Source organism: Lepidochelys kempii, chromosome 1 (assembly GCF_965140265.1).
Source record: "Lepidochelys kempii isolate rLepKem1 chromosome 1, rLepKem1.hap2, whole genome shotgun sequence".
Taxonomy (NCBI): domain Eukaryota; kingdom Metazoa; phylum Chordata; order Testudines; family Cheloniidae; genus Lepidochelys; species Lepidochelys kempii.
Window position 1 is genome coordinate 352,185,361 of NC_133256.1, and position 141,289 is coordinate 352,326,649.

Sequence of the window (141,289 nt, forward strand, 5' to 3'; positions counted from 1 at the left end):
AGGCCAGTCAGCCTCACCTCAGTCCCTGGAAAAATCATGGAGCAGGTCCTCAAGGAATCAATTCTGAAGCACTTAGAGGAAAGTGATCAGGAACAGTCAGCATGGATTCACCAAGGGCAAGTCGTGCCTGACTAATCTAATTGCCTTCTATGATGAGATAACTGGCTCTGTGGATGAGGGGAAAGCGGTGGACGCGTTGTTCCTTGACTTTAGCAAAGCTTTTGACACGGTCTCCCACAGTATTTTTGCCAGCAAGTTAAAGAAGTATGGGCTGGATGAATGGACTATAAGGTGGATAAAGAGCTGGCTAGATTGTCTGGCTCAAAGGGTAGTGATCAATGGCTCCATGTCTAGTTGGCAGCCAGCATCAAGCGGAGTGCCCCAAGTGTCGGTTCTGGGGCCGGTTTTGTTCAATATCTTCATAAATGATGTGGAGGATGGTGTGGATTGCACTCTCAGCAAGTTTGCAGATGACACTAAACTGGGAGGAGAGGTAGATACGCCGAAAGGTAGGGATAGGATACAGAGGGACCTAGACAAATTGGAGGATTGGGCCAAAAGAAATCTGATGAGGTTCAACAAGGACAAGTACAGAGTCCTGCACTTAGGACGGAATAATCCCATGCACCACTACAGGCTAGGGACCAAATGGCTAGGCAGCAGTTCTGCAGAAAAGGACTTAGGGGTTACAGTGGACAAGAAGCTGGATATGAGTCAGTGTGCCCTTGTTGCCAAGAAGGCCAATGGCATTTTGGGATGTATACATAGGGGCATTGCCAGCAGATCGAGGGATGTGATCGTTCCCCTCTATTCCAGATTGGTGAGGCCTCATCTGGAGTACTGTGTCCAGTTTTAGGCTCCACACTACAAGAAGGATGTGGAAAAATTGGAAAGAGTCCAGCGGAGGGCAACAAAAATGATTAGGGGACTGGAACACATGACTTATGAGGAGAGGCTGAGGGAACTGGGGATGTTTACTCTACGGAAGAGAAGAATGAGGCGGGATTTGATAGCTGCTTTCAACTACCTGAAAGGGGGTTCCAAAGAATCATAGAATCATAGAATCACAGAATATCAGGGTTGGAAGGGACCCCAGAAGGTCATCTAGTCCAACCCCCTGCTCAAAGTAGGACCAATTCCCAGTTAAATCATCCCAGCCAGGGCTTTGTCAAGCCTGACCTTAAAAACCTCTAAGGAAGGAGATTCTACCACCTCCCTAGGTAACGCATTCCAGTGTTTCACCACCCTCTTAGTGAAAAAGTTTTTCCTAATATCCAATGTAAACCTCCCCCACTGCAACTTGAGACCATTACTCCTCATTCTGTCATCTGCTACCATTGAGAACAGTCTAGAGCCATCCTCTTTGGAACCCCCTTTCAGGTAGTTGAAAGCAGCTATCAAATCCCCCCTCATTCTTCTCTTCTGCAGGCTAAACAATCCCAGCTCCCTCAGCCTCTCCTCATAACTCATGTGTTCCAGTCCCCTAATCATTTTTGTTGCCCTTCGCTGGACTCTCTCCAATTTATCCACATCCTTCTTGAAGTGTGGGGCCCAAAACTGGACACAGTACTCCAGATGAGGCCTCACCAATGTCGAATAGAGGGGAACGATCACGTCCCTCGATCTGCTCGCTATGCCCCTACTTATACATCCCAAAATGCCATTGGCCTTCTTGGCAACAAGGGCACACTGCTGACTCATATCCAGCTTCTCGTCCACTGTCACCCCTAGGTCCTTTTCCGCAGAACTGCTGCCTAGCCATTTGGTCCCTAGTCTGTAGCTGTGCATTGGGTTCTTCCGTCCTAAGTGCAGGACCCTGCACTTATCCTTATTGAACCTCATCAGATTCCTTTTGGCCCAATCTTCCAATTGGTCTAGGTCCTTCTGTATCCTATCCCTCCCCTCCAGCGTATCTACCACTCCTCCCAGTTTAGTATCATCCGCAAATTTGCTGAGAGTGCAATCCACACCATCCTCCAGATCATTTATGAAGATATTGAATAAAACCGGCCCCAGGACCGACCCCTGGGGCACTCCACTTGATACCGGCTGCCAACTAGACATGGAGCCATTGATCACTACCCGTTGAGCCCGACAATCTAGCCAGCTTTCTACCCACCTTATAGTGCATTCATCCAGCCCATACTTCCTTAACTTGCTGACAAGAATACTATGGGAGACCGTGTCAAAAGCTTTGCTAAAGTCAAGAAACAATACATCCACTGCTTTCCCTTCATCCACAGAACCAGTAATCTCATCATAAAAGGCGATTAGATTAGTCAGGCATGACCTTCCCTTGGTGAATCCATGCTGGCTGTTCCTGATCACTTTCCTCTCATGCAAGTGCTTCAGGATTGATTCTTTGAGGACCTGCTCCATGATTTTTCCAGGGACTGAGGTGAGGCTGACTGGCCTGTAGTTCCCAGGATCTTCCTTCTTCCCTTTTTTAAAGATGGGCACTACATTAGCCTTTTTCCAGTCATCCGGGACTTCCCCGGTTTGCCACGAGTTTTCAAAGATAATGGCCAGTGGCTCTGCAATCACAGCCGCCAATTCCTTCAGCACTCTCGGATGCAACTCGTCCGGCCCCATGGACTTGTGCACGTCCAGCTTTTCTAAATAGTCCCTAACCGCCTCTATCTCCACAGAGGGCTGGTCATCTCTTCCGCATTTTGTGATGCCCAGCGCAGCAGTCTGGGAACTGACCTTGTTAGTGAAAACAGAGGCAAAAAAAGCATTGAGTACATCAGCTTTTTCCACATCCTCTGTCACTAGGTTGCCTCCCTCATTCAGTAAGGGGCCCATTCAGTAAGAGGATGGCTCTAGACTGTTCTCAGTGGTAGCAGATGACAGAACAAGGAGTAATGGTCTCAAGTTGCAGTGGGGGAGATTTAGGTTGGATATTAGGAAAAACTTTTTCACTAGGAGGGTGGTGAAGCACTGGAATGTGTTACCTAGGGAGGTGGTGGAATCTCCTTCCTTAGAGGTTTTTAAGGTCAGGCTTGACAAAGCCCTGGCTGGGATGATTTAACTGGGAATTGGTCCTGCTTCGAGCAGGGGGTTGGACTAGATGACCTTCAGGCGTCCCTTCCAACCCTGATATTCTATGATTCTTTCCATCTTCATCACTTATCATGGAGTGTGATTTGCATGACCTTGCTCTGTTGCTGGCAGCAGCCACTACCATTGAGTTGGGCACAGAGTGGGCATGAAAGTATGAGAGCCCTTCAGAGGGTAGCTGGTAGAGCATGTCAGCCTTCTTGGAGATGGGTTCACAAGTGGCATTGGACCACACAGATTGGCGAGTTGCAACAACCCATCCAGGACAGGAAGTGATATTTTACTCTTGGCAGTGGCACCAATTATGTCAAATTCTGGGTGGGAATTCTCTTCCGCTGGTACCATCAGGAGAGTCAAGGTGGCTACCATGTAATCCACCAGGTCTTGAAACTGCATATGCCCATGGGGCTGCATAATTCTGCCTAAACTCAGATAGCAAGAAACAGTAAAGGCAGCAGGCCAGTGCTAAACCTCACCAGAACTGTTCTCAAAATTATAACTCCTGTCCCCCACAGCCACTGTAGGATCTGTGCATCTGAGAGAGGTGAGGAGGAGGCTACTGCAATCTCCATGGGACACTCATCAATATGAGGAAACAGAAAGGGAATTCCCATTGAACCAGGGATAAAGCATAATGAGAGCGGCCAGTCTTGTGTTGCTCCCACAGTAGATCATGCTCACGGCCTGCAGCTCTGGAACCTCAGAGGTCAGTTCCTATAGCGACACACACCAAAACACCACTCGGCTTCACTCTGAAAAATAATCTTTATTGTACACAGGAGCATGTGCCCCAGGAAGCTATACGAGAGAGGTTCAGTCACTGGATTTCAAAGAATCAAGGGGGGAATCCTGCAGGGCACGCTCTCTATAAATACTCATGGGGGAGCACAGATATATGGCTTCAGTGTTCTGGACCTAGCCAGAGGCCCAGTTGCTTTAGGGACAGCAAAGGAACCAGTCCCTGTCTCTTCACAGGCTCAGTTCAGCGACCCTGGAGACCCGGACTAAGAACAACGTCAGGAGAATTAACTTTCCTCCATTAAACGGTGTGGGGAGGGCATTCTAAAACGAGGAAGGGAGAGGCACACCTTACAAAGTAGATGGCAGCTCTAAGTGAAGGCTTATCTGATAGGTTCCACCCTCCTTTCTCAACTGGAGCAGTCACCACTGTGTTCAGAATCCTCATCTCCAGGTACATTAGTATCTCATTCTCTGTATGGAGCATGTTCAGAGGCTCCGTAGAGAGCTCTGAACTCTGCCATCTACACAATCAGTGGGAACAGGCCCAACTGCCTTTAGAGTGTATGGCATAGGGTACATGCAGCCACCCCAGCAACACCAGTCACAGGCTTCTCCAGAAAGAAGTCTCATGAAGTGGGGGTGGGGCAGAGGCCTTAGGAATCTTCCCCTTACAACAGGGAGGGGTTTGTCTGTGGGGTTCTTGTAATCCATGGAGAGGCCAGACCGCTTGGAGCTATACCCTGTAGCACAAATTATCCAGGTTTAGTCTTTTCAAAGGAAACAGGGTGCAGGAGCAGGACTTCTCTTCTCCTCTCCCCTATCCGCAGCAAGAACTGCACAAGCTTTATAATTAGTGCAATGATTAAATTAGAGATAAAAGGTCAAGTCCCCTATTCGCTTTCAATAATTAAATTTCTGCCCTTCTCCTGCAGGGGCATAACAGCAAATACTTACAAAAGCCCTTAGATGTAAGGCTCAGCATGTCTGCATGCTGCAGTGATTGCCCTTCTCCTGCAGGGAACTCTACTGAGCTGAAACCCAAAAATTAGCCCCACTGAAAAAAGTTATAAAACAGACCCTGATTGGTTTTATATAGTATCCCGTAAAAACTCCACAACTTCCCTTTCTTGTTTTTAATCATCACTAGAAGGGCCCAAGTGGCTGGGTTTAAGATCTGGGGGATCAGCGGGGCGGGAGCTTCCCTCCCTTGCTCATGGACTGGTGCAATCTCCGCAATACGATAGTACTATCTGTGAAAGGGAAGGAACACTGCAGATGGGCAGGGTGAGCCATCACCTGCAAAGCCAATGACCTGTGGACTGAGGGGCAGGTGGCCAATGCCACTTTCTAGGCTGGTACAACCATTGATACCGGCTTGAGTGTAAGCATGACAAGATGCAGTGGTGCCAGTGAACCTTCTGAAGGCACTGGGAGCTGCAGTACATGACAGCATTTTCTCTGCAACCCCCATCACAAATGATTAACAGCTGGAGTGGAGCCATCTGCAGGTGGAAGCTGCAGATTACACCGTCTTCACTCATTCCCAGCCTGAGGAGCCTGGCTCAGAAAAGATGACTTGGTAACACTTCGTGAGGGTGTGTGTGAAAGGTTGTCTTCTGGAAACAGACAGACTCCGACCTTCAGCCGCAGCAGCCACCCAGTTGGGCCAGAGCAAGCAGCTCAGGGGTGAGTGCTGGAGACTGCTGGGCTCAGTTGCCCCACAGAGCTAGCTAGGTGGGTGGCCAGCTGGTGTGGGGCACTGGTGACTGCTGGCCCAAAAACCTGTCTGGCACAGGCATGGGGTAAAGGTCTGATGCTCAGGGAGAGACTGTTGGCCCTGCTCACAGGCGGCCTGTAAAGCACAGGAAGAGTAGGATGTGAAGCATGAGCAAATACACGGTCACCAGCAGTGGTAGGCGGGTCCTGGAACAGAAGAGAAAGCGCAGCTGCCGCCACAAACCAGAGTTGCTCCGAGTCTGAGGGGAAGAGTAAAGGAGAAACCAGTTAGTGCCAGTAAGTGCTGAGCCCAGCCACCTGCACTCAAAGCCCCACAGGACATGGGAGACCAGTCCAACAAGGCACAGACATAGAGATCATCGAGGAGGATGCACTAGTCTAACCAATGTTCACAGGTTTCCAACCATGTGATTCCAACTTCAGAGCCTGATTGACTATGGAGCTGTAGGGTCAATTTGCCATTTAAATGCAGGGTCACCCCCCGCACCACCGACACAGAACTCTGAAGGGCTCCTATCCCACCTAATCCACCTCCTCTCCCATCTCATAAGCCCTGCTCTAGCTCCACCATCCCACCAGGGTAGGAATCACACTGCAAGGGAGACCTTAAAGGCGAAACTGCAAAGCAAGAGTGAAACAGTGTCCCACATATTCCTGTTCTGCTCACCAGCCCTTCCTCTTCATGCTGGTGTGGGGCTTAGCAAACACCTCCCCCCACACACACTCCCCACAAACCCACAGCCTGCTCAAAGAAGGGCTGAGTGGCAGAGTGTACAACACACTCCCTAACATCTGTGCCTATGGGCAAGTCTACACTACAAAATTAAGATGACCTGAATTATGTCAATGTATAGCAGGGGTGGGCAAACTACGTCCCAAGGGCTGCATCTGGCCCTCCAGACGTTTTAATTCGGCCCTCGAGCTCCTGCCAGGAAGCAGGGTCGGGGGCTTGCCCCGCTCCGTGCGGCTCCTGGAAGCATCAGCATGTCCCCCCTCCAACTCCTACGTGGCCAGGAACCGGGGCCAATGGGAGCTGCAGGGGCGGCACCTGTCAATAGGGCAGCAGGCAGAGCTGCCTGGCCACGCCTCCGCATAGAAGCTCGAGGGGGATATCCCGCTGCTTCTGGGAGCTGCTTGAGGTAAGCGCTGCCTGGAGCATGCACCCCTGACTCCTTCCCATACCCCAGCCCCCTGCCCTGATCCCCCTCCCGCCCTCTGAATCCCTCGGTCCCAGCCCTGAACACCTTCCTGTACCCCCAACCCCTCATCCCCAGCCCTACCCCAGAGCTCGCACCCCGAGCCAGAGCTCTCACCCCCTCCCGCACCCCAACCCCCAATTTTGTGAGAATTCATGGCCCGCCATACAATTTCCATACCCATATGTGGCCCTTGGGCCACAAAGTTTGCCCACCCCGATGTACAGCCACCGCAGTAATTGAATTGGTTTCATATGTCCACATTACATTCCTTGTGTCAGCAGTGCGCGTCCTCACCAGGACCACTTGCACTGATTTAACTGCCAGTGTGGCGCATTGTGCGACAGTTTCTGAAAGGCAGCAACAGTCTATGTAAGCAACGCAGTGTCTACAATGATATGGCATACACTTAACTACATCGATTTAAGTGCTACTTGTCTCACAGAGGTAGAGTTAAGTTGGTGTAGTGGGAGAGTTACATCGGTGGGAGCTACATTTCAGTGTAGGCGCTTACAGAGTTAAGTCAATGTAAGCTGCCTTACATTGACCTAACTCGGTACTGTAGACCAGGTCTAAGTTTCAACCCCTTCAGGTGCAGTGTAAGGAAACACAGAATCACAGAAGATTAGGGTTGGAAGAGACCTCAGGAGGTTATCTAGTCCAACCCTCTGCTCAAAGCAGAACCATCCCCAACTAAATCATCCCAGCCAGGGCTTTGTCAAGTTGGGCCTTAAAAACCTCAAAGGATGGAGATTCCACCACCTCCATAGGTAACCCCTTCCAGTGCTTCACCACCCTCCTAGTGAAATAGTTTTTCCTAATATCCAACCTAGACCTCCCCTACTGCAACTTGAGACCATTACTCCTTGTTCTGTCATTTGCCACCACTGAGAACATAGAATCATAGAATATCAGGGTTGGAAGGGACCCCAGAAGGTCATCTAGTCCAACCCCCTGCTCGAAGCAGGACCAATTCCCAGTTAAATCATCCCAGCCAGGGCTTTGTCAAGCCTGACCTTAAAAACCTCTAAGGAAGGAGATTCTACCACCTCCCTAGGTAACGCATTCCAGTGTTTCACCACCCTCTTAGTGAAAAAGTTTTTCCTAATATCCAATCTAAACCTCCCCCACTGCAACTTGAGACCATTACTCCTCGTTCTGTCATCTGCTACCATTGAGAACAGTCTAGAACCATCCTCTTTGGAACCCCCTTTCAGGTAGTTGAAAGCAGCTATCAAATCCCCCCTCATTCTTCTCTTCTGCAGGCTAAACAATCCCAGCTCCCTCAGCCTCTCCTCATAAGTCATGTGTTCTAGACCCCTAATCATTTTTGTTGCCCTTCGCTGGACTCTCTCCAATTTTTCCACATCCTTCTTGTAGTGTGGGGCCCAAAATTGGACACAGTACTCCAGATGAGGCCTCACCAATGTCGAATAGAGGGGAACGATCACATCCCTCGATCTGCTCGCTATGCCCCTACTTATACATCCCAAAATGCCATTGGCCTTCTTGGCAACAAGGGCACACTGCTGACTCATATCCAGCTTCTTGTCCACTGTCACCCCTAGGTCCTTTTCCGCAGAACTGCTGCCTAGCCATTTGGTCCCTAGTCTGTAGCGGTGCTTTGGATTCTTCCATCCTAAGTGCAGGACCCTGCACTTATTCTTATTGAACCTCATCAGATTTCTTTTGGCCCAATCCTCCAATTTGTCTAGGTCCTTCTGTATCCTATCCCTCCCCTCCAGCGTATCTACCACTCCTCCCAGTTTAGTATCATCCGCAAATTTGCTGAGAGTGCAATCCACACCATCCTCCAGATCATTTATGAAGATCTTGGACAAAACCGGCCCCAAGACCGACCCTTGGGGCACTCCCCTCGATACCGGCTGCCAACTAGACATGGAGCCATTGATCACTACCCGTTGAGCCCGACAATCTAACCAGCTTTCTACCCATCTTATACTGCATTCATCCAGCCCATACTTCCTTAACTTGCTGACAAGAATACTGTGGGAGACCGTGTCAAAAGCTTTGCTAAAGTCAAGAAACAATACATCCACTGCTTTCCCTTCATCCACAGAACCAGTAATCTCATCATAAAAGGCGATTAGATTAGTCAGGCATGACCTTCCCTTGGTGAATCCATGCTGGCTGTTCCTGACCACTTTCCTCTCATGCAAGTGCTTCAGGATTGATTCTTTGAGGACCTGCTCCATGATTTTTCCAGGGACTGAGGTGAGGCTGACTGGCCTGTAGTTCCCAGGATCCTCCTTCTTCCCTTTTTTAAAGATTGGCACTACATTAGCCTTTTTCCAGGCATCCGGGACTTTCCTGGTTCGCCACGAGTTTTCAAAGATAATGGCCAATGGCTCTGCAATCACAGCCGCCAATTCCTTCAGCACTCTCGGATGCAACTCGTCCGGCCCCATGGACTTGTGCACGTCCAGCTTTTCTAAATAGTCCCTAACCACCTCTATCTCCATAGAGGGCTGGCCATCTCTTCCGCATTTTGTGATGCCCAGCGCAGCAGTCTGGGAGCTGACCTTGTTAGTGAAAACAGAGGCAAAAAAAGCATTGAGTACATTAGCTTTTTCCACATCCTCTGTCACTAGGTTGCCTCCCTCATTCAGTAAGGGGCCCACACTTTCCTTGGCTCTCTTCCTGTTGCCAACATACCTGAAGAAACCCTTCTTGTTACTCTTGACATCTCTTGCTAGCTGCAGCTCCAGGTGCGATTTGGCCCTCCTGATATCATTCCTACATGCCCGAGCAATATTTTTATACTCTTCCCTGGTCATATGTCCAACCTTCCACTTCTTGTAAGCTTCTTTTTTATGTTTAAGATCCGCTAGGATTTCACCATTAAGCCAAGCTGGTCGCCTGCCATATTTACTATTCTTTCGACTCATTGGGATGGTTTGTCCCTGTAACCTCAACAGGGATTCCTTGAAATACAGCCAGCTCTCCTGGACTCCTTTCCCCTTCAAGTTAGTCCCCCAGGGGATCCTGGCCATCTGTTCCCTGAGGGAGTCGAAGTCTGCTTTCCTGAAGTCCAGGGTCCGTATCCTGCTGCTTACCTTTCTTCCCTGCGTCAGGATCCTGAACTCAACCAACTCATGGTCACTGCCTCCCAGATTCCCGTCCACTTTTGCTTCCCCCACTAATTCTACCCGGTTTGTGAGCAGCAGGTCAAGAAAAGCGCCCCCCCTAGTTGGCTCCTCTAGCACTTGCACCAGGAAATTGTCCCCTGAACAGCTGAGCTCCATCCTCTTTGGAACCTCTCTTCACATAGTTGAAGGCTGCTGTCAAATCCCCCCTCACTCTTCTCTTCTACAGACTAAATAAGCCCAGTTCCCTCAGCCTCTCCTCATAAGTCATGCGCCCCAGCCCCCAAATAGTTTTCGTTGCCCGCTGGACTATCTCCAATTTCTCCTTACCTTTTCTGCAGTGAGGGGCCCAAAACTGGACGCAATACTCCAGATGTGGCCTCACCAGTGCCAAACAGAGCGGAATAATCACTTCCCTCGATCTGCTGACAATGCTCTCACTAATGCAGCCCAATATGCCATTAGCTCTCTTGGCAACAAGGGCACACTGTTGACTCATACCCAGCTTCTCGTCCACTGTAAGCCCCAGGTCCTTTTCTGCAGAACTGCCGCTTAACCAGTGGGTCCCCAGCCTGTAGCAGTGCACGGGATTCTTCTGTCCTAAGTGCAGAACTCTGCACTTGTCCTTGTTGTACCTCAGATTTCTTTCTTTCTTAGTGTCATTTGTAAACTTTCTGAGGGTGCAATCCATCCCATCATCCAGATCATTAATGAAGATGTCGAACAAAACCGGCCCCAGGACAGACCCCTTGGGTACTCTGCTTGATACCGGCTGCCAACTAGACATCAAGCTGTTGATCACTACCCGTTGAGCCCAACAATCTAGCTAGCTTTCTATCCATTTTATAGTCCATTCATCCAATCCATACTTTTTTAAACTTGCCGGCAAGAATACTGTGGGAGACCAAATCAAAAGCTTTGCTGAAGTCAATAGATCACGGATATATCTTGATCAACAGATGATAATAAGTGATGATGACAGCACTGCTGAATACTTGAGGTGCTGGGGACTCCATCCTACCCCTTTGGCCAGGCAGCAGGGAACTGGCCTAAGATCATTAACCTGTCCATAGCTTGTGGGCAGGATGCCAGCTTCTGCTGAACGGGTTGTTACGAGCATTGGCACTCAGACACCAGTGCTCTTACAGCATTGGCTTCACTGGGCACCTCAGGTTCCCTGATTCACATTGGCGAGGCTTGAGAATGAGCATGGAATAGTGAAGGGGTGGCCAACCTGTGGCTCCAGAGCCACACGCAGCTCTTCAGAAGTTAATATGCGGCTCCTTGAATAGGTGCCGACTCCAGAGCTGGATCTATAGGTGCCAACTTTCCACTGCTCAACCCCAGGCCCGCCCCTACTCCACCCCTTACCCCAAGGCCCCTGCCCCTTTCTGCCCCCTCCCCGAGCCTGCTGCACCCTTGCTCCTCCCCCCTCCATTCCAGAGTCTCCTGTACACTGTGAAACAGCTGATCGCAGTGGGCAGGAGGCACGGGGAGGGAAGGGGAGGTGCTGATCGTCAGGGCTGCCGGCGGGCAGGAGGTACTGGGGGTAGCGGGGGGTGGCCGATGGGGGCTGCTGATGTATTACTGTGGTTCTCTGGCAATGTACAATGGTAAATTCTGGCTCCTGCTCAGGCTCAGGCTAGCCATGCCTGGAATAGAGTCTGGATGATAACACTCTCCTAGCTATGAGCACAAGGCAGCATCCAGTCACCACAGCACTGCCAGCAGCTCTGATGACTCAGCTGCTAACTCTGGCTGGGCTGTGTTGCTCCAGTGGGTTTGACCTTTCCTCCTGGATTCTCCAGAGGGAACCACTGGGCTCCTCTGCCCAAGAACTCTCTCAATGGGCATTCAACACATATTGAGACAGCCTGGGCTTCAGCAAGGCCAGCACTCAACATGCAGCTGGTATACAGCTCTGCATCTCCAGTTGCATCTTAGCCAGGCGCTGGGAAGCAAATACAGGTGCTTGGATAGGAATGAGCTTGCTGAGACTCCATCCAGAGAAGACAGGGGACTGGTAAAATGGCGGGATGGTCTCTAGAGATTTCCATTTGGGGATGCTTTTGTGTTCTTATATGGCATTGTGGCCCTACGTGCTCGGCAGGGTAACTAGGACCATCTCGGGTGCCCCAATGACCTGTTTTAGTGATCTCTAGAACAAACACTGCAGGAAGCTGCTCACATGGGTCAACTAGACGCCAGAGCCAGTGCAGAACATGGCTGTTGGCCTGCTGGGCAGTGCTAGCCATAAGAAGTGCATTATTCCAGCTCATGAACTGGCTTCCTAGCCACTTCTGGATGTGGTTCAGTGTATAAGGCCTATATGGTTGCTGTCCTGGCAACTTGCAGCTACCACTGCAGCCATGATCAGGCAACATATAATACTGAGTCCTGCCATGAGTGCAGGAGACTGGACTAGATGACCTCTCAAGGTCACTTCCAGTCCTACCATTCTATGATATTGCGCTTGCTCACACTGAACCGCTGGGTCATTCTCACTGAGTGACCCTTGACTCTGATAATCTGAGATTTTTGACCTTCTGGGCACAGAGTAAGGTCCATCCCTTTGGAGGGGGAGGGGTCTAACTATTGCACTTTGTACATAAGACTATGGACATAGGGATAGGTACATTTTACTGAGACCATAAGCCCTCTCTGCACAATCAGCTGCTGCTTTCTTTTATTTAGAACTTTGGGCAAATATTACAAGATCCTGCAAGAGGGGAGAAGCCCCTGAGGAACCTCCAGGAGCCCAACCAGTTCCCAAGGTCACAGTTGCAAGAGCCATATATGTAGCTGCAGACCCTGAGTGATGCAGGGTGTGGAGATATTTTGAGCCATGCAGTGGGAGTGGCAGGTTCTAGAGGCTATGAACTATATCCAGTGCTTAGAATCAACATGGTTCCATTCCCCATGTTCTGGCCACATTCCTCTGCAGCAGCAGTTATTCACATGTCCTGCATTATGAAACTAGTTCCCTTGACACAGCCACTGCAGTAGTATTCTTACCTTGCTAAAGGAACTGTCCATGGGGTCAATCAGCAAGGAGTGTTCATGGGGTGGAGACACATCAATGCTGGAACCCAGAGCAGATGCCCATTCACTTGACTCCAACCTGCAGAAGACAGAGAAACATTCATTAACTGCTAGAACACACACTGCAGCAAGCTCCTCACATGGGTCACCTAGAAGCCAGAACCAGTGCAGAACACGGCTGTTGGCCTGCTGGGCAGTGATAGCCACAAACAGTGCATTACTCCCGCGCATGCATTGGCTTCCTAGCCACTTCTGGGTGTGATTCAAGAGCCTGGTGTTTAAGGCCTATATGATTAGGCCTCAACTAGAGTATTGTGTCCAGTTCTGGGCACCACATTTCAGGAAAGATGTGGACAAAATGGAGAAAGTCAAAAGAACAACAACAAAAATGATTAAAGATCTAGAAAACACGACCTATGGGGAAAGATTGAAAAAACTGGATTTGTTTAGTCTGGAGAAGAGAAGACAGAGGGGACATGATAACAGTTTTCAAGTACATAAAAGGTTGTTTCAAGGAGGAGGGAGAAAAATTGTTCTCCTTAACCTCTGGGGATAGGACAAGAAGCAATGGGCTTAAATTGCAGCAAGGGAAAACTTTGAGTCAGGGTGGTTAAGCACTGGAATAAATTGCCTAGAGATGTTACGAAATCTCTGACATTGGAGATTTTTAAAAGCAGGTTAGACAAACACCTGTCAGGGATGATCTAGAGAATACTTAATCATGCCTTGAGTGCAGGGAACTGGACTAGATGACCCACTGAGGTCCTGTCTAGTATTCTATGATTAATAGGTTTCAGTGCCCTGACCAGTGCTCTGGACACACAATGAGATAATAGGAAACCACAAACAATAGGCCATGATGCCTACAAGGAATCGTTCAGTCAGTAAAGGCACGATTATGGCATCACTTGAGGAGAACTCATTTGTAAAAACCTGGTACCCCCGGGAATCCAAATTACTTACCAGCTCCCTGTGGAAGGACATGACCTTAGTTCCAGCCCTACCCCAACTTCCCATTGTTTGAGTCTTATTTCAAATTAACTTGTGAGCTCATTGGGGCAGGAGCCATGTCTGGTGGAGTGTCTGTGAAGCACCCAGCACAATGGGCCTGATCCTGAGCGAGGAATCTGGGCACTGCCATAATACAGATAAGGCTCAAAAAGCTCTGGTGGCCAGGGCAGACTAATGGAGATTCCCTACCCACAGGTGGAAAAACTGTCCTAGATTTCAGACAGAAACCTTCCTTGCTCAGAAATGACTGGGAATTACCATAAGGCTTCCTTTAAAACTGGGATTTTAAGGAAAAATCATGACCAACTTTCAGCCTTTCCAATGTGGAGCCCGGATTTCGCAGTGATGGACATTCTATAAAAAGCAGAGATGGACAGACAGCTAGAAACTTGGTGATGCACTAAGGTAACACAGCTTGCATGATTAGAAACACTCCACCTCCTGATCTGATCCTGTGCTGCTGAGAAAGCCTCCTCTGCAGCAAGACGCTGGTCTCGTTCCTCATGCAGCTGCTCTTCCAAACGCCTCAGGTCCTGCTTTGTGCTGCTGTGCAGATGTTTGGCCTCTGATAACCTGGTAGAAAACAGAACACTGAAATGCCCAAAATGTCTCTCTGGAGACCTCTGCTTATATTGTATTCACTGCTCTAGTACATGGAGAGTCTCTCCCTTGTCTCCACAAACAGGTGGGTTTTATTTACTTACTGTGGGAATGCTGAGATGAGGAGGTGAATCTTGCATTAAGCCATGAAGGTCAATGGAGAAAAGGAGTTCCATAGCCCTGGGCTCCATCACCCACTCCCACCTTTAGTTCCATTATTCCCAAGGAGCACAGTTATCATAGTAGGTATCAGTCCCAGAGGCAGCCCTGGTCCAGCTCATTGAGAGCCTTAAGATTGAGACCAGGACCATAAATGTAACTCAATATCTACTGATGAGCCAACATAGTGAATGGGGAGCTAAGCTGACCCGCACTGGGCAGCAGCAATTGCTACATGTTGCAGTCAGTGTCTGTGGTTTCATCTAAAGGAATAGTGAGTCACAACAACTGAGTGCACCTCAGAGATTCCAGAAGGTTCTAGGGTGCTACAGCAGGACTCAGACTTTTCCCTGCCCCACTGGGCATCAGCCAAGGTCCTGTGTCAGGATTTACACCCTTCCCTCTGTCCTTACCTTAGCTGTAATTCCTGCAATTCTGGAGTGTAACACTCTCTTTGAAGTTCGTTCTTTTCCTGAGGGGCTCCTGGAGCAGCATCTGTCACAAGTGACCTCTGAAACAGAGTATATGTGCGGCAAGGCATCAAGTGCTGGGCAGGGCAATCAGTAAAGCAATGGGAGAGCCGGATTAAAGTCTCAAACAGAACAGAGTCCAGACCAGCTGCCATGTCATACAGCAAAGAAAGTCTGCAGTGAGAATTGCCCTTCAATTCACCTAGGCTGTCACAAGGAATACACCACCTTCCCTCCATTACTCCACCCCTTACCATATCCTTGTTTGGGGATTGCAGCTCCTGCAGCTGCCTCTCCAGGGCCATGCAGCGGTTCAGGACCTCACGGCAGTGCTGGTGGCTCTCACGGAGATTCTGGCTGCTGCCCCGCAGCTGGATAGAGAGTGCATTTTTCTCCTCAAAGATCTGAGAGAGCTGGGAAGAAGACCGAGCAAAGATGCTAAAACAGAATTTCTGAGAGAAGCTGCTCCCCTTGGCATCCACAGAAAAAGAGCTTTATTAGGAAGGTAGGGATTGTCAGACTCAATCAGATCCAAGACTCATGCGGTCCTGGATCCATCCCTGATAGTGGCCAGTACCTGATGCTTCAGAGGAAGGTACAAGAACCTCACAATAGCAGATGAGGAATAATCTGCCCCCAGATTAGGTCTCATCCTGATCTTCAGTAGTTAGAGGTTGGTTTTAGCACTGAAGCAGGAGGCTTAATATCCCTTCTAAAATTTGTGTTAGCAATAACTCTTATAACGTTAGATATTCTTATCAACATAAATGTCCAAATCCCTCTTTGAATCCTGTTAACTTCTTCGGCTCAGTGACTTCCATATTAGTTTATATGGGAATGAGATGGCTTCTGTTAGATGGGGTGGGATCTGAGTTACTACAAAAAATTCTCTCCTGGGTATCTGGCTGGTGAATCTTGCCCATATGCTCAGGGTTTAGCTGATCGCCATATTTGGGTTCGGGAAAAAATTTTCCTCCAGGGCAGATTGGAAGAGGCCCTGGAGGTTTTTCGCCTTCCTCTGTAGCATGGGGCACAGGTCACTTGCTGGAGGATTCTCTGCTCCTTGAAGTCTTTAAATCACGATTTGAGGACTTCAATAGCTCAGACATAGGTGAGAGGTTTTTCGCAGGAGTGGGTGGGTGAGATTCTGTGGCCTGCATTGTGCAGGAGGTTGGACTAGATGATCATAATGGTCCCTTCTGATCTTAGTATCTATGAACCCGTAAGGCTGCAGAAGGCAGACAGGGGGCACTAAAGATCAATGACCTAAGTTGATAGAAACTGACGGACTTGTGGCCCATTTTCCTTATATAATCTACCTCCCTGCTCTTAGAATCATAGAATCATAGAATATCAGGGTTGGAAGGGACCCCAGAAGGTCATCTAGTCCAACCCCCTGCTCGAAGCAGGACCAATTCCCAGTTAAATCATCCCAGCCAGGGCTTTGTCAAGCCTGACCTTAAAAACCTCTAAGGAAGGAGATTCTACCACCTCCCTAGGTAACGCATTCCAGTGTTTCACCACCCTCTTAGTGAAAAAGTTTTTCCTAATATCCAATCTAAACCTCCCCCACTGCAACTTGAGACCATTACTCCTCGTTCTGTCATCTGCTACCATTGAGAACAGTCTAGAGCCATCCTCTTTGGAACCCCCTTTCAGGTAGTTGAAAGCAGCTATCAAATCCCCCCTCATTCTTCTCTTCTGCAGGCTAAACAATCCCAGCTCCCTCAGCCTCTCCTCATAACTCATGTGTTCCAGTCCCCTAATCATTTTTGTTGCCCTTCGCTGGACTCTCTCCAATTTATCCACATCCTTCTTGAAGTGTGGGGCCCAAAACTGGACACAGTACTCCAGATGAGGCCTCACCAATGTCGAATAGAGGGGAACGATCACGTCCCTCGATCTGCTCGCTATGCCCCTACTTATACATCCCAAAATGCCATTGGCTTTCTTGGCAACAAGGGCACACTGCTGACTCATATCCAGCTTCTCGTCCACTGTCACCCCTAGGTCCTTTTCCGGCTCTTGGCTCTCAACGAAGCATTTGAGAGTAAGGACCAGCAGCAGAAGGGAACTGGCGTGGGGAAGGTCTTTCTGCTGGAGAGAGGATGGGTCACACTGGGTAGTGAGAGAGGGAAGACTGCAGAGATTTAAAAAAACAAAACAAACTCAGCAATGAGGCAAGTGATAAGGGGCCACAGTCAAGATAAAAGCCATGCAATTTATTTCACTGAAACTAGACTTCATGTAATCAGGATGGCTATTTTATAAAGATGCCCCCCAGAGAGCAGGCTTAGCCCTTAAAGAATGATGATGACTGCTGCTTTATTGGGACTACACTGGTGCAGATCGTACTGAATGCTGAGGGGTTTAGGTGGTGCAAAGTAGGCAGAATACAAAATGCCCAGCTCCAGGCTTAATACTGAGTTTGCCAAGTAAAGTTTCTGGAAAAATTCAGTGAGCAGAATTTTATATGTGTCTGAGATTTGAATGTGTCCACGATCCCTGGATCATTCAGTGCCCAGGGTGGATGGTGAATAAGGCACTGTTGTGTAGTAAATGAGGCTGTTGTCTGTTGGATAATTTGCTGCAGAAGCTGAAACGTATGTTGTGACTAACATAGGGGACTGCACCAAAATGCACAGGAACAAGGGACCACAATTAAAGCATGCACAGGCCACCATAATTCTACCATTTTCTAACTTTTGAGTGCTTGACTTTGCAGTTCTGATAATTTTCTTTTGTACATCGTTGCTTGTTTCTTTACGCAAAGAGAGATGACCCAAAACGTATGGAATGCAAGCAGAGGAGAAGCTGTCCGGGATCTGTTTCTTACCAGTTGGCAGGAACTGTGTCACAATGTGAATGTGAAAAGGACGCTTGGTGCCAGGGCCACAGACTGTCATCGGGACTGAATTAAAGCAATTTGGAGCCTTACGCACACCAAGATATAGGGCCCTCCAGAGGTCTAGTCCCACAATATAGCCCTGTACCCCACCTGGAGTGGCAGGAGGCCCTCATCCCATCCCAGAGAGCTCAGGGGCAGCCACATCAGGAAATTTTTCCCATCCAGGAATGGCAGCTGGGATCCTTCACCCTCTGGGAGCAGCAAGGGCCCCCTTCTCTCTCCCAGGAAGGCAGGAATAGCAGCAAGTGCCCATCCCCACTGTCCTTCAATACCTATCCCACTGCCAGACTGTCTCTGCTTGGGTGAGGGTTGTGGTGGTCGAGGACTCCCTCCTCAGGGGGACTGAGTCATCTATCTACAGCCCCGACCGGGAAAACCAAGAAGTCTGCTGCTTGCCAGGAGCTAGGATCACAATGTGATGGAGAGACTGCCGAGACTCATCAAGCCCTCGGATCGCTACCCCTTCCTGCTCCTCTACGTGGGCACCAATGATACTGCCAAGAATGACCTTGAGTGGATCACTGCAGACTACGTGGCATTGGGAAGAAGAATAAAGGAGTCTGAGGCGCAAGCGGTGTTCTCGTCCATCCTCTTCATGGAAGGAAAAGGCCTGGGTAGAGACCGTCGAATAGTGGAAGTCAACGAATGCTGGCGATCAGCGGGTTATCTCAAGTGCCTATACACAAATGCAAGAAGCCAGGGAAACAAGCAGGGAGAACTGGAAGTCCTGGCACAGTAAAGAAATTATGATGTGATTGGAATAACAGAGACTTGGTGGGATAACTCACATGACTGGAGTACTGTCATGGATGGATATAAACTGTTCAGGAAGGACAGGCAGGGCAGAAAAGGTGGGGGAGTTGCACTGTATGTAAGGAAGCAGTATGACTGCTCAGAGCTCCGGTATGAAACTGCAGAAAAACCTGAGTGTCTCTGGATTAAGTTTAGAAGCGTGAGCAACAAGGGTGATGTCGTGGTGGGAGTCTGCTATAGACCACCAGACCAGGGGAAGGAGGTGGACGAGGCTTTCTTCCGGCAACTAACGGAAGATACTAGATCGCAGGCCCTGGTTTTTATGGGAGACTTCAATCATCCTGATATCTGCTGGGAGAGCAATACAGCGGTGCACAGACAAACTAAGAAGTTTTTGAAAAGTGTAGGGGACAATTTCCTGGTGCAAGTGCTGGAGGAACCAAGTAGGGGCAGAGCTCTTCTTGACCTGCTGCTCACAAACCAGGAAGAATTAGTAGGGGAAGCAAAAGTGGAGGGGAACCTGGGAGGCAGTGACCATGAGGTGGTCGAGTTCAGGATCCTGACCGAAGGAAGAAAGGAGAGCAGCAGAATACAGACTCTGGACTTCAGAAAAGCAGACACTGACTCCCCCAGGGAACTGATGGGCAGGATCCCCTGGGAGAATAACATGAGGGGGAATGGAGTCCAGGAGAGCTGGCTGTATTTTAAAGAATCCTTATTGAGGTTACAGGAACAAACAATCCTGATGTGTAGAAAGAATAGTAAATATGGCAGGCGACCAGCTTGGCTTAACAGTGAAATCCTTGCTGATCTTAAACACAAAAAAGAAGCTTACAAGAAGTGGAAGACTGGACAAATGACCAGGGAGGAGTATAAAAATATTGCTCAGGCATGCAGGAGTGAAATCAGGAAGGCCAAATCACACCTGGAGTTGCAGCTGCCAGGAGATGTTAAGAGTAACAAGAAGGGTTTCTTCAGGTATGTTAGCAACAAGAAGAAAGTCAAGGAAAGTGTGGGCCCCTTACTGAATGAGGGAGGCAACCTAGTGACAGAGGATGTGGAAAAAGCTAATGTACCCAATGCTTTTTTTGCCTCTGTCTTCACGATCAAGGTCAGCTCCCAGTGTGCTGCACTGGTCAGCACAGCATGGGGAAGAGGTGACCAGCCCTCTGTGGAGAAAGAAGTGGTTCGGGACAATTTAGAAAAGCTGGACGAGTACAAGTCCATGGGGCCGGATGCGCTGCATCCGAGAGCACTAAAGGAGTTGGCGGATGTGATTGCAGAGCCATTGGCCATTATCTTTGAAAACTCATGGCGATCGGGGGAGGTCCAGGACGCCGGAAAAAGGCTAATGTAGTGCCCATCTTTAAAAAAGGGGAGGAGGAGGATCCGGGGAACTACAGGCCAGTCAGCCTCACCTCGATCCCTGGAAAAATCATGGAGCAGGTCCTCAAGGAATCAATTCTGAAGCACTTAGAGGAGGGGAAACTGATCAGGAACAGTCAGCATGGATTCACCAAGAGCAAGTCATGCCTGACTAATCTATTTGCCTTCTATGATGAGATAACTGGCTCTGTGGATGAGGGGAAAGCAGTGGACATGTTATTCCTTGACTTTAGCAAAGCTTTTGACACTGTCTGCCACAGTATTCTTGCCAGCAAGTTAAAGAAGTATGGGCTGGATGAATGGACTATAAGGTGGATAGAAAGCTGGCTAGATAGTCGGGCTCAACGGGTAGTGATCAGTGGCTCCATGTCTAGTTGGCAGCCAGCATCAAGCGGAGTGCCCCAAGTGTTGGTCCTGGGGCCGGTTTTGTTCAGTATCTTCCTTAATGATCTGGAGGAAGGCTTGGACTGCACCCTCAGCAAGTTTGCAGATGACACTAAACTGGGAGGAGTGGTAGATACGCTGGAAGGTAGGGATAGGATACAGAGGGTCCTAGACAAATTAGAGGATTGGGCCAAAAGAAATCTGGTGAGGTTCAACTAGAACAAGTGCAGAGTCCTGCACTTAGGACGGAAGAATCCCATGCACCGCTACAGACTAGGGACCAAAGGGCTAGGCAGCAGTTCTGCAGAAAAGGACCTAGGGGTGACGGTGAACGAGAAGATGGATATGAGTCAACAGGAGGGTTGATATGAGTCACTAGGAGGGTGGTGAAGCATTGGAATGCATTACCTAGGGAGGTGATGGAATCTCCTTCCTTTGAGGTTTTTAAGGTCAGGCTTGACAAGCCGTGGCTGGGATGATTTAGTTGGGGATTGGTCCTGCTTTGAGCAGGGGGTTGGACTAGATGACCTCCTGAGGTCCCTTCCAACCCTGATATTCTATGATCCCATGTGGGCTGGGTCTGCTATACTCTTCTCCTTCTGCCATATAAAACCCTTGTCTGGGATGGGTTGTCTGTGCCTTTAAAGCAGTGGGTCAGAGTTAACACTCCATTGAAATGCATGGGACAGTTCCTCCCTTTTGGAGCTATTATCTCAGGTTGTCTGCAAACTCAGTCAGTGTATTGGTTACACTCAGGCCACAGTTTCTAGCTTTTCTTCACAACCATAAGGGCAAGGAACTTCTCTTTTTAAAAAAAAAAAGTAACTCCTACACTGATGTAATCATACGACTCCAGGAGTTGGGGCCCTAGACACAGGCCCATAGTGCTTATGCCTTAATACAGTCCTGGCTAACGGAGAAGTAAGAGATTGATTTGGCTCCATCCAGTCCATCTCCCAGAAGCTAGTGCAGGACTGTTCCCTAGCTATAGTTATTAGTATTTTGCCCAGTTTAAAGTGTCCCCAGTGTTGGGGCTCCCCGCCACAGAAGACAGTTCATGAACTGGATTCATCTCCCTAATGGGGAGTGACAGGGCCTGACCCTTCCTCTGGGACCATTCCCAGGCAGATCCACCCCTGTGCCAGGGAGAAACGGGGCCCCAGCTCTTCCCCTGGGGATGATTCTCTGGCTGGACCCATGGCCCTGTCAAGGTGTGATGGGGCCCCCAGTTCTTCTCTAGGGAAGCTGTTCTGCAGCCCAACAGCTTTTCCTGATATCCACCCCGAATCTCATTACTTCTCCGGTGGGGGTCTGTAGGCTCTGGGACAGAAGTTTGTTCTCCCCAAACCCTACATTCCCAGCACAAGCGCCTTAAGCAGGGAGAGGTCTGCTCCTTCCTCCAAGTCCTAGAGGAGGTCTGTTCTCTTCCTTGTCCCAAGTTCCATGAGCAGGCAGAGGCAACTTGCTGTACCTTACTGTTTAACTGTTGAATTCTCAGCTCCTTTTGGTGCAGTTCTTTCAGGCTGTCACCCAGTTGGACCCGGAGGTGATCTGTTTCGGATTCTAGGCTGGACGGGTCCCCTCCCAAAGTTTCACTGGAGCTGGGGGTCTCTGGAGAAGTCTGCCAAGAAAAGAGTGATGAAAGTACCTATTGCTGAGATCTCTTTGTTGAATCCCATTCCCTTTTTAACCACACATCTGTCTGGTGTACAAGTCACAAAACCTTCCATTGATCCTATATCTGGAACATTGCTTGCCAGTGCCAAAGGGGTGAGAGTAAATGGCCACAGCACAAAGGGCAGCTGAAGAGCAGAACAATTAGTGAAAGTTCAGTTGGCTTACACATGGGACTCTTGAACTTCCCTGTTTGCCCAACAGCCTCCTTAGAGATCTGCAGCAGCAATGGCTCAAAAGACACCAGTATATGGATGGGAATGTGCAAGAGCATCAGCAAAGCCATCCTTGCCCCTATGGCTCTTCAGTTTAGAGAACAAAGAAACTGGCACTCTGCCTCCCTTTCCTTCACATGATCCATGCAAGAACTCCACACCTGTACACTGTATTGTTCCCACTTGGATCTATAGATCGTAAGGTCTCGGAGACAGTGGCTTTGTCGACCGCACTAAATACTCAACTTCAGCTTAAAGTATGAAATCAGCAGCAGAGAACATCCTTATTCGGCAGCTTGCTATCCTAAGAGAGCTTCTTAAAGCACTATCCCCAAACACAGCTCTTCCCATTTTTTTTGTTGATACCTTGAGTGGTTGCTTGAGATCAGCATTGCTAAGTATTTACAGTGCTACTGAACAGGGACCCATGAATCAGGAATTCCTGAGATCTCATCCCAGTCTGGCATGGACATCATCTGTAGCCTTAGTCAAGCCACACCTTCTGCTCCAGTGTCTCCATCTGCTAAATGCGGATAATTCTCACTAGTCCACGTCACAGGGATATTGAGAGGACTGATAATTGTACAGCACTTTGCACGTGAACAACAACAAATAAGTGGTAGGGATTATTATATAAGTAACAAACAACCCTCAGAGCCTCTGGATCTGGAACCTTTTATATGGCTGCTGCTGGGACACTGAGGGTCCCAAACCTCTTAACACACCAGCATGCTTGTGCCAAAGAGAATTCTCTATAGTCAGAGTCATAGAAATTATCTATCTGAGGTACACCTAGAGCACCCATCATTGGTCCAGTGCGAGATTCAAGTAAGGAACTGATGTGGTGATGGGCCTAACCCATAACAGGGATCTAAGGGATGATCTGTCAAGTTTCTGAGAACCTGTAAGAGGGAACCAGAACCCAGTTTCTGGGGATGTTAGCACAGCAATACCTGTTCTGACAGGTTCATGTCTGCATTCTCTCCGCATTATAGGAGGAGAGATTTCTGGTGCTGGAACAGACCTGTGCTTTTTCCCTTTGGCCTTGAGGGCAAAGGAAAGTGTGCCCTTGTGGTCTGGTGCACACATTCCTGTCTAAAAGCTGGATCCACACTGGATCTGTGTCACAATCCACATTTTGTTTGGAAACCATGGAATCACTTGTGGGGCTGTGATGCTTCCCAGGGCTGTGAGGCACCTCAATACCACTTGTCCTTAGCAGGAGAAAGCCTTGTCTGTGCTTGGCAGGGGTCAGCTCCCTAGAGAGAAAGAAGGCTGTATAGTTTGAATGGCTTCCACTTCAGCAGAAGTGGGATGAATCTCCTTGGGGACAGGCTGGTTAGAATAGTCAGAAAAGGGTTGAACTAACAGCAAACAGAGAGGGTTAAAAGAGGGACGATATGAGCACTCAGCATGAAAATGAGATGTTGAGAACAAAATTAACCAAGGAACCAAAGGATATGAAGAGAAGAGAAATTCTTGAATTGACAATACACCAATGCTAGGAGCATGGGTAATAAAAAGGAGGAAATGGAATTACCCATTTATGAGCATAAATTCAATCTAGCTGGCATTACTGAAACCTGGTGGAATGATTTGCATGACTGCAATGTTAAAATCAATGTTTCTAATCTATTTAGGAAGGATCAAGTGAGCAAATGGGTGGGGGAGTAGCACTCTGTGTCAAAAATAGCATTACCTGTTTCTGAGTCTTGGATAGCTCATACAAAAATGATCCTGAATGCTTATGGATCAATGTCCTAACAGATAAAGCTCAAGATAGGGGACTAGTTGGTGTCTGCTACAGATCACAAAACACACTAGGGAACAGGATGACCACCTCTTTACGCACCTTTCTATAATGTGTAGGAAAAAAAGCTGTGGTGGAAACTTCACTTTGAGTGACGCATGCTGGAGGTCTTATGCTGCGAGTACTAAAACATCCTTGAGATTTCTAACAATTATAGATTACAATTTCCTAACTCAAAAAGTGTTCCATCCAACATGGGGAAATTCTATATTAGACCGTGTTCTAACAGATAAAGAGGAACTGATCACAGACCTAAAAGTTGATGGTATATCTGGTACAAGTGACAATGATTGATCACACTTGTAATGTGCAAACAGAATAAAATTCAGACAAATTTTTTATATATATACACATATACACACACATACATACATACACACACACACAGACACACGGTGCTTTAAAAGGGCCAGTTTCACAAAGCTGAAAACAATTATTAGCCATATCAACTGGGAGGAAGAGGTCAATCATAAAAATGTGACTAATAATTGGGAATAATTCAAGAACACCTTACTAGACACACAAAAAACCACAATCCCATAATTGAGGAAGGAGGCCATATTGTTAAAAATCTCCACCTGGTTTAAAAGGGAAGTGATGGCAGCTGTAAAAATATAAAACAACAACAACAACAAATGGAAGAACAGGGAAGTTGACCTTAATGATCTTAATCTCATTTATCTTCATAAATGATCTGGAGGATGGTGTGGATTGCACTCTCAGCAAATTTGCGGATGATACTAAACTGGGAGGAGTGGTAGATACGCTGGAGGGCAGGGATAGGATACAGAGGGACCTAGACAAATTGGAGGATTGGGTCAAAAGAAATCTGATGAGGTTCAGTAAGGATAAGTGCTGGGTCCTGCACTTAGGACGGAAGAACCCAATGCACAGCTACAGACTAGGGACCGAATGGCTAGGCAGCAGTTCTGTGGAAAAGGACCTAGGGGTGACAGTGGACGAGAAGCTGGATATGAGTCAGCAGTGTGCCCTTGTTGCCAAGAAGGCCAATGGCATTTTGGGATGTATAAGTAGGGGCATAGCGAGCAGATCGAGGGACGTGATCGTCCCCCTCTATTCAACATTGGTGAGGCCTCATCTGGAGTACTGTGTCCAGTTTTGGGCCCCACACTACAAGAAGGATGTGGATAAATTGGAAAGAGTCCAGCGAAGGGCAACAAAAATGATTAGGGGTCTGGAACACATGACTTATGAGGAGAGGCTGAGGGAACTGGGATTGTTTAGTCTGCAGAAGAGAAGAATGAGGGGGGATTTGATAGCTGCTTTCAGCTACCTGAGAGGTGGTTCCAGAGAGGATGGTTCTAGACTATTCTCAGTGGTGGAAGAGGACAGGACAAGGAGTAATGGTCTCAAGTTGCAGTGGGGGAGGTTTAGGTTGGATATTAGGAAAAACTTTTTCACTAGGAGGGTGGTGAAACACTGGAATGCGTTGCCTAGGCAGGTGGTGGAATCTCCTTCCTTAGAAGTTTTTAAGGTCAGGCTTGACAAAGCCCTGGCTGGGATGATTTAATTGGGGATTGGTCCTGCTTTTGAGCAGGGGGTTGGACTAAATGACCTCCTGAGGTCCCTTCCAACCCTGATATTCTATGATTCTATGAATATACAGCAGAAATTAAGGATTGTAGAAAACTGATTAGGGAAGCCCAAGGATACAAGGAGAACTCTATGGTCAGCTAAGTTAAGAATAGTAAGAAGAAGTTTTTAACATTTATTACGACCAAAAAGAATCCTGACAATGCTATTGGTCCATTACTAGATGGAAACTGCAGAATTATCAATAATAATCCAAAAATGACAGAAGTGTTCAACAAATATTTCTGTTCTGTATTTGGGGAAAAATCAGATATATAGTCTTATCATATAGTGATAATACTCTTTCCATTCTACTAGTATACCTGGAGGATGTTAAACAAAAGCTGCTAAAGTTAGACACTTAAATCAGCAGGTCCAAATAACTTGCATCCAATAGTTTTAAAAGAGCTGTCTGAAAAGCTTGCTGTAAAAGACAGTTACCTTTTCTGTAACTGGTGATCTTCGAGATGTGTTGCTCATGTCTATTCCACAATAGGTGTGCGTGCTTGCCACGTGCACCGGTGCTGGAAGTTTTCCCCCTAACAGTACCCGTAGGGGGGAATGTCCCCCCCCGGAGCAGTAAAAGGGGGGCTGTGCTCCCATCACCCTCAGTTCTTTCTTGCCAGACAACTCCGACAGAGGGGAAGGAGGGTGGGATGTGGAATGGACACGAGCAACACATCTCGAAGAACACCAGTTATGGAAAAGGTAACTGTCTTTTCCTCTTCGAGCGATTGCTCATGTGCATTCCACAATAGGTGATTCCACACTATATCTGTTGGAGATGGGTAGGAGTTCACAGACTCTCAGGATGGAGCACGGCCCTGCCGAACTCGGCGTCCTCCCTGGTTTGGGAGACTATCGCATAATGCGAGGTGAACATGTGAACCGAAGACCGGATAGCAGCGCTGTAAATGTCCTGAATGGGAACATGGGCTAGAAAGGCAGCCGAAGAGGCTTGCGCCCTAGTCGAGTGTGCCCTCACAATCAGCGGCGAGGGGACTCCTGCTAGATCGTAACAGTGACGAATATACAAGGTGATCCAGTTGGAGAGCCGCTGAGTAGAGATAGGCAGACCTCTCATGTGTTTGGCCGAGGTGATGAACAGCTGTGAGGACTTCCTGAATGGCTTAGTCCGCTCCAGGTAAAAGGCCAGAGCCTGTCTCACATCCAGCATGTGGAGACGGCATTCCTCACTGGACTCATGGGGCTTGGGACAGAGCAACGGCAGGAAGATATCCTGACTCATGTGGTAGGTGGAGACCACCTTGGGGAGGAACGAAGGATGTGGTCGGAGCTGGACCTTATCCTTATGGAACACTGTGTACGGGGGCTCGGGGGTCAGGGCCCTGAGCTCCGAGACCCATCTGGCTGATGTGATCACCATCAGGAAGGCTACCTTCCACGAGAGGTGCGACCAGGAGCATGTAGCTAGCAGCTCAAACAGGGGACCCGTTGGCCAGGCCAGCACCAAGTTCAGGTCCCACTGCGGGACTAACATACGGGAACAGACGATCCAATCCCTTAAAGAATCGGCCAGTCATGGCATAGAAGAAAACCATGTGCCCCTGCACTGTCAGATGGAAGGCAGATATGGCCGCCAAGTGCACCTTGACGGACGAGGGCGCTTGGCCCTGGGCTCTAAGGTGAAGAAGGTAGTCTAAAATGAGCTGAATTGGGGAAGCCATGGGCAACATGCCCCAATCAGCCGCCCACCATGAAAAGCGAGACCACTTTGCCAGGCAGGCCCGAAGCGTGGAGGACTGTCTGCTTTCCAGGAGGATGAACCCCTTCCGAGCAAGTCCTTTCCTCCCGGCGTAACCACTGAGCAGCCACGCCGAGAGGGGGAGTGCCAATAGGCTGGGGTGGAGGAGGCGGCCCTGATCATGGGAGAGCATGTCCGGGCGGGGTGGCAACAGCCACGGCGGGGCGACTGCCAGGTTTGTGAGAGTCCCGTAACAATGTTGCCTGGGCTATGCCGGGGCGATCAGGAGGACCCAGGCCCTCTCCATTTATATCTTCTCCAAGACCTTGCCGATCAGTGGGATCGGGGGAAGGCACAGAGAAGCCGGCCTGACCAGGATAGGAGAACAGCATCGGAGATGGTGCCCACACCCAACCCCCACCCCGGAACCGAAGCGGGGACACTGGTGGTTCTGCCGTGTTGCGAACAGGTCCACCTGAGGAGTGCCCCATGTTTGGAAAATCCTGTGCACCACCTCTGGGTGTAGTGACCACTCGTGCTGAGAGGAGAAGTCTTGGCTCAGGCGATCTGCCCAGGAATTCCGGGTGCCTGGTAAATGGTGGGCCTCCAGGCAAATATCGTGGGCTATGCAGAAGTCCCACAGCCTCAGGGCTTCCTGGCAGAAGGCTGAGGAGTGGGCCCCGCCTTGTTTTTTGATGTAAAACATCGAGGCTGTGTTGTCTGTGAGAACCCTGACCACTCTGCCCTCCAGGTGCGAGCGGTAGGCTACGCATGCCAGATGGACCGCCCTGAGTGCCTTGATGTTTATATGCAGGGCAAGGTCCGGCATGGACCACAGACCTTGGATCTGAACGTTCCCCACATGGGCTCCCCACCCCAGCTCCAACGTGTCGGGCACCAGTTCCACCGATGGGGGCCTGCCCCTGAATGGGACCCCGTGGAGCATGTTCCCCAGGAAGGACCTCCATTGCAGGAAGGCAATCACCGGTTCGGGGACAGTGAGGACCATGTCCATCCTGTCTCTGGACTAGGAGAACACTGAGGCCAATCAGAGCTGGAGGGGCCTCATCCTGAGCCTGGCACGGAGAACCACATATGTGCACGCTGACATGTGACCCAGGAGCTAGAGGCATGCTCTGGCTGTGGTCACAGGGAACCTTGTGACTGTGTCGATGAGCCCTCTTAGGGTCTCGAACCTGTCCGGTGGAAGGGAGGCCCTGGCCGATGTCACGTCCAGGACTGCCCCAATAAACTCTATGCGCTGCACCGGAACTAACGTGGACTTGGTGTCATTTACCAACAGGCCCAGGGTGACACACGTGGACAGGAGGAGCGCCACGTGATCCAGCACCCACGACCTGGAGCTGCCCTTGACCAGACAGTCATCGAAATAGGGGAAGATCTGAATCCTCAGACGTCTGAGGTAGGCTGCTATCACAGACATGCACTTTGTGAACACCCTGGGAGCAGTGGACAGGCCAAACGGGAAGACCGTAAATTGGTAGTGCTCCTGTCCAACCGTGAAACGGAGGAAACATCTGTGCCCCTCGAATATATGAATGTGGAAGTATGCATCCTGCAGATCGAGGGCGGCGTACCAGTCCCGAGGACCCAGGGAGGGGATGATGGAGGCCAGAGAGACCATGCAAAACTTGAGCTTTACCATGTACTGGTTCAGGCCTCACAGGTCCAGGATGGGCCTGAGCCCACCTTTGGCTGTTGGGATAAGGAAATAGCGGGAGTAGTACCCCTTGCGACTGAACTCTGCTGGCACCACTTCCACCGCTCCTAGGCCAAGGAGCCGCCCCACCTCCTGCTTGAGCAGGGCCTCGTGAGAGGGGTTCCCCAGGAGGGACTGGGACTGAGGGTGGTTAGGTGGGGTAGAGCCCCACTGGAGGGTATAGCCCCAGGAGACAATGTTGAGGACTCAACGGTCTGAAGTCAGCCGCGACCACTCCAGAAGAAAAGCACACAACCGTTTGGAGAAGGGAAGCTTTATTGCGGGTGGATTGCTGGTATGAACTGGGAAGTCGCCCCCAGGCATCCCGTCAAAACTGATGTTTTCCCGCCTGCTTGCCCTTGGAAGGCCCAGGCTGGGGGGCAGACTGGGACTGCGTCTGCGGGTGCTTTTTATAGTCCCGAGACTTTTTATGAGGGGGCTTATATTTAGAGTGGGTGGCCTGGGTGGGAGCCTGCTGAGGCCTAAACTTGGTCCTGGCCGGAGCCGGGACATAGAGGCCAAGTGTCTTAAGCATTGTGCAAGAACCTTTCAGGCTGTGCAAACAGGGCCTTGCCATCGAACGGAAAGTCCTGCAAGGAGTTCTGCGCCTTCCTGGACAGCAGGAGCCACAACGCCCTCCTCACGGACACCACGGAGGCCATAGACCTTGCAGCTGTATCCGCGGCATCTGACGCTGCCTGCAGGGTTGCCCTGGCAGCCGCTGTACCCTCCTCCAGCAGAGCTTTGAACTCTTTCTTGTCACGCTCCTGGAGGGAGTCCTTGAATTTGCGTAGAGAGCCCCACAAATTGAACTCATACCGTCCCAGGAGAGCCTGATGGTTCGCCACCCTTAACAGGAAACTTGAGGATGAATAAACCTTTCTCCCAAATAAGTCCAGCCTCCTTGAGTCTTTATTTTTCGAAGTAGGGGCTGGTTGGCCCTGTCTCTCTCTGTGGTTGACCAACTCGACCACCAGGGAGTTGGAAAAAGGGTGGGTGTACAGGTATTCATGACCCTTGGCGGGCACAAAGTACTTCCGTTCTGCCTTCTTAGAGATGGGTGGCAAGGAAGCCGGGGTTTGCCATAACGTGTTTGAAATTTTTTCCACCCCTTCATGGAGTGGGAGGGCCACCATGCCTGGTGCCAAGGCCAAGCGGACATTGAAGAGGAAGTCTGAGGGTTCCTCCACCTCCTTGGCCTGAAGGTTGAGGCTTGATGCCACCCCTTTCAATAGTTCCTGGTAGGCTTTAGAGTCCTCCTGCGGAACAGAGGGAGGAGGCGCCGTAATCACCTCATCAGGGAGGATGAGGATGCGGGTGTGGTACTCTGTGTACCCACTGGTACCAGAGATCCCACCACTTGGTCGTCCTCTGGGCACAGAACCGAAGATGCACACCACACCGACTCCTTTCTGGGAGGCTGGGAAAGAGAGGCTGATGGTCTTTCCAAGGCTCTGGCCACTGAGCGAGCCCCCACTGGGGGCTGTGTCAGGGGCCACGGGGCCCATTGGTACACGGTGCCGGCCAAGGAGCCAGGTGCCACTGCACCTGCTGTGGCACCGGCAGAGCGGGCTGTTCAGCCTGACTAGGCTGTTCCATCGACCGACGACTACGAAGGGAGGCCCGGCTGGCGTACAACCTGCCGCTGTCCCTGGACCGGGAGAAGTGGTGGTGTCAGGAACGGTGCTGACCATGAGACCATGATCCCCACGTGGAACAGTGGTATCGCCGGTAGCAGCTGCTCCACGATCGGCTCCAGCAGTCGGATCTGCGATGGCAAGGCGCCAGCGATCGATGCCCGGGACTGCGGGAGCAGAGCCGCAGTGGGGTCCTGGAGCGAGACGAAGAACGGGAACTGTGTTGATGCCTGTATCACGACGGGCTACGGTAGCCTCTTGGAGACGAGGACCTCCAGTGCCGTCTGTCTCGATCTCGATGGGGAGCAGCGCCTGGAACCTCTGTCAGTCGGAATCCAGCCAGACAACCTGGTGGGGGTCGATGGGGATGGGCGCGAACTGCACACGGGGTGGTTGCTGAGCTGCGAACGGCGTTGGGAACGTTGCCTCGACCACAAACGGTACCGATCAGGTTGTGACTGCGGAGACCCAAGCAGCGGCTTGCCTCTGGATTGGGGAGCCAACGGTGGCGGTGCCCCAGGTACTGGCACAGACATAATGTCCCGGGCCGCTTGCAGCGCCTCCAGCGTGGAGGGCACCCGGACATCCGGGGAGGCCTGCGCTGAGTGGGCCAAGCTACTCTGCTCAACCTGAGTCAGAGGCCTAGTGGCCGACGGGGACGGAAAACTGCCCAACATGGGTCTAGACTCTCCTCTGGGCTTGCTCTGGTGTCTCGGCGGCGAAGACCTCTTCTTAGCCTTCTTGGTGTGCCCCGTGTATGGGGAGCGGTGCCGGCCAGTGGAAGGCACTGAAGGGTTGCCGCGCACCGACACTGCAGTACCGACTCAGAGCAGCACACCGGAGTTGGGGTCAGCGCCGACTCCATCAGAATGGCTCAGAGCCGAATGTCCCTTTCCTTCTTGGACTGAGGCTTGAAAGATCTGCAAATCTTGCAGAGATTGCTGAGATGGGTTTCCCCCAGACAGCGTAAACACTCATTGGCATGCGGGTCACTCACTGGCATCGGGCGCCTGTAAGTGTCGCACGACTTAAAGCCTGGGGCACGGGACATGCCCTGACCCGGACGCACTAAACTATACTAACACTAATCTGAACTACTTCAACTACAGGTACTACTAACTAAGAATGAACAGAGTTCAAGAGGAAAGCTGCAGAAAAGCTGGAGCAGAGCAGTTCCAATGCACCTTCACTGGTAGCAAGAAGGAACTCGGGGTGGGAGGGCGACCCCCTACAGGTACTACTAGGGGAAAAACTTCTGGCACCAGTGCATGTGGCGAGCATGCCCACCTATTGTGGAGTGCATATGAGCAATCACTCGAAGAAGAATATGAATCTGAAAGGCACCTTGGGTGAAAGTGATCATGAAATGGTAGAGTTCATGATTCTAAGGAATGGTAGGAGGGAGAACAGCAAAATAAAGACAATGGATTTCAAGAAGGCAAACTTTAGCAAACTCATGGAGTTAGTAGGTAAGATCCCATGGGAAGCAAGTCTAAGGGGAAAAACAATTGAAGACAGTTGGCAGTTTTTCAAAGAGACATTATTAAAGGCACAAGAGCAAACTACCCCACTGCATAGGAAAAGTAGGAGATATGGCAAGACAACACCCTGGCTTAACCAGGAGATTGCCAATGTCTAAAAATCAAAAAAGATACTTACAAAAAGTGGAAACTAGGTCAAATTACAAAGGATGAATATAAACAAATAACACAAGTATGTCGGGACAAAATTAGAAAAGCCAAGGCACAAATCAAGAGCTAGGGATATAAAAGGAAACAAGAAAACATTCCACAAATACCTTAGAAGCAAGAGGAAGACCAAGGACAGGATAGGACTGTTACTCAATGAGGAGGGAAAAACAATAACAGAAGATGTAGAAATGGCAGAGGTGCTTAATGACTTCTTGGTTTCAGTTTTCACCAAGAAGGTTGGTGGTGATTGGACGTCTAACATAGTGAATGCCAGTGAAAATGAGGTAGGATCAGAGACTAAAATAGGGAAAGAACAAGTTAAAAATTATGTAGACAAGTTAGATGTCTTCAAATCACCAGGGCCTGATGAAATGCATCCTAGAATACTTATGGAGCTGACTGAGGAGACATATGAGCTATTAGCGATTATCTTTGAAAAGTCATGGAAGAGAGGAGAGACTCCAGAAGACTGGAAAAGGGCAAATATAGTGCCAATCTATAAAAAGGGAAATAAGGACAACCCAGGGAATTACAGACCAGTCAGCTTAACTTCAGTACCTTGAAAGATAATGGAGCACATAATTAAGCAATCCATTTGGAAACACCTAGAAGATAATAAGGTGATAAAGTAACAGTCAGCATGTATTTGTAAAGAACAAGTCATGTCAAACCAACCTGATAGATTCTTTGACAGGGTAACAAGGCTTGTGGATAGGGGGAAGTGGTAAACGTGGTATATCTTGACTTTAGTAAAACTTTCGATACTGTCTCGCATGACCTTCTCATAAACAAACTAGGGAAATGTAACCTAGATTGAGCTACTATAACGTGGGTGCATAACTGGTTGGAAAACCATTCCCAGAGAGTAATTATCAGTGGTTCACAGTAATGCTGAAAGGATATAATGAGTGGAGTCCCACAGGGATCAGTTCTGGGTCCAGGCCTGTTCAATATCTTCAGTGATTTAGATAATGGCATAGAGAGTACACTTATAAATTTTGTAGACTATACCAAGCTGGGAGGGGTTGCAAGTGCTTTGGAGGGTAGGATTAAATTTCAAAATGATCTGGACAAACTGGAGAAATGGTTTAAAGTACAGGGAGTCTCATCTGACATACATTTAACATGCGCGAATTCAGCTTTGCACGCTTGGCAAAAACAAAAACAAAAAAAAGAGAAAAATAATTTACATACTGTGGAAGTATAACATTGTATAAGGGGACATGCTGGATACATTGTATATGAGAGGGCATGCCAAAACATGTTACAAAGTATCTGAGGGAGCACACGTAGGGACAGTTAGCTTTTGAATGGAGAAGCAATTAAGATAGAGCCAGCACGTCTAAGAAGCAGGCATCAGAATGGAAGGTGTGAAGGGCAATTAGTTAAGTTAACTGGAAGCTATTAAAGGAGATTGTTAAGGGTGGCAGGTAATTGAAAATACATGACTGGTCTCAGGATCTCGAAGGGTGGTGACTAAAATCTTTTTCTTCTTTTGTCTGTAACTTCTCTGTAACTTGTTCTCCAAAAACCTGTATAAATTAAAAGACACAAGCCCCACTCGGGGGGCTCACTTCTAAATGTATTAGCAGAGCAGCTTTGCTAATAAAACAGAGTGGTCTGATAAATTGTGAGTCTGAGTCAAACTTTGACAATACTATACCTGTAATACGGGCGATTCTGCCAGCCATTACACTCAATGTAATTTTGACTATACGCGATTTTAGTTTTACGTGCTGACTGCAGAACGTAACCCCAATGTAAGATGAGACTCACCTGTAAACAGGATGAAATTCAATAAGGACAAATGCAAAGTACTCCACAAAGGAAGGAGCAATAAGTTGCACACATACAAATGGGAAATGACTGCCTGAGAAGGAGTACTGCAGAAGAGGATCTAGGGGTCATAATAGATCACAAGCTAAATATGAGTCAACAGTGCAGCACTGTTTCAAAAGAAGTGAACATCATTCTGGAATGTATTAGCAGGAGTGTTGTAAGCAAGACATGAGAAGTAATTCTTCCGCTCTACTCTGCGCTGATTAGGCCTCAGATGGAGTATTGTGTCCAGTTCCGGGCACCACATTTCAGGAAAGATGTGGACAAACTGGAGAAAGTCCAGAGAAGAGCAACAAAAATTATTAAAGGTCTAGAAAACATGACCTATGAGGAAAGATTGAAAACACTGGGTTTGTTTAGTATGGAAAAGAGAAGACTGAGAGGGGACATGATAACAGTTTTCAAGTACATAAAAGGTTGTTACAAGGAGGAGGGAGAAAATTTGTTCTTCTTAACCTCTGAGCATAGGACTAGAAGCAATGGTTATAAATTGAAGAAAGGAGGTTTAGTTTGGACATTAGGAAAAACGTCCTAACTGTCAGGGTGGTTAAGCACTGGAATAAATTCCCTAGGGAGGCTGTAGAAGGACCATCATTGTCTAACCTGCTCTTAAAAAATCTCCAAACACGTGTCAGGGATGGTCTAGATAATACTTAGTCCTGCCTTGAGTGCAGGGGACTGGACTAGATGACCCCTTGAGCTCCTTTCCACTACCTGAAAGGGGGTTCCAAAGAGGATGGATCTAGACTGTTCTCAGTGGTAGCTGATGACAGAACAAGGAGTAATGGTCTCAAGTTGCAGTGGGAGAGGTTTAGGTTGGATATTAGGAAAAACTTTTTCACTAGGAATCATAGAATAATAGAATATCAGGGTTGGAAGGGACCTCAGGAGGTCATCTAGTCCAACCCCCTGCTCAAAGCAGGACCAATCCCCAGCTAAATCATCCCAGCCACGGCTTTGTCAAGCCTGACCTTAAAAATATCTAAGGAAGGAGATTCCACCACCTCCCTAGGTAACGCATTCCAGTGTTTCACCACCCTCCTAGTGAAAAAGTTTTTCCTAATATCCAACCTAAACCTCCTCCTCCACTGCAACTTGAGACCATTACTCCTTGTTCTGTCATCAGCTACCACTGAGAACAGTCTAGAGCCATCCTCTTTGGAACCCCCTTTCAGGTAGTTGAAAGCAGCTATCAAATCCCCTCTCATTCTTCTCTTCCGCAGACTAAACAATCCCAGTTCCCTCAGCCTCTCCTCATAAGTCATGTGTTCCAGTCCCCTAATCATTTTTGTTGCCCTCCGCTGGACGTTTTCCAATTTTTCCACATCCTTCTTGTAGTGTGGGGCCCAAAACTGGACACAGTACTCCAGATGAGGCCTCACCAATGTCGAATAGAGGGAAACGATCACATCCCTCGATCTGCTGGCAATGCCCCTACTTATACATCCCAAAATGCCACTGGCCTTCTTGGCAACAAGGGCACACTGTTGACCCATATCCAGCTTCTCGTCCACTGTCACCCCTAGGTCCTTTTCCGCAGAACTGCTGCCTAGCCATTCGGTCCCTAGTCTGTAGCTGTGCATTGGATTCTTCCATCCTAAGTGCAGGACCCTGCACTTATCCTTATTGAACCTCATCAGATTTCTTTTGGCCCAATCCTCCAATTTGTCTAGGTCCTTCTGTATCCTATCCCTCCCCTCCAGCGTATCTACCACTCCTCCCAGTTTAGTATCATCCGCAAATTTGCTGAGAGTGCAATCCACACCATCCTCCAGATCATTTATGAAGATATTGAACAAAACCGGCCCCACGACCGACCCTTGGGGCACTCCCCTTGATACCGGCTGCCAACTAGACATGGAGCCATTGATCACTACCCGTTGAGCCCGACAATCTAGCCAGCTTTCTACCCACCTTATAGTGCATTCATCCAGCCTATACTTCCTTAACTTGCTGACAAGAATACTGTGGGAGACCGTGTCAAAAGCTTTGCTAAAGTCAAGAAACAATACATCCACTGCTTTCCCTTCATCCACAGAACCAGTAATCTCATCATAAAAGGCGATTAGATTAGTCAGGCATGACCTTCCCTTGGTGAATCCATGCTGGCTGTTCCTGATCACTTTCCTCTCATGCAAGTGCTTCAGGATTGATTCTTTGAGGACCTGCTCCATGATTTTTCCAGGGACTGAGGTGAGGCTGACTGGCCTGTAGTTCCCAGGATCCTCCTTCTTCCCTTTTTTAAAGATTGGCACTACATTAGCCTTTTTCCAGTCATCTGGGACTTCCCCGGTTCGCCATGAGTTTTCAAAGATAATGGCCAATGGCTCTGCAATCACATCCGCCAATTCCTTCAGCACTCTCGGATGCAGTGCATCCGGCCCCATGGAGTTGTGCTTGTCCAGCTTTTCTAAATAGTCCCAAACCACTTCTTTCTCCACAGAGGGCTGGTCACCTCCTCCCCATGCTGTGCTGCCCAGTGCAGTAGTCTGGGAGCTGACCTTGAGGGTGGTGAAGCACTGGAATGCGTTACCTAGGGAGGTGGTGGAATCTCCTTCCTTAGATATTTTTAAGGTCAGGCTTGACAAAGCCTTGGCTGGGATGATTTAGTTGGGGATTGGTCCTGCTTTGAGCAGGGGGTTGGACTAGATGACCTCCTGAGGTCCATTCCAACCCTGATAATCTACGATATTCTATGATCATAGAATCATAGAATCTATGATTCTATGATCCCCACTGCACAGTTGGTGCATCCCATGGATGGAAACATACAGAGGACGCTCAGATAAAAACTTCCCTCCAATACATTTGACCCACCTGCTTTCAGATGTTGTGACCCCACTCCTCATAGAATCATACAATATCAGGGTTGGAAGGGACCTCAGGAGGTCATCTAGTCCAACCCCCTGCTCAAAGCAGGGCCAATTCTCAACTAAAGCATCCCAGCCAGGACTTTGTCTAGCCTGCCCTTAAAAATATCTCAGGAAGGAGATTCCACCACCTCCCTAGGTAACGCATTCCAGTGCTTCACCACCCTCCTAGTGAAAAAGTTTTTCCTAATATCCAACCTAAGCCTCCCCCACTGCAACTTGAGACCATTACTCCTCGTTCTGTCATCTGCTATCACTGAGAACAGTCTAGATCCATCCTCCATCACTCTGGCTCCTTTCTAACTGAATTCCAAGCTTCCAATTCCACTATTATATGAAGGGAACTCCATCCTTGCTCACCTGCCTTTGGTATTGCTCCTCTATGACCTGCGTCTTGGACAGGGGTGACTTCACACAATCTTGCACAATCCTTTGCAAGTGACTTAGCTGCTGGTCTTTGTCCGCCAAGGCCATCAAGTACTGCTCTTTTTCCCTCTTGTTCTGCATCTCCCATGTGGTCTTCTCCTGTCTGCAAAGCAACACATAGTCAACATTATAGATGGCACGTCCTACAGTATGTCCTGTGTAGTCACCTGCAGTACTCAGGAAGCCCAGCATAGGCCTAGCAGGGGAACAGTCTCATTACTCCCCACAGTTAACCTATGCCAGGAGAGTTTCTTTGCAACAAGACACTGCTGCATAGAGACAGAGATACCCAATTCACACAGGTTTCAGAGTAACAGCCGTGTTAGTCTGTATTCGCAAAAAGAAAAGGAGTACTTGTGGCACCTTAGAGACTAACCAATTTATTTGAGCATGAGCTTTCGTGAGCTACAGCTCACTTCATCAGATGCATGCCGTGGAAACTGCAGCAGACTTTATATATACACAGAGCATGAGCTTTCGTGAGCTACAGCTCACTTCATCAGATGCATGCCGTGGAAACTGCAGCAGACTTTATATATACACAGAGCATGAGCTTTCGTGAGCTACAGCTCACTTCATCAGATGCATGCCGTGGAAACTGCAGCAGACTTTATATATACACAGAGAATATTCTCTGTGTATATATAAAGTCTGCTGCAGTTTCCACGGCATGCATCTGATGAAGTGAGCTGTAGCTCACGAAAGCTCATGCTCAAATAAATTGGTTAGTCTCTAAGGTGCCACAAGTACTCCTTTTCTTTTTGCCAATTCACACAGTTGAGGACTTAGACAGAGCAGGATTCAGAAAGTCATTTTGCAGTCGGCTTGGGGACTGCAGCATGTTCACTGCTACACACTTACAGTACCCCTGGACAATATGTTTTCCTTTGTCTTCAGACAGCTTGGACTAGACTGTGATAAACAACTTTTGTCAGTGTGCAAGGCAGGGATAAGAGGTAAATCACTTAGCCTTCTCACTGGCTGGTTAATTTTAGCTCTGTGGGGAAGGACAGACTGCTGTAGGAATATTTATGGACTGCATTTGTGAAGGGTGACAGCAGCGTGGGTTGGGCATCAAACTAATAAAATAAAGAATTAGTCACTCATAAGTAAGAATGGCTTCTGCAGTAACACAAATTAGGTTAACAATGTAAGGGGCCTCAGAAAAGAAGCTGGTCACCAGGTGGGGGAGGGAGAAGTTTGCGCCTATGTTCTAGTACTACATAAATTAGGTATAATATTGGATGGGGACAGTTATACATTCCTCTGCAATATGCGATACTAGCTACCGTTGGAGGCAAGAAACAAAATTAGAAGAGCTATTGGTTTATTCCAGAATGAGTTTCATATAACAACCTGACCTCATCCTCCAGCCATCCGCTCGATTCCCAATGGGACCCCCCAAATCTTGCATCAAGGAGATTATTGCCCCCATGGACCAGTATGCAGAAGGGCTGTTCTCACCTGAGCTGGTGGAGCTCCTGTCGGCAGGAAATGCTGTCCTGCCTCAATTGTTCTTGGAGACAATGCTGTTTATCAGCCTCTTGCTGATACTCCTGCAGTCGAGCCTTTAAGTGAGAGATCTCAGCTGTTTCCATGCCAATCTGCAGGTACTGCTGCTGCAGATTCTTCAGCTCTGTCAACTTTAATCAAAGGAAAACAGCAGAATGACAAATTGTGTGACCTCTGCTGAATAGACAGGCAACGTTTTTTTCCCCACTATTTACAGAAATTCCTGAGGTGCTCTTCACTATGGCATCTGGAGAAGGTGGTCACATCCAACAGGCAGGCAGGGCTTATGGAGTTAGTCATCACTTATCATACAAGTCCTGCTAAAAGCAGCTCAGAACAGCGTCAGCACTGGTGAACTGGCCATCCAGCACAAGATCAAAGCAGTGAGTCCCAAACTTTGGCTCCTGGCCCACCTGTGACCAACACTTCCTGGCAACCCAAAGATTGCTGGTTGGCTACAAACATTCACAGATTCTAAGGCCAGAAGAGACCATTGTGATCATCTAGTCTGACCTCCTGTATAACATGCCAGAGAACTTCCCTAAATTAATTCCTGTTTAAATGGAGCCCATCTTTTAGAAAAACAGCCAATCTTGATTTAAAAATTGCCAGAAACAAAGAACCCAGCACAGTCCTTAGTAAGTTGTTCTAATAGCTAATTACCCTCGCTGTTAAAATTTACACCTTATTTCCAGTCTGAATTTGTCTAGCTTCAACTTCCAACCAATGGATCTTGGTGCATCTTTGCTAAATTAAAGAATCCATTATCAAATATTTGTTCCCCATGCAGGCAGTGTTAGGGGGCTTATTCCTTCACCCACTTACTTCCCTGGTCCTTCTCGCATGAACAGAGAGCAACAATACCCGAAGTCCAAAGGTGCAAACAATTCGATGTTTATTGGGGTGAACTTCCAGCAAGCATGATTCGTTTCCTTCCTTAGTATCCTCCTTCCCAGCTCTGACACCACAGAGCCTTACACCTGTGTCCCTGTTCCCATTCCTGCCCTTAGCAAAACATTATTCCAATTTCCTTACCCCCATTCCCTGTTTCCATTTCCCCTCTTTAGCAAAACATGATTCCAATTTCCCCACCCACATTCCCTGTTCCCATCTCCCCCACCCACAAACCTACCCCCTCACTTCCTGATTGACTGCAGACTATATAGTAAAACTTGAGTTCGGCTTAGCTATATCTTAAGCAATCATTTTCCTGAAATTTAACTAACCAATCCTAACATATTGTAACATGATTATGTAACCAATTATATCCCACCACCTTAATTAGTTTACACCCGGCAAAATTAATTATACAGCAGACAGGAACAATCACAGAACCAGACAGAGATTATACAGACAAACAATAGCAAAGTGGGAACTATAATGACAAAACAATACAGAAGTGAGGATTTCACATCCCAGCTATTGATAAGTGAATTCTTGCCAGACAGGATTCTATCAAACTAAGTTTCCTTTTATATTTTCTAGGCACTTCCCTTTCTCTGGAGGCAATAGGCATTATCAGGACAGGATTGTATTCCTAACAGCGCAATAGCACCTTATTTCAATGCGACTAGCTTGGAATGTGAGGACGTGACCATTCGCTTCCCAGCTTATGGCTGCCTCTGCTGCTTAGCCAAAGGCCTTAGCCTAAGCACAGGGCCTCAAACTGTCACAGTAAGAGAAGGCCCTTACACCAGCAGACAGTGATTTTGATTCTTTCTTTTGTACCCCTGTAACTAGCCAAGTGATAAGAATACACCTAAATTCTAAGAGTATAGGCCTTTACAGACAGACCTGAATATCTATATCCTAACAGGCAGTAAACAACTGTGATCAAGTCACCTCTTAACCTTCTCTTCACTAAGCTAAAGAACTTGATACCCTTGAGTTTATCACTATAAAGCATGTTGTGACAGTGTGAGGCCAGAGGGCTACAGGAAGTCACAGTACAGGAGCAGGTGGTGATGGCGCTGCACCACCAGGGAGCTGAGCTCCAGGGTAGCTATGATGTAGTCACTGGGCGTCTCCTGGCAGTCGCTGTTGTAGCTGAAGACGCATTTCTGCAAACTGTTCAGGGTCATGAGGCTGACCTATTCAAACAGGTCCAGGGATGCAGAGCCTGACACCACCAGCTGGAGCCACTTGGCATGCATGATGTCAGTGCTCTGGGTCCCTTTTCCCTTGGTAACCGAACAGAGGTTACTCTCGGTTAATTAGGACACCTGGGGCCAATCAAGGGCCTGCCAGAACCTGTTAAAAGCCTCCCCTCCAGGCAGATAGGCATGCATGATAGGAGTGGTGGGAGGAAAGTGTGCTACTGGAGAGCTGGGTGGTGCAGATGCTTACGAGCACCAGGAGGGAAAACCCCACAGGTACAGGGGTGAAGGGCAGGGGAAACCCTACCCAACCGGGTGAACAGCCCTTCTGCACCCCAGAGGTCTGAGGGAAGAGACCTCACTGGAGGGGAGAGACCGAACTGCGGGCCTGGTTTGTTGCCACCAGGCCCGGAGGGGCTACCAGAGACTAAGAGGCTTCCCTCCCCCTTCCCAGTCAGGGAGGCCAGAAGGAACCGTACTCAGGCACAGTATGGACAGCAAGCCCAGGGACATGGGGAAATTCTGAGGTAGAGAGGAATACACCAGCCCACCACTAAGTGGAAGCATGGAACCCACCAACGCAGAGGAGCGCTGTCACAACGTTTTCTAAGGCCATGTCTACACTAGCACTTATGAAAAAAACCCACCCCTGAGCAACATAAGTTTTGCCAGCATAAGCTCTCATGTGCACAGTGCTATCTTGGTGGGAGAAGCAAGTCTAAGGGGAAAAACAATTGTAGACAGTTGGCAGTTTTTCAAAGAGACATTATTAAGGGCACAAGAACAAACTATTCTACTGCGTTGGAAAGATAGGAAATATGGCAAGAGATCACCTTGGCTTAACCAGGAGATCTTCAATGATCTAAAACTCTTTTTTGAGTCCTACAAAAAGTGGAAATTCGGTCAAATTACAAAGGATGAATATAAACAAATAACACAAGTATGTAGGGACAAAATTAGAAAAGCCAAGGCACAAATCAAGATCAAACTAGCTAGGGATATAAAAGGAAACAAGAAAACATTCTACAAATACCTTAGAAGCAAGAGGAAGACCAAGGACAGAGTAGGCCCGTTACTCAATGAGGAGGGAAAGACAATAACAGAAAATGTGGAAATGGCAGAGGTGCTTAATGACTTCCTAGTTTCAGTTTTCACCAAGAAGGTTGGTGGCGATTGGACGTCTCACATAATGAATGCCAGTGAAAATAAGGTAGGATCAGAGTCTAAAATAGGGAAAGAACAAGTCAAAAATTACTTAGACAAGTTAGATGTCTTCAAATCACTAGGGCCTGATGAAATGCATCCTAGAATACTTAAGAAGCTGACTAAAGAGATATCTGAGCCATTAGCAATTATCTCTGAAAAGTCATGGAAGAAGGGAGAGATTCCAGAAGACTAGAAAAGGACAACCTGGGGAATTACAGACCAGTCAGCTTAACTTCTGTACCTTGAAAGATAATGGGGCAAATAATTACACAATCAATTTGCAAACACCTAGAAGATAATAAGGTGATAAATAACAGTCAGCGTGGATTTGTCAAGAATAAATCACGTCAAACCAACCTGATAGCTTTCTTTCACAGGGTAACAAGCCTTGTGGATAGGGGGAAAGTAGCAGAAATGGTATATCTTGACTTTAGTAATGCTTTCGACATGGTCTCGCATGACCTTCTCATAAACAAACTAGTGAAATACAACCTAGATGGAGCTACTATAAGGTGGGTTCATAACTGGTTGGAAAATCGTTTCCAGAGAGTAGTTTTCAGTGGTTCACAGTCATGCTGGAAGGACATAACCAGTAGGGTCCCGCAGGGATCGGTTCTGGGTCCGGTTCTGTTTCATATCTTCATCAATGATTTAGATAATGGCATAGAAATACCCTTATAAATTTTGCGGACTATACCAAGCTGGGAGAGGTTGCAAGTGCTTTGGAGGATAGGATTAAAATTCAAAATGATCTGGACAAACTGGAGAAATGGTCTGAAGTAAATAGGATGAAATTCAATACGGACAAATGGAAAGTACTCCACTTAGGAAGGAACAATCAGTTGCACACTACAAAATGGGAAATGACTGCCTGAGAAGGAGTACTGCAGAAAGAGATCTGAGGATCATATTAGATCGCATGCTAAATATGAGTCAATAGTGTAACACTGTTGGGGGAGGAAAAAAAACCAAAAAACCAAACATCATTCTGGGAGTATTGTAAGCAAGACACGAGAAGTAATTCTTCCATTCTACTCGGCACTGATTAGGCCTCAACTGGAGTATTGTGTCCAGTTCTGGGCACCACATTTCAGGAAAGATGTGGACAAATTGGAGAAAATCCAGAGAACAACAACAAAAATTATTACAGATCTAGAAAACATGGCCTATGAGGGAAGACTGAAAAAATTGGGTTTGTTAAGTCTGGAAAAGAGAAGACTGAGAGGGGACATGATAACAGTTTTCAAGTATATAAAAGGTTGTTACAAGGAGGAGGGAGAAAAATTGTTCTCCTTAACTTCTGAGGATAGGACAAGAAGCAATGGGCTTAAACTGCAGCAAGGGTGATTTAGGTTGGACATTAGGAAAAACTTCCTAACGGTCAGAGTGGTTAAGAACTGGAATAAGTTGCCTAGGGAGGTTGTGGAATCTCCATCATTGGGGATTTTTAAGAGCAGGTTGGACAAACACCTGTCAGGAATAGTCTAGATAATACTTAGTCCTGCCTTGAGTACAGGGGACTGTACTAGATGATCTCTTGAGGTCCCTTCCAGTTCTATGATTCTATACTCATAAGAAAACTATGAAAATGTGGTCTTTATGAAATTAGCATAAAGTGAGTGGACAACTGATTGAAAAAAACATACTCAAAGAGTACTTGCCAACGGTCCCCTGTCAAATGAGGAGTACCTATCAAGTGAGTGGGGTTCCACATTGTTCTGTCCTGGGTCTTGTACTATTCAATATTTTCATTAACAACTTGGATGATGAAGTAGAGAGTACATTTACAAAATTTGCCAATGACATCAAGCTGACAGGGGTTGCAAACATTTTGGAGGACAGCATTAGAACTCAATCTAATCCAATCTTAATTGGAGAATTGGTCTGAAATCAATAATAATAAGATGAAATTCAATAAAGATAATTAGAAACTACTAGGCGCAGGAAGGAAAAAAAAATCAAAGGCATGATTGCAAAATGAGGGAAGAGAAGGTTACTCTCCTTGTGCAGTAACTGAGGTTCTTTGAGACAGTTGTCCCGGTGGGAGCTCCACTTTAGGTGTCTGTGCGCCCTGCACCAGCCTTGTTGGGTGTGCACGCGCCGTTACTGTCTTGCACCACCTGAGGCAGTTACATAGCACTGCGCAACCAACCGTTCCTTGGTTCCTTTTCTACCGCAGAGAAAAAGTGTGAAAACTGAAGTAGAGGGGGATGAGGGAGGGTAGTGGAGCACCCACAGGGACAACCATCTTGAAGAACCCCAGTTACTGCACAAGGTGAGTAACCCTCTCTTCTTCTTTGAGGAGTGTCCCTGTGGGTGCTCCACTTTAGGTGCCAAGGCGTTGGGCAGTCTCTCTCAGTGGAAGGGAGGGGCTTCAGAGTTGCCTTATGGATGGTGGATAACAAAGCGAGCCCAAAGCGAGCATCTGATGCTGATTGTTGCTCTATAGCATAGTGTTTCATGAATGTGTGGGCTGATGCCCAGGTTGCTGCTCTGCAAATGTCAGTAATAGGTACGTTGTTGAGAAAAGTCACAGATGCTGCCTGTGCTCTGGTAGAGTGTACTCCCGCTGGGGCTTGTAGGTGACTCTTTTGGTAACAAAGGTGGATGCATCCTGATATCCATTTGGATAGTCTGTTTTGAGATTGTTTGTCTTATTGAGCATTCTGTTATGGAGACAAATAGTCTCGTGATTTCCTAAATGTTTTTATTCTTTCAATGTAGAAAGTCAAAGCTCTGCGAACGTCCAATATGTGAAGTGATGCCTCCCTTTCGTCTGCATATGTTATTTTGAAAAACACAGGTAAGGAAATGGGTTGGTTCAAATGAAAGGGAGAGGTGACTTTGGGTAGGGACTTGGGGTGTGGTCTTAAAGTAACTTTATCTTTGTGTAAGGGGGATATGCCATTAGGGCACCTAGTTCTCCCACCTGGCTGGCGGATGTGATGGCGATGAGGAAGGCCACCTTCACAGATAGGTGGAGTAATACGCAGGAAGCGAGGAACTCAAATGGCTTTCCCATAAGTCAGCGTAAGACGAGGTTGACGTCTCACATGAACGGCAGGATTCCTTGTTGTGGTGTAAGCGTTCTTAATGCCTCTAAGAAAGTGTTTAGTCGTTGGGTGAACAAATATGGTGACCCCATCCACCTTCTTGTGAAAGGCTGTGATAGCCACCAAGTATACCTTGACAGAGCTTGTGGACAGCCCCAAATTTTTAATTTCTAATATGTAATCCAGGACCCTTGGTAACGGGCAAGATATAGGCAAAAATCTGTCTATCTTGGCACGAAGTGTTGAACCATTTCCACTTATGGATATATGTGTTTCTTCTACTCATTTTACGGTTGTTCAGTAATATGTATTTTACTTCCTCTAAACAGGCAGTCTCGACCCTCTTAGTCACGGAGCAGCCAAGCCTTTAGGTGGAGAACTGCGAGGTTGGGATGGTGAACATGTCCCGCATCTTGTGAGAGGTGGTAAGATATTAGGGGAAGGGTTTGAGGTGGGCATATTGCCATCCTCAGAAGGTATGGGAATCATGTTTGCCTGGGCCATGTCGGCGCTATTATAACATAAGAATGTTCATACTGGGTCAGACCAAAGGTCCATCCAGCCCAGTATCCTGTCTACCGACAGTGGCCAATGCCAGGTGCCCCAGGAGGAGTGAACCTAACAGGTAATGATCAAGTGATCTCTCTCCTGCCATCCATCTCCACCCTCTGACAAACAGAGGCTAGGGACACCATTCCTTACCCATCCTGGCTAATAGCCATTAATGGACTTAACTCCCATAAATTTATCCAGTTCTCTTTATAGTCCTAGCCTTCACAACCTCCTCAGGCAAGGAGTTCCACAGGTTGACTGTGTGCTGAGTGAAAAAGAACTTCCTTTTATTTGTTTTAAACCTGCTGCCCATTAATTTCATTTGGTGGCCCCTACTTCTTATATTATGGGAACAAGTAAATAACTTTTCCTTATTCACTTTCTCCACACCACTCATGATTTTATATACCTCTATCATATCCCCCCTTAGTCTCCCCTTTTCCAAGCTGAAAAGTCATAGCCTCTTTAATCCCTCCTCATATGGGACCCGTTCCAAACCCCTAATCATTTATTTGCCCTTTTCTGAACTTTTTCTAATGCCAGTATATCTTTCTTGAGATGAGGGGACCACATTTGTAAGCAGTATTCAAGATGTGGGCGTACCATGGATTTATATAAGGGGAATAAGATATTCTCCGTCTTATTCTCTATCCCCTTTTTAAAGATTCCTAACATCCCGTTTGCTTTTTTGACTGCCGCAGCACACTGCGTGGACGTCTTAAGAGAACTATCCATGATGACTCCAAGATCTTTTTCCTGATTAGTTGTAGCTAAATTAGCCCCCATCATATTGTATGTATAGTTGGGGTTATTTTTTTCTAACGTGCATTACTTTACATTTATCCACATTAAATTTCATTTGCCATTTTGTTGCCCAATCACTTAGTTTTGTGAGATCTTTTTGAAGTTCTTCACAATCTGCTTTGGTCTTAACTATCTTGAGCAGTTTAGTATCATCTGCAAACTTTGCCACCTCATTGTTTACTCCTTTCTCCAGATCATTTATGAATACGTTGAATAGGATTGGCCCCAGGACTGACCCTTGGGGAACACCACTAGTTACCCCTCTCCATTCTGAAAATTTACCATTTATTCCTACCCTTTGTTCCCGGTCTTTTAACCAGTTCTCAATCCATGAAAGGATCTCCCCTCTTATCCCATGACAACTTAATTTACGTAACAGCCTTTGGTGAGGGACCTTGTCAAAGGCTTCCTGGAAATCTAAGTACACTATATCCACTGGATCCCCCTTATACATGTGTTTATTGACCCCCTTAAAAAACTCTAATAGATTAGTAAAACATGATCTCCCTTTACAGAAACCATGTTGACTTTTGCACAACTATTTATGTTCTTTAATGTGTCTGATAATTTGATTCTTTAATATTGTTTCAACTAATTTGCCCGGTACTGACGTTAGACTTACAGATCTGTAATTGCCAGGATCACCCCTAGAGCCCTTCTTAAATATTGGCGTTACATTAGCTATCTTCCAGTCATTGGGTACAGTAGCTTTTTTAATGATTACTTTGGATTTGTCTTTCTTGATCTTGTGTATGACACGGGTTAAGAGTGGGGTCAGATGAAATGCATACATTAATGGTGCATGCTTTTAGCAGGGGGTTGGACTAGATGACCTCCTGAGGTCTCTTCCAACCCTAATTTTCTATGATTCTATGATCCCATTTGATGAGGAGAGTGTCGCCTAGGGAGAGGGCTTGCAATCCTGCTCTGGAGCAATATCATGGTCACTCGGCATTCTGTGCTGGTGCAAAGAGGTCTATGGTAGGGAATCCCCATCTTTTGTATACTGTATGTAGAGCACTGGGATCTATCTCCCATTCGTAGCTCTGTGCAAAATTTCAGCTTAAGGCTGTTGAGTTTTGGCATCCCAGGAGGTAAGATGCCAACATGTGGATGTTGTTGCTGATACACCAATTCCAGAGCCATATCACTTCTGTGCATATGGATTGTGATCTTGCACCCCTCTGGAAGTTTATGTAAAACATGCACACTACATTGTCCTTGAGGATCCTGATGGCTTTGTTTTTTAATTAGAGGTAGAAAGTGACTGCATGTGTTGTGGATTACCATTAGCTCCAGCAAGTTTATGTGCATGTTGGATTCTGAAGGGGACCAGCAGCCTTGAACTGTGTTGTTGAGTAAATGTGCTCCCCAGCCTATTAGAGAGGCATCTGTGGTGATTGTCATTGTTGGGGTCCTTTGTAGAAATGGGGCCCCTGTGCAGACGTTTCTTGATTGTGTCCACTATTTGAGTGAGTCCTTTACCTTCCTTAGCATCATGAGCTGTCTACTTAGGCTGAATCTGTGTGGACCATACACTGTTCGAAGCCAGGCCTGCAGGCATCTCATGTGAAGTCTGGCATGTTCGACAACAAATGTTGCTGCTGCCATATATCCTAGTAGTTGGAGACATGTCCTGGCCAATATTTGTGGACTGTCTGTCACTGTTGAAATTGACAAGTCTGATAAAGAGTGGTTGAGGTAGTGGCCCTGTTGCACAGATGAGGCAAGCTCCGATAAATCCTAGTATCTGGATCGGGGTCAGTGTGGACTTCTGCCTACTTATTTGTAGCCCTAAGTTTGTGAAGAGTGTTATCATGCTCTTTGTGGCGCTTACTGAAGAGGGATAGGGAAGGAGTGTGGGTAGGTGGGATAGAGGTAAAGTGGATGGAATAACCGTTTTGAATAATTTCCAAAACCTGTCTGTTGTGATGGTGTTCCAGACTTGGTAATATGGTGGCAGATGATCTCTGAATGGACAGGAGACAGTTTCTGTTTCCTGAGTTAGAGAGTATGGTGGTCTTATGCCCTCGACCACACCTTCAAAATTGTTGTCTCAAGGTGGACTGCTGGGATGTCGAAGGTTGATTTTGGTTTTGCCGACATCTGGTTTGTCTTTGTTTATGCCGTTGGTCATACTGCCTGTGGGGTTGTGTGTACGGTTGAATGAAATATCTGGATATAATACCAGCCCTGTTTCTTTTTATTTGCAGGTGTGTAGATGCCCAGAGATCTTAAGGTTGCCCTTGAGTCCTTAAGGGTGTGGAGGGACTCATGTGGTTTAGCCACAAATAACTTTCGGCCTTCAAAGGGCAGATCCTCGAAAGTCGAGTGGACTTCCCTAGGAAATCCCAAGAGATGTAACCAACATGCATGGCGCATGACAACAGATGTTGCGATGGATTGTGCAGCCGTGTCTGCAGAGTCAAGTGAGGCCTGTAGTGCTGTCCTGGTGATGAGATGGCCTTCAGCGATATTAGCCTTGAACTGTCCTTTTTTATCCTCGGGTAAATGGTCAATAAATTCTGACATTTTTGAGAAATCTTTGAGAGTACATTTGGCCAGTAAAGCCTCGTAATTCGCTATGTGAAATTGTAATGGGGCAGAAGAATATGTCTTGAGACCGAAGAGGTCTAGCCTCTTCCAGTCTTTGTCACATGGGGTTGCTCTGGTGTGGTACTGTTTCCCCCTCTCATTTACTGCCTCCACTACCAAGGAGTTTGGTGTGGGGTGTGTAAACAAAAATTCTGCTCCCTTAGGACAGAGCTCAGAGCTCCGGTACGAAACTGTAGTAAAACCCGAGTGTCTCTGGATTAAGTTTAGAAGTGTGTGCAACAAGAGTGATGTAGTGGTGGGAGTCTGCTATAGACCACCGGACCAGGGGGATGAGGTAGATGAGGCTTTCTTCCGGCAGCTCATGGAAGCTACTAGATCGCATGCCCTGATTCTCATGGGTGACTTTAATTTTCCTGATATCTGCTGGGAGAGCAATACAGCGGTGCATAGACAATCCAGGAAGTTTTTGGAAAGCGTAGGGGACAATTTCCTGGCGCAAGTGCTAGAGGAGCCAACTAGGGGGGGCGCTTTTCTTGACCTGCTGCTCACAAACCGGGTAGAATTAGTGGGGGAAGCAAAAGTGGATGGGAATCTGGAAGGCAGTGACCATGAGTTGGTTGAGTTCAGGATCCTGACGCAGGGAAGAAAGGTAAGCAGCAGGATACGGACCCTGGACTTCAGGAAAGCAGACTTCGACTCCCTCAGGGAACGGATGGCCAGGATCCCCTGGGGGACTAACTTGAAGGGGAAAGGAGTCCAGGAGAGCTGGCTGTATTTCAAGGAATCCCTGTTGAGGTTACAGGGACAAACCATCCCAATGAGTCGAAAGAATAGTAAATATGGCAGGCGACCAGCTTGGCTTAATGGTGAAATCCTAGCGGATCTTAAACATAAAAAAGAAGCTTACAAGAAGTGGAAGGTTGGACATATGACCAGGGAAGAGTATAAAAATATTGCTCGGGCATGTAGGAATGATATCAGGAGGGCCAAATCGCACCTGGAGCTGCAGCTAGCCAGAGATGTCAAGAGTAACAAGAAGGGTTTTTTCAGGTATGTTGGTAACAAAAAGAAAGCCAAGGAATGTGTGGGCCCCTTACTGAATGAGGGAGGCAACCTAGTGACAGAGGATGTGGAAAAAGCTAATGTACTCAATGCTTTTTTTGCCTCTGTTTTCACTAACAAGGTCAGCTCCCAGACTGCTGCGCTGGGCATCACAAAATGGGGAAGAGATGGCCAGCCCTCTGTGGAGATAGAGGTGATTAGGGACTATTTAGAAAAGCTGGACGTGCACAAGTCCATGGGGCCGGATGAGTTGCATCCGAGAGTGCTGAAGGAATTGGCGGCTGTGATTGCAGAGCCATTGGCCATTCTCTTTGAAAACTCGTGGCGAATCGGGGAAGTCCCGGATGACTGGAAAAAGGCTAATGTAGTGCCAATCTTTAAAAAAGGGAAGAAGGAGGATCCTGGGAACTACAGGCCAGTCAGCCTCACCTCAGTCCCTGGAAAAATCATGGAGCAGGTCCTCAAAGAATCAATCCTGAAGCACTTGCATGAGAGGAAAGTGATCAGGAACAGCCAGCATGGATTCACCAAGGGAAGGTCATGCCTGACTAATCTAATCGCCTTTTATGATGAGATTACTGGTTCTGTGGATGAAGGGAAAGCAGTGGATGTATTGTTTCTTGACTTTAGCAAAGCTTTTGACACGGTCTCCCACAGTATTCTTGTCAGCAAGTTAAGGAAGTATGGGCTGGATGAATGCACTATAAGGTGGGTAGAAAGCTGGTTAGATTGTCGGGCTCAACGGGTAGTGATCAATGGCTCCATGTCTAGTTGGCAGCCGGTATCAAGGGGAGTGTCCCAAGGGTCGGTCGTGGGGCCGGTTTTGTTCAATATCTTCATAAATGATCTGGAGGATGGTGTGGATTGCACTCTCAGCAAATTTGCGGATGATACTAAACTGGGAGGAGTGGTAGATATGCTGGAGGGGAGGGATAGGATACAGAAGGACCTAGACAAATTGGAGGATTGGGCCAAAAGAAATCTGATGAGGTTCAATAAGGATAAGTGCAGGGTCCTGCACTTAGGATGGAAGAATCCAATGCACCGCTACAGACTAGGGACCGAATGGCTAGGCAGCAGTTCTGCGGAAAAGGACCTAGGGGTGACAGTGGACGAGAAGCTGGATATGAGTCAGCAGTGTGCCCTTGTTGCCAAGAAGGCCAATGGCATTTTGGGATGTATAAGTAGGAGCATAGTGAGCAGATCGAGGGACGTGATTGTTCCCCTCTATTCGACATTGGTGAGGCCTCATCTGGAGTACTGTGTCCAGTTTTGGGCCCCACACTACAAGAAGGATGTGGATAAATTGGAGAGGGTCCAGCGAAGGGCAACAAAAATGATTAGGGGTCTAGAACACAAGACTTATGAGGAGAGGCTGAGGGAACTGGGATTGTTTAGCCTGCAGAAGAGAAGAATGAGGGGGGATTTGATAGCTGCTTTCAACTACCTGAAAGGGGGTTCCAAAGAGGATGGCTCTAGACTGTTCTCAATGGTAGCAGATGACAGAACGAGGAGTAATGGTCTCAAGTTGCAGTGGGGGAGGTTTAGGTTGGATATTAGGAAAAACTTTTTCACTAGGAGGGTGGTGAAACACTGGAATGCGTTACGTAGGGAGGTGGTAGAATCTCCTTCCTTAGAGGTTTTTAAGGTCAGGCTTGACAAAGCCCTGGCTGGGATGATTTAACTGGGAATTGGTCCTGCTTCGAGCAGGGGGTTGGACTAGATGACCTTCAGGGGTCCCTTCCAACCCTGATATTCTATGATTCTATGATTCTATTCTATGACAGAAAGTACTACATAGCATCTATCTTTTGCATGATGGTGTTGCAGTTGTGGGTGTCTGCTAGATGGTTTTGGCAGGCTTCATAATAGCATAACTGATCAGTAGCGCAATCTTTGTTTAGGTCGATGTTTGGAGTATGTCTAACAGTTTATGTTGGGACTCCAGCACCTCTTCGAGGGATATGTCCAATGACTCTACCACCCTTTTAAAAAGAGTTCCTGGAACTGCTTGAAGTCATCCCCTGTGGTGGGAGCATTATCGTTTTGTCTGGTGACAAAGATGACAAGTTAGGCGGTGGTGAGGCTTCCTGATCTGAGATTTCCCCCAGTTTCCTCAGTCATTTCTTCCTGTGTCTCTGAGGGTGGTAGGAGAGGTGGTGAAGCACTGGAATGCGTTACCTAGGGAGGTGGTGGAATCTCCTTCCTTTGAAGTTTTTAAGATCAGGCTTGACAAAGCCCTGGCTGGGATGATTTAGTTGGGGATTGGTCCTGCTTCGAGCAGGGGGTTGAACTAGATGACCTCCTGAGGTCCCTTCCAACCCTGATATTGTATGATTCTATGGCGACTGTGGAGCTCTTGATCTTGATGGACTAGGGGCCCTCCAATGTTGAGCCCTGTATAATGCTCACAGATCCCAGTATGGCTAGTTAGGTTGGAATGGCATGGCTGCCAGAGCCCACAGGTGCCCAAACCAGGTACATGCTTCCGCAGTAGAGGGGTATTCTGGCCAGTGTGATGGTCCAGGTTTGGGTGAGGAGCTATGAGGTGTATAAATCACTCCTTCATCCTCATCTTCAGCATCGCTGGAAAGAGTGGGAGCTGACTGCGGTAGAGTAGTCAGTCGGTTCATTACCAATCAAGTTGGAGTGCCATCAGTACCAAGGAGTGGAGATTCCGGCGCTGAGGAGACCATCAGGTCTGTACGTTGCAAGAACTGATGTGGCACTGGGTGTGTTGGTGCCAGAGTTGGCATTGCTGGTGTATGATCTACAGAAGTTGATGCTGCACGTCTTGTTCCGTGTTGTGTAGGTACTGCAGGTAGCATCATTTTGCTGCTCAGTGCTGAGCACCTCTTCAGCTCCACGTGTACCGGTGCCAAGGGCATTAGTTTGCCCTGTGAGACACAGTTCGAGCTTGCCCGCTTCGGGTCTTTTGCTCTCTGTGTTCTCATAGTGCCAGAGGGACCTGGTGCCTCAGAGTCCGATGTACTCAGTGCCAACGGTACCAAGGAGGACTTGGTAGGAGGCAATTGCTTTTTCTTAGTGGATTCCCAGCGAGGTGAAGCCTGAGTCTGTTTTTTTGTGTGGCTTTTTTAGGTACAGGCTCTTTTGTGGAGGCTGTTGAGGCAGGACCTCTGTCAAAGGCTGTTAATGGTGACCATTGGCCAGGAGGGGTCCTTGATTCGGGGTCTGAGGCCAGTCTCAACTATTTTTCCATCATCAGAAGTTTTAAATGGAGGTCTCTCACCTTCCTTGTTCTAGCCATAAGGGTTCGGCAGTGTGGACACTTTTGGGGAATGTGAGTCTCACTAAGGCAGCGGACGCAAAGCGTGTGTCCATCCGAGATCGGAATTGACAGTCTGCAAGTCAGACAGCGTTTAAAGCCGGGTGATCCAAGCATGCTGGAGAGACGCTGTTTTCAGTAAAAGGGAGTAGTAACTTGGAAGGATTCTAACTTATCTTCCTACTCTAAGGGGATAGAGGAGAATAATTTCTTTTTGGATAAAGAATAAAGAAGTAACGGTAGTAACCCTGATAACTAACTACTACAAGCTACACATATTGAATCTATTTCCTTAAGTTAAGTATCCTCACACCTTCTTGTCAACTGTCTAAATGGGCCATCTTGATTATCACTATAAAAGTTTTTTTTCTCCTGCTGATAATAGCTCATCTTAACTAATAAGCCTTTCACAGTTTGTAATAACTTCCAACTTATCTGTATAGATAGATCTATCTATCTTACTGTATGTTCCATTCTATGCATCCGACGAAGTGAGCTGTAGCTCATGAAAGCTTATGCGCTAATAAATTTGTTAGTCGCTAAGGTGCCACAAGTACTCCTGTTCTTTTCGCGGATCCAGACTAACACGGCTGCTATTCTGAATACTATAAGCTATGTTTTCTAAGGGTAAATGAGGTGCTGCTAAGTTGTTCCAACTCAAGCCAAAGGCAGTACAGAAGGAACTGAGGGACAGTTGGTCGCACAGTGCTTTGTAACTGCCTCGAGTGGCACAAGACCATGATGGTGTCGCCGATTTCAGGCACAGGGTGCACAGACACCTAAAGTGGAGCACCCATAGGGACATTCCTTGAAAAAGAACAACTGGCTAGGCAGCAGTACTGCAGAAAAGAAGCAGGGGGTTATAGTGAATATGAGTCAGCAGTGAAGATGCTGTTGAGAATAAGGCAAATGTAATTCTGGGACGTATTAACAGGAATGTTGTATTAAGACATAGGAGGTAATTGTTCCACTCTATTTGGCATTGGTGAGGCCTCACGTGGAGTACTGTGTCCAGTTTTGGGCATCACACTAAGAAAGATGTGGAGAAACTGGAGAGTGTGTCCATTTTTTTTTTTTTAGAAGAGGCTTAGAAAACGTGACCTATGAGGAAAGGTTGAAAGAACTAGGCATATTTAGTCTAGAGAAGAGAAATTATAATAATCTTCAAATATGTAAAAATTTGTTATAAAGGGGATGGTAATCAACTGCTCTCCAGGTCCACAGAGGGTAGGACAAGAAGTAAATGGCTTAATTTGCAGCAAGGGAGATTTAGGTTAAATATTAGGAAAGACTTTCTAACTACAAGAATAGTTAAGCACTGGAACAGGTTATCTAGGATGTTGTGGAATCCGCATCACTGGAGGTTTTTAAGAACAGGTTAGACAAATCTATCAGGGATGGCCTAGGTATACTGAATCCTGCCTGAGCACAGGGGAATGGACTATATGGACTGTTCAACATCTTTATGAATGATCTGGATGATGGGATAGTTTGCACTCTCAGCAAATTTGCGGATGACTCTAAACTGGGGGGAGAGGTAGATACGCTGGAGGGTAAGGATAGGATACAGAGGGACCTAGACAAATTGGATGATTGGGCCAAAAGAAATCTGAAGAGGTTCAACAAGAACAAGTGCAGAGTCCTGCACTTAGTACGGAAGAATCCCATACACCGCTACAGACTAAGGACTGAATGGCTTGGCAGCAGTTCTGCAGAAAAGGACCTAGGGGTTACAGTGAACGAGAAGATGGATATGAGTCAACAGTGTGCCCTTGTTGACAAGAAACTAATGGCATTTTGGGATGTATAAGTAGGGGCATTGCCAGCAGATCGAGGGACGTGATCGTTCCCCTCTATTGGACATTGGTGAGGCCTCATCTGGAGTACTGTGTCCAGTTTGGGGCCCCACACTACAAGAAGGATGTGGAAAAATTGGAAAACGTCCAGCAGAGGACAACAAAAATGATTAGGGGACTGGAACACATGACTTATGAGGAGAGGCTGAGGGATCTGGACTTGTTTAGTCTGCAGAAGAGAAAAGAGTGAGGGGGGATTTGATAGCAGCCTTCAACTAACTGAAGGGGAGTTCCAAAGAGGATGGAGCTAGGCTGTTCTCAGTGGTGACAGATGACAGAACAAGAAGCAATGGTCTCAAGTTGCAATGGGGGAGGTCTAGGTTGGATATTAGGAAACACTGTTTCTCTAGAGCTTCGCGAACCAGCTGAGCAGCGGCGAACCAGCTGAGCAGCGGGGGACAGCAGAGCAGCACACAGCAGGAGTTTGCCTGGGAGTTCGCCTGGAGTGAGCCCAGTGACGCTTACATCTTGCCAACTTCTCTGAGGAAGCTCATAGTAAGAAGGTGATATGGAAGGGGGGGGTTCAGCTGTTGTGACCTGCACTGGATGTGCCATGTTTGTCTTTCTTCCACAGGACAGAAGCGACTTTGTGTGTACAAAGTGCAAGCTGGTCTCCATACTGGAAGAGAAGATTGAAGGTCTGGAGCAACAGATAACGACCCTGCGTTGCATACGAGAAACGGAGGATTTTCTGGACAAAAGTCAGGATATGCTTCTACGGGCACAAAGCTCTAAAGATTTAGAGCAGGTTGCACAGCGGAGCCAAGAGGCCAGTGAAGAAGCTTGGCAACATGTGACCTCCAGAAGAAGGGGGAATGTCCGGGTTACACAGGTAACTAACCGCTTTCATGTTCTCTCCACAGGTACCATTGCGGAGAGTGGACCAGATGATATGTCTGGGAGGAGAAAGCAGAAGGAGACTCCGCTGGTTGGAAGGCATGAGATGCGCTGTCCTGAGATGCGGGGTTCCACGACCACCACTCCCAAGAGAAGGTGGCGGTTGGTAGTGGTCGGGGACTCTCTACTCCGGGGGACTGAGTCATCTATCTGCCGCCCTGATCGGGAAAACCGAGAAGTCTGCTGCTTGCCGGGGGCTAAGATTCGCGATGTGACGGAGAAACTGCCGAGACTCATCAAGCCCTCGGATCGCTACCCCTTCCTGCTTCTCCATGTGGGCACAAATGATACTGCCAAGAATGACCTTGAGCGGATCACTGCGGACTACGTGGCTCTGGGAAGAAGGATAAAGGAGTTTGAGGCGCAAGTGGTGTTCTCGTCCATCCTCCCCGTGGAAGGAAAAGGCCTGGGTAGGGACCGTCGAATCGTGGAAGTCAACGAATGGCTACGCAGGTGGTGTCGGAGAGAAGGCTTTGGATTCTTTGACCATGGGATGGTGTTCCATGAAGGAGGAGTGCTGGGCAGAGACGGGCTCCACCTTACGAAAGGAGGGAAGAGCATCTTTGCGAGCAGGCTGGCTAACCTAGTGAGGAGGGCTTTAAACTAGGTTCACCGGGGGAAGGAGACCAAAGCCCTGAGGTAAGTGGGAAAGCGGGATACCGGGAGGAAGCACAGGCAGGAATGTCTGTGAGGGGAGGGCTCCTGCCTCATACTGAGAATGAGGGGCGATCAGCAGGTTATCTCAAGTGCTTATATACGAATGCACAAAGCCTTGGAAACAAGCAGGGAGAACTGGAAGTCCTGCTGATGTCAAGGAATTATAACGTGATTGGAATAACAGAGACTTGGTGGGATAACTCACATGACTGGAGTACTGTCATGGATGGTTATAAACTGTTCAGGAAGGACAGGCAGGGCAGAAAAGGTGGGGGAGTAGCACTGTATGTAAGGGAGCAGTATGACTGCTCAGAGCTCCGGTACGAAACTGCAGAAAAACCTGAGTGTCTCTGGATTAAGTTTAGAAGTGTGAGCAACAGGAGTGATGTAGTGGTGGGAGTCTGCTATAGACCACCGGACCAGGGGGATGAGGTGGATGAGGCTTTCTTCCGGCAGCTCACGGAAGCTACTAGATCGCATGCTCTGGTTCTCATGGGTGACTTTAATTTTCCTGATATCTGCTGGGAGAGCAATACAGCGGTGCATAGACAATCCAGGAAGTTTTTGGAAAGTATAGGGGACAATTTCCTGGTGCAAGTGCTAGAGGAGCCAACTGTGGGGGGAGCTTTTCTTGACCTGCTGCTCACAAACCGGGAAGAATTAGTAGGGGAAGCAAAAGTGGATAGGAATCTGGGAGGCAGTGACCATGAGTTGGTTGAGTTCAGGATCCTGACACAGGGAAGAAAGGTAAGCAGCAGGATACGGACCCTGGACTTCAGGAAAGCAGACTTCGACTCCCTCAGGGAATGGATGGGTAGGATCCCCTGGGGGACTAACATGAAGGGGAAAGGAGTCCAGGAGAGCTGGCTGTATTTCAAGGAATCCCTGTTGAGGTTACAGGGACAAACCATCCCGATGTGTCGAAAGAATGCACTGGAATTCATTACCTAGGGAGGTGGTGGAATCTCCATCCTTAGAGGCTTTTAAGGCCCGGCTTGACAAAGCCCTGGTTGGGATGATTTAGTTGGTGTTTGTCCTGCTTTGAGCAGGGGGGTTGGACTAGATGCCCTCTGTAGCCTATCCCTACCCTCCAGAGTATCTACCTCTCCTCCCAGTTTAGTGTCATCTGCAAACTTGCTGAGGGTGCAGTCCAAGTCATCCTCCGGATCATTAAGGAAGATACTGAACAAAACCGGCCCCAGGACCAACACTTGGGGCACTCTGCTTGATGCTGGCTGCCAACTAGACATGGAGCCACTGATCACTGAATTTTAGCTCTATCCTCCAAAGTATTGGCAACACCCCCCCCCCCAGCTTTGTGTTATCTGTAAATTTGATCAGTTTGCTCTTTATTAATGACCTGGACGTAGGTATAAAGATATTAAACACTGGACCCAGAACGGATCCCTGTGGAACCCCACTTGAGACCTTCCTCCAATCCAACATCACTCCATTAATAGCGACTCTTTGTTTGCAGTTGTTTAACCAATTATGTATCTACTTAATGGTAGTTCCGCCAAGCCCGCATTTCTCCAGCTTTTATTGGACTGTGTCTAAATCTTGCTGATGTCCAGGTATATTATTTTCACGGCATTCCCCCATCCACTAAATTAGTTACCCTGTCAAAGAAGGAAATCAAGCTGGTTTGGCATGATTTGTTCTTGGTAAATCCATGCTGGCTGCTAGTGATTACCCCTTCATCCTCCAGGTATTCGCAAATTGAATGTTTTATACATTGCTTCCTAGGTATCAAAGTCAGGTTGACTGATCTATAGTTCCCTACCTCCTCCTTTCCCCCCTTTTTAAAGATGGGCACCATGTTAGACCTTCTCCAGTCTTCTGGGACCTCCCCTGTCATCCATGAATTTGTAAATATTGTTGCCACTGACTCAGATTTCTTCAGCGAAATCCTTCAGTACCCTCAGGTGAATAGCATCTGGCCCCGCTGATTTGAATTAATTCAAATTGGTCAGAAGATCTCTGACATGTTCTTTACTTATTCCAGTCTGCATCCCTTACCCTTTAGCGTCTGTTAACTTCGCTAGTTGTCCGGTCACGTTATTTTTTGTAAGAAGACTGAAGCAAAACAGGCATTGAGCAACTCTGCCTTCCTATCATCTTCCATTAGCGATTCACCTTCTCCATTGAGCAGCAGACCCTCACCATATTAGTGGAACAGAAAGGATTACATCTGTTTTTTCCCCCCAAATACAGAATAGAACTATTTATTGGACACTTCTCTTTTTTCTGCATTATTATTGATAATTCTATCATTTCCATCCAGAAATGGACCAATACCAGTGCTGGGATTCTTTTTGTTTATAATATACTTAAACTCCTTCTTATGATCCTTAAATCTACTAGCCATAGATCTCTCATGTTCTTTTGCTTCCTGTGAAGGCATAAGCAATACCATTCCTCTGGGGTCAGACGCCTACAGCTGGCTGACTAGTTAGCCCAACCCATGCACCTCGGGAAAGACCTGCAATTTTAACTAGCTGAACCTCATAAAAGGAGAAGCAGGAAATGAAAGGGGACTGCAACACTTAGCCAGAGGCTGGAGCAATTGCTGGGAGGAGTGGTGCCAAGAAACCAATGGACAGAAGAGAGACTGGGGAAAGTCCTGTTAACAAAACGTCTCTGAGGTAAGAACCACGAATTGTTGGGTTGATGAACTTGTGGGATGAGGGACAGACTTGGAGAAAGGGACTCTCTCTTCAAAAAGTCTGTACAGGTTGAATCTCTGAAGCTTTGATCCTATTTCCACTAAGAAGTCTTAAAAAAAAAAAAAAAAAAAACAACCCACAGTAATTAATCTGCCTGAAAACTACCTTCCCTGGATTCTGTGAGAAGGCCCAGGCAGCATTTTCCCAGGGAGGGAATGGGCTCAGCTAGCATAAGCATGAGTCCAGCCAGAAGAGAGGGCTGTAAGGTAGGGCCCAAACCAGTATACTTCCTTTATCAATATATATATTTTTTTTTACAGTGGCCTTCACCTCCCTTCTAAGCCAGGCTGGTCTTTTAACCAGCATGGACTTCTTTCTACGTTGTAGATTTCTGTATATATAATAAAGTATTTTTAAACAATTCTTAACTCTCTAAGATTTTTGTTTAATTTATTTTTCCCAGTAGTTGTTTTCAGCTTTGTGATACTTTTTTTTTAAAAAAAGCATCAAGTTTTTATATTGTAAATATAAAAAACTGGCTACAATTTTACAAGTGTGTATATATGATACTGGCTCTTCCTTTAATGACAGGTTTCAGAGTAACAGCCGTGTTAGTCTGTATTCGCAAAAAGAAAAGGAGTACTTGTGGCACCTTAGAGACTAACCAATTTATTTGAGCATGAGCTTTCTTGAGCTACAGCTCACTTCATCGGATGCATACCGTGGAAACTGCAGCAGACTTTATATACACACAGAGATCATGAAACAATACCTCCTCCCACCCCACTGTCCTGCTGGTAATAGCTTATCTAAAGTGATCATCAAGTTGGGCCATTTCCAGCACAAATCCAGGTTTTCTCACCCTCCACCCCCCCACACACAAACTCACTCTCCTGCTGGTAATAGCCCATCCAAAGTGACAACTCTCTACACAATGTGCATGATAATCAAGGTGGGCCATTTCCTGCACAAATCCAGGTTCTCTCACCCTCCGCCCCCCCCACACACAAACTCACTCTCCTGCTGGTAATAGCCCATCCAAAGTGACAACTCTCTACACAATGTGCATGATAATCAAGGTGGGCCATTTCCTGCACAAATCCAGGTTCTCTCACCCCCTCACCCCCCTCCAAAAAACACACACACACAAACTCACTCTCCTGCATGATAATCAAGGTGGGCCATGTCCAGCACAAATCCAGGCTCTCACACCCTCCCCCCCTTTTTTTTTCCCCGGGGACACACACACACAAACTCACTCTCCTGCTGGCAATAGCTCATCCAAACTGACCACTCTCCAAGTTTAAATCCAAGTTTAACCAGAACGTCGGGGGGGGGGGGGGGGGGTAGGAAAAAACAAGGGGAAATAGGCTACCTTGCATAATGACTTAGCCTATTGCCCCTTGTTTTTTCCTACCCTCCCTCCCCCCAGACGTTCTGGTTAAACTTGGATTTAAACTTGGAGAGTGGTCAGTTTGGATGAGCTATTGCCAGCAGGAGAGTGAGTTTGTGTGTGTGTGTGTGTCCCCGGGGAAAAAAAAGGGGGGGAGGGTGTGAGAGCCTGGATTTGTGCTGGACATGGCCCACCTTGATTATCATGCACATTGTAGGGAGAGTGGTCACTTTGGATGAGCTATTACCAGCAGGATAGTGAGTCTGTGTGTGTGTGTGTTTTTTGGAGGGGGGTGAGAGAATCTGGATTTGTGCAGGAAATGGCCCACCTTGATTATCATGCACATTGTGTAGAGAGTTGTCACTTTGGATGGGCTATTACCAGCAGGAGAGTGAGTTTGTGTGTGGGGGGGCGGAGGGTGAGAAAACCTGGATTTGTGCTGGAAATGGCCCAACTTGATGATCACTTTAGATAAGCTATTACCAGCAGGACAGTGGGGTGGGAGGAGGTATTGTTTCATGATCTCTGTGTGTATATAAAGTCTGCTGCAGTTTCCACGGTATGCATCCGATGAAGTGAGCTGTAGCTCAAGAAAGCTCATGCTCAAATAAATTGGTTAGTCTCTAAGGTGCCACAAGTACTCCTTTTCTTTTTGGCTCTTCCTTGTTTTCTGCTAAAATCAATTTAAGCATTTTCCTACTGTCACTTGAAGTTACTGTTATAGGGATGTTATGTAAATGTGAATGGAAGGGAGTTCATATGAGACACACGTTGAAGATGTGGCTCACATTATGAGAAAAGTTGAAAACGCTGAACTAGAGTATCTGTTTATACAGTAGAACCTCAGAGTTATGAACACCAGTGTTACAAACTGACCAGTCAACCGCACACCATATTTAGAACCGGAAGAACACAATCAGGCAGCAGCAAAGACAAAAAAAAACCCAAAGTAAGGAAACTGTTTCTGTGCTTGTTTCATTTAAATTAAGATAGTTAAAAACAGCATTTTTCTTCTCCATAATAAAGTTTCAAAGCTGTATTAAGTCAATGATCAGTTGAAACTTTTGAAACAACAGCACCAAAACTTTTTGTTCAGAGTTACAAACTGTGACGAAGCAGGACTGTTCTTAATGTTTCCTCTGAATATTGTGGGGGTGCTTCAGTTTCCCCTAGGCAGTTCTTAAGTACCTAGATGGTGGGATAAGGGTGTATGATCATTGCAGAGCCCTAGAGGGCAGGTGTGTGCAGGGATCTGGACACAGAGAATGGCCAACACCCTTTTCCTGGCAACTGATGGCCTGGCCCTTCCCCCCTGCAAGGTGAGAGCTAAAGGGTTGGAGAACAAAGGAATCAGGTGACCTCCTGGCCCGGGAAAGGGCCAAAGCCCAGAGGAGGAGGGGCTGGAGAGAGTTTCAGTTTGGGGCTGGCTAGGGACATGGAGTGAAGGGCAGATGTGGTTGTCTGGCTCACTGTCCCCCCCAAATGGACCCAGCTGAGGGGTCCTGTTCTCCGCACCTACAAGCTCTGTTTTAGACCATGTTCCTGTCGTCTAATAAACCTTCTGTTTTACTGGCTGGCTGAGAGTCACATCTGACTGTGGAGTTGGGGGGCAGGACCCTCTGGCTTCCCAGGACCCCGCCAGGGCAGACTCGCTGTGGGAAGTGCACGGAGGGGCAGAGGATGCTGAATGCTCCGAGGTCAGACCCAGGAAGGTGGAAGCTGTGTGTCCTACAGACAGTCTGCTCACAGAAAGGAGACTTCCCCAGAGTCCTGACTGGCTATGTAGGGAGCAGTTCCAGAGCATCGCCCAGGGACTTCGTGACACAAAAGTTTCAGAGTTATGAACAACCTCCATTCCCGAGGTGTTTGCAACTCTGAGGTTCTATTGTATAATCTCATCCAGGGCATACCATAAGTGCGAGGGAAGGCATCTGGATCAGTGTCCAACAGGCAGAGACACCAGGTCTTTTAGAGAAATTTTTGTATCCTCATACTATAAAGATCTGGAAGCAAAATTGAGGCACAGAAATTTCAAAGAATCTTGTGACAACTTCTGTCTAATTCTGTTCTACTCTAGTCAGGTATTCATGCCACATACATCATCGTACATCTAAGAATATCCAACAAGGAGATACACAAGCAGATGAAAAATTTCAAGGATGTGTACACAAAAACAAGCAACACAATTCACAAAACATGGATTGGATTTTGGAATCCCCTGTACTAGTCTCCAAAACACTTTGGAAGACTGCCAAGAAAGGCACTGTGGTAAGTGAAAAGTAGTGCTGAGACACCTGCTCTGCATGAGGCAGTATTATGGATAAAGTTTAAGAATAGACTGAGTCCTCTATTTTACACTCTACTAATAAAATGTAGCCTCTGAATTTCATAGACCAATTCTTTATAGGACAAGTAAATATTCCCAAATACTTTGTTGGAAAAATGTTGAGTAACTTTTGCAGAGGAAATACTTCACAGAAGAAAAATTAGTCTTTTTTTAAAAATTTGACTGACAACCAACCTCCTAAGGTAACACATTATAGACCCAGAATCTGCATACTGTGGACACACAGACTGCTTACTGAGGGGTAACAGATTCTCCAGCTAATGTTTTCAATTCTGGGTATCACTGTGTACCAGAAAGACGACAAACTAAATCCGGAGGAAAGATTAAAAGAGCAAGGTAAGTAGAAGCTCGGCAAAGTAGCAATTGAGGGGAGACAGAATAGTCTACAAACATGTAAACACTAATGAAGGGGAGGAGTTATCTAGCATGGTACATGGGTTATAACTTGGACTAACTGAATGAATTAAAAAGTGAAAATTAAGGATGAATATGAGGAAAAAGTCTTCCTGACAGTAAGGTTGTCATTATCATTTAAACATTTGTATGGCAATAGTGCCTACAGATATCAACCAGCTTGGGCCCCATGGTGTGCCTCTAGGCCTCAATGTTAAATGATGATGACGACCTTACTGTCAGGAAGACTTTTTCCTGATATTCAGCCTTAATTTTCCCTTCTTATTTCATATACATATGCAAAGTGACAGTCTTTGGGGCAAGACGAACAGGTAGATAAGACAAACAAGGGGTTCAGACTGAGGTCTGGGGAGACGGGGTATGAAGTTGTGCAATGGTTTCCCAAAGAAAGAGGCATTGCTTGGAACTTCTAAAATTAGATTGGATCAAAGACTATGATGTGCTGAACTGGCCCTCAGGATACGGGCTGGGCAAGTTGACAAGGTTTCCCCACCACTAATTTTTATGAGTCTATGTTTGAAAATCAAGCTTATTATGGAAGTTATCTTAAAGTTAACAATGGAGTCACAACAATGATATATAAGAAGCGGCTGTATGTTTTTACATTTCAAATATCAGACCTAGATCTCATGGGTTTTAAGGAAAATTCTAAAGACAGGCCCTAATGAAACATTAGGAATTTTACCGCCAACATTCCTAAAGGTGAGAGGGGGAAAGAGAACTTACCAGTCTGTCTCTGTCATCCTGCAAGGAGGACAATGCCTTCTTCAGGCTCTGCACTTCTGCAGGGTTGGTGGAAGAGTTCACTGCTGTCTGCTGCTTCACTTCCTCCACCTTATGTGCTTTGTCCAATTCACTCAACAGACGGTCTCTCTCATCCTGCAGGCTTGCCATGGCCCTAGAGAAGGACTTTACCTGGCTGGAGGACTCCTCCAGTTCCAAAGACAAGCGGAGAAGCTCTTCCTCTTTGACTCTGAGCTGTCGGTTAAGTTCCTCAAGCTGAAATAACAGATCTTTATCATCATCAGCATTCTTCAGGGCTGTCAGTTCAGACATCAGAGTCTCTCTCTCTCTGGCAGTGGAGTGCAGCTCTTCCTGTAATTGAGCCATCTCCTTCTGGAGGCTCTGTACTAGACACTGCTGCTTCTCTAAGTCTGCAGAGTACTTCTTTCCCAGCACCTGAAGCTCTTCATTAGTTTGGTCCCAGCTATTCTGGAGAGAGCTCATGGACTTCCCAAAAGACTGAATTTGGGCTCTCAGATCTTTGTTGTCCTCTGTGACTGTAAGAAATTTCTGTTCCATTTCCATCAGGTCCCCTGCCAGCTCTGCTACCCTCTCTTCTGCTGTTTCAGTTTCATTCCGCATTACCCCTGCATCATGATGTAGATGCTTCAGTTCATTCTCAAGTTTGTCCTCAGCCTCTCCCACCTTCTTGGCTGCACTCCTTTGGACATGGACCAGTTCCTCCTCTAATTCTGCTACCCTCTTCTGTGAGAGGGCAAGCTTACCGCTCAGATCTTGCACCTCCTTCTCCCGATCTTTTAATTGGGTCTCCAGCTCCACAATGAGTCTCCCTTCATGTAAAGCTGTCATCTCGCTCTGAATCTGAGACAGAGAGAATGTCATGTTCTCAATCTCTTTGGACATGCTTTGTTTGTCCTCTTTCAGGGCTTCCACACACTGCCTGAGATCTTCCACAGCATGTTCAGACTCCTTCAGATGCCCTTCTATGTTGACCTTTTCACTTTCCAGCACTTGGATTCGCTGAAGCTGTGTTTTGAGGAGTTGCTTTTGCTGGGAATCCTTTATTGAAATCACCTGGTTCAGGTCCTCCCTATACCGCACAAGTTCTGCATCCAGTTTGGCATTTTCAGAGTTGAGGTCATCCATCCGGCTATGGAAGCTTCGAATCTCCTCTTTGAGCTTGTTGTTCTCAGCAGCAGCCTCTTGAATCAACTGGTCTTTCTCCAGGATTATAACAAGATGACGCTCTTCCAGCTGTTTATAGTCTCTCAGCACACGGTCTCTGTCATCCTGCAGAGAAGACATGCATTTGGTGAAGGAAGCCAGCTGTGCCTTCTGCTGCTTATTTTCCTCTCTGGTTATCTTCATTGTTTCCATAAGATGATTAAGCTTGTCCAGTGCTTTCTCTCCCTCGTTTTCCAGGGTCACTTTCTCTTCTTCCTTCTTGCCCAGCCTCTCCTCCAGCTTTTTAACCTCTTCACCGTGTTGCTGCTGTAACTCAGATACAACAGTCATGACTGCCTCCTCCTTGGCAGACAGTAGACTGATAATCTTCTGATCTTTGGCACCAATTTCTTTGTGCAGCTTGTTTGTCAGGTCCTTGGAGGCCTGTAGGTCAGCCTCAAGCTGCTCACAGTTGAATTTACAGTTCTGGATACTGGCCTCTTGTTGCTTGACCATGCTTTCCATTTCTTCTCTTGCTATCTCAGACTTAGTGAAGGAGTTATGCAAATCAGCAAGCTGGTCTCTGAGGCACTTGATTTCTGCATCTAGCTTCTGCAGTTCATTTTGAGAGTCTGTATATAATCTCTGATACTCTTCTAACTGAGACACGAGCCCTTTGTTTTCCTCCTGCAACATGTCAGACATCTTTTGATGCTGCTGAATCACTCTCTGAGACTCAGACTCCCAATCCTGTTTGTTGTGTTCCAGCCTGAAAAAACAGACAGTAAACTGTTACATTGTAGATTTGTTTGTATCCCAATATCCAAATTTGTATCTCTTATAGTGGACTGCAAGATCTACCAGAGTTAAGGTTTAGAGTTTGACTAACTGCTCTAATATCCACAGTTACTTGGACTTCCTTGAAATCTGGTGCGCCTCAGGGGAGCACATGAGAGCACCTCTCTTCCCTACCACCCCCAAATGGGGCAGGTAATAGGGGAGGGGATAGGAATTGGGGAGAGACACTGGGGAGGGGACATGGGGATGAGTGGCAAGGAGGCAGAGGAAGAATAGAGACGGGGTGCCTGTCAGGCCCACTTTCTCCTCTGTTGTGTGTGCTTGCAGCAAGATCAGTGGTGCTGAAACAGTTTGTATAGTAGGGGTTCTGAGAGCCATTGAACCAAATTGTAAACTCTGGATATGATGGAAACCACTTCAAGCCAGGGGGTGTGGCAGCACCCCTAGTTCCAGCACCTATGACCAGGATCTTGGGGGAAGGGGGGGTTAGAGCAAATACTACAGGGAAAGTTTTGTTTCTAAACAATTTTCTATTGGAATTTTTAGCATCATGGTACATTTCTATTGTCCTTTGACTCTGCAATCCCGGCACCAAAAAAACAAAAAATCTAAAATTTGGATCAAATTGGAATTGTTGAATTCTTGAAGGCATCATTTACTTGCTATCTCAGTAACTTAAAAATATAATCACTCTATGTAGCAGAACTTATTTTAAGTTTCATGTTAGTAGAGAGAGACTACAGATGCTTCCCTGCTGACTACTGTCTGTTAAGGTGAATATAAATTACAATCTGGCTTACAAAAAGAATATCTGCTGATATCAGAGATGGGAGGAAAGACCATAAACACCAAAGTAACCACCACTCACTTTCATCTTCTCTTTACCTGGATACATGAATCTGTAGCTCCTCTATATGCATGGACATCTGCCTCATCTGATCCTTTAGAACAGTGCAGGTCTCCTCTCTAGCATGGATCTCCTCTTCCTTCTTTTGAATAGCCTCAGTGAACTTCTTCTCCCATTTTTTGGACTCATCTATCACTCGATCCCTATCATCCTGGAGGGAAGTCATGCTCCTGGTGAAGGCTGCAAGCTGGGCCAGGGTTTTGTTAAGGCTGCCTTGGAGCTGCTTGGCTTCTTGGTCCTTTCTGTACAAGGAATCTTGAATGTCTCTGACAGTCCCTTCCATATAATCTCTCTCTCTCTGCAAAGATGCCAGCTTTTCCTCCATGTTATTTATCTCCTTTGAGTGCTTGTCTTTTTCTTGTTCCAGTCTTCTCTCAAAATCTTCATCCTTTCTCTTCATTTGAATTTTAACATGCTCTTTGTTTGCCTGCAGCTCCTCTTTCACTTTGAGACTCTCTGCTAGAACCCTTGCTGTCTCGCTCTGAGTATCATCCAGTAATATTCTGCAGGAAGCCAGCTCTGCTTGTGCTTTCTTGGTGTCTTCACATGCTTTGGCTAAGTTCTCTTTGGTTGTTGTAAGTTCCTTTTGAGACTCACTTTGAACAAACTGCAGAGCTTTAACAGTTCTCTCTAGACTACTGATCTTCTCCTGGCTTTTAATACAGTCCTTCTGCAACTGCTTCACCTCCTGCTGTTTCTGTTTCAGCAGCTCCTGAAGCTCTTTTGCATGAGTTCTGCTGCCATCTCCCTTCCGAGCACATTTTAGTTTTTCTGCATATTCCTTCTGTATGTCTGCCTCTGCCTCAGTTTTCTCTCTCACTAGCTGCCACTTCTCCTTCTCCAGCTCACTTACCATTCTTTGCAAGCTCTGGAGCTCAGATTTCAGTTGCTCATTTTTGGTTTGGAGGTCAGCCATGTCTTGTTGATAGTTTCCAATACTTCCATTAAGTTCTGCTAGCTGATTCATGAGCCTTTCCTCCAAGTCATCCTTCTCTGCCTCCAGCGTTTCCTTCAACTTTGTCATTCTGACAAGTTGCTCTTCAATTTGTCTGTTAGTTAGTTCCCTCTTGGCTACTGTTTTCTGAAGGGTGTTCAGTTCATGGACTTTTGCTGCCACTTGGCTCTCTAAGGCCTTTTTCTCCTCTCCTAAGGTTTCAGCACTCCTGCAGATGCTGCCTACTTGTTCTTCTGCAGCCATTCTATTCTCCTCCAGTTCTGTGATTCGCTCTGTGAGCTGAGCTATTTGCTGTAAGTAAGTATTAATTTCATCATGTGAGCTGCTATCTTCATTTAATTTCTCTTCTGCATCAGTTACAATGCCTGCTCTAAGAGGCTCTGGAGACTTTGCGCAGGGCCCTAAATCCACTTGATTGTCAGCCACTTCTAGAGGTAATGCTGCTGTGAGAATGGCTTGATTTGCTCCTTCCACTATAGTTTTTTGGACACCATGCTTCACTGATGCCTCTAGGTTTTCCTTCAGCTTGGATTCTGTGCACTGTAATTGGTGCTTTAAGACTTGAACTTCTTGACTAAGAGAACCCTTTTCAGCCATTAATGCTTCAAGTTGAATGGAAAGAGATTGGCAGTCCCTCCTAGAGCTCTCTAGTGCCTCTCTAAGACTAGTGCTTGTCAAGAGAGCCATATCTCCATCCCTGTTTAGGTCACTCTCTGTAGGGTGCAACTCTGCTCTCAGGCGTTCGTTCTCTTCCTCCAGTTCCAGGATCTTTTGTTGCTTGGATTTTGCAAACTTCCTCATTTTTTCTTTCATTCCCTCCATCTCCTGCTCAGCCTCCTGCAGCTGCTTATCTACTTCTCTTTTCTTAGCCTCAGCACCTTTCAACTTGCTGAAAATGTCTTGCTTTTCCTGCCTGATAGTTTCCAGAACACGATGAATTCGCTCAGCCTCATTACTTACATTCTCATAGGACTGCAAGAGGGTTTCATATTCTTTCTGCAGCTCCTTATATTTCTCTTGCCACTCAGAACTCTCAGCAGCCTGCGAACATTTCAAGGATTCAATCTCCTTCTCTAGCTTCTCCTTCTCTTGAGTGATCCCCTCTAGAGCCAGCTTCAGGCTTTCACAAGAGCTATCAAGGTTCTGATTTTCCATTAAAGCTTTGTCAACTTCTGCAATGAGTTTCTCTCTCTCTTCAGTGACACCTACTAATTTTTCTAATAAGGCATCTTTTTGCCTATCCCAATCACAAACCTGGCTCTCCATATCTGCCAACCTCAGAGAGAGATTTTCTATAGTCATTTTGGCAGTAGCCAGCTCCTCTTTTAGAGTCTTACTCTCTTTAAGCGCCTCTTTTCTAGAGATGAGTGCAGCCTGCAGCTTTCTCTGCATTTGGCTCTTATATTTGGCTTCTTCAGCCCCCTCATCTGGTCTCTGCTGGACTTCAAGAAGCTCAGCTTTCAGTCGCTTGCTTTGTTCCTCATGCATACTAGTTTGTTTTTCCAGTTGACTGTGCAGAGTCTTGATCAAGTCTTCTTTTTCCAGGAAATCTTTCTGTACACAAGTAAGAGCTTTGCTTTTCTCTCTTAGCTGCAAGTTTAAGAGTTCAATTTCTTCATCCTTTTTGCTCATGAGATTTTTTAGCTCCTCTACTTCTTGTTTAAGTGCCTTCAGATTGTCCTGTCTGGAAATCTCTGCTTTACTTTTTTCCAGTTCTGCCTGAAGACTTGCTGCATGGGCTTCCACCTGGTGACAGGTGCTCTTCAGATCCTCCATCTCTGAGAGCAATTGTGCTATGTGCTCTTGTAGCTGAATGACTGCTTCTGATTTGCAAGCAAGATCACTTTCCAACTGACTGACTTTGAATTCTAGTTCATCTTTCTTGGTCTGCAGATTCTTGAGCTCTGCCTTAAACTCTTCTACAGAAACATCTGTCTCCTGTAAGAGGTTATTTGTCTTAGTATTTTCTACTTCCAAGCATGAAGACTCAATCCAGCCTTGGCTCCAGCCAGAATGCTGTACGTTTCCTACAAGCTGTTGTGTTACATCAAGTACAGACTCAGCTGACCTTTGGAAATGGATGCCTGGCAGAGAACGGCTCTCTGTACACTCACTCTGTGCTTGGAGTTGCTTGAGCTGATCTTGGATGCTTTCCTTCTCCTTGCTTTGCTTACCAAACTCTTCTTGTAGGAGATTGTAATCATCCTTCTGCTGTTTCAGCTGTTCTCTGTGGTGTCGATCTTTTTCTTGGGCCTTCTTTATAGTGTCCTTACGGGAAGTCAGTGCTTCCTGAAGCTTCTTTTGAAGTTGCTCTTTTTCTTGTTCAAGCGCTGAGATTCTCTCTTTCAGGACAGACTTATGGTGTTCTTCAAACCCTGCAGCAGCTGGACTGTCCACCTCATCCTCTTTAGAAGCAGCTGGGTCAGAACCTTCCAAGTGCTTATTGGCTGTGATAAGTTTCTGGATGGCTGACTGGCTTTCCATAATTTCAGCCTTCTTTGAATCAATTAGGTTGGTCTTATCCTGCAAACTTTTCTTCATCTCCTCAATCAGAGCCTGCAACTGTGCTTCAGCTGCTTCTTTCTCCAAGAAGTCCTTCTGGATGCTCTGCAGCTCAGCTTCCCTTTCAGAAAGCAACTGCATGAGAGACATCTCTCTGGCTTGGCTTTCAGGAGTCACGTCTCCCTCTGCATTTAGGCCACTTGCTGTAGTTTCTTCCACTTCAGCTTTCTGAGCTTCTGCCCCAAATGTCCCTCTCACTTGCACCAGCTCATTCTCTAGCTTGTTGACCTTCTTCAGAAGTTCCTTCCTGTTGATGAGAGCTGCCTGCAGCTTCCGCTTCACTTGCTCATTTTCTTTTTTGAGACGCTCCAGTTCACTTCCTAGCACCTCTCTCTCCTTACACACTGCTGCCATCATCTCACTCTGCTGCTCAGACCCCTTGCATTTCAGACACAAGCCTTCTACTTCTCCTGTTTGTCCCATGTGCTGGTCTCTTATCTCCTCAGTTTTCAGCAATAGGCTTATCTGCTCTTTAAGGCTCTTTAGCTCACTCCCCAGAGCAAATTTCTCTTCATTCAGCTGGACTATTTTCTCAGACATTGTGATGCTGATTTCCGTCACCTGCTGATCCCTCTCCAGTAAAGTTTGCTGGAGGTTCTCATTATCCCCAGTCTGTTCAGCAAGAACCTGTTCTAGCCTTGCTGTGTCAAGCTCCTTTGAGACAATGCCTTGGGTAAGCTCCTCTATCTTGACTGCGTTCTTCCTCAGATGTTCTTGCAGATCAAGCACTTCACACTCCGTCTTCTGGAGCTGGTTACTCAGACTTTTTGCTAGAGCATCCTGTTTCGAAAGCTGAAGCTGTGCCTCATCCAGGTCCTTTTGCAAAGCTTCAATTTTTATCTCTTTGGATTTATATTCATTTTTCAGGCTCTGGATTTGTTCTTTCAGTAGACTGTGCTGTACAGTTCTGCTTTCATAGTCAGATAGCCTCTGCTTTTCTGAATCCATTAGATTTCCCTCAAGCTTCTTCACTTGCTCCTTTAGCTCTATTATGGTACAAAGCTCCTTCATCTGAGACAGGAGCTGATCTCTCTCTTCAGTCAGAACATGCAATGCACTGTTAGAGTTCTCTGCATTTTTCCTACATTCCTCAGCCAGCTGGGTTAGCCTATTTATTTCTGCCACTTTCTCGTCTGAGTCTCTCTTATACAATTCCTCGGATTTCTGCAGACTTGTTTGCAGCTCCATAATTTTTATCTGCAACTGTGTCAGCTCCTGAGGCTGAGAAAGATCAAGCTCTGTAGTAGCTGCAGAGAGCGCTCCTCTAAGCCCTTGCACTGCCTCCATTTCCCCTCCACTGTGGGTGATGTGCTCCAGGGGTACTCCTGGGAAGCTGTTTGTCTCTTCCTGAAGCACAGAGGTTTTCTGCACTTCCTCCACTGTCAGCGAGCAGCTGCTCAATTCACTCTGGATAGATGAGGTCTTTTGTCCTTCTCCCTCAAGGAATCTTGGCTGGAGTCTTCCTCCCATTAGGTTTATTTCTTCCTCTGCCAAGTTCATTGCAGGTGTTTGGTTTCCTGGGTCCAGGAGCTGTCCCTTCAGAAATATTATCTCCTCTTGAGCTTCCCTCAATTCCAGCAACAAGACTGACAGCTCTTTATGTTTCTCTGCAGAAAGATACTCCAGAATGCCAGCTGGGCCACTTTCTTCAGCAGACTGCCCACAGCTGCTTCTTGGGGTTTCATCTGTACTGGGCTAGAACAAGAAAAGAAGAGCTAGTCTCAAATAAACCACAATTCTCTTGAACCCCATGAGAGGGTTGACTTACTCTGACCCTGCATCTGGATGCCTCTGCCTCATTTTCCCACTTTATGGTACCAGCAAAGTGTACACACTTTACATGTTGCAGCAAAGGTTCCCGTTTCTTGGACTGTTTACTGGAACATAAAAGTATGCAAGGACCTTTATGGCAGTCCTCTTCAGGTCCTTTTATATCCTTCCCAATTACCCATGTCGGAGCTTCAGGGATTGGCTCTCAGCTCCCTGCCAGTTTTCAGGTGCCCATAGTTTCTCTAGATCCCTGCAGAGAGAGACTCTGAAGTGTCCTTCTCTTCCTGTGCCTCTCCCAGGTCTCCCAGTAGGCCTCTTCAACCAGTACCTTCCTGGGCTCCTGTCCCAGATCCCTCTGGGTAGGGAGCTCTCCTGGTATCACTTCAAACAGAGTTTTGGGGGAGATCTACACCAGGTCTTTCCTGGCCTCTGGTTTAACCCTACGACATGAGAGGAACCTACTTTTTATTTCCTGCCTTGATTATTTGACCAGTTACACGACCCTTCCTAATGGTCTTTTACAGTGATTACAAGCAGCTGCTGCCATCCCAAGGGCAAAAGGGTTCATTCTTTCCCTGCCAGTGCAGAGAGAAGGTCAGCACACCCAGGCTCACCTCTTCAGTGCAGGCATCAAGGAATTGCCACACTGGGATTGGGTGTGGAAAGAAGGGTAAGCTCAGCACGACAGAAATTTCAGACCAGAAATGTAACCAGACTCCTGTGGGAGGTCTTGTTCACACACAGCGTCAAATCCTTAACCATTTTAGGACCCTCTGTCACTTGTTGCTGGGCTGTAAGCCAGACAGGCTCAATGGGGACCAAACCCCTGTTTTATAGGGCTCTAAACAAGATGCTTGTTCCCTATTTTGTGTCTGATGCCAGGATCAGAGGGCTAGATAGGACATCTGGACCAAGGTATTTGCTCTTATTCAAGTAGCATTCCTTGTGGTCTCGCTCTCTTCTGGAGATGGGGGGCAATGAATCCTCCTCAGAGCAAAGGGTGGAAGTCCCCGTCCCTGTCCCGTCCCCTCACATTTATGCTTTAACTCCCCATAACATTAATGTTCTGGTGTTGCAAGGGCTTTGCCGCTGTCAAGCTGGAGGAAGGGACTGATTAACAAGGAATGATTAAAGAGAGCTAAATACAGTAACTCCTCACTTAACGTTGTAGTTATGTTCCTGAAAAATGCGACTAAGTAAAACTAAGTTAAGCGAATCCAATTTCCCCATAAGAATTAATGTAAAATGGGGGGGTTAAGTTCCAGGGGAAAAAAATTTTGCCAGACAAAAGGCATTATACACATTTAAACAAGCAATTTAATACAGGTATAAGTTTTAAACGGAGGAGGTGCCCCTGGCTTACCCTACATAGGCACAGCCCACTGGCACTGGAGATGAGGCAGGCAAGGAGGCTGAAGGTGCTGTAGGCTAGGAGAAGCACGTTGCGCAGCAGTAGCAGCTTCCCCTACTCTGCAAGCACCAGGGGCGGGGGCAGTTCAACCCTCAGCCTGCCCACTCCCCGCCTTCCCCCAAGCCCCCATCCTTGACCTGCCTCTTCTCCCCCGCATCTCCTCCCCCCTTACTTCGCATGCTGTGTCCTCGCTCCTCCCCCTTCACTCCCCTCCCTTCTAAACACCACAAGCCAGCTGATTGCTGTGGGCAGGAGGCAGGGGAGGAAGGGGGAAGGTGCTGATCCGCGGGGTCTGCTGGCAGATGGGAGGCGTTGTGAGGGGTGGGGTGCGTAGGGAGGCTGCCAGCTGTGGAGAAAGCAGGCAGCCAAACAACGTAAGAGTGGAGCATTGCACAACTTTAAAACGAACATGTTCCCTAATTGATCAGCAACGTAACAACGAAACAACGTTAACCGGGAAGACTAAGTGAGGCGTTACTGTACATAGAGCCTTGCTCAGCACCATAATAGCACCATCAGGTTCTGCGATTATGGAAGCTCTAGAATTTGAGCCTTTTCAAACTAGATTGGACATTATCTAGACTATAGACTTGTCTAACTTTGTGACAGAACCTATATTGCCAAGGTCATACCTGGGTTAGAACCATGGTATCTTCAGATGGCTGAGGAGATTGTGGTTCATTATTCACTAGTGTTGCTGAATGACCTAGTGACAAAATACATGCATGTCACCAGCAGAAAATCCAGATCCACAGTAAGCCAGTGAGCAGATGGAAAGAGATCCAGACACATGGGGCTGGAGCTTCCTCAAGTCCTCAGGAAGTGAGGGGAGAAGACACAGACCGTGGTGCCCTAGGGCAGGCTCCCCTCACCCTCCAGACCTAGCAGCCTATCCCTTTGACTGGGGCACCACATTGTGCAGGACCTTCCTTAACTCATGAGGATGGAGTGAATTGGAGAAAGGGGGAAGAGAAGGGGAACCAGGGCAGGCTCCCCCACCAGGAGCCAGCAAGTCCATTCCCCTCTCTGCAACAACAGCCTTCTCTTGCTGCCAGCTAACATAGTTAGTCCTGAAGTTCAAGCAGTAACACATAGCAGAATTAGTTTTTACCTCTTGCTTTAAAAAAAAACAAACAAAAAAAAAAACACCCTAGGAAATTAAAAACAAAAAATTATGTTAAAAGAACACTTGCGGTGGCAAGTCAAGCTCTCAAATGTTAGGAAATGCCAGATTTATGGTTTCCCATGCAATTTCATTCTGCCCCCCTTTGCATATGCATTATGATACAGTCTTTACTTACATGATCACATGCTATTTTTTCCAAACGATGCCTGCCTCATTCAGTGCAGGACACGCAAGTGGACAGATTTAAGAAAAACTAAATCTATTATTTCCTAAATTTCAAGAGCTTGACTTTGCAACCTAAACAACATTTTTAACATTGTTTTATTTGTATGTAAGAATCTTACTAGACAAGATGGACAAAAGAGGGAAAACAGAGGCACAAAGAGGGGAAGTGACTTGCCCACAGTCACGCAGCAGGCTAGTGACAGAGCAAGAAACAGAATGAAGATCTCCTGACTCCCAGCCCAGTGTCCTATCACTGGACAACACTGCCTCGCACCTTTCCTGTATACTACCTCAGACTCTGACCCTACCAACCCTTCTCTCTCCTTCTTATCTCAGATGCCACCTCACAACCCAATATAAAAATCTTCCTCCCCACTGTGCCACCTCAGATTTACTCCCTGTCTCCCCATGTATAGTATCAGATCCTTCCTCTTTCTGCACAGCTTCAGAACCTGACCTCAGAGTCCCTCTCCCTGAATCACTTCAGACCCTTCCATGAAGCCTCATAGACTCTCCCCAGCTGTGCAGTCTCCCTAACTTCTCCAATTCTGTGAGGTTACCATCAGGTGAGCAGTATCCAGAGCAGGATGGTCCTTCTTGAGTCAGCAAGTCCAATAACTTGGAATCAGTTCCAGTGCTGTCAGTCTATTGGAAAACAAAGATTGGTTGGTTCAGAGCTGTAATCATCACCGTTGAACTCAGCTGTTTTAGCTGCCTGGCACACTGTCTGACCACTCTGAATCCTGCTACTTTAAGACCTATATCTGCTGCCTAATGGAGATGCAAAAAAATTTTTAAGGTACTACATAAAAGCCTGAATGCAGATCTCAGTGATCTATCAAGTTAACCTTTAGGGCACCAAGAAATATCAACATCCTAAGCACCTCCCCCACCACACCCTATATGTGACCCGCACATTCCTTCTTCTCCTCTCCAAAAAGGAGCAACTCCACTTTCCTATCCTTCCATCATCTTCCTTCAACACACCAGATGAGGGCCTTTCCCAGGAGGCAGAGCATCCTGTCACGTTAACAGGCCAACTCGGATCAAAGGCATAGATTAATTCACTTGCGGGTGAATATCAAAGAAATGTTAAGTGTCCTGGTATACATCGAGCAATTCACTTGTGTGTGCATATCAAAGAACATAAGAACAGTCATACTGGGGCACACCAAAGGTCCATCTAGTTCAGTATCCTGTTTTCCAGCAGTGGCCAATGCCAGGTGCCCCAGAGCAAATGAACAGAACAGGTAATATCAAGTGATCCATCCCCTGTTGCCCATTCCCAGCTTCTGGCAAACAGAAGAAATGTTACTGTTATTGTCTTCACTTACCTATAACCTGTTGTTTACTATCGTATTACATTATGTATACCCAGTAATTAAATAACCCTAGATTGAAGTGTGTGTTAGTGTTAAGTTTACACATCCAGTACATTTACATCTTATTGAAAAATAAGAAAAGATTGTTTCGGGCTATCACATTGTGTTTACATTACGTTTACCCATCGCACAAGACTGGAGTCTTGGAAATGTAAAAGTTTGCTAACTGCAGAGCATGGGTTGTTGTGTTTGACAATGGAAGTTCACAGACTCTGTTTGCATTTAATCAACAAAAGAAGAGTCCATGTTGTGATAAAAACACTTGCCAGATCACTTTCCATAGAAAGCGGCTATAAGAATGGATCCAAGGATTGATCCTGTATCTCTGAACTGTTTTGGATTCTAACAGGGTGGCCTACTGAACAAGTAGACAGAGATCCCCAAAATTATCTTGGGCAACCCCGAGGAACTTTTGGAAAACTAGCAGATCACTACACCTCCATCATCAATTTGGACTTACCAACTGACTCACCTGTTAATGTATTTTACCTGCTTTAACCTCTCACTAACTCTAATTTCTTTTCTTACTAATAAAACTTTAGTTCGTTTACTAGAGAAATCAGCTTCCAGCATTGTTTTTGGTGTGAAATCAAGACTATTCATTGACCTGGGGTAAGTGACTGACTCTTTGGGGTTGGGAATAACCTAATGTGATGTGAAATTTGGTATAAAAGACCATTACCACGAAGTCCAATTTGTCTGGGTGGCAAGGCAGGCTGGAGAGCCTAAGGGGACTGTTTGTGGCCCCATGGTAAGACTAATACAGCGATCCAGCAGTGCACATTTGTTACTGGCTTGGTGAAATCTAATTATAGGATATACCACCAGTTTGGGGTGTCTGCCCTGCTTTCTGACAATCTGACTGAATTGGCACTCTCAGTTGTGAAGCACTTCAGACAGCATGACAACTGGTGTAGTCAAACAGGATTCACATGCCACAGGCCAACTGGCTTAACAATTAGAACCCAACGCTATTTAAAGTCTAAATTTGATATTGAGAGTTTTAAGAGTTAAAGATTAGCCACAATGGGTGAACCACAATCACATGAGCATCTTGACCTGAAAGACCTTAAACAATTATGTAAAGAAAGGGGTTTATCCTTTGGAAAGAAAACCTCAAATAAGGAACTAGGAGCTTTGCTCATGGACTTTGACCAGAAGGCTGGGACTCAGCCTCCCCATGCCTCAGATGCTGCTACAGCAGAAATGGTCTGAATGCAATGACAAAGCATGGGAGCACGAAATAAAGACTGAGAGCCACTTCAGACAGCATGACAAACCCACACTCTCCAGAAACTCTGTCACTGGCAATTCTTGCTGCTTTATGCCACTTATCTTCTGCTGCTTTTTAGTCTGAGGTGATAGAACTTGAGAAGTGCAGAAGGTGGAGCATATTGTGGAAAGAAAGAGTAGAATGTGCTGCCCACAGAGGGGAAAGAGACTCTTCTTCCTCCACAGAGCCTCCTACTAAAACCCAGGAAATTAGCTGATCTCTTGGTGACATCCAGACAGGGATCTAGTTTTGTAAGACTCAGTGCACTAGTCCTTTGATCTCTTAAAAGAAAAAAAAAAAAAGAAAGAAAGTTCACATGTGGATTGATACAGACTTAAAAAGAATTCTGTGATCTTAAGTCTCAGATCTTAATTCTGAGTACACACTGGCCAACATCACAAACCACCACAGACATTTGGCCATACTGGTAATTTGTGCAGAAGCAAACCAAGACCAGAATAGCAAGGATCTGTGGCTCAGAACTGAGGCACATCAGCAAACCTAGGGTAGGAAAAGTGCCCCCTCAACAAAAATAATAAAAATCAGGGGGCATAAGGAAACAGCACACTTCGTATTCAAACAAACCTAGCAAAGCAGAAATGAGGCTGAAGTTAAATTTAAGCCCAGCAATACCAGTCAATTAAGTATTACTGCTTCTTATCAGAGCAGGGAGGGAGAGAAATATGAGCTGTGTATTATTTTATAGCAGCAGTAGCCCTAAGCAAATCTCTCAACAATCACTCTCAAAAGCAACGCAGACGCACCAAAAAGCTTTGGGAACAAAACTGATGTCTGTTACCATCATGTATAGACCATACAGTAGCAGTACAGGCCACAGGGGAGTCATTCAGCATCACAGACTGCTCCATTAGGCACGATCTCCAACCCAAAGTGCAAGACTGCTTTTGCCCTTTATGAGTGGCAACGTCACCAATATTTATGCAAACCGGAAAGATGGCTGTCCAATTCAGATTAGATCTGGGCATGAGTCCAGTCCTCCCCACGTTGGATTCATATTCATACAAATCTCAGTCTAAAATAAAGACTTGATAAAAGATGCTAAAATGGCAATGGCCCTCCCCACTCCCAGCACTGGGCCCCATCTAATCTGTAGCTTCTTGTGCAGGGTGACTATTAGTAGTAAAAAGAACCAAATAAAGCGGCTTTGGTACATCCTGAAATGGGACAAACTCCCCCTTGCTTTTAAATCAATGACTAATAAAGAGTTAGGCAAAATGTGAACAGTCATCTAAAACACACAACCAGAGGAATAACCTGATAGCCTAGAGGCTGTGAACCCCAGGCCACAAGCCACTCACTCTTCCAAGCCAACAGGAGACATGTGTGCTGGGTGGGCGGTGATATTACACCATCACAACTTCACCCCTGCTAACTGGTTGGAATGGAGGATGGCGCTTTGGAAAGAGCCCCAACCTTGCTTTCAGCTAAATTCTTAATACAGGTATTTGGGGGCAGAGACCCCCCTATCAGCTAGTCTATCCAGCATGGAGTGAGGCAACAGGTGGTCCCCTACTATTCTTGCCCTCATCTACAGGTTGTTTGTAAGATCATTGTACCATGAGCTGTTCACCATCGAATGGACTGTGCAAAGGTTCCATCTCTCTGCTCTAAGGGACAGGGACAAAAATATTCTACTAATCCCCTACTCCTACTTGACAAAGGATCACTGTTTTCTCTTCTATGAGAGATCCCTTATAAAGCAATGGGAGTGCATGGGGCTGAAATGTTAACCTGTAACACAAAGTTAAACCTTTAGAGTGGTGCTCCCTAGGACCTATATCAACTGGATACAGAACACTACAGAACGGAAATGTGGCTGAACAGGGAGCAGTTGTGTGGACTGGGAAGGTTTGACAATGGATGAAGGGGGCTCAGAAATCCCACATAACTAGTAAACAGGGATGGGGTTTGCTTTCCAGCCAACTACAAGCTGTATTTAGAGGCCATTTCCACATTAATCCACCTAATAATAACCTAGCAAAGAGGATTGTTAGAAGAAGACTCAACAGCTTATGGGAAGCAGTTTAAGGTCATGTCCTCAACCTATTTTAGGTTTAGTTCAGTCTGGCTGCTTGGTCATTACCTGGTTTGAATCTTCCATGCTCATCACAGCTTCATGCTGAGCCTCCAGGAGGGTATGTTGAGAGCACAGGGTCTCTGAAATGTTCACAAACAAGTGGCATTAACCTTCAGAGAAAACTCTCTTTTCCCTGAGTGAGGGAAGCACTCTCATACTTTCCAGAGAGCAGGGTCCAGGGCTGTCCACAACATGCAAGTGGAGGAGGAGATACGGAGTCACCCCAGGACGGAGCATTAGTTCAAGCACTCTTCAGAGAAAGGTTAGGATTGCCCTGGCAGAGTCATGTCACCAGGACAGAGCACTACTTTGGGCACCTTTCAGAATAAAGCTATGATTGGCCTGGAGAGGGAAAGTAAAGGGCAATCAGTAGAGCTGGCAGGCTTAAAAATGTTTGCTGTGAGGAAAAAAACCCACAATCATTGTAACAGAACTCTTCACATTTCATTTTGATAAAGTGAAATGAAAAACTATTAGAAGGGTTATTCTAATAAATTATTTAATTTAATAAACTGGAATAGGGTTCAAAATGCAAGGGCCTTAATTTAAAAGTGAAGATGTTGGAAGAAAGTAAACTCAATTTGGCTCAGTAACTTTCTGTAAACTGGCACCTAGATACTATGGTGATGGACACATTACAAAAACCTAGACAGAAACAGACCGGGTTAAAAGTGCTGATCTACTGTATTTGTAGGTAATGATTTTAATGAATATAGAATTTACTTTCTTGATTCATTATTGCAGGCAAGGAATTTCCATCTGGATCTAGTAGTGTTTGTGACAAGTTATTGTCCAGATTTTATCATGACTGATTTTTAAATATGTATCCTCTAATAAAAGGAATACTTGTGGCACCTTAGAGACTAACAAAATTTATTTGAGCATAAGCTTTCGTGAGCTACAGCTCACTTCATCGGATGCATTCAGTGGAAAATACAGTGGGGAGATTTAGATACACAGAGAACATGAAACAAGGGGTGTTACTATACACACTGTAACGAGAGTGATTAGGTAAGGTGAGCTATTACCTTTATCTCTAATATATTCTCCTAGAGCTATGCCTGCATAAAAGAGCTAGACATGTAACCTGGTCATTTTCATGCTGGTGTCTTGCCAGTAGGAGTTTTTCGTTTTATTAAGAGTCAATTCTATTAGAGATGTTGCCTCAGCCTTTTTGCAGTATAAAAGGACAGTTAAGATGCAATTTATGCAAGGTTCTCTTCCCCCCACCCCACCCCCAGCAACACTAACTTCGGCACATTGCAAAAACGGAGCCTTTTTTCTTGGTTAAACACAATTTCTATTATGATACATAAATTTTTTTTTACCTTTTTTATATATATATATATAACACACATACAGAACCAGACATAGGACCAGGTTAACACTGTTGTGGGAACCTTAATTTCTGCACTTCCTGGCTCCAAATGTACAACCTTAATATTGAATTAATGTAGTGAGATAGCAGTTGTTCATTTGTCTTTTTGTCTGTTATATTTACAGTTGACATCAGAGGTTAAGTAACACCTAACATGGATTTTGAGAAAGCCCTGATGAACTACTCCCTCTGAGATTTGTGACATCTCTATATCACACTAGCTGGACTGTAGCTGGTCTGCTTTTCAGGCTGATGATTCATTTTCACTGGATTCATCTCAGACTGAACTCTGCCAGGGACAGACAGCCATACCCTTTTTGCCACTTAGTGGATCAAGAAAATGTTACATATTTTGTAATCTGTATACAGAGTGAAGATGAACAGACATTTCATAATCTTTGGCATCTATACCTCATGGTTCTCATCAGTGCTGGCCTTACTATGATGCAAACTGAGGTGGCTGCCTCAGGTGCCAGACCGGGGGTGCGGGGGGTGGGTGTCACTAGGACCCAGAGTGTAGAAAATTGTCTCTGCTGCTGGTGCATATGTATTCTCTCTGCTCTAGATACACAGAGAGGGTGGAGTGCTGTGCTGGAGGAAGGAAGGCACAAGAGCCATAACAGGCAGGTAGGAGAAAAGGTGAGAGGGAATAACAGAAAGCAGCAGGAGCTACAGGGAGAGAGAGGAGGAGCAGCCTCTTATGTACCTCTCTAGCACCCACAGGAGCCTGGACTGATTAACACCAGCTGCTCAGGGAGCTTCCTGTTTCCTGCTGCTTCCTTGAACCCACTTGAGGAGAACAGGCAGTCAACTGAAGTAGTAGGAGCCAGTTAGGCCCTTAAGACGCTGCTATCTTCCTCACTCAGGCTCTGCTACCAGCCTGTTTATTTGTCCCCTTCAGTTGAGTGTTGAAAGTCACTATAGCTGGCAGAACAGCAGTCATGAGTGAAAAGAAAACGCCCCTCTGGGGCAGCATTCAGAAAAGGAAAGAAAGCAAAGGAAGCTTTTCTATCTAAGCAGGAAGGAGCTCTCCTGAGACACATAGACACAAATGTTCACAGAGAGCCTTCCGGCCCCAGAGAGGATGAGAGTGGTGAGGAGATGCCTGATCTTCCAGTTAGTCAGAGTGCAGGTGACCTGGCAGCTACTTCAGCATCCATATCTCCATCTCAAATGGATGTAACCATGCACATTCCTGAAGAAAAGTGTAGATCAGAGAAGAGTGTGGTGGAGGTGCAAGAAACAGCTGCTGCTGAGTTTAGTTCCTTAAATCTAGATGATCCAGGACTGTGGATCCACTTGAGCAGTGGCCTAAGGGACTTCCTTGTATGGCATGGGCCACAGCAAGTGAAAAACTTCACATTCCCCAAAGACAATGAAAATAGAAGTTTCCATCCAACACGTTACTGGCGTGAAATCCCCAATGGTGACAAAGTGGAGAGGCCATGGAGTATGTACTCAAAAACCCAGAATGCTGCATACTGTTTTTGTTGCAAACCTCTTCCAGTCTAATGTTCCAGCCACACTGGGTTCTACAGGAACAAAGGACTCGAAAAATCTGGCATGCCATGAGAAGGCAGCAAATCACCAGACAGAATTCCATAGGTGGAAAGAGCTTGAAGTGAGACTAAGATTAAAGGTCGCCATAGATCAGCATCAAGAGAAGATTGCATCAGAGTCTCTTTACTGGCAAAATGTTCTGAAAAGGCTCATTGCCACTGTGAGAATGCTTGCTACCCAAAACCTAGCACTGCGTGGCACTTCAGATCAACTGTATGTGTTCCAAACAATGGAAACTTCCTTAAAATTGTGGAGCTGATGGCTGAGTTTGATGCTGTACTCCAGGAGCATCTAAGAAGAGTCACCATTCAAGAAATGTTTCAGAGTAACAGCCGTGTTAGTCTGTATTCGCAAAAAGAAAAGGAGTACTTGTGGCACCTTAGAGACTAACCAATTTATTTGAGCATAAGCTTTCGTGAGCTACAGCTCACTTCATCGGACGCATACTGTGGAAACTGCAGAAGACATTATATACACAGAGACCATTAAACAATACCTCCTCCCACCCCACGCTCCTGTTGGTAACAGCTTATCTAAAGTGATCACTCTCCTTACATGTGTATGATAATCAAGTTGGGCCATTTCCAGCACAAATCCAGGTCTTCTCCCCCCCCCCACACACACACAAACTCACTCTCCTGCTGGTAATAGCTCATCAAAACTGACCACTCTCCTTACAATGTGTATGATAATCAAGGTGGGCCATTTCCAGCATAAATCCAAGTTTAACCAGAACGTGCGGGGGGGAGGGGGGGGGAGGAAAAAAACAAGGGGAAATAGGCTACCTTGCATAATGACTTAGCCACTCCCAGTCTCTATTTAAGCCTAAATTAATAGTATCCAATTTGTAAATGAATTCCAATTCAGCAGTTTCTCGCTGGAGTCTGGATTTGAAGTTTTTTTGTTTTAAGATAGCGACCTTCATGTCTGTAATTGCGTGACCAGAGAGACTGAAGTGTTCTCCGACTGGTTTATGAATGTTATAATTCTTGACAACTGATTTGTGTCCATTTATTCTTTTACGTAGAGACTGTCCAGTTTGACCAATGTACATGGCAGAGGGGCATTGCTGGCACATGATGGCATATATCACATTGGTGGATGTGCAGGTGAACGAGCCTCTGATAGTGTAGCTGATGCTATTAGGCCCTGTGATGGTGTCCCCTGAATAGATATGTGGGCACAGTTGGCAACGGGCTTTGTTGCAAGGATAGGTTCCTGGGTTAGTGGTTCTGTTGTGTGGTTTGTGGGTGAGTATTTGCTTCAGGTTGGGGGGCTGTCTGTAGGCAAGGACTGGCCTGTCTCCAAGATTTGTGAGTGTGTTGGGTCATCCTTCAGGATAGGTTGTAGATCCTTAATGCGTTGGAGGGGTTTTAGTTGGGGGCTGAAGGTGACGGCTAGTGGCGTTCTGTTATTTTCTTTGTTAGGCCTGTCCTGTAGTAGGTGACTTGATTATCATACACATTGTAAGGAGAGTGGTCAGTTTGGATGAGCTATTACCAGCAGGAGAGTGAGTTTGTGTGTGTTTTGTTTTGTTTTTTTTTTTGGGGGGGGGGGGTGAGAAAACCTGGATTTGTGCTGGAAATGGCCCAACTTGATTATCATACACATTGTAAGGAGAGCGATCACTTTAGATAAGCTATTACCAGCAGGAGCGTGGGGTGGGAGGAGGTATTGTTTCATGGTCTCTGTGTATATAATGTCTTCTGCAGTTTCCACAGTATGCATCCGATGAAGTGAGCTGTAGCTCACGAAAGCTTATGCTCAAATAAATTGGTTAGTCTCTAAGGTGCCACAAGTACTCCTTTTCTTTTTGAGATCATACAGTTACTGGCAACAAAGTCAAACAGAAAATTGTTTGAATGTGAGAAGATCTGACATCAGCAAGATATTACTCTGTTATTCTGGACTGCACACCTGATCAGCCATAAGGAACAAATGACTTTAATGGTGTGTTTTGTAACAACAACAGAATCTAGTGACAATGTCCCTGTATCGGTGACTGTCAGAGAGCATTTTCTAGAATGTATGACACTGATGATACTACAGGAGCTGGTATGACAAATGTACTTCTTAAAATGCTGGAAGATACGGAAATTGCGATAGCTGACATGAGAGGTCAGGGCTCCAATAATGGTGCCAACATGAGAGGCAAGAACAGAGCAGTGCAGACACAGATCCGAGAGTTAAACCCTCTAGCTTTTTTTGTCCCATGCAGTTCTCATTCATTGAACTTGGTGGTCAGTGATGCAGCATCAGCTTCGAGTGAGGCTGCTGAATTTAACGTAATTCAAAGCATCTATGTATTTTTCTCTGCATCAACTCATCAATGGCAAATTCTGAAGCAACATCTGGGAACATCCTCTCTGACACTGAAACCACTGAGTGCCACATGATGGGAAAGTTGAGTGGAGGCGATAAAGCCTATCAAACACCAAATTGGGAAGATAGATGATGCCACAGTTGCCGTTATGGAGGATAATGCTATGACAGGAACTGTTCGTGGAAGAACAGTGGCAGTGGGAAATGGAATCACCAGAAACATACATAACTTCAAATTTCTGTGTGGCTTAGTGTTGTGGCATGACATACTGTTTGAAATAAGTGTTGTAAGCAAGAGACTCCAAGGTGTTGACCTTGATATATCTGGAGCAATGGAACAACTGGACAAAGCAAAGTCATACCTATAGTCTTACCGGTCAGATGAGGGAATTCAAAACTTTCTGAAGAGTACACAGAAGTTGGCAGAGGAGCTTCACACTGAAGCCATTTTCCCACCCATTCAAGAATACAAGAGTCACCGAAGAAGACAACATTTTGATTCAAGGCATGGGATAATCCCATCAGAGACCGCAAATAACAAGTCAAAATTGAATTCTTTAACTAGGTGCTAGATTCTTCAACTGACTGTATTGCACAATGTTTCATGTGGCTCAAGGAACACAGCAGTATATTTGGGATGTTGTATGATATTCCAAAACTCCTCACTATACCTGAAGACCACCTACACCAGCAATTCAGGGCACTAGAGACAGTGTTGACACATGATGACATGCACGATATTGATGCGAGTGATTTAGGTGATGAACTGAAAGCCCTTTCAAGATACAGTTCAGCAGGATCAACTCCAAAGGCTGCTCTGGAATATATGTGCACAAATAAGACGACCACCTTCTTATACCTGGCCTCCCATGTGATCTGATCATCCTCACATTCGCCCTGTCCTTTCCTTGTCCAAGCCTCCATGTTCTCTCCTTCTGCCATCCTGATCTTTACTTAGATTACCTTCTCCAATCATTACTTGCTATCACAAAGATAAAACCTGTGCTTTAATCATTCCAGCAGGTTGGCCCACTAGTTTGGGAATCATATGCATCCGATGAAGTGAGCTGTAGCTCAGGAAAGCTCATGCTCAAATAAATTGGTTAGTCTCTAAGGTGCCACAAGTACTCCTTTTCTTTTTGCGAATACAGACTAACACGGCTGTTACTCTGAAACCTGTCATTCCAATTATAGTTTCTGGAAAGGATGAGAGAGCAGTTCTGAAATCCTCAGCAGGGAGCGCTGATTAATCCAGTAATCATGGGTATGTTTATTAGCTGAAAATAGGCAGAAGGAAGTGTAATTATACCATTTTCAGCCTTTAGCCCCTCCAAGCCTGCAGTGGGTAGGAGTAAAGTCCTCTTCTCATCCTCCTGCTCCACCACATTTTTCTGCAGAGGTATTTCATCCTGCTCAGAGACTGGCTAGAGAGCAGAAAGACAGAAAGTTACCAACAGCTTTCTCACAGGTATTAGCCCTCTTTCTTTCAGTTACACTTTTGACAAATCCATTAGTAACTTCTAAATTCCCCCGACTGACCCATACTAGTTTACTTCCTTTACAGGCAGTTTCTTAAAACATCTGCCCAGACTGGAGAAGTTTGCAAAGAGACCCTGTATTAACCTTCTCAGCCAATTTGATCAAGAGAAGGTATTTCCATATTCTGCACTATCTGTTTGATTCTTAGGATGAGAGAGAGTTTTAGGTTACAATTACCTTTAGAGATTGTACCTGCTCCTCTGATTGAGAGACCTGCATCACTGGCTCAGACTTTAACAATTTTAGCTCAGTCTGGCAATGGACGAACTCCTCAGATTTTTGCGTGAGCTCATCTAAGAGAAAAAGTTAAACATAAGTATACACATCTCTGCTTGTGTGTCTGAGTAGATCTACTTTAGATGTATGCACACTGGAATATGTAACCTTTCACCTCTCAGTCAGCGCTTCTACTCTGGCCCCAACCGGTACCTGCAGGAAGTCCATATCACCCGACAGTTCTATATGAAATAAATGAATCTAGTTCCAGTTCTTAGTGGATATGAGAGAACATCACAGAAAATACCACAACAGTTTGCCAACCAAAGGATCAGGGAATGCCCTCTCAATAGAGAAGTGCAGGACTGAACAGACAAGGAGATGGAACATTCCTCTTTAGAGGATTTAGACACATTGTCAAGGAAGATTGCAGAGTGGCTACAAGTATAAGTCTGTACTATCTATCTAGACGTTTCACCCATGCTCACTCACTGCCATGGACAGAAGGGAAAATTACGATCATCTCGTCTGATCTCCTGCATAGCAAAACCATTTTTTCCCCCCCATCAAGCAATTCCTGCATCAAGCCCATAATCTCCAGTTGGGCTAAAGTATAAATATCTTTTAGAAATATATATCATCTTGATTTAAAATGATGTCAAGTGATGGGGAATCTAGCACATCCCTAGGTAAGTTGTACCAGCAGTTCATTACCCTCACTGTTAAAATACATACTTCATTTCTAGACTGAATTTGTCTAGTTTCAATTTACAGCCATGGGATCTTGTTCTGCCCTTGTCTACTACATTAAAAAGCCCTCTAATATCAGAAATCTTCTCCTAATGTAGGTACCATGCTCATGTCACCCCCTAACTTTTTCTTGGATAAACTGAATAGATTGAGCTTCTCTAGTCTCTCATTGTAAACCAGTTTTTTCTTGGGATGTCACCAGTGTGAATTCTAGTCAATTTAAACAATGAGTTAAAAGTAGTTTCAAGTATTATCCATCTCCCTCAGTCCCACTGCCAATTTTTGTTGTTTTAGCACTACATTTTCCCATATTTCCAAAGAGAGTAACTGACTGTTCCAGGAAAACAATAAAACCGACTACACAAAATAAAAACACTGGAAAAAAAGATTTTTTTCTCTGATCTCTGTTATAAATCACCTTAATTATCAGCTGCAACAATAGTCTGTTAAATACTTTCAGAGAGAAGAGGGATTGCTAAGTTTAGGATATCCTTTAAATCATTTTTATCAAATTAATATGCAAACATCACTAAAATTTAAAAATAACTACAGCTCTGAAAGGCTAAAACAAAACTAAGGATTCCCATTAGCCTGGGAGCCAGGAAAGATTTATTCTTCCTCTTGTCATATAAGATATTACCCGCACTTTGCTAGGGAATTGCCATTAAAAAAAGCACACAAATCGGAACCACACAGAGAGGCTCCCGAGGTGTTGAGTCGATACACTTGCTACACTTGCTAACCTTGCAGGTGTTGTATGGTAGTGGAATTTTCAGTAGACTGCACCAGCAGCCGATCAATATCCCGCAGCAGCTGATCATTCTGAGCTATGAGGCCATCATGGCTAGATCGCAGCTCTTGTTCAGCCATCTGGAGGTAAGTAATATGCAGCTTTTGCTCTTCTACCTCCAGCTTGTGTTTCTGGTCCTGAGCTCTACATTCAGATTCCAGTTCGGCCTGAGTTCTTCCTGCCTGCTCCAGCTGCTCTGAGAGATACTGCACCTCCTCCTGTAAGCAATGGAAGGACAGCTTCTTCTCAGCCAATTCCAGCTCCATCTTCTCCACGAGGCTTCGAGACTCCTCTCTCTCTGCATCCAACATGTTCTTTAAAGAGCTCAGCTCTGCCTCCATCCTCTGACACTGGTCCAAGAGAGTCTGGAAAAGGAGATGGGGAGGGACTCAACCAGAAGGAAAAACAATTGATTCCTGCTTCAGACCCTAAGGCACTGGGCAAAAATGGGCCCATGCTAAGTACACAAGTTAAACAAGAGGCAATTTCAACTAGCCAAGTGACAAGACATGAGAGGAAAGGAACAACACATGATGGGGATTCTAAACCTCCGCAGGAAGAAACACTGTCTTGTGACTCCTAAGGGAATATCAAAACTCTGCTGAGAGACATCAGAACTCTGAACTAGAGTGAAGAAAAAGAGAAACTGTAAGCTGGAATTAACATCCAACACATTCTCCTTCTAGGACACTCCAGCACAGAGAACATAACCTCTGCTTAAACAGAAAGGTTAGGTAATTGCTTGCTTAGAATTGATGTTGTCTGAAGATATAAGTGCAACCGATTCTCAACCCTAGCAAAAAACCAGGTGGAAACACCTTAAAAATCGAAGTTCTGAGGCATTCAGGGCAGCAGGAGTGATTCTTGCTTGCCCTTACTCCCAAGCACCAGACTAGCATGACTGGCACTGCAATGACCTTTGTATCACAAATGCCAGCTCCTTTGGAGTGAGAGGTAGGCATTGCAAAGGTACAGGTTTGTCAGTAAGGAAACATTGGGAGGCACAACCTACTCTCAGACAGTAGGGCCAATGTACTGCTCAGAGAGCTCAGCCCCTCAGTTCTGTGAACAACTCTGCCCCAGCAGGAGCAAGAACCTTCCACATACCTCCCTTAAGTCTAGGATGACTTGGATGTATGGGAGGGAGGGGACTGAACTGGTTGAAGCAAACAAAATCATTCTCTCTCTCCATGAAGTTTCCCTTGCCTGAAATATCACTATCCTACCGGTGCTTCAAGAGAAAACATAATAGGAGGAGAACTGAATTTCTAATGTAAAAACTATTGCAAAACCAACCCTTTCAGGCCTCTTTAAAACAGAAGCATAATGGCACAAAAAGCAATTTTTTCTTTTTGCATTACTTTAATTTTGTCCTCTAAATTACATAATAAAGAGAGACTACAAAAACCTATACTAGTCAAATACCTTTCACACACTGCAAGAGCCACTAAAATAGGCAATAACCCTATTCACCTTCTTAAATCTTTAAGAAAGTAGAAACAAACTGGCTCAGGTAAGAACTTGCATGCTTGAGTTTGAGGCAGCTCACCTATGAGCCAGTCACTTTCTATTCCCCCAAAACATTAAGATGAATAAGGTCAGATCCTACACGCTACTAGAGTTCCTATAAGCTTCCAATGGCTGGCAGGGGAAGCTGGAAGTCGCTAAATTCTGCACAGTTCCTAAAAACTGTTTAAAAATCAAAACAAAACAAAAACATGGAGGTGGTAATATTATATATTCCCCAAAAGCCCCAGCACATTCATAACAAGAATTGGTGTTGCTCAAAATATTGGGACCTCCGAGTTCAAAGCTTTAGTCAGCTGATGACACTGAAGGAGACAATATTAGAGGAAAGGATGCTTTTGCCTGGAACTAGACATTCTGAGGATTCTACAGCACGCATAAAAATGAGTCAGGTGGCCCCATACCTAAGGTAACAGAGCTCAACAACTCAGTCACAGAGCTGCGCCACCAATTCTGGTCAGAAAAAGATTGCTAATTAAGGCACTAAGGGTCACCACACCCCCAGTGCAGCGCCAAAAACAAAAATGCACTCTCTTCAGGAGCTGGCAGCTTTGAACTTTGAGCTCAAGGAATTCTCAGCTTCTCTCATGCTAGAGATATGGCTCCTGTAGTAGGGAGCTATGTCAGGTGCTAGGCTTTTGACGAGACAATTGCACCTGTTAACAGTAAAGGAACATACGAGAATAGAGCATGGCTATAGTACATTGAAAGTATGAGGAGGTACCTTGTTCTGTTCTTCCGCACCATGTAATTCCTGCTGCAGCAGTTCCACCACTTGAGTTCGTCCTAGCAGAGCCACTTCCTGTTCCTCCAGCTTTCTCTGCAGTGTCCTCAGGTTCTATGTGAGACACACAAATCATCTACATCAGAAGCTGAGAGGACAGCAGCAGCCCAAACCACAGGAGGGCTAGTTACATAGGAGGATCCCATCCCAGCCATACCCCAACTCTATGTATCTTAGGTACTTATATAGCTCCCATTACTTTAGTATCTGAGCACTCATACTCGTCCGTGTATTTATCCTGCCAACACCCCTATGAGGTAGGGAAATACTATTATTCCCATTTCTTCAGACACAGAACTGAGGCACAGAGACACTAGTGATTTACCCCCTAGTCACACAGGAAGTCTATGATAGAGCAGGGAACCGAACCCAGGTTTCCCAAGTCTCAGGATAGCATCCTAATCACTGAACCACCTTCCTCTCAACTCCCACAGAGTTCCTTTGTTAGCCTGCACACATCCCTGAGTTGCAAATCCCACTGAACCCATGCAATTTTCCCTTCTCATGTTCTACAAAAAGCAGGGGACTGTCAAACCCATCAAACACACCTGCTGCATCTCAGCTTCCAGATCTGATCGGGCCACTACTTGGTGTAATTCAGCATGGTGTTGGTGAACCTGCTTTTCTAGGAGAGCATCCTTCTCACGAATCACCTCCTGCAGGCAGCTCAGCTGTAAGCCATAGTACATAGCATGAGAAATGTCACTTGGCTAACAGAGAAACAAGGTAGAAATTCCAAAGGACTGAGACCTGTTCTGGGGGTGTCAGGCACACAGACCATCAGGAGTTTTTCATCCTACTTTTTGTGGAGTGTGTTACGTGTGAAAATAGATTTGAACCAGAAGCCAAGATGTCCTGAGTAGTACAAGGCTCTGTGATAGCCATGCCAACTCAAAGAGATGATTTCACTTATGCTTACATATTTATTGACAACATTTCAGACTCTGGAAGTGCAAAAAGTGCAGATTACATTTTACATATACCCAGAGTCTAGAAAGCTACAATTTCCATACAATTACAGAAACACACAGTTTCTGTTGTTGGACTTGTCTTCAATGTCACAATTCATCATTTTAGCCATCAAAACCAAAAGCCGGCAAGTCTAGCTAATATTGTAAAGATTGGTATTAAAAGGCACTATATAAAAAAACCTAACATAACATCACAGTGCTCACTCCTCTAGTTGGGACAACAGTCTTCTAACTTACTTTGCCATTTCTTACTCATCTTTCCCTCTGAAGGCACTGATTGTTACCAGCAGACAGTAAATATATCAATGGCGAGAAATCCATCTCCATACCTGGGCTGCTTGCTTGGTCTGAGTATCTGTCAGGCTCTCTCTAGTTGCAGTCAGCTGCTCCATCAGGTTCCTGACAGTGTCCTCCTGCTCCTGGAGTTTCTTTCTGAGTGTTTCAGCCTCCTCTCTCTGCTCTTCATTGGTCCTCTGATTATTCTGAAGCTGCAAGTGGAGAGAAGAAATCAGAAAGAAGTAGATATTAGTTAATTATATTAGACAGTCTCAGCCAGAGTGCAGCATGCTGTACAGTTATTAGAATCATAGGGTTAGAAGGGACAGCAAGGGTCATCTAGTATAACCCCCTGCCAAGATTCAAGATTTGTTGTGTCTAAACCATCCACGTCAGATGGCTATCCAGCCTCCTTTTGAAAACCTCCAGTGAAGGAACTTCCACAAATTCCATAGGCAGTCTGTTCCATTGTCCTACTGCTCTTACAATTAGAAAGTTTTTCCTGAGATTTAATCTTAATCTGTTATGCTCTAGTTTGAACCAACAGCCTCTTGTCATGCCCTCTGTGGCATGAGAGAACAATTTTTCTCCATCTTTTTATGGCAGCCTTTCAAATATTTGAAGACTTATGTCCCCCACCTTAAACTCCTCTTTTCCAAACAAAACATACCCAGTTCCCTCAGCCTTTGCTCATATGGCTTGCACTCCATCCCTTTGATCATCTTTGTCACTTGCCTCTGGATCCTCTCCAGTTTCTCTACATCCGTTCTATACATTGGTGACCAAAAGTGGACACAGTTCTCCAGCTGAGGCCTACCCAGTGCCAAGCAGAGCAGTACTATCACCTCCCATGATTTGCATGCTATGCCTCTGTTAATGCAACCTAAAATTGCATTTGCTTTTCTTGTAACAGCATCGCACTGTTGACTCATGTTGAGGTTGCGATCTACCACAAGTCCCAGAACCTTCCCAGCAATGCTGCTGCCAAACCAGTTATCCCCCATTCTGTATTTGTGCATTTGATTTTTTCTTCCCTATGTGTAATACCTAACATTGGTCTTTGTTGAATTACATTGTTGTCGTCTGTAGCCCAGTTCTCCAATTTATCAAGATCCCTCTGAATTTTAGCTCTATCCTCCAAAGTATTGGCAACCCACCCTAGCTTTGTGTCACAGAATCATAGGAAGGCAAGGGACTTCAAGAGATCTTCTAGTCTAGTCCCCTGCACTCAAGGCAGGACTAAGTATTATCTAGACTATTCCTGACATGAGATGATCCAAACTGCTCTTAAAAATCCCCAATGACAGAGATTCCATAACCTCCCTAGGCAATTTATTCCAGTGCTTAACTACCCTCAGAGTGAGGAAGTTTTTCCTAATGTCAAACTAAACCGCCCTTGTTGCAATTTAAGCCCATTGCTCTATCTTGTTCTATCCTCAAGGTTAAGGAGAGTAATTTCTCTCCCTCCTCCTTGTAACAACTTTTATGTACTTGAAAACTTATGTGCACCCTCAGTCCTCTCTTTTCCAGACTAAACAAACCCACTTTTTTCAATCTTTCCTCAGAGGCATGTTTTCTAGATCTTTAATCATTTTTATTGCTCTTCTCTAGACTTCCTCCAATTTGTCTACATCTTTCCTGAAATGTGGCACCCAGAACTGGACACAATACTCCAGCTGAGGCCTAATCAGTGCCGAGTAGAGCAGAAGAATTATTTCTTGTGTCTTGCTTACAATACTCCTGCTAATACATCCCAGAAGGATGTCTGCCCCCTTTTTTTTTTTTTTGGAACAGTGTTACACTGTTGACTCATATTTAGCATGCAATCCAATATGATCCTCAGATCCCTTTCTGCAGTACTCCTTCCTAGGCAGTCATTTCCCATTTTGTATGTGTGCAACTGATTGTTCCTTCCTAAGTGGAGTAGTTTGCATTTGTCCTTTTTGAATTTCATCCTATTTATTTCAGACCATTTCACCAGTTTGTCCAAATCATTCTTAGTTTTAATCCTATCCTCCAAAGCACTTGCAACCCCTCCCCAGCTCTGTGCCATTATCTAAATCATTAAGATATTAAATAGATCCGGACCCAGAAATGATCCCCATGGAACCCCACCTGATATCCTCTTCCAGGTTGTCTGTGGACCACTGATAACTACTCTCTGGGAACCAGGATTTAAATTCTCAAGGATTATTTCCCAGAGACCCCCCATACCACTTGGGGCTCTTGGCTTCAGCCTCGCAGGAGGCGCCAGGACTCCTACAGGTTTAAAAATATTTACTGGAACTCCTCTGGTGGGTTCCAGCTAGGTACAGTTTTCCAACCAGTTATGCACCCACCATATAGTGCTCCATCAAGGTTGTATTTCCCTAGTTTGTGTATGAGAAGGTCATGTGAGATAGTATCAAAAGCCTTACCAAAGTCAAAATATACCACATCTGCCGCTTCCACAAGGCCTGTGTTAAAGAAAGCTACTAGGTTGCTTTGATATAATTTGTTCTTGACAAATCCATGCTGTTACCCAGAAGATGATAAGGTGATAAGTGTCTGCAAATTGATTGCTTAATTATTTGCTCCATTATCTTTCCTGGTACTGAAGTTAAACTGTTAAGTCTGTAATTCCCCGGGTTGTTCTTATTCCCCTCTTTATAGATTAGCAGTATATTTGCTCTTTTCCAGTCCTCTGGAATATCACCCATCTTCCACAGAACTACAAACTAATGGTAGCTTAGGTACCAATGATCAGGACTTGATCACATTTATAATGTGTAAATAAAATAAAGTCTAGACCAGTGTAGAAGGGAGCCACTCTGGCTCGGAAAGGGATAAAAGCTGGCCCTTTTAGAGAGGCAGCTGCAGGTGTGGCCACACCCAATTAGGGTCCAGCTGGCCCTGATAAAAGGGTTGGGAGCTAGGCAGGGGGAGTCTCACTCCAGTGGTGGAGTGGGAAGGACCTGGCTGCTGGCTAGAGAAGGGTATCTCAAACAGAGTAGTGCTGGGGAAGGATAGGCAGAGCTGGGGAGCTCTGGACAGGCAAGTCCGAGGCTGAGGCCAGGCTAAAAGGGCCTATGGTGGCACTGAGGCAGAAGCGGTGCAGCCGGACCAGGAAACGGCAGCAGGTCCAAACACCCTTACCAATGATGAGTAGCCATTTCAGACTACAGTTTGCCTCTGAGAAAAGGGACTAGATGAAGACCTGCAGTCGGTCATTGAGGCAAGGTGGGCTTTGGGGAATTGGGGTTCCCCAGGGAGAGGAGGATCCGAGTGTGGGGGCACTGCTGTGGGGCAGTACTCCAGAGAAGGGGCACCGCGGGCCAGGAGGGACACGGGGCCTGGACTCAAGGGTGGTACCTGAAGAAAGGAAGAAGCAGGCAGCAGCAAGGGAGACACTGGCCAGCAGGGGGCGCTCTGAAGCTGGAAGGTCTAATTCCTAGACCAACCAGCAGGAGGCGCTGGGCCGGTGAGTGCTCTGCCGTGCTACATATGGTGGAGAATGCAGGTGTAATCGGTCACCCCTGATACAAAGGGAAGGAGAAGGACTGGGAATAATTGTCTGGAGGGAACTAGAGATAGGGACGATGGATCCCGGTTATGCGGAGGTGTTCTTTGCACCGTTCCAGGCTGGGCTCCAGAGTCAGGTCCCTGGAGGAAAGGGGCAGTCTGACAGCACAAGAGGCTTGAGAGATTTGTGCATGAGGTCAGGGAAACTCAGCAGAGGCATTGTGAGGCGCAGTGAACCCTGCAGGAACAGTTGGGGCAGCTGGCAGAGGAATAGCAGGCCCTGGTAAAATTCCTCAGAAGGGAGTTTCGGAGGAGCTGTGGAGAAGGACGTGAGAAGCCGAGTGCCAGGGCCAGGAGGCCTGTGGCGGAGCACAAGGCTTGCTACACGTGCGGGCGGCATGGACATTTAAAAAGGGATTGTCCCTATTGGGATGGGGGCAGGGCGCCTCACCCAGATCAGGGAAAGGGGCAAGTCCCTAAGACAACCCGCCTGGTGAGGAGAACCAGGGGGCGACGGATATGTTGGGCCTATGGATGAAAAGGACACCTGCAGGGGGAATGCCCAGGCAGGTGGGCCCCAGCAAGAACAAGGTCAGCTCCCAGACAACTACACTGGGCAGCACAGCATGGGGAGGAGGTGACCAGCCCTCTGTGGAGAAAAGTGGTTCGGGACGATTTAGAAAAGCTGGACAAGCACAAGTCCATGGGGCCGGATGCGCTGCATCCGAGAGTGCTAAAGGAGTTGGCGGATGTGACTGCAGAGCCATTGGCCATTATCTCTGAAAACTCATGGCGATCGGGGGAAGTCCCGGATGACTGGAAAAAGGCTAATGTAGTGCCCATCTTTAAAAAAGGGAAGGAGGATGATCTTGGGAACTACAGGCCAGTCAGGACTGATCCCCAACTAAATCATCCCAGCCAGGGCTTTGCAAAGCCTGACCTTAAAAACTTCTAAGGAAGGAGATTCCACCACCTCCCTAGGTAACGCCTTCCAGTGTTTCACCACCCTCCTAGTGAAAAAGTTTTTCCTAATATCCAACCTAAACCTCCCCCACTGCAACTTGAGACCATTACTCCTTGTTCTGTCACCTGCCACCACTGAGAACAGTCTAGAGCCATCCTCTTTCGAACCCACTTTCAGGTAGTTGAAAGCAGCTATCAAATCCACCCTCATTCTTCTCTTCCGCAGACTAAACAATCCCAGTTCCCTCAGCCTCTCCTCATAAGTCATGTGTTCCAGCCCCCTAATCACTTTTGTTGCCCTCCGCTGGACTCTTTCCAATTTTTCCACATCCTTCTGTAGTGTAAAAAGAAAAGGAGTACTTGTGGCACCTTAGTGTCTTAGGTGCCACAAGTACTCCTTTTCTTTTTGCGAATACAGACTAACACGGCTGTTACTCTGAAACCTGTCATTCTTGTAGTGTGGGGCCCAAAACTGGACACAGTACTCCAGATGAGGCCTCACCAATGTGGAATAGAGGGGAACGATCATGTCCCTCGATCGGCTGGCAATGCCACTACATATACATCCCAAATGCCATTGGCCTTCTTGGCAACAAGGGCACACTGCTGACTCATATCCAGCTTCTCGTCCACTGTAACCCCTAGGTCCTTTTCTGCAGAACTGCTGCCGAGCCATTCGGTCCCTAGTTTGTAGCGGTGCATGGGATTCTTCCGTCCTAAGTGCAGGACTCTGCACTTGTCCTTGTTGAGCCTCATCAGATTTCTTTTGGCCCAATCCTCTAATTTGTCTATGGCCCTCTGTATCCTATCCCTACCCTCCAGCGTATCTACCTCTCCTCCCAGTTTAGTGTCATCTGCAAACTTGCTGAGGGTGCAATCCACACCATCCTCCAGATCATTTATGAAGATACTGAACAAAACCAGCCCGAGGACCGACCCTTGGTGCACTCCACTTGATACCGGCTGCCAATTAGACATGGAGCCATTGATCGCTACCCGTTGAGCCCGACAATCTAACCAACTTTCTATCCACCTTATCATCCATTCATCCAGCCCATACTTCTTTAACTTGCTGGCAAGAATACTGTGGGAGACTGTGTCAAAAGCTTTGCTAAAGTCAAGGAACAACACGTCCACCGCTTTCCCCTCATCCACAGAGCCAGTTATCTTGTCACAGAAGGCAAATAGATTAGTCAGGCATGACTTGCCCTTGGTGAATCCATGCTGACTGTTCCTGATCACTTTCCTCTCCCCTAAGTGCTTCAGAATTGAAGTGTCCTTCAGCCAATGCAGCCTCACAGCTGTTTGGTCAGAGAACAGACCATTCCCATCAAATGGGAGGTCTTGGATGGAGGTCTGCATCTCCTGGGAGAGTCTGGTGGTTTGAAGCCAGGAGCTGCGCCTCATCACCACTGCGGATACTACCACCTTGGCTGTAGAGTCTGCCGCATCCCACGCCATTTGAAGGGAGCACCGGGTCATCGAAGTGCCTTCCTGCACCAGAGTATCAAACTCTTGGGCCAAGTCCTGCAGAAGGGACTCCTTAAACTTACGGAAGGAGTCCCATAAAGTTGTAACAGCCCAAGAGGGCCTAGTGATTTGCCACCCAAAACTGTAAACTGGCGGTGGAATAAATTTTTCTCCCAAACAAGTCCAGTCATTTGGCCTCTTTATTTTTCGGGGTTGAGCTGGACTGACCCTGCTTTTCTTTTCTGTTGGCCACCAAGACCACCAGTGAGCTGGGGGCAAGGGTGGGTGTACAGATTATCAAAACTTTTGGCTGGTACAAAGTATTTCTTTTCGGCCTCTTTTGAGGTGGGAGGGATGGAGTAAGAGATTTGCCAGGTGGACTTGGCAATTTTGAGGACCCCGTCATGCACCGGTAGTGTGTCAGGGTAGAGGCTGAAAGGGCGTTGAATACGGCGTCTGTTGGCTCAGCCATCTCCTCCACTTCCAGGCCCAAGTTCTTGGCCGCTCAACGAAGCTGGGCCCAGTGGTCCTTAAAGTCATCCAGCAGACTGGCCCTAGAGGGACCTGCAACCGCCTAGTCTGGGGACAAAGACGAGGACTGCACTGCACTGCAGGTGGCAGGCCCTGGTCCTCCTCCTCCGCAGGGGAGGGTGTCTTAGGAGTGGTTACAACCTCTTCAGCCTCGGTCTCTGGGCATTCTTCCTATACCGAGCCCAGTGCCATTGGTGCCTGCAGCTGCTGCTCCAAGGCAGAGGCCAACAAGTGGAGCGATGGCTGCATAGCCATGACCAGAACTCCCCAGGCGTTCCAACAAGGCCACTGCACAGGCCATTGACCTGGCTGCCACTGCGCTGGTGCTGCGGTCTTGGTCACCCAGTCATAGATTCATACAAGATTAGGGTTGGAAGAGACCTCAGGAGGTCATCTAGTCCAATCCCCTGCTAAAAGCAGGGCCAACACCAACTAAATCATCCCAGCCAGAGCTTTGTCAAGCTAGACCTTAAAAACCTCTAAGGAAGGAGATTCCACTACCTCCCTAGATAACCCATTCCAGTGTCTCACCACCCTCCTAGTGAAATAGCGTTTCCTAATACCCAACCTAGACCTCCCCCACTGCAACTTGAGACCATTGCTTCTTGTTCTGTCATCTGCCACCACTGAGAACAGCTGAGCTCCATCCTCTTTGGAATCCCCCCCTCAGGTAGTTGAAAGCTGCTATTAAATCCCCTCCACACACACTCTACTCTTCTGCAGACTAAATAAGCCCAGTTCCCTCAGCCTCTCCTTGTAAGTCATGTGCCCCAGCCCCCTGATCATTTTTGTTGCCCTCCGCTCTCTCCAATTTGTCCACATCCTTTCTGTAGTGTGGGGCCCAAAACTGGACGCAATACTCCAGATGTGGCCTCACCAGTGCCAAATAGAGGGGAATAATCACTTCCCTCAATCTGCTGGCAATGTTCTCACTAATGCAGCCCAGTATGCCAGTTATGCCATTGGGTTCTAGATGAGGGGTTAAACCTTCCCTCAGTACCACAGGAACTGCCTTCCGGAGTCCACGGAGGGGCTGTGGATACTTGGGTCTGCTTCGAGACGACGGATAATGGTGACTGGTGCCTAGTATGGTACTGGTAGCATGGAGACCAGTGTTGGTACTGGGGAGACCGGGGGTGGGACAGAGAATGCTCCCACAAGTAAGCAACCTGGATCAGCGACAAGACGGTGATCACGTAAGTATAAAAACTATTAACTCAGCAATAACAATAGCTATATTGTGGGCTAAAACTCCTGTACCTATGACCTCAGAACCTATTTAGATCAAGGTATAGTTATCTCAAAACAGGAAGCACTCCCAAATTACTGGCTGACATCTGGGTTCTACCAAGAAAAATTACTGTCTTCCACCCCTGAAACTATGATGCTTACATGTTTTTGTTTAATATCTTCATAAATGATCTGGAGGATGATGTGGATTGCACCTCAGCAAGTTTGCAGATGACACTAAACTGGGAGGAAAGGTAGATACGCCGAAAGGTAGGGATAGGATACAGAGGGACCTAGACAAATTGGAGGATTGGGCCAAAAGAAATATGTTGAGGTTCAACAAGGACAAGTGCAGAGTCCTGCACTTAGGACGGAAGAATCCCGCACTTAGGACGGAAGAATCCCATGCACCGCTACAAACTAGGGACTGAATGGCTCGGCAGCAGTTCTGCAGAAAAGGACCTATGGGTTACAGTGGACGAGAAGCTGGATATGAGTCAGTATGCCCTTGTTGCCAAGAAGGCCAATGGCATTTTGGGATGAATACGTAGGGGCATTGCCAGCAGATCGAGGGACGTGATCGTTCCCCTCTATTCAACATTGGTGAGGCCTCATCTGGAGTACTGTGTCCAGTTTGGGGCCCCACACTACAAGAAGGATGTGGAAAAATTGGAAAGAGTCCAGCGGAGGGCAACAAAAATGATTAGGGGACTGGAACACATGACTTATGAGGAGAGGCTGAGGGAACTGGGGATGTGTAGTCTACAGAAGAGAAGAATGACGGGGGATTTGATAGCTGCTTTCAACTACCTGAAAGGGGGTTCGAAAGGAGGATGGCTCTAGACTGTTCTCAGTGGTAGCAGGTGACAGAACAAGGAGTAATGGTCTCAAGTTGCAGTGGGGGAGATTTAGGTTGGATATTAGGAAAAACTTTTTCACTAGGAGGGTGGTGAAGCACTGGAATGCGTTACCTAGGGAGGTGATGGAATCTCCTTCCTTAGAAGTTTTTAAGGTCAGGCTTGACAAAGCCCTGGCTGGGATGATTTAATTAGGGATTGGTCCTGCTTTGAGCAGGGGGTTGGACTAGACCTCCTGAGGTCCCTTTCAACCCTGATATTCTATGTTGAATTTCCCACAATGAGATATGAAAAAACACATCGGCCTTTGTGGAGTTTCTACCTAACCCCTGTCAGCTAGGGGTTGGCTAATTTATCTCTATTTTTTATCCAGTCTAATGTAACTGTGGATATTCTTGTACACATGTCTATAATCCTTTATTAATCTTAAACATTTGGCCTCAATCTTGTGGCAACGAGTTCCATAAGCTAAATATGAGCTAGTAAAAATATACTTCTAATCAGTTTAAATGTATTGCCTTTCAATTTCATTGATGTCCCCTTGCTTTTGTCCAGAAGAATAGGCAATTCATGTAGAAATAGCAATAGGGCGCACATAAGGCATGCAAAGGGAAGCAGGCAGGTAAGTGGCTTGCAGAGATCACAGCTAACCCTCTGAGGGCATCCACACTATGAAGAAGCAGGCCAGACTCTGGCTCCCACAGAGTAGCCATATTCCTGTTGGAGTGTTTCTAATAGCAGGCACTGTGCCTCTAGGGTCAGGGTATTCAGAGAGAAAAGAGGTCATTTAAAAAGTGGATCATGAATAGCAGGAGACATCAGGAACTTAATTGCTCTCCAAAAGCAAGAATACTACAATCACAGGAACCTACCCCGAGAGGAAAGGGAACCTAGCAGCTCACTGGCGTATTCCAACATCTCTTAGCACCCAGATTCTCAGTACATGCTAGAGCTTTTCCTAAAGCCATATCTTTCCCACCTTCCTGTGATGCAGCTGCTCTTCTGGCAGGCTTTTTGCAGGCAACACTGACCCCTGCTCTGTCAGCTCTTCAATGCGTTTATTCAGAGCTACCAGCTTGGCTTTGGCCTGCAGCTTCAGCTTCTTCAACTTAGCATCTGCAGCCTCCCTCTCCTCCTGTGGAAGAAAAGATGCAAAGACTGTACTCAAGGTTCTATTGCACCATCCACAGGAAATTAATTTGCCCTGAAGCCGCCAGCTTGCAGTGTTAGGAATGTCAAACAGATTTAAGTGTCTCCGCATCAGAAAGGAGACCCCAAAGAAGCCAGAGACTGAACTCCACAGAAAACAGTAGTAGCAGCATCTCAGGGTATGTCTACATTGCAATTTAACGCCTTTTTGGCCCTTGCCAGCTGACTCCAGCTCACAGGGCTCAGGCTAAGGGGCTGGTTAATTGCAGTGTAGACATTTGGGCTTCCAGTGGAGCCCGGGCTCTAGGACCCTGCAACGTGGAAGTGTCCCAGAGCTCAGGCTCCAGCCAGAGCCCAAATGTCCACACTGTAATTAACTAGCTCCTTAGCCCAAGCCCCGTGAGTCCAAGTCAGCTGGTACGGGCCAGACCCGGATGTCAAATTGCAGTGTAGACATACCTTCAGCCTTACTCCCAGACCCCTTGTGGAAGGAATGGTACCTTGAGTTCAACTTCTTTCTGCTGGAGCTGGGCATCCTTCTCTCGGACCAAATCCTTCAGCTGGACAGCCAGCTGCTCTGTGTGGGCCAGACGCTCCAGTATACCCTTGGGCATCTCCTCCCTGCTCTCCATTCCTGGCTCCGACACCTAGAGAAGGTCAAACAGACACTCTGGAAAAAGTACCTCACTAAAACTAATTCCAAGACCACAGCATAGTGCCCAGAGGGAGACCCGCAACTCTGTTTTTATGTGTTACAGCCTAGCCTAAATGCAGCTCCTCACAAACTTTCCTCCTGATTTCAGCTGGCGAAGTCTAGTTCATTAGACTAAGTGGAAAGTTCCAGATACTCTCGAAGAATATTAAAAGGAGCATCTCTGCTGTAACAGGACATCAGCAAACTTGAAAGACTTTACACAGCAGAGATACCACTGCTCCCTATGCCATCCACTGCCCCTACAGCCAGAGTGCAACATGAGAGCAGGTCCCCATGTGATTCAGTAGTCCCATTCCTCTTATGGAGGATGGTCAGCTCTCCAAAACTCTTCCAAAAAGCCCTAGCTCACTTCAACTCTAGCTCCTTTCCCAGCTCTCAAGTTGATCTCATAGGCTGAAGAGATCATACGGTTCTGCACTGCAGCAGCACTGACTGAAAGGAAGATGCCATAAATGCAAAGCGAGTGGCAGAGGTGAGGGCCACAAGTTGGGTGAGGTGCAAGGTGACAGGAATCAGGAGACAGTTATTCACAACACTCTAGTGCCTCGGATACCCTGAACCAGCTCTGAGCAGCAACAATGATAGTTCTGGAATGAGAGAGCATACTCACAGTGGCAGAGGACTCAACTTGTGCATCACTTCCATCCCCCGACAGCTCCTGCAGAACAGTGTTTGCTAACCCTGATAAGCGGCTCAGCATCTCAGGCCTGCAGCAAAACAACATAAAAAGAAAGACTTTAGGTAAGGGGCAAAAGAGCGAGGGAAAGGAAGTGCATCTCCCTACTGATCTCCAGTACCATGCAACAACGAACATTTCTTCCCTACTGATAAAGCAGATGCCAAAGTAAACCCCAAGAAGTAAATAACTTTTATGCTGTGGCTAAGAGAGGTAATTCAGACCCTGGCTGTATAAGCAGGGGAATACAGAGTAGGAGTAGGGAGGTATTCTTTCCAATGTATAAGTGAGACGAAAAAATGAACTACAAGAATGATGCAATATCTGAAAAACCTGACTTACAGGAGAGACTAAAGAAGTGCAGAGTATGCCCATACTACAAGTGCTTCAGCTGCAGCACTGCTAGAAGCTGGCTACAGTGATCCACACATTCACGACCTCCAGGCTTGTGACCTACAGGAACGAAGCCATATACCCTGCACAAACTTCCACCTAGCACTAATATAGCAGCATACGCATTTAGTGACTGAAGTTGTTGAGAAAACATTACCGCAGTGCTCTGATCTTTACACGGACGCCTCCAGTAGGAACGGGTTAGTATCCCTATTCTCAGAGTGGCGAAATGACCGTGCTTCACTCTTCTAGCCTATAGAATATCCCGACCTTGCAACCATCTGTCTTTGAATAGGAAAAATGTCATGTGCATCATACTTTGGTTACAGGGCACGTTAGGCCGGCTTTCCTCACTATGTGTGAAGTGGGGGCCACTTTGGCAAAAACCTTCAATGTGAGAGCCACATGGGGTGGGGCTGAAGGTTTGGTGCATTGAGAGGTGGCCCAGAGTAGGGCAGAGGGTGGAGCGCAGGGGTGAGGGCTCTAGGGTGGAGCTGTGGATGACAGGTTTGGGGTGTGGAATGTGGGGATGAGGGCTGCGGGGGTGAGGGCCGGGGATGAGGGGTTCAATGTGCAGGAGGGGGCTCAGGGCTGGGGCAGAGGGTTGGGATGTGGGAGAGAGAGGAAGACTCTGGCTGGGGGCGCAGGATCTGGGGTGGGGCCAGGGATGAGGAGTTTGGGGTAAAGGCAGGCTGCCCCGGGGCTGGGGCCAGAGGACTCCCCCCAACCCTCTCCCTGCTAGCAGGCAGCACGGGAGCTTCGGGAGAAGGGGCCCTCTCTCCCCCCTGCCGGCAGGCAGCACGGGAGCTCTGGAGCCGGGGGAGAGGCCCACACCAGCCCTGCAAGCCCCAACTTACTCCCCTCCCCAGTTCCCACCCACCTCCTCTCTCCTCTCCAGATTACAAACAGGCATTATGGGGTCACAACCCCCTTGCTCTTCCCATACTGCTAAACTGAAGGGGAGCCCCAGGAAGTGGTGGCTGCAGTATGGATAAGGTTGAGACTGCTTCATTAGGCATCCACTGTAACAGGAGAAACATTATGGTAGGGCATATATTTGGGTGCTACAAACACAAAGACCTGGGATCGAACTCAGGTCTAGGCAAGTTTAAAGTCTTTTGAGTTCACTTTTAAAATATATTTAAATTCTCCCTGAAATCTCAGTACTTCTGTGACACCTACAAGTGAGTCCGTAATATTCACAATAGTCACTTACTCTTGATCTTTTTCAGTAATAAAAAAATGTACCTAGATGTCCCAACAAAGATCAGGGCCCTGTGGCACTAAGTGCAATGCAAACACATAGCAAAGCCAATAATTAACCCCAAATAGCTTTCAATCTAAAAAGGCAAAGTAGACAAATGGTGGAACAAAGGAAGTATCTGTTATTCCCATGTAACATATGAAGAACTGAGACACAGGGACCAAGTGCCTTGCCCAAGGTCACATAGGGAGTTTGCAGCTGAGCCAGGAACTGAACTTAGATTTCCAGAACCTCAGTCTAGTGCCTTAACCAGTATGAATGAATGAATGTTTAACTAAAACTACTAATACGTGCCTAAATTAAGGTTATGTCTACACTTAAAATGCTGCACTGCACCACTGTAGCACTTCAGTGTAGACACTCACTATAGCGATGGGAAGGGTTCTCCACCTCCCCAAAAGGCAGTAGTTAGGATGACAGAAGAATTCTTCTATTAACCTAACGCTGTCTACACTGGGGGTTATGTCAGCATAGCTATGTCTCTTATGAGTGTGGATTTCACACCCCTAAGAGCAGAGCTATGTTGATGTATGTTTTCAGCACAGACCAGCCCTGAGTCACAGTATAATTATGTTGGTTAATTATACTCCTCCTCCCACTGGTAGGCTCCTCACTTGCTTTATCCCAGTTTACATTTAGACTATCAGTTGTTTGGGGCAGGCGCAAGGGCAGTCTCTCCCTAGGTTTACCGTAAACTGCTCAGCATACTTCTGGGTACTTTATTATAATGAACAACATTTGAGAGATTCTTGTGGATGATGAGGTATTTCTTGTTGTTTAAACTGATCATCTTCCAGGATGGCAGATTTTAGAGTTCTCTGCTGCACTCTGTGGCAGAGAGCACATATAAGAGAAGCATTCCTTTGAGATCATTGGCCAAATTCTCCACTGGTATAATCAAGTCAATGTCAACATTTATGTCAACCATTAATTTAGATCCATACCTTCAAAGTAGATAACCGTGCCACAGAAACAGATGGCCACTGCAAAGAGGAAACATTTCTATCACCTAAAGTCTTCTGTTAACGTAGGGGTGAAGGAAAGGAGCAACTCACATGGTTTCTTATTATTGTCACATTATTACTGTATCAAAAGGCCTGATAATGCAGTTCTGGAAATACTTACTGAGTAAAGTGACCATATTTTCAAAAGAAATAAAAGGGACACTTATGGTAACATTTTTAGGGGGTTGAAATATACAAAAGACAAAGTAAATTTAAAAAAAAATTCTTATGGTGTCACTACTGCCAGCTTCTTAGTCAGCGATAAAGGCATGTGTCTTGGACTGGAGGATTTTAACATGGGATAAAATTTTCAAACGTGCTTAAGTAACTTAAGACCTAAATCCAATGGGACCAAACATTTTTCTTCACTCCAAACATTGTTCAAACTGAACACTCCTTTCACTGGACTATTTTTCCCCGACAAACACTCAGCAAATTCTACTCAGTGCAGCAATTCATTTTTATCAATGAACCCTAACAATGGAATTGGTTCATTACTAGATAAAAATTGCAGCGTGACAGTGCATCCCATATTCTTCATAGAAATATTATTATATGATTATGGCATAACTATGATGTATTTTATACAGGATAGGTCATGTGAGATATCATTGAAAAGGTTATGATTTACTGAATATTATTATCCTATTTGTATGCATGTACTATTTTTGTATCTGAAGTTAGGAATGCTGACTGTGTATCTGTATTTCATGTAGTTACTCCAGGGCAACGCCCACTAGGCAAAAGCCTGTCAGTCTAGATAGCTGGCTGGGAAGGGCCCATTCAAGTCAATGGACCATTAGGGAGAACAATAAGTCTTAGAAGAAGAAAAGAAGTACGTGTGGCACCTTAGAGACTAACAAATTTATTTCAGCATAAGCTTTCGTGAGCTACATCCGATGAAGTGAGCTGTAGCTCACGAAAGCTTATGCTCAAATAAATTTATTAGTTTCTAAGGTGCCACAAATACTCCTTTTCTTTTTGGGGATACAGACTAACACGGCTGCTACTCTGAAACCTGTCTTAGAAGAAGCTAATCTCCCACCGGGGAGCCTTCCTGAGGATGCTACAAACAACCTCCAAGTCATGGCTGCTATGAGACTACAGATCACCTGGTACTGGACTCCAGTACTTGGAATACCAGTGTTTTTCCACTGAAAGATGTGGGAACCAAGCTTGGAGACAAAGGGTTCTCGCCATAAGCAAACGCTATTTAAGGCAGGCAGTGACATCATCGTGGTTCTTCACTGCCTCCCCGTCCAAAGGAGACTCTTGAAAACATCTGAGGAACAAGGACTGGACTGGACTGGGGGGGGGGGGGAGTGCTGGACCCAGGTTAAAAGGAAATTTTAGCCTGTGAAAGGAACACCTGAGGTTTTTAAGCTGCAAGCTGAACTTGCTTGCCTCTTAAGAGCCTGCAGCCTGCTTGAATCAACAATTAGGGTGAGACTTTGCTACTTATATCCAATCTCTTTAGTATATTAAGCTTAGATTGCATTTTTGTTTATTTGCAAGGTAATCTGCTATTCCTTATAATCACTTAAAATCTATCTTTTGTAGTTAATTTTTTTGTTTCATCACAAACCAGTGTGTGGGAGTCATAACTTGGGACAAAAAGCTGTTGTATATGCCCTCTCCACATTGAGGGAGGGGGCAAATTTCATGAGCTTATGCTGTACATATCTCTGTGCAGTGCAAGACAGTATAATTTTGGGTTTACACCCCAGAAGGGGGTGTGCTCTTGAGCAGCTGGGCAATTCCTTAGTCCCATGCAGAGCTGATCACAGCAGCCTGTAAGTACAGCAGCTGGGTGTGTCCCCTACCTGTGTGAATGCTAGTGAAAGAGCAAGCTTGGAGAACGTGGCAATTTATCACAGCAGCGCAGGGTGAGAGGGACCCCAGGCTGGTGGGTCGGGGGGCTCAGTGGTACCCCAGTTCCAGGTGGCACCCGTCACAGGTAACATTGTCAATAGTACTGCAAAAAAGGCACAAGTGTTCAATATATATTTCTGCTTGGTATCTGCAGAAAAATATTTAATCATATATGATGCAGAAACACTTTCTATTCCAATAATAACTTGGGAAGATGTTAAACAGCAGCTACTAAAGCTAGACATTTTTAGATCTGCAGGTCCAGATAACTGGCATCCAAGAATTTTTAAAAAGCTGGCCGAGGTGCTATATTTTCAATAACACTTGGAACGCAGGGGAAGTTTTAGAAGACTGGAAGAAAACTAGAGATGCTCCAATAGTTAAAGAGGCTAAACAGGATGACCTGAGTGATTGATTATATGTCTGTAAGCCGGACATCAATCCCAGACAAAATAATGGAACAGCTAATACAAGACTTGATTACATAAGAATTAAAGGAGTGTTATATAATTAATGCCAATCATCACAGGTTTATGGAAAATAGATGCTGTCAAACTTGAGTTTTTTTCTATGAGATTACAAGTTTGGTTGATAAAAGGTAGAGTGTTGATATAACACTTAGACTTCAGTAAGACTGACATGGTACTGCTTGATATTTCTATGAAGAAACTAAAACCATACAAAATTAACATGGCTTATATTATACATATTACAGACTGGCTGACATGTCCCCAAATGTAACTGTAAATGGGGAATCATCAATGAGAGAGTGTGTTTCTAGTGTGGTCCCGCATGGATTGATTCTTGGCCCTACACCAGAGCCGTAACCAGGGCAGGGTGAGTAGGACAGTCGCCCAAGACGCAAAGGCTCGGAGGTGGGAAAATGATGAAAACATGGCAGGGGGTGCAAATATGCTTGCTCGCCCTGGGCACTAAAATGCTTAGAAGGGCTCTGCCCTTCACTATTTAACATTTTGATCAGTGACCTGGAAGAAAACAAAGTCATCACTGATAAAGTTTGCAGAGGACACAAAGATTGATGGAGTGGTAAATAAAGAAGAGGACAGGTTGCTGATACAGACCAGTGCAGATCACTTGGTAAACAATGTAAGTTTTAATAACAGCCAAAAGTAAATGTATTCATCTAGGAAAAAAGAACGTAGGCTATACTTACAGGATGAGTGACTCTAACCTGGGAATCAGTAACTCTGAAAAAGATTTGGGGGTCCTGGTGAATAATCAGCTGAACATGAGTTCCCAGTGCAATGCTGTGGCCAAAACATGAGTGTTATCAGATAGCTGCATTACCTGCTATTAAATCTCTTTGACAGAAGACTGATATTCTTGTTTCATGACTGTGATAACTTGGAAACCACAAACCAAGAGAAATCTCATGGCTGGTGAATCTTGCCCACATGCTCAGGGTTCAGCTGATCGCCATATTTGTGGTACGGAGGGAATTTTCCTCTGGGGCAGATTGGAAGAGGCCCTGGGGGGTTTTCACCTTCCTCTGTAGCATGGGGCATTGGTCACTTGCTGGAGGATTCTCTTTAAACCATGATTTGAGGACTTCAATAGCTCAGACATAGGTGAGAGGTTTATTGCAGGAGTGGGTGGGTAAGATTCTGTGGCCTGCATTGTGCAGGAGGTCAGACTAGATGATCATAATGGTCCCTTCTGACCTTAATATCTATGAGAACTTTTTTTTACAAAATAGAATTAAGCTGCTTTGAGAATGTCTGTGGTTCTGGAAAGATTTAGCAAGCAGAGAACTGAGATACTGGAGAGCAATATGGAGGGTGGGAGGAAGCATTTAGGTACCATATTTGAAAGGAAAGGAAATACTTGAGATGATAGAACACCTTTGGTATTCCAGTAGAATAGAATCATAGAAGATTAGGGTTGGAAGAGACCTCAGGAGGTCATCTAGTCCAAACCCCTGCTTAAAGCAGGACCAACCCCAACTAAATCATCCCAGCCAGGGCTTTCTCAAGCTGGGCCTTAAAAACCTCTAAGGATGGAGATTCCACCACCTCCCTAGGTAATCCATTCCAGTCCTTCACCACCCTCCTAGTGCAATAGTTTTTCCTAATACCCAACCTAGACCTCTCCCGCTGCAACTTGAGCCCATTGCTTCTTGTTCTGTCCTCTGCCACCACTGAGAACAGCCAAGCTCCATCCTCTTTGGAACCCCCCTTCAGGTAGTGGAAGGCTGCTATCAAATCCCCACACATACACTCTTCTCTTCTGCAGACTAAATAAGCCCAGTTCCCTCAGCCTCTCCTCATAAGTCATGTGCCCCAGACCCCAAATCATTTTTGTTGCCCTCCACTAGACTCTCTCCAATTTGTCCACATCCTTTCTGTAGTGGGGGGCCCCAAAACTGGACACAATACTCCAGATGTGACCTCACCAGTGCCAAATAGAGGGGAATAATCACTTCCCTCGATCTGCTGGCAATGCTCCTGCTAATGCAGCCCAATATGTTGTTAGCCTTCTTGGCAACAAGGGCACACATCCAGCTTCTAACCCACTGTAATCCCCAGGTCCTTTTCTGCAGAACTGCCGCTTAGCCAGTTGGTCCCCAGCCTGTAGCAGTGCATGGGATTCTTCTGTCCTAGGTGCAGGACTCTGCACTTGTCCTTGTTGAACCTCATCAGATTTCTTTTGGTCCAAACCTCCAATTTGTCTAGATCACTCTGAACCCTATCCCTACCCTCCAGCTTATCTTCCGCTCCCCGCAGCTTAGTATCATGCACCCTCAGCAAGTTGGTGGAATCCATCCCATCATCCAGATCTATTAATGAAGATTTTGAACAAAACTGGCTCCAGGACCAACCCCTGGGGCACTCCACTTGATACCGGCTGCCAACTAGACATTGAGCCGTTGATCACTACCCATTGAGCCTGACGATCTAGCCAGGTTTCTATCCACCTTATAGTCATAGAATATCAGGGTTGGAAGGGACCCCTGAAGGTCATCTAGTCCAACCCCCTGCTCGAAGCAGGACCAATTCCCAGTTAAATCATCCCAGCCAGGGCTTTGTCAAGCCTGACCTTAAAAACTTCTAAGGAAGGAGATTCCACCACCTCCCTACGTAACGCCTTCCAGTGTTTCACCACCCTCCTAGGGAAAAAGTTTTTCCTAATATCCAATCTAAACCTCCCCCACTGCAACTTGAGACCATTACTCCTCGTTCTGTCATCTGCTACCATTGAGAACAGTCTAGAGCCATCCTCTTTGGAACCCCCTTTCAGGTAGTTGAAAGCAGCTATCAAATCCCCCCTCATTCTTCTCTTCTGCAGGCTAAACAATCCCAGCTCCCTCAGCCTCTCCTCATAACTCATGTGTTCTAGACCCCTAATCATTTTTGTTGCCCTTCGCTGGACTATCTCCAATTTATCCACATCCTTCTTGTAGTGTGGGGCCCAAAACTGGACACAGTACTCCTGATGAGGCCTCACCAATGTCGAATAGAGGGGAACGATCACGTCCCTCGATCTGCTCGCTATGCCCCTACTTATACATCCCAAAATGCCATTGGCCTTCTTGGCAACAAGGGCACACTGCTGACTCATATCCAGCTTCTCGGCCACTGTAACCCCTAGGTCCTTTTCCGCAGAACTGCTGCCTAGCCATTCGGTCCCTAGTCTGTAGCGGTGCATTGGATTCTTCCATCCTAAGTGCAGGACCCTGCACTTATCCTTATTGAACCTCATCAGATTTCTTTTGGCCCAATCCTCCAATTTGTCTAGGTCCTTCTGTATCCTATCCCTCCCCTCCAGCGTATCTACCACTCCTCCCAGTTTAGTATCATCCGCAAATTTGCTGAGAGTGCAATCCACACCATCCTCCAGATCATTTATGAAGATATTGAATAAAACCGGCCCCAGGACCGACCCCTGGGGCACTCCACTTGATACCGGCTGCCAACTAGACATGGAGCCATTGATCACTACCCGTTGAGCCCGACAATCTAGCCAGCTTTCTACCCACCTTATAGTGCATTCATCCAGCCCATACTTCCTTAACTTGCTGAAAGAATACTGTGGGAGACCGTGTCAAAAGCTTTGCTAAAGTCAAGAAACAATACATCCACTGCTTTCCCTTCATCCACAGAACCAGTAATCTCATCATAAAAGGCGATTAGATTAGTCAGGCATGACCTTCCCTTGGTGAATCCATGCTGGCTGTTCCTGATCACTTTCCTCTCATGCAAGTGCTTCAGGATTGATTCTTTGAGGACCTGCTCCATGATTTTTCCCAGGGACTGAGGTGAGGCTGACTGGCCTGTAGTTCCCTGGATCCTCCTTCTTCCCTTTTTTAAAATTGGCACTACATTAGCCTTTTTCCAGGCATCCGGGATTTCCCCCGTTCGCCACGAGTTTTCAAAGATAATGGCCAATGGCTCTGCAATCACAGCCGCCAATTCCTTCAGCACTCTCGGATGCAACTCGTCCGGCCCCATGGACTTGTGCACGTCCAGCTTTTCTAAATAGTCCCTAACCACCTCTATCTCCACAGAGGGCTGGCCATCTCTTCCCCATTTTGTGATGCCCAGCGCAGCAGTCTGGGAGCTGACCTTGTTAGTGAAAACAGAGGCAAAGAAAGCATTGAGTACATTAGCTTTTTCCACATCCTCTGTCACTAGGTTGCCTCCCTCATTCAGTAAGGGGCCCACACTTTCCTTGGCTTTCTTCTTGTTGCCAACATACCTGAAGAAACCCTTCTTGTTACTCCATTAATCCAATCATACTTTTTAAAGTTGCTGGCAAGAATACTGTGGGAGACTATATCAAAAGCTTTGCTAAAGTCAAGATATAGCATGCCCACTGCTCTCCCCATATCCACAGAGCTAGTTATCTCATCATAGAAGGCAATCAGGTTGGTCAGGCATGACTTGCCCTTGGTGAATCCATGTTGACTGTTCCTGATCACCTTCTTCTCCTACAAGTGCTTCAAAAATAGAGTGTAGTGTTTTAATTTAATCTGTTAAATAGAAGAAGGGAATGGAGAGAACAGGAACTCTCTCACACACTTTCAAAGTGGAAGTTACTGAGAACTTAAGGAGGTGGGTAAGTTTTGAGTTAGATTCACAGAAAAAGTAACAATCATTGCTTAATAAATTGATAGCTGGAAGAAATTCAGATACAATGCCCTCACATGCACTGGATTTGGTGCATATTTTTAATGGAGGGCAAGGTGCTAGTTTATCTCAAATGCATAGTAGTTAGGCCTTTGCTTGAGATTACTGGTATTACAGAAGCACCTAGAGGCCTCAATATGCAAGATGCTGCACAGATGTGAAGTAGAAGGATTTGCACAAAAACTAAGTTTATTATCTAGGTTTAAGGCAAGACACAATAGGTGGATGATACAAACAGACTGAAGGAAGGAAGGAGAAGGAAGGAAGATAGGGCAACTGTGAAACAATCAAGTTACAGTTTCTTAGATTCATAGATTCCAAGGCCAAAAGGGACCATTGTGATCGTCTTGTCAGACTTCCTGCATAACACAGGCCAGAGAACTTCCCCAAAATATTTGCTAGAGCATGTGTTTTAGACAAACATCCAATTATAATTTTTAAATTGTCAGTGATGGATAATCCACTCCAACTCTTGGTAAATTGTTCCAATGGTTAATTACTCTCATCATTAAAAATTTACACCTTATTTCCAGTCTCAGTGTGTCTAGCTTCAACTTCCAGCTATAGGATCGTGTTATACCATTCTCTGCTAAACTGAAGACCCCCATTATTAAATATTTGTTGCCCAAGTAGACACTTACAGACTATAAGCAAGTTACCCCTTAATCTTCTCTTTGTTAAGCTAAACAGATTGAGCTCTTTGAATCTATCACTATAAGGCATGTTTTCTAATCCTTTAAACATTTTTGTGGCTCTTCTCTAACCCCTCTCCTATATATCAACATCCTTCTTGAATTGTGGGCACCAGAACTGCACACAGCATTCCAGCAGTTATGCCAGTGCCAAATACAGAGGTAAAATAACCGCTCTATACTCCTACTAAAGAGTCTCCTGTTTATGCATCTGAGGATTGCATTAGCCCTTTTGACCACAACATTGCAGTGGGAGGTCATGTTCAGTTGATTATCCACCATGACACCATAATGTTTTTCAGCCACTGCTTTCCAGGAGAGAGTCCCCCATCCTGTAAGTGTGGCCTACATTCTGTTCTTGTATCAGATATCAGAGGGCTAGCCGTGTTAGTCTGGATCTGTAAAAGCAGCAACGAGTCCTGTGGCACCTTATAGACTAACAGACGTATTGGAGCATAAGCTTATACATTTGTTAGTCTATAAGTGTAAGTGTAAATCTATAGGGTGCCACAGGACTCTTTGCCATTCTGTTCTTAGACGTACACATTTACATTTAGCTGTATTAAAACGCATATTGTTTGCTTACTTCCAGTTTTCCAAGCAAGCTAGATCGCGTTGAATCAGTCCTCTTCATTATTTACCACTCCCCTAATTTGTGTCATCTGCAAACTTTTAATCAGAGATGATTTTATGTTTTCTTCCAACTCTCTGATAAAAATGTTTAAAAGCACAAGGCCAAGAACCGATCCACATGGGACCCCACTCAGAACACAACTGCTTGATAATAATTCTCCATCTACAATTACATTTTGAGACCTATCAGTTAGTCAGTTTTTAATCCATTTAACGTGTGCCATGTTAATTTTATCATTCTATTTTTTTCTAATCAAAATATTGTGCAGTATCAAGTCAAGGTTGAACAGTAGTTGCAGCTCACCATCTACCTAGCCAGTGTGATCTCATGATTGCCCTGTCAATAACATGCTCTTTTTGGGTAAGATTATGAGAAGTGATGGGAAGGTAACTCTTACATTATCTGGAGCCCTCAGATTTCCTTGACCTGCCTCAATACAAAGTCCAGCTTAGGTTCAATATTGAAACTGCACTTGTCCCACTGGCTGAAATTCTCCTCTTATGATGGGCAAAGGTTAGGTGTCCCCAATAAGCCTGCAAGGCCCATAGGTAGTCTTTGATATGTTGAAAGCTGATACCAGGGCGCTGTGTGGAATCCAGTAGGATTTCAGGCTAAGAACTGATTTAACAATATGAGAGCAGATGCCTTTGAGGATTAGATTGTTGAGAAGAGTTTTTCATATTACTTCCTTCTTCCTATCAGCATCGCCTCACATCTTTTGTCCGGGTTCAACATTTCAGGCTTTATCATTTCAAAGGAAGGCAGCATGCACTTTGGGGAGGGGGGGGGGGGAGAAGAGGGTAACTACATTCTTGTAAATGATAGGTGCAAAGCTGATCCCTGTGTCTGGGGTTGGTGAGTGCAGCAAATGGTGAAGGATCAGAAAAGACCCCAAAAAAATTCTTCCTCTGGAACTAAATTGTCTGAATTGCTTCTAATTAGAGCACTTGCAGCTTCAACTGAACAAACACAGCAGGAGATTTTAGTTAGATTAAATTCAACTGTACTGGAATTATAGTAATTTCAAAATGCAATTTGGCTGCTAGAAAATCTCTCTCTAAACTCTGAGGTCAAAGGTTCTCAGACTTTATCATAGAATCATAGAATATCAGGGTTGGAAGGGACCCCAGAAGGTCATCTAGTCCAACCCCCTGCTCGAAGCAGGACCAATTCCCAGTTAAATCATCCCAGCCAGGGCTTTGTCAAGCCTGACCTTAAAAACCTCTAAGGAAGGAGATTCCACCACCTCCCTACGTAACGCCTTCCAGTGTTTCACCACCCTCCTAGTGAAAAAGTTTTTCCTAATATCCAATCTAAACCTCCCCCACTGCAACTTGAGACCATTACTCCTCGTTCTGTCATCTGCTACCATTGAGAACAGTCTAGAGCCATCCTCTTTGGAACCCCCTTTCAGGTAGTTGAAAGCAGCTATCAAATCCCCCCTCATTCTTCTCTTCTGCAGGCTAAACAATCCCAGCTCCCTCAGCCTCTCCTCATAACTCATGTGTTCCAGTCCCCTAATCATTTTTGTTGCCCTTCGCTGGACTCTCTCCAATTTATCCACATCCTTCTTGAAGTGTGGGGCCCAAAACTGGACACAGTACTCCAGATGAGGCCTCACCAATGTCGAATAGAGGGGAACGATCACGTCCCTCGATCTGCTCGCTATGCCCCTACTTATACATCCCAAAATGCCATTGGCCTTCTTGGCAACAAGGGCACACTGCTGACTCATATCCAGCTTCTCGTCCACTGTCACCCCTAGGTCCTTTTCCGCAGAACTGCTGCCTAGCCATTCGGCCCCTAGTCTGTAGCGGTGCATTGGATTCTTCCGTCCTAAGTGCAGGACCCTGCACTTATCCTTATTGAACCTCATCAGATTTCTTTTGGCCCAATCCTCCAATTTGTCTAGGTCCTTCTGTATCCTATCCCTACCCTCCAGCGTATCTACCACTCCTCCCAGTTTAGTATCAAGCAGGTACCACAGTTCAGTATCACAGTTTAGTATCATAGCAGGTACCACAGTTTAATAGACTACTTGTGACTCAACACTTCCCTTCCCATTCACGATTTTATAACATCTACAGCAATTGTTTACACAGTGACAGTAAAAAAAAATGTGTGATTTAAAAGTGGGGTTTAGATTAGCTTTTTTCAATAAAAGCAAAAAAAATTTCCTACATTTGCTCTTCCTTTCAATCCTCATGACCTATGCCAAACTTTGGTACTCTTTCTTTCTTACTCTTTCCCCCCACACCGTTCAAACACTTTTCCTTGCTACTCAGTTCCCTTCCCCCTTGCAGACGGTCAGTTTGCGTCGCTGAAAGCCGCTCCTGTTTCTTCTCCTAGGTAGCAGTGAGCCCGCGGCTCCTCCTCTCCAGCTACCTTTTTACACGCCTCCAGGCTCTTCCCTGCCGCGAAGCGAGAAGCAGCAGTGCCCCGGGATCAGGCAGCGCCCCGCGGAGGCTCAGAGAACCGGAAACACGGAGAGACGGAACAAAGGTCATTATTTCAGCAGTGACCCAAAGCTGCTTGGGGAAATGGTTCCTATTGGGCAGAGCCGCCCCCCCACCCCCCTCGGCCGGCCGGCCGGCGGGGGCCCGGGGCAGAGCCGCCCCCCCACCCCCCTCGGCCGGCCGGCCGGCGGGGGCCCGGGGCAGAGCCGCCCCCCCACCCCCCTCGGCCGGCCGGCCGGCGGGGGCCCGGGGCAGAGCCGCCCCCCCACCCCCCTCGGCCGGCCGGCCGGCGGGGGCCCGGGGCAGAGCCGCCCCCCCACCCCCCTCGGCCGGCCGGCCGGCGGGGGCCCGGGGCAGAGCCGCCCCCCCACCCCCCTCGGCCGGCCGGCCGGCGGGGGCCCGGGGCAGAGCCGCCCCCCCACCCCCCTCGGCCGGCCGGCCGGCGGGGGCCCGGGGCAGAGCCGCCCCCCCACCCCCCTCGGCCGGCCGGCCGGCGGGGGCCCGGGGCAGAGCCGCCCCCCCACCCCCCTCGGCCGGCCGGCCGGCGGGGGCCCGGGGCAGAGCCGCCCCCCCACCCCCCTCGGCCGGCCGGCCGGCGGGGGCCCGGGGCAGAGCCGCCCCCCCACCCCCCTCGGCCGGCCGGCCGGCGGGGGCCCGGGGCAGAGCCGCCCCCCCACCCCCCTCGGCCGGCCGGCCGGCGGGGGCCCGGGGCAGAGCCGCCCCCCCACCCCCCTCGGCCGGCCGGCCGGCGGGGGCCCGGGGCAGAGCCGCCCCCCCACCCCCCTCGGCCGGCCGGCCGGCGGGGGCCCGGGGCAGAGCCGCCCCCCCACCCCCCTCGGCCGGCCGGCCGGCGGGGGCCCGGGGCAGAGCCGCCCCCCCACCCCCCTCGGCCGGCCGGCCGGCGGGGGCCCGGGGCAGAGCCGCCCCCCCACCCCCCTCGGCCGGCCGGCCGGCGGGGGCCCGGGGCAGAGCCGCCCCCCCACCCCCCTCGGCCGGCCGGCCGGCGGGGGCCCGGGGCAGAGCCGCCCCCCCACCCCCCTCGGCCGGCCGGCCGGCGGGGGCCCGGGGCAGAGCCGCCCCCCCACCCCCCTCGGCCGGCCGGCCGGCGGGGGCCCGGGGCAGAGCCGCCCCCCCACCCCCCTCGGCCGGCCGGCCGGCGGGGGCCCGGGGCAGGCTCCTCTCACTGGCGGTCCGTGCAGGCCTCGGGGCCCGCCTAAGGTCGGACTCTCTGCTCAGGGCCCCGCCCGCCCTTACCCCAAGCCCAGCCCCCGCTCACCTGCGCCGGGAGCCCGGTCTCCCCCGCGTTCACCCAACTCCGGTAGCGCCCCCGGTTCCGACCTTAGCTGCCAAGCGCCGCCCCCGGCCACATCAGCACCGGAACACACCCCAGCGACTTCCGGCTTCACCTCCCCTCCCGCCTCCGAATTGGACTAGCCGGTCACCCGCGCGGAGCGACGGACACAGCCACCTGCCAATCACAATGAGGAGTTTGAGACGTTGCTAGGGTTACAGTCACACGAGGCATGAAATCGCCAATCACAAGAGGGATTGAGGGGATCCGCCCAATAACAACACAACAGCCAATCAGCAGACATAGCTGCTTCGGTCTGACAGTCGGCCTGGCCGCGGGAGGTGCTAAGCTGCAGCCGCGGGGAGAGGGAGGTCTGTGTGGCCGGGCCCTGCCACAGGTCTCCCATCGGCTCGGAGCTGAGTGCCACTCACCACCCCTGCCCCCACGCCCCGCACCCCGGCGCAGGTGACGCTACCAACAAGCCGGTTCTGGAGCCCAGCCGCTGGCAGGGGCGGACCGCAGGCGCAGGACACCAGCCTGGTGCTGGGATCGTCGTGGTGCGGCCGGCCGACACCAGAAGGCCAAAGCAGAGTTGCTGCAGGGTGAACTGACGGTAGCCAAGTGCCAGGGGGCCCGAAAAACACCCAGACTCGTCAAGTACACACTGAAGCACAACTTGACCTAGTGCAGCTTTGCTGTTGGGAGTCAGCAGCAGCGGGTCATGCTGGCAAGCGCCGTCAACAGTCCAGTCACTCGGTTCGCGGTGAATCACCATATGGATCTTGAGGCACAAAGGCTGAGTCGTAAACACCAGACGGTTCAGTGGGCACAGACTAATTCCTTCCTTAATATCGAGCTACGTATGCATTCAGTTAGGAAAGGACTGCCATTCGTCCACTGGCCTTTTTACCCACACACACTCACAAGATGTAATACTGTTGTCAGTGTCCTCTTTGGTCCCGAAAGACAACAACATAAGGCTGAAAGCCAGTCAGTGCATAGAGCCTGGCACATCTTCCAGAGAGTAAAGACAGCACTACAAACTGTTACTATTGGGAGGTTTGGGACTGTGGGGACCTCGTGGGGTCTATAGGGCTGGATTAGTGGGGAAAAAGGGAGGGACAGAGTGAATCAGTGAGGAGGCTAGAGGGGCAGCTAGTGAAGGGCAGGCTCAATAGAGGGGAGTCACCAGAGGGTTTCCCTTCATAAATTCTCAGAAATGTAGGACTGGAAGGGACCTTCAGAAGTCATCAAGTCCAGCCCCCTGCACTGAGGCAGGACCAAGTAAAACTGTCCAATCTGTTCCTAAAATACTCCAATTACATGGATTCCACAACCTCCCTAGGAAGCTTGTTCCAGTACTTAACTATCTTTATAGTTAGAAAGATTTTCCTAGTAGCGAACATAAATCTTTCTTGCTGCAGATTAAGCCAGTGATGTTCAGTGGACAACCCTTGGGCCAAATGTGGCCTGCCAAGGCTTCGTGGGTGGCCTGCCAGCTTGCCTTAAAAAATAATGTTTATAATTAAATTCATCGCCTGGGGCTAACAGCCCAAGCCCCAGCACCCAGGGCTGAAATCGAAGAAAGGGTGCCATAATACAAGTTCGGGTAGTGATCAATGGCTCAATGTCTAGTTGGCAGCTGGTTTCAAGTGGAGTGCCCCAGGGGTTGGTGCCATTTTTTAAAGGCCAACCCTAGATTCTCACAAACAAACCAAGGAAATACAACCTAGATGGAGCTTCTATAAGGTGGGTGCAAAACTGGTTGGAAAATTGTTCCCAGAGAGTAGTTATCAGTGGTTCACAGTAATGCTGGAAGGGCATAACAAGCGGGGTCCCGCAGGGATCGGTTCTGGGTCTGGTTGTGTTCAGTATCTTCATCAATGATTTAGATAATGGCATAGAGAGTACACTTACAAAGTTTGTGGACAATACCAAGCTGGGAGGGGTTGCAAGTGCTTTGGAAGATAGGATTAATACTCAAAATGATCTGGACAAACTGGAGAAATAGTCTGAAGTAAATAGGATGAAATTCAATAAGGATAAATGCAAAGTACTCCATTTAGGAAGGAACAATCAGTTGCACACATACAAAATGGGAAATTACTGCCTAGGAAGGAGTACTGCAGAAAGGGATCTAGGGGTCATAAAGGACCACAAGCTAAATATGAGTCAACAGTGGAACGCTGTTGCAAAAAAAGCAAACATCCTTCTGGGATGTATTTGCAGGAGTATTGTAAGCAAGACACGAGAAGTAATTCTTCCACTCTACTCTGCACTGATTAGGCCCCAGCTGGAGTATTGTGTCCAGTTCTGGGCACCACATTTCAGGAAGGATGTGGACAAATTGGAGAAAGTCCAGACATGAGCAACAAAAATGATGAAAGGTCTAGAAAACATGACCTATGAGGGAAGATTGAAAAAAGTGGGTTTGTTTAGTCTGGAAAAGAGAAGACAGAGGGGACATGATAACAGTTTTCAAATATGTAAAAGGTTGTTACAAGGAGGAGGAAGAAAAATGTTTGAGAAAAACCTCTGAGGATAGGACAAGAAGCAATGCGTTTAAATTGCAGCAAGGGAGGTTTAGGTTGGACATTAGGAAAAACTTCCTAACTGTCAGGGTGGTTAAGCACTGGAATAAATTGCCTAGGACGGTTGTGGACTCTCCATCATTGGAGATTTTTAAGAGCAGGTTAGACAAACAGCTGTCAGGAATGGTCTAGATAATACTTAGTCCTGTCAGGAGTGCAGGGGTTTGAACTAGATGACCTCTTGAAGTCCCTTCCAGTTCTATGATTCTCACAACATCAGTGACTGTACAGGAAAAAGCAAAAGCTGCTTCTCTTCAGATAATGTGGATATTAGCTAAAAAGAAAAAGCCTTTCCTGGATGCCGAGCTTGTGAAGGAGTGCATGTGAAGCAAGTTCCCCTGTCTGATTCCACAGCAATGCGAAAATTGGAGGTAATTTATGCAGATTGTTTGTCAGTACTGCTTTCCAATTTACAAAATGCCAAATACATGTCTTTTGCAGTGAACGAATCAAACGACATTTTATGATGGTGAAATTTTCAAGGAAGAATGTTTGTGCTTAACAGCATTAAAAACCTATGTCACAGAAAAGGTAATTTTTGAAAAGGTAAAAGGCTTTTTTGAAAAAAAAATGGTACAGATCTTCAGAAAGTAAACTGGCTTGTTACAGATGGATGTCCCTCCATGATAGAGAAAGAGAAGGGCTTTGCTTCATGTTTGACATCGATACACCCTTCGTAAAAATACACTTCACAGCATCATTTACTAGACTGTCTTGTGTGGTAAGATGTCTGTGACTTGATTAAAAAAAAGGAATATTGTGTTAAGATTAGTGAACTACATATGCTCAACTTCTAGCTTGCAACATCATCCTTTTAAAGCTCTTTTACAAAACGTTATAGCTAATGCTACGATTTAGTCATGGAGGTCACAGAATTCGTGACTTCCAGTGACCTCCGTGACTTCAGTCTGCAGTGGTCAGGAGCTGCAGGATACCCCCACCACCTCTGGTGGCTCCCAGAGCTCCAAGCTGCCGTGAGCGGCAAGGGGGTCTCCACAGCACCCAGCTGCCGCATGCGGCAAGGGGAACCCCTAGGCTCCTGGAGCTGTGGGCAGAGGGGGCTCCTGCAGCTCCCGCCTGCCATGGGTGAACCTCCAAGCTCCTGGTGGCCGCAGGCCCCTGAAGCTGTGGGTGGCAGGGGTACCCTGCAGCTCCAGGCCACTGTGGTATTCACCCAAGAGTTCTGAAGGAACTCAAAGGTGAAATTGCTCGACTGCTAACTGTAGTCTGTAATCTATCATTTAAATCAGCTTCTGTAGCAAATGACTGGAGGATAACTAATGTGATGCCAATTTTTAAAAAGGGCTCTAGAGGTGACCCCGGAAATTACAGGCTGGTAAACCTGACTTCAGTACCGGGCAAACTGGTTGAAACTGTAGTAAAGAAAAAAAAATGATCTGACACATAGATGAACATAATTTGTTAGGGAAGAGTCAACATGGTTTTTGTAAAGGGAAATCATGCCTCACCAATCTATTAGAATTCTTTGAGGGAGACAACAAGCATTTGGACAAGGGGGATCCAGTGGATATAGTGTATTTATATTTTCAGAAAGCCGGTCTCTCACCAAAGGCTCTTAAGCAAAATATGCAGTCATGGGATAAGAGGGAAGGTCCTCTCATGAATTGGTGACAGGTTACAAGATAGGAAACAAAGGGTAGGAATAAATGATCAGTTCTCAGAATGGAGAGAGGTAAATAGTGGTGTCCCCCAGGGGTCTGTACTGGGCCCAGTTCTATTCAATATATTCATAAATGATCTGGAAAAAGGGGAAAACAGTGAGGTGGCAAAATTTGCAGATGATACAAAACTACTCAAGATAGTTAAGTCCCAGGCAGACTGTAAAGTGCTACAAAAGGATCTCTCAAAACTGGGTGACTGGGCAACAAAATGGCAGATGAAATTCAGTGTTTATAAATGCAAGGTAATACACATTGGAAAACATAATCCCAACTATATATATAAAATGATGTGGTCTAAATTAGCTGTTACCAATCAAGAAAGAGATCTTGGAGTCATTGTGGATAGTTCTCTGAAAACATCCACTCAATGTGCAGCGGCAGTCAAAAAAGCAAGCAGAATGCTGGTTCAACAAGGACAAGTGCAGAGTCCTGCACTTAGGACGGAAGAATCCAATGCACCGCTACAGACTAGGGACCGAATGGCTAGGCAGCAGTTCTGCAGAAAAGGACCTAGGGGTTACAGTGGACGAGAAGCTGGATATGAGTCAGCAGTGTGCCCTTGTTGCCAAGAAGGCCAATGGCATTTTGGGCTGTATAAGTAGGGGCATTGCCTGCAGATCGAGGGAGGTGATCGTTCCCCTCTATTCCACACTGATGAGGCCTCATCTGGAGTACTGTGTCCAGTTTTGGGCCCCACACTACAAGAAGGATGTGGAAAAATTGGAAAGAGTCCAGCAGAGGGCAGCAACAAAAATGATTAGGGGACTGGAACACATGAGTTATGAGGAGAGGTTGAGGGAACTGGGGATGTTTAGTCTATGGAAGAGAAGAATGAGGGGGGATTTGATAGCTGCTTTCAACTACCTGAAAGGAGGTTCCAAAGAGGATAGATCTAGACTGTTCTCAGTGGTAGCTGATGACAGAACAAGGAGTAATGGTCTCAAGTTGCAGTGGGGGAGATTTAGGTTGGATATTAGGCAAAACTTTTTCACTAGGAGGGTGGTGAAACACTGGAATGCGTTACGTAGGGAGGTGGTGGAATCTCCTTCCTTAGAAGTTTTTAAGGTCAGGCTTGACAAAGCCCTGGCTGGGATGATTTACTTGGGGATCGGTCCTGCTTTGAGCAGGGGGTTGGACTAGATGACCTGCTGAGGTCCCTTCCAACCCTGATGTTCTATGATTCTATGAATCATTAAGAAAGGAATATATAAATCCATGGTACGCCCTCATCTTGAATACTGTGTACTGATGTGGACGCCCAATCTCAAAAAAGATATATTGGAATTGGAAAAGGTTCAGAAAAGGGCAGTGTGACGTTCCCCTGATGTTATCCGGACCGGTGATCTGCTAGGTCACTCCAATCCTTGACTCTGGGAGCCAGCCTTATACTGCTCTGCTGTGAGAAACCCCACTCCTGGGCTGTTCACACACAGCTTCTGCCATGTAAGCTGCTCCTTGGATTATGCAGCTGAATGACACTAGCCAATATCTCTGGTCCCAGACACAAGTGTAGGAACCTCCATCTTGCAGTGTCCAGTTATGCCCACTGGACACTGCAAGCTTATATGAGCTTGTCAGTTTAACAAAGAAATTGACATGTACCAGGCTTGTTATCCCAAGGGGAGTCTCTGACACGCTTCATAGAATATTAGGGTTGGAAGAGACCTTAGGAGGTCATCTAGTCCAATCCCCTGCTCAAAGCAGGACCAACACCAACTAAATCATCCCAGCCAGGGCTTTTTCAAGTCTGGCCTTAAAAACCTCTAAGGATGGAGATTCTACCACCTCCCTAGGTAACCCATTCCAGTGCTTTACCACCCTCCTAGTGAAATAGTGTTTCCTAATATCCAACCTAGACCTAACATTGCAAACACAATTTTCTTCAAACAGTTAAATTTCACTGACAGAGACATCCAGCAGGTCAGAATAGAGGCCCCATGCTCTCTCTCCACTGGACCCAGAAACCAAATGGGTACGGGGGACAACTAATGAAAAACAGGGATTGGAGTGACAGTCACAGGTTCAAAACAAGGGTACCAGATGGGGACACCGAGCAGATGACCCCGGACAGCACCCACTGCTCCTCTAAGTTGTCTAGGGAGCCAGCGGATGCTGCCTAGTGGAACTCTGCCCGGAGGTGTGAGACCAGGGAGGAACAGAAATAGGCCCCACAGTCGCAGAGCACCCCCCTGTCCAACATCCTCCTCCTGGTGTTATAGATGGTGACTTTGGCCAGAGCCAGGAGGAGGTTGACAAGGAGGTCTTGCAAGTTCATGGGGCCATGGATAGGGTGTGCGAAAATAACAGGTGTGGGGAAAAGTGCAGCCAGAACCTCAACAAGAGGTTCTGGAGGAGCCGGAATAAGGGCTGCAACCTGGCGCATTCGAAGTAGGCGTGTGCCAGGTTCTCCCTCACGCCAAGAAAGGGGCAGGCCTCGGGTATGGGGGTGAACTGCGCCAGATACAGGCTGGTGCTCACAGCTCTGTGAAGGAGCCACCAACCGATGTCCCCGGCGGGCCGTGGGACCAAGGTGGAATAAAGGTTGGCCCACCGGGGCTCTTCGCCCTCCACAGGTGGTAAATAGTCCCACCACTTGGTGTCGGGGTAGGACGAGAGAGTGAGGAAATGCAACATGTCAAGCATGAGCGTGTATAGTTGGTCCCTGTGCACGGTTCGAAAGCGAACCTGCTGCAGGGTGCGCAGCCGGTTCGGAGTGTGGGAGTGGGGAAGCCGGGGAGGGGCTCGTGGAACAGGGGCCTGATAAAAAGTTCCAGAGGGCCCGGGGTGAAGGGTGGGTGGGGAGCGCCCTCTCACAAGGCCCGCAGCAGGAAGACCAAAAAAAGGGGCGACAAGGCAGCGCCCACCTCCTGGAGTATGCGCAGGGGGGTCAGAAGGGTGGAGAGCCCCATGCTCTGGCCAAGTGAACGGGGATCCACCCAGTCCCCCTGTCTCCGACCCTGGTGGTTTCTGCCAGGACCAGCCTCTGGTGCACCCAGGGAGACTCCACCACCTGCACACGTAGATCGGGGTTGTGTAGCTGGGGCTCCAGGAGGAGGTCCGCCCCCTCGGTTTCCACAACTGACCTGGTCACCGAAAAGAGCTTCCAGGTCTGGAGGAGGTCCTGGTAGAAGACTGGCAGCTCTGAGAGGTCTAGCGGAAGACCTCTTGGGTGAAGAAAAAAGAGCTGCCCGTCATATCGGAGCCCTCAGAGGCGGCGGAGGAAGGCGTGTGCCAACATGCTCCACATTGGACTACCTGCACCATAAAGGAGTCTCTGCAGGGCCTGGAGGCAGAAGACATGGATCTGGCTACGAAGGCAGACCAGGCCCTGTCCTCCCTCCTCCAGGGAAAGACTCAGGATCCCTGCAGGGACCCAGTGCAGTCCTGGTCGAAAAACTTCAGGGCTGTCCTCTGGAGCATGGCCAGGATCCCCAGGGCCAGGCTCAGGGTGTTGAACCTGTGCCAGAGCATGGACAGGACTAGCTGGTTCAGCACCAGCACCCTCCCTCTCAGGGAGAGACACCGGAACAGTCTGGTCCATCTCTGCAGCCGCTCGCCCACCCTGGCCTCCAAATCCTGCCAGTTCTCCAGCAGAAAAGGATGCATGGCAGAAAGGTAAATGCCAAGATAGAGCAGTGGACCCATGCTCCACCAGATGGCTTGAAGCATGGGTGGGAGGGAGCTCGTCTGCCACCCGTCCCCGACCACCAGGCTAGAGCTGTTGATCCAGTTGACCCAGGTGGAGGAGGCCGCCAAACAAACGGCCTGACAGGCCTCCACCCGCACCAGGTTGCCTGGGTCCTGGACCATGAGGAGCACGTCATCAGTGTACACTGACAGGACCAGGCGTAACTCTGGCTCACGGAGCACCAACCCCGTCAACCTCCGACGGAGGAGACAGAGAAAGGGCTCAATCACCAGAGCATACAGCTGTCCTGACAGCAGACACCCCTGACGCATCCCTCACCCCAGTCAAGCTGGACCAGACACTCGGCAGAGGCGTACAGTGTGTGGAGAAAACCCACAAACTGGGTCCCAAAGCCGAACACCTGCAGAGTGCCCAAGAGATACCTATAGTCCACCCTGTCAAACACCTTCTCCTGATCCAAGGATAGGAGGGTGAACGACAGACCATTTGTACACCCAAGCTCCAAGAGATCCTGGACCAAGTACAGATTATCAAAGATGGTACGGCCCGGGACAGTGTAGGTCTGGTCGGGGTGGACCACATCTGCCAGCACGGACCCCAGCCACAGCAAGATGGCCTTCACTACACCAGAGCCAGTGAGGGTATAACAGGGAGAAGAGAGAGGGACGCTGCAGCCAATGGCAGGGCCACGGCAGAGGAGGCAGCTCCCACCATGGAGGGCTTAGCCTTCTGGGCGGGGCCTTTGCCCTTCTTAGTCCCCTGGCTCTTCCTGCCAGCTGGGGGGGGGCTCCCCTAGAGTCGGAGGAGACAAGGGGCATGCAGTAACGGAGTCCACACCTGTGCCCACCGTCGCCGATGCCCCAGCAGGGGCGATGGCAGGCAGTTCGGCAGCAGCCGTCAAGGCGGTAGCCACAGAGAGGGGTTGGGGGGACAGGTGGAGGATGGGCAATGGGTACCACCTGATGGGACCCACTAGCTTTCCCCCCCCCACCATAGTCAGTGGGGATGGGAAAAAGGAGAAGGGGGGGCGAAGGTTGACCGCTCCTCCCCGCTAGGCTGCGGGAGTGGGAGCACGGGGCACCTCTCAAGGCAGGGAAGGAGGGGTGCAGTCACCAACACTGGAGGGGAATAACCGACTCCTCCAGCTGCACCAGGGGAGGGGAGGGAACTACAGTGTCATTGGGGAGTGCAGTGAACACTGGGGTTCAACATAAAAGGGGGGGGCACAAGTACCATGGGGGACATGGACACAAGGAGTCTAGCTGGGGCAGGGGAGAAGCAAACAGGCTGGGGGCAGGGCAAGCAAAGGAAAAGGACTAGCTTCAGGGGCTGGGGCAGGACAGGCAAACAAGCAAATCACCCAAGGGCAAAGGGCGGGGCAGGCAAACAAACTGAAGCTACCAGGGACCATGGCAAAAAAAGGGGAGGATGGACAGGAAGGGGTGGGCAGGGCAGGTAGTAAGGGGAAAGCAGGGGAAACTGCTGCAGGGAGACCAATGGGCAAGGCAGAGGATGGGAAAGTCCACCAGCTGAAAGCAGCAGGAGAGGTAAGGGCCAGTCCAAGGGGAGGGAGAAGGCACGTGTGCTTGTAAATGCAGTTCTCTTCTGGCTGCTGCTACAGGTTCAAGCGGTGTAAAGAGGGGCGAAGCAAGCAGCTGAGTCCCACAGTAAGGAGTGGAGGCAGATAGTAAGTGGGGGTGGTGGAGGGGGCAACAGTGGGGAGTGGTAGTGGGGGACAGATGGACTGGGGGCAGGCTCCACATCACACTCTGTCAGGGTTCCCTCCCCACTCTGAACTCTACGGTACAGATGTGGGGACCCGCATGAAAGACCCCCTAAGCTTTTTTTCACTAGCTTAGGTTAAAAACTTTCCAAGTTACAAATTCTGCCTTGTCTTTGTACAGTATGCTGCCACCACCAAGTGATTTAGACAAAGAACAGGGAAAGGACCACTTGGAGTCCTATTCCCCCAGAATATTCCCCCAAGCCCTACACCCCCTTTCCTGGGGAAGGCTTGATAATAATATCCTCACCAATTGGTACAGATGAACACAGACCCAAACCCTTGGATCTTAAGAACAATGAAAAAATCAATCAGGTTCTTAAAAGAAGAATTTTATTTAAAGAAAAGGTAAAAGAATCACCTCTGTAAAATCAGGATGGTAAATACCTTACAGGGTAATCAGATTCAAAACATAGAGAATCCCTCTAGGTAAAACCTTAAGTTACAAAAAGACACAAAAACAGGACTACACATTCCCTCCAGCACAGTGAATTTCACAAGCCAAAAACAAAAGAAAATCAAATGCATTTTCTGGCTAGATTACTTACTAACTCTATAGGAGTTGAATTGCTTGTTTCCTTGATCAGTCCCCAGGCAGAGGCATCACACAGACAGACAAAACCTCCCCCCCACGCCCCAGATTTGAAAGTATCTTGTCCCCCCATTGGTCATTTCTTGGTCAGGTGCCAGCCAGGTTACCTGAGCTTCTTAACCCTTTACAGGTAAGAGGATTTTATAGTACTGTGTCAGAGCTTCTTAACCCCTTCCCTTTATATTTATGACATACCCTGTCATAAATTTAAAGGGAAGGGTAAATCCCTTTAAAATCCCTCCTGGCCAGAGGAAAAACCCTTTCACCTGTAAAGGGTTAAGAAGCTAGGATAACCTCGCTGGCACCTGACCACAATGACCAATGAGGAGACAAGATACTTTCAAAGCTGGAAGGGGGGAAAAACAAAGGGTCTGTCTGTGTGATGCTTTTGCCGGGGACAGAACAGGAATGGAGTCTTAGAACTTAGTAAGTAATCTAGCTAGATATGCATTAGATTATGATTTCTTTAAATGGCTGAGAAAATAAGCTGTGCTGAATGGAATGGATATTCCAGTTTTTGTGTCTTTTTGTAACTTAAGGTTTTGCCTAGAGGGATTCTCTATGTTTTGAATCTAATTATCCTGTAAGGTATTTACCATCCTGATTTTACAGAGGTGATTCTTTTTACTTTTTCTTCTATTAAAATTCTTCTTTTAAGAAACTGAATGCTTTTTCATTGTTCTTAAGATCCAAGAGTTTGGGTCTGTGGTCACCTATCCAAATTGGTGAGGATTTTTACCAAACCTTCCCCAGGAAGGGGGGTGCAAGGTTTTGATGAGGATTTTGCGGAGGGGAAAGACGTTTCCAACGGCTCTTTCCTAATAAAAAACCCGGTTAGATGTTTGGTGGTGGCGGCAAAAGGTAAAATAGTTTGTACCTTGGGGAAGTTTTAACATAAGCTGGTAAAAGTAAGCTTAGGAGGTTTTCATGCAGGTCCCCACATCTGTACCCTAGAGTTCAGAGTGGGGAAGGAACCTTGAGACACCCCCTGTCATCCCACAGCAACAGTCAATACCCCAACCACAAGAGCAAAGATGGAAAGTTACTCAGTCCTTCAGGAGGTCCCCTTCCACAGCATCCTGCAGGGTTCCTGCACACTCCCCCAGAAACAGAGGTCTCCTTCCTCCCAAAGGCACCAGCACCAGGAGGCAGTCTGGCAGGAGAGACCCCTCAGGTACTGGCAGCGACAACAACAGGGGCGGTGTCCCTCACTCCCCCTCCAGGGAGCAGGCCAGCAGGCCACCCCACCCCCCGAAAGAGCAGTAGAAACCAGGGAGTCCACCAGCCAGCAATGTGGGGGTCTGGCCCAGATGAGGAGCTGAGGCAGCAAGAGCCCTGGGCCCAGCAGCAGTTCCACACCTGCAAGAGAGTGGTCTGGAAGGCCAATCTTTACCCCCAGGCTAAGCAGGTCCCTTTTCTCTTGGTAGCTGAACAGGGTACTCTAAGTTAATTAGGACACCTGGGGCAAATCAAGGGCCTGCCCAAACCTGTTAAAAGCCTCCCCTCCAGCCAGATAGGCACCTGTGCTACGAGCGGAGGGTGAACAACTGGAGAGCTGGGTGGTGCAGATGCTGACAAGCACCAGGAAAGAAACTCTGCAGCTACAGAGGGGAAGGGTGAAAAAATCTCTGCCTAACTGGGGTCTGAGGGAAGAGACTCCACCCGAGGGGCGAGACTGAACTGGGTGTCTAGTCTGTGGCCACCATGCCTGCAGGGGCTACCAGAGACTGAGAGGTTCCCTTGCCCCTTCCCCCTGGCCCCGCTTCAAGGAGAATGGGAGGAACTTTGCTCCAGCAGGGTATGGATAGCAAGCCCAGGTGCATGGGGGAAACTCTGAGGGAAAGAGGACTACCTCAGCAAACTGCTGAACAGAAGCACAGGACCCACCAAGGTGGAAAAGAAGCTCTGTCACTTGTCAAAGAAAGCTATTAGGTTAGTTTGACATGATTTTTCTTGACAAATCCATGCTGTCTGTTACTTATCACCTTATTATTTTCTAGGTGTTTGCAAATTGGTTGCTTTATTTGCTCCAGTATCTTTCGAGGTATTGAAGTTAAGATGACTAGTTTGTAAATCCCCAGGTTGTACTTACTTCCCTTTTTATAATTGGCACTATATTTGCCCTTTTCCAGTCCTCTGGAATCTCTCCCTTCTTCCATGACTTTTTAAAGATAAATCGCTAATTGCTCAGATATCTCCTCAGTCAGCTCCTTAAATATTCTAGGATGTATTTCATCAGGCCCTTGTGACTTGAAAACATCTAACTTGTCTAGGTAATTTTTAACTTGTTAATTCTCTATTTTAGCCTCTGATCCTACCTCATTTTCACTGACATTCACTATGTTTTACTTCCAAATACCACTGTCCTTTTTGGTGAAAGCACTTCTGCCATTTCTACAGTTTCTGTTATTGTTCTCACCCCCCACCCCCCAGCTATGTACTTGTTTGATTCTAAGTAGCCTCAGTGAAGCATTTGGTAAGCTCCTTGAGAAAGGACTGTTCTCAGTAAGGACCCAATTGAGAAACACTTAACTGACAGTGGACTTTGGGAGACGCCAATCCACATCTGAGCTTTCCTGTGAACATTCAGACTAACATGTAAACAATGGCATCGGCCTGCAAAAAGCTGAATCATTCATAGACAGGTGACTTGCCTAGGTGGCTAAAGACTCCATCTTGTGGCTGTGATCTTGCACAGGAGAACAAAGGGATTTCCTCCCACGAGAGAGAATATAAAAGGCCCTAAAAAACCCCTCCATTTTATCTTCAACTGGCTCAAGAGAGAGCCTCTCCACACCAAAGAGATGCCTGAAAGAAACTGGAACAAAGAACAGTAATTACGTGGGTGTGAGTGATTGCTGGACCCAGACTAGGAAGGAGTCTAGTCTGTGAAAGAAGCTTATTGGAACATCTCTGAGGGTGAGATTTACCTTCATTTAGTTTCCTACTGTATTAGGCTTAGCCTTGTGTGTTTTTGTTTTATTTTGCTTGATAACTTACTTGGCTATGTCTGTTATTACTTGAAACCACTTAAATTCTATTTTTGTACTTAATAAAATCACTTCTGCTTATTAATTGACCCAGAGTAAATAATTAACACCTGGGGGAGCAAACAGCTGTGCATATCTCTATCACTGTTATAGAGGGTGGACAATTTATGAGTTTACCCAGTATAAGCTTTATACAGAGTAAAATGGATTTATTTGAGGTTTGGACCCCATTGGGAACGGGATATCAGGGTGCTAGAGACAGGAGCACTTCTTAAGCTGTTTTCTGTTAAGTCTGCAGCTTTTGGGGGACATGGTTAAGACCTGGGTCTGTGTTTGCAGCAGGCTAGTGTGTCTGGCTCAATAAGACAGGGTACTGAAGTCCCAAGCTGGCAGGGAAAACAGGCTCAGAGGTAGTATCAGCAGTAGTCTCAGCACATCAGGTAGCAATCCTAACCCATCACAAAGGGGAAAAAGTTAAAGCATTTGAAATGTAAAGTATTGAGTAACGCTTTTATTTTAACAACATTTCATGTTTCTTTTCCTTTAGCAGAAGAGTTTTTGAAAAGAGACCCCACTTATTTGGCCATACTGCATTCCTTAACACAATCCAAATCAGCAATTTCCTCATCCTTCTAATTCAGGGTGCAGATGCCCACAGAGGCAAGTTTAATTGCATACATATTATCTTCAGAAGTCCGTAATTCCACCTCTATCCGAGGAAGATGAAGAGCAGATTCAGAATGACCCTCCTCCAGAAGGACAGATGCCATCTCCTCCTAATGAGGCTGTTGCATCTTCTGCTCCAACAATAGATGACTTCAAAGCTTACCAAGAGCTGTTAAAGAGGATATTGGAGACATCAGAAATTCCTTTGGAACTTGTGCAAGAAAAGTCATATGAATAATTTGATATCCTACAATCTTCTACTCAAAATAAGGTAGCCTTACCTATTTAATAAAGGTATCCTTGACCCAGCAAAAGAATTATGGGCAACACCATTTTCTATATCGGCGACTTCCAAATAAGTAGATAGGAAATATCATTAAGATCCTTCTGTGGGGGCTGAATATTTCTATACTCCCCGGAATCCTTCATCCTCAGTAATTACTGCTGTTCATGAGAAATCCAAACAGATTTCCAGATCTGCAACAAAAAAGAAGGAATTTCTTCCCCCTAGATCTGTGGGGGTGGGATGGGGGGAACACTTTCTCTTTGGCCTCTCTTCAAGTCAAAATTTTAACTATCAATCAATGATAACAAAATATAGTTACATACAATGGGATAGAGTGGCAAGTTTTCAAGATAACTCTTCTCTCAAGGGAAGTTTTACTTCCTTATGCTCTGACAGCTTAAGTACTAAAATCTCATTACAAGCAGCTCTGGATGCAGTGGATACAGGAGCATGAACAAGAGGTATTCTTGACTTTCAGCATCAGGGCTAACAAAAGAGGTTCAGACTACAATACAGGATTTACCCTGTAAGGGTCAGGATCTGTTTAGTTCCAAGATGAATGATACATTACATTCTTTAAAGGACTCAAGAGCTACTGTAAGACCCCATGGCTTTTATATTCCATCTTTCAAGAAGAAACAATATAGACCACAAATTTATACTGAAGAGTCCTCAACCCTCTACTTCTGGTTACGTCTTTCACCAGAGATCTTTCTTTCAACAGAGTAGACAGACCAAGATTGCAGAAGAGAAAATCATTTAATTCCTCTAATATCTCATCTCAGTTTGGTCACTCTCAAAATAAACCATTTTGAGGATATGGTTGAAGTTACAGATCAAGTATATTCTTTCTCTACTTTTGATTCCCACCTAGCCTTCAAGGAGGCTTGGACTGGAATAACTATGGACCAATGGGTACTTCAGATCATTCAAGATGGCTAAGCTATACAATTCCAGTCCATTCCTCCTCCTACCCTCCTTACTCATCCCTGTTCAAGGACCACTCTCATAAGGTGGTCATGCAACAAGAGAGACTTGATGTTACAATGGGGTCTGATAGAGAGAGTTCCTCCCCAATTTGAGGAGACTATTTTATTCTCCATACTTCCTGATTCCAACAAAGAAAGGGGGTTGGAGTCTGATTTTCAACCTCTGACACTATACATGACATCAGATTTCACATAACACTCACTTCTCTCAAACCCTCCCTAGATCATATTGACTGGTTCAGTATCCTTTACTTGCAAGATGTGTATTATCATGTACAGATTCATCGGGCACCCAGGAAGTTTCTCCATTTTGTAGTATTAGTTAAATGTTACTTGTTCAAAGTTCTCCTGTCTGAACAATCAATGACACATCAAGTCTTCAGGTGATTTACTACTTTTTGTGATCTGTCAGTTATCCACCATTTAATCCATTTAACGTATGTAGAAAGGCAGACTCACTGCTGAAGCACCCCTTCATGGCTGTGCATGGTGTAGCAGTGCACCCTATGGATGCTCTGGCCCTGCCTCTTCTTGTGGCTGAGTTCTCCGGTCAGGTCATGTTTTGTTTACAACCTTTCCAGGGTAACAAAGTCCAGCACAATAAAAGATATTTCTGCCCCCTTCTTGAGCTATTATTTGGCTTATCCTTAGGGCTCGGTCTTCAGCCACATTATGGGCTCAATAGTTCTTATGTTGGGCTTTTACACCCTTTTCTGAGTGCTGGAAGGGGAACACAGACTCACCTGCTGCTCTAGGTTCCAGCTAGGGTTACCAACAGTCGTTATTACGAGGGAGGTCCCTTATTTTTTCATCTCTATACAGCAAGATCCGGAGTTGCTGAGTGCAGCAAAAAGCATCAAGAAATGCCCTTGGCGAATGTAGGTGAGTACTGTTTATTTGATGATTATGATATGATATTGGGATGTGGGTGGGGCAGGGGTGCTAAGAAAACCATTTCTTATTTTTGAAATGCAATGTTGGCAACCCTAGTTCCAGCCCAGGGACTCTGTATTAAGCAGCTAAGTCTGCTCCTTCAGATGTGCTGCCGTTTCTCTGGGCCACTTCCTACATCCGAGCCCCTGCCTTTTGCTGCTTAACACAGCTCCCAGATTCTGACTTCTTCCTAGGTTCTCCCACTTCTTTCCCCTTGCTGGAATACCAACCCCTCAGGACCTCTTCTCTGCACTTTACCCCCTTTTCAGGGCCTACCACGCAGATTAATTGTGTCCCAATGGCCTTCTTCAGTCTGTTTTTTCCCAGGGCCTTCCTAGAGAGCAAGAACTCCCTACCTCTTTTCTCCTGGATTTCCCCCTACAACTTTTTTTTTTCTTTTATGAAGACCCACCTCCTCCCCAGCTGTGTCTAATAACACATCAAGCCTGACACACCCTCCAGGGTCAGCAATGTGGACTAACTAAGCTCTCAGACTTCTGTTAATACTTTGTTCGCCTGTGTGGGGTATTCACCCTCTCACGGTGTAATTTACTGATAATGTTTAGTTTTAATTATTTTTAATGAGAATGGTGTGTGGTACTAAGTCAAATGAATTACAAAATTCTAAATGTTTCTGTACAGTAACTATTATCTACCAAATTTTTCATCTCGTCAAAGAATGAAATCAGGTTTATTTAACAAGACCTATTTCCATAAAACCATGTTGACTGGCATTAATTTTATTCCCATCCTGGTTTTATTAATTGAATCCTGTATTAGCTTGTCCATTATTTTGTCCAGGATTAATGTCAGGCTAATCAGCCTATAGTTACTTGGTTTTTTGAATATTGACAAAACATTAGCACACTTCTAGTCTCCTGGAGTTTCCCTTGTATTCCAAGATTTATCAAAAATTAACATCAGTGGCCAGAGATCTACTTGCTAACTCTTTTTGGAGTCTTGGCTGCAAGTTATCCGGGCCTGCTGATTTAAAAGTGTTTATACCTAGTAATTGTTGTGTAACATCCTCCTTAGTTACTAATGGACTCTAAAGTACTTCATCATTCTCATATGATACAAGTAAAACATCATACTGCTTTCCAAATATAGAACAGAAATATGTATTGAACACTTCTGCCTTCTCTGCATCATTAACAGTGTTACCATCTCCATCTAGTAATAGGTCTATACCATTCCTAGGATTTCTTTTGTTCCTGACATACTTTAAAATTTCTTTATTGTCTTTAACCCTGCCAACCACTGATTCTTTTTCCCTTAATGTCTTTAGCCTTCTTTATCAACTTTTTACCCTTCATAACTTCTCGTTTTATATTGAGTGCTTCTGGTAGTAAAATTTTATGTTTGTATTTTGTATAACTTAGAAAGAAGGATTAATAATATACCATGTATTAATGTATGATCTCACCATATCCTGCCAACCACCCTTTTTGAAAGCAGAAAGGAATGGCCTAGGGTGGCCATTGGTAAAGATGCTTCTTTACCAGAATCTGTGTCTGAACTGATTTCAAGGCAGTAACAGACCTTTTAGGGTCACCACTTTGTTGTGGGTTTAGCATTTTAAAATAAGTAAAAATGCAGTGATTGTTTTTCTCTTGCATTGCAATTTGATGTTCCTATTCAAATGTTCTGTGTAAATCAATTCTGTTTTGTGTGTTAATGAGGAATGTATGTGTTAAATAAGCGTGAAGGCCATCACCGGACCAGATGTTCTAGGGAGGAACCGAGGACAGACGCAAGGGCACCAGGAGATTACAACACTCCCCTATTGAAATGTCAGAAGAGGGCAGATTGACGACTCTTAAGATGAGACAGGCACCCATCAATGGGGACACGATAACTGTGATCAAAACCAGTGTGGGGTAACTCCCTGAGAGACTTGATGAAAGAACAAGATAAAGGGTGAGAAGGACAATTTAAGAAAACAAGCACTCATCAAACAACAATTGATTACAGCATGACAGTGCAAAACTAATTGGTCCCAATAAAGGAAAATCACTATATAAACAGGGTACCCTGCCATGAAACTTTGAGTTCGTCCTGCCAAGACTTTCCCGGAGCATCGTGTCGCAACCGACCGAACCCGGCTTCTGTCTACCCATGGTCAACCTAGCTGGCCACTAAATTGATCTGGACTCTGGACTGGTAACTAGAACATCAACTGGCAGGAGTGAGTGGGGTGTGTGTGTGTGTGTGTGTGTGATTGAATGCATATGCTAATTGTTGTAACTTCAATAAATGCAGCATATTGTCTTTTCCCATGAAAAAGATCCCATGTGCTTCTTATAATCATAACATGGTACCCATTTTTCCCCCTTTTCCATTTGTTATATGTTGCTTTTTTAGTTTTAATTGCTGGTATCCTGTAACAGAGTGGCCTGTCCCTTTAAAGGCCAGGATGCCTAGTGCTTGCCAGCCCTGTTCAATCGGGCCATCTGTGCCATAATTAACTGTGTCTTAGCCAGAGGGGTCAGGACTAATTGGGGTCAGGTGACAGCCTGAAACACCTTGGCCTCTTAAAAGGGCTGAGAAGACTCCATTTGCAGGGAGCAAGTTACAATCTTGTGGAAGGCCCTGAAGTATGGTCTGGAAGATGGGGTAAGACTGTGAGGGTACTCTAGGGACAGAGCCTAGGAGTCAGGGCTCTATCCTGGGGCCTGGGAGACTTAAAAGGGTAGCCCCGAAAGGGCTGGGAACTGAGCTTGGAGGATGGGCTGAAGAGAATCCTAAGCAGCATGGAAGGACCTTTTTGTTTGGGTGAACTTCTGATGGACTTCTGTTACCCCAGAAGGGGGTCTGGACTAGATATGACTTAGCTGAAGGACTAACTTGTGGACAGAAGCAGGGCCAAAGAGGTGATCAGTGTGGGTACTAGAGGCAAAGACCCGGCAATGTGACGCCAGGTGGTGCTGTGGTCGTAAGTGAAACCACTTACACTTCTCTTTGCCACTGAACCAGTTTGGTCTTTTATCCAAAGTTCAGGGGGTAGCTGTGTTAGTCTGTATCCACAAAAACAACAAGGAGTCTGGTGGCTTTTTAAAGACTAACAGATTTATTTGGGCATAAGCTTTTGTGGGTAAAAAACCCGCTTCTTCAGATGCATGGAGTGAAAATTACAGATGCAGGCATTATACTGACACATGAAGAGAAGGGAACTACCTCACAAGTGGAGAACCAGTGCTGACAGGGCCAATTCAATGGGTGGATGTACTCTAATCCCAATAACTGATGAGGAGGTGTCAATTCCAGGCGAGGGAAAGTTGCTTTTGTAGTGAGCCAGCCACTCCCAGTCCCTACTCTAGCCCAAATTAATGGTGTTACATTTGCAAATGAATTTTAGTTCTGCAGTTTCTCTTTGAAGTCTGTTTCTGAAGGTTTGTTTGTTCAAGTATGGCTACTTTTAAATCTGTTATAGAATGTCCAGGAAAATTGAAGTGTTCTCCTACTGGGTCTTGTGTGGTACCATTCCTGATGTCTGATTTGTGTCCATTTAGTCTTTTACGTAGAGACTGTCTGGTTTGGCCAATGTACATGGCAGAGGGACATTGCTGGCATATGATGGCATATAACACATTAGTAGATGTGCAGGTGAATGAGTCCCTGATGGTGTGGCTGATGTGGTTGGGTCCTCTGGTGTCACTAGAGTAGGTATGGGGACAGAGTAGGCAATGAGGTTTGTTACAGGGATTTGTTCCTGGGTTAGTGTTTCTGTGGTGTGGTGTGTAGTTGCTGGTGAGTATTTGCTTCAGGTTGGGGGGCTGTCTGTAAGTGAGGACTAGCCTGCCTCCCAAGGTCTGTGAGAGTGAGGGATTGTTTTCCAGGATAGGTTGTAGTTGTTGATGTGCTGGAGAGGTTTTAGCTGGGGGCTGTATGTGATGGCCATTGGTGTTCTGTTATTTTCCTTGTTGGGCCTGTACTGTAGCAGGTGACTTCTGGGTACCTGTCTCACTCTGTCAATCTGTTTCCTCACTTCCCCAGGTGGGTATTGTAGTTTTAAGAATGCATAAAAAAAAATTTAAGAATGGCTATTTGGACTCTTCCCCTCAGACCCTATGCTACCAGTATTCCTAGCTATCTTCAAGACACCATTGACTTCCTGAGGAAACTACAATGCATTAGTGATCTTCCTGAAAACACCATCCTGGCCACCATGGATGTAGAAGCTCTTTACACTAATATTCCACATGAGGATGGACTACAAGCTGTCAAGAACAGTATCCCTGATGAGGCCACAGCATACCTGGTGGCTGAGCTTTGTGACTTTGTCCTCACCCACAACCATTTCAGATTTGGGGACAACTTATACCTTCAAGTCAGCAGCACTGCTATGGGTACCCGCATGGCCCCACAGTATGGCAACGTTTTTATGGCTAATTTAGAACAATGTTTCCTCAGCTCTCGTCCCCTTGTGCCCCTCCTCTACTTGCGCAACACTGATGACATCATATGGACCCACAGAAAGGAGGCCCTTGAAGAATTCCACCTGGATTTCAACAATTTCCACCCCACCATCAACCTCAGCCTGGACCAGTCCACACAAGAGATCCACTTCCTGGACACTACAGTGCAAATAAGTGTTGGTCACATAAACACCAGCCTATACTGGAAACCTACTGACCTCTATACTTTCCTGCATGCCTCCAGCTTCCATCAAGGACACATCACACAATCCAAGCCCTAAGATACAACTGAATTTGCTTTAATCCCTCAGACAGATCTTTTATCAAGCATTCTTAAAACTACAATACCAACCTGGGGAAGTGAGGAAACAGATTGACAGAGCGAGACCCTAAGTTATCCCCAAATAAATCTGTTAGTCTTTAAGGGTATGTCTACACTACGAAATTAGGTCGAATTTATAGAAGTCGGTTTTTTAGAAATCGGTTTTATATATTCGAGTGTGTGTGTCCCCACAGAAAATGCTCTAAGTGCATTAAGTGCATTAACTCGGCGGAGCACTTCCACAGTACCGAGGCAAGCGTCGACTTCCGGAGCGTTGCACTGTGGGTAGCTTTCCCGCAGTCTCCGCTGCCCATTGGAATTCTGGGTTGAGATCCCAATGCCTGATGGGGCTAAAACATTGTCGCGGGTGGTTCTGGGTACATATCGTAAGGCCCCCGTTCCCTCCCTCCCCCCCCGTGAAAGCAAGGGCAGACAATCATTTCGCGCCTTTTTTCCTGAGTTACCTGTGCAGACGCCATACCACGGCAAGCATGGAGCCCGCTCAGGTAACCGTCACCCTATGTCTCCTGGGTGCTGGCAGACGCGGTACGGCATTGCTACACAGTAGCAGCAACCCCTTGCCTTGTGGCAGCAGACAGTACAGTACGACTGGTAGCCGTCATCGTCATGTCTGAGGTGCTCCTGGTCGCCTCTGTGAGGTCGATCAGGAGCGCCTGGGCAGACATGGGCGCAGGGACTAAATTTGGAGTGACTTGAGCAGGTCATTCTCTTTAGTCCTGCAGTCAGTCCTATTGAACCGTCTTATGGTGAGCGGGCAGGCGATAGGGACTGCTAGCAGTCGTACTGTACCATCTTCTGCCGAGCAGCCATGAGATGTGGATGGCATGCAGTTCTTCTGCACCGTCTGCTGCCAGCCAAAGATGTAAAAGATAGATGGAGTGGATCAAAACAAGAAATAGACCAGATTTGTTTTGTACTCATTTGCTTCCCCCCCCTCCCCTGTCTAGGGGACTCATTCTTCTAGATCACACTGCAGTCACTTACAGAGAAGGTGCAGCGAGGTAAATCTAGCCATGTATCAGAGGCCAGGCTAACCTTCTTGTTCCAATAAGGACAATATCTTAGGTGCACCATTTCTTATTGGAACCCTCCGTGAAGTCCTGCCTGAAATACTCCTTGATGTAAAGCCACCCCCTTTGTTGATTTTAGCTCCCTGAAGCCAACCCTGTAAGCGCCCCTCCCAGCGTCAGAGCAATGGCAAACAATCGGGCATCTGAGAGTGCTGTCCAGAGCACTCACAATGGAGCACTCTGATGGGGCTAAAACATTGTCGCGGGTGGTTCTGGGTACGTGTCGTCAGGCCCCCGTTCCCTCGCTCCCTCCCTCTGTGAAAGCAAGGGCAGACAATCATTTCGCGCCTTTTTTCATGAGTTACCTGTGCAGACGCCATACCACGGCAAGCATGGAGCCAGCTCAGGTAACCATCACCCTATGTCTCCTGGGTGCTGGCAGACGCGGTACGGCTTTGCTGCACAGTAGCAGCAACCCATTGCCTTCTGGCAGCAGACGGTGCAATACGACTGGTAGTCGTCCTCCTCGTGTCTGAGGTGCTCCTGGCCACGTCGGCTGGGAGCGCCTGGGCAGACATGGGCGCAGGGACTAAATTTGGAGTGACTTGACCAGGTCATTCTCTTTAGTCCTGCAGTCCTATTGAACCGTCTTATGGTGAGCGGGCAGGGGATACGGACTGTTAGCAGTCGTACTGTACCATCTTCTGCCAGGCAGGCAAGAGATGATGATTGCTAGCAGTCGTACTGTACCATCTTCTGCCGAGCAGCCATGAGATGTGGATAGCATGCAGTCCTTCTGCACCGTCTGCTGCCAGCCAAAGATGTAAAAGATAGATGGAGTGGGTCAGAACAAGAAATAGACCAGATTTGTTTTGTACTCATTTGCCTCCTCC

At 46.9% G+C, this 141,289-nt stretch overlaps 1 protein-coding gene across 4 annotated transcripts; it reads right to left on the reverse strand.

Moving 5' to 3' along the window:
- Positions 1–3,806: 3,806 nt before the first annotated feature.
- Positions 3,807–117,280, reverse strand: GOLGB1 (golgin B1). Of its 4 annotated transcripts, XM_073329076.1 has the most exons (22): positions 117,103–117,280; positions 103,646–103,742; positions 102,821–102,967; positions 102,151–102,306; positions 92,673–92,831; positions 91,921–92,043; positions 91,313–91,426; positions 89,015–89,426; positions 87,483–87,598; positions 87,076–87,190; positions 80,513–80,586; positions 76,314–76,398; positions 75,035–75,108; positions 67,683–72,916; positions 64,818–66,768; positions 39,199–39,377; positions 37,669–37,837; positions 22,026–22,175; positions 15,067–15,536; positions 14,333–14,467; positions 12,857–12,962; positions 3,807–5,777 (listed from the first exon to the last, which is right to left on the reverse strand). In XM_073329076.1, exons 1-22 carry the CDS (start codon positions 117,222–117,224, stop codon positions 5,643–5,645), a joined length of 10,323 nt encoding a protein of 3,440 aa, XP_073185177.1. In that variant the 5' UTR covers positions 117,225–117,280; the 3' UTR covers positions 3,807–5,642. The 4 variants fall into 4 exon arrangements, with proteins under 4 accessions (XP_073185177.1, XP_073185178.1, XP_073185179.1 ...); XM_073329077.1 differs by lacking the exons at positions 3,807–5,777; positions 12,857–12,962; positions 14,333–14,467 and having other exon boundaries at positions 15,207–15,271; positions 15,378–15,536; XM_073329078.1 differs by lacking the exons at positions 3,807–5,777; positions 12,857–12,962; positions 14,333–14,467; positions 15,067–15,536; positions 22,026–22,175 and adding an exon at positions 31,801–31,918.
- Positions 117,281–141,289: the final 24,009 nt, after the last annotated feature.

Bases quoted from the DNA above. Each gene is read 5' to 3' on its own strand.
- GOLGB1 (XM_073329076.1), bottom strand. From the start codon at position 117,224: ATGACCTTTGTTCCGTCTCTCCGTGTTTCCGGTTCTCTGAGCCTCCGC. The intron at 89,427-91,312 runs GTACCTCCTCAT...CTCCTTTTCCAG, and splicing joins GTGCGGAAGAACAGAACAAG to ACTCTCTTGGACCAGTGTCA. The intron at 87,191-87,482 runs GTAATTGTAACC...TCTGCTCTCTAG, and splicing joins AGCAGGTACAATCTCTAAAG to CCAGTCTCTGAGCAGGATGA.